Genomic DNA, 144,179 nt, shown 5'->3' on the forward strand with positions numbered 1-144,179 from the left:
AACCCGGGACCCTGGTGTTGTGAATCAACAGTGCTAACCACTGTGCCACCGTGCCAGTTGAATGTATCATTACAAGGTCACAATACCCTGGAGCTAGTAATGGCCTATTTTCTTGTCACTTATTTTTTTTTAAAGTGATTGAATGCTGCTTTTAATTGGTGTAATCTTTGATTTGCGACACCCCATAACTAGCTCCAGTTACGAATGTGACAAATGAATGACCTGGATTTATTATAAGACTGAAAGGACCCAATCATGATGCTTGGCATGAAGATAAAGCCACATTTCACACTCTGAGTCTGATGTGGTGTAATGGGTGCCTCTCCTTTTACATTCTACCAGAACGTTTTTCTTGAAAGACGTGAAAGTGGACTGATCGGGGGTGGAGGGGCACAGTTGAAATGAAAATCCATGGATTCGCCCAGTAAGATACACCAATGCCTCAGTTTATGGTAGCTTTATGAAAAGAGAGGAACATAGAAAAACCTGCCCCGATTACAAGAATATTCACTGTGCTGAAATTTAAAATAATTTTGCTCTGAGCCGTAAGAGATGGGTTTTCCTGTTGTTTCCAATTTAGCAAATTACCAACGTCCGCTGTATTTTCTGGCAGGCTTCCCTGGAAAACGATGTTGACAGTCTTGTAAGAGGACAGCGGATTGACAATGCCATGTCTGCGCATTTCCACACCACTTCCAACAGCAGCTTGCCAAATACAATGACCATAACTCAGCACATTGATCACACAATGCAGAGCGAACCCCTCTCCCAGGTCTGTGCTTTTGGGTATTTTGTCAATAAATCAACACGGTCACTTTTCTGTCTTGTAGTTCTGCTGTGTGGTGTCGTTTTTTTTTGTTAAAGTGCATGCGACTTGGTGGCTTTGATTCCACTTTTCAGCGCATCAATGTGTAAATATACACGTTCTTAGGAATTAATTAAAATGAGATCTGCATGTGTAATAGTGTTGATTAACAGGTGGCTTTTGAGAAATCTGCTCGTTTAATAGAAGCAGCAAATCCCAATCCCATCTTCCTTCACTCTGTTCCGATATGCAGTCATTTTAATGCTATCGTGTCACACATCTGGTGTGCGGCTTTAGAGACGGCATTGAACCATTCAAAACCGGAATCTTGTCAATACAATAATCTCGCTTATTGTCACAAGTAGGCTTCAATGAAGTTATTGGGAAAAGCCCCTAGCCGCCACATTCCGGTGCCTGTTCGGGGAGAAGGTACGGGAATTGAACCCGCGCTGCTGGCCTTGTTCTGCTTTACAAGCCAGCTGTTTAGCTCACTGTGCTAAACCAGCCCCAATACCGTGTACTACTTGCACATTTTAATTAAAACAAGGTTTAGTCGAGAAGTGAAACGTGAGCAGTGTCCATTGTGTTTGCAGCTGCTTTGGATAATTCTGAATGAAATGAAATTCTCTATAGCCCTTTTTTGCCCCATCCCTCACACTCAGCTCGTCTGTCTTGATCCAGCAGCCAAGTTGCTAGAATTATCAATTAGCAAAATGGTTTTAAGCAGGCTCGTGGTGTGAGAGAATTTTTCTTTGACGGTCTAAATCTAAATTTTGTTGTTGCTCCTAGATGAGCCTGGCAACAGATGAAAACCAATCTGAAGAAAGCAGGTAGGAGCACACAAGGCATTCACTAGTCAGTCAGTCAGTGTCTCCTAGGGTTGTCATAAGCAATCCAATTGCAAAATATTCTCAACTGTACGACAGTGTTCTTTTCACTAGACTTTCAGTAATGCATAGCGGACCCTGCAGTAAGGCTGGGTCCATTAAGGTTATGTCCCTTTCATGTGTGTTGTCTGCTGATCAGGATATGAAACAGAAAAAGCACTAGTGAAATGCTGATAGTTTAAAGTTTTGCCCCTGATGGTGGGAGTAATTTAAGACGATTAATTTAAGTGCCACAAAGAAGTATCATGTAATATTGAAGCATAGGAACCGTTACCCTACATTCTGTCAGAACCAATTTGCTAATTGAGGCCTGAGGTTTCTGATTGATTGAAGCGTCCAAATTATCCACGCTATATACTGATGGGTGTACCTGCACCACAGGGACTGTAGCAGTTCAAGAGGGCAGCTCACCATTTGTTCATTGGCGTTCACTTCCCACACGCATATTTCCAGTTGGGCTTTCAGTGTGCATTGGGAATTCTCTGACTTTTTTTCCTTTTCCAGTCTCTTTTGTCCCTTACGGGAGTGCAGAGACTGTTGATCAACTTAGACCAGCTAATGGACATCAAACCCAGGACTACTGTAGCTCACAACTCAGAATAAAATCACTAAACTGGCAGAGCTTGGGGCTAGTTTAAAAAAAAAAATAACAGTTCTATTTTGTCACCTTCTACAGAGGAGTCTCCTCCACAGAGAGCCTTCGACAGTTGTCTACTCAATTAAATGGCCTGGTGACTCAGGTAAGACTGTTTGCTTAAATGTGAGCAGCCATTTTTTTGCTTCAAAATGAAGGGATACTTTTTCTCCTTTTAGTGTTCTTTGCAAATGTTGTTGAGTCCTGTACTTCAAATAGGGTGCATGTACTGCATGCCGATCAGTAGGTGTGGTCACAGTGAATATCTCTTTTGCCACCTTGTCCCCCCCAGAGGTGTGCCTAAAATCAAGAACCATGACAGAATGGAGACAATTAAACCTCCAGTCTGGTTTTGCTTCGAATTCCTGGGCCAAGTGCAAGAAAAGGGCTTGTCTGATGGGTAACCCCTTCCTGTCTCTCGATTCTAACCTTCCTCTCCCAAATGATGTTTGCCTTTCTGTTTTGCACACTTTGACTCCCCTCGCCATCTCCTCGCCTCCACCTAAACTACAATTGGCTGCTGCTTGTGAAATTTCTCTGTCCTTCACGCTGTTCCCCTTCCTGCTTCCTCACAATTTTGAAATCCAGACATGTAGCATTGCTTTCTTCTTCATGACTCCTAAACTTATGGAAATACTCACAGGAGTCATCAATTGGTGGAAAATGGCTGCTTAGGACTGAGCAATACTTCAATTATTTATGTAACCTGGGAACTAACCTGCTCATTGCCCTGTCGATGCTGTCAATGTTGTATATTGTGTGGAAGTTGATTAAGTTCCATATTGAATGATGATACAGTATACATTCCTTGCAGTCAATATTGATTTAGCTCCTGCAGTCCATATGAAATAAAATTGAAAATATTATACCTGCACAGCATGAAATGTTTTCACAATGAGCCTTTGATCTAACAGGATTTTCAGGTTCATTTCAGATTTCCAGCATTTGTAGACATTAGAACTAAACATTTAAAACAAAAGTCGGAAAGGATTATAAGACTAGAATAATTCATTTGGTGGTTCAAGTGACTGAAGTACTTGAGCTTCACTTTGACATAGCACCTCTGAACTCCTTGAATAGATTGTCACCTTGCAGTTCTCATGGGCAGACGCTCTCTCTGCCTCCCGCGTGCATGCAGGTCCTTTCTTTCTCTCTCTGCCCCCACCCCCCCGCATGTGTTCTCTCTCTGTCACTCCGGTGATTCTTAAATCTTTAACCAAGCTTCTGATCGCCTGACCACATGTATCCTTACGTGGCTCAGTGTCAGATTTTGTTTCATAACGCACCTTGAGACGTTTCATAATGTTAATTTAAGCTGTTGTTGTGCATATGAGTTTAACCTGTCGGAGCAAAAATTTGTTTTTTGTTTATTTCCTCACTAGACGACCTTCATGAATGGTGAAAGTGCAGCTTGTACTTTGAGCCACAATGAACTGGAGGTAAGGTGGTAGTGAAAATTCAAATGTTGAGCTGCAATTTGTAACGTCGGAATATATTTTTTTTATATGCATATATATTTAAAATGAACTTTCAAATAATTTTACTGCATTTTATTCCTATTTGGTAGCATATTTAACACAGCAGTGTAGATTCTCAGGGACATTTAATATTTTCTCGGACTCTGTTTGATTCTAGAGCTACTCTAAATACAGATGCATTCTGTGCAAAAGCTGATGGTTAGAAACGTTGATTATTCTGATGGAAAGTAGCTTAGTCTTGCTGCAGATTAGACACTCGTGTAAGTTTCACTCGACTAAGGAAATTTGGCATGTCAGCTACGACCCTCACCAACTTCTACAGATGCACCATAGAAAGCATTCTTTCTGGTTGTATCAGCTTGGTATGGAACCTGCTTTGCCCAACACCGTAGGAAACTACAAAAGGTTGTGAATGTAGCCCTGTCCATCACGCAAACCAGCCTCCCATCCATTGACTCTGTCTATAATTCCTGCTGCCTCAGAAAGGCAGCCAGCATAACTCAGGACCCCACGCACCCTGGACCTCTTCCACCTTCTTCCGTAAGGGAAAAGATACCAAAGTTTGAGGTCACGTACCAACCGACACAAGAACAGTTTCTTCCCTACTTCCATTAGACTTTTGAATGGACCTACCTTGTATTAAGTTGATCTTTTCTCTACACCTTGCTATAACTGTAACATATTCTACAGTCTCTCCTTTCTCCCCTATGCACGGTATGCATTGTTTGTACAGCATGCAAGAAACAATACTTTTCACTGTATATTAATACACGTGACAATAAATCAAATCAAATCAAAGTTCTAGGTTAAAAAAATTCTGAGGAACCGATCGCTAACAGCACCATTTTAAATGAGTTGAAACTTTGACCGGAATAGCCACATTGAGATTGAACCAACATATTTCTCGTCGGTGTGGTTTAGAATTCTGTACGCACTCACTAAGCGATTGGGGTAGCCAGTTTTGGGGAAACAATTGGAGTGTTCAATAACCTCACGGCGGGCAGTATCTGTGGAGAGTGAAACAGTTAACATTTCAAGTGCAACATGACTTCTTCGGAATGATTGAGTACCAAAGAAGAGTCATTTTGGACTCGCTGTGAACTGTTTCTCCCTCTGCAGAAGCTGTTAGACCTGCTGCGTTTTTCCAGCACTTCCTGATTTTATTCCAGGTCTTCAGCACCTGCAGTGTTTTACTTTTACGTGGCTTAAAAAAAAATCAGCGATGCTGCAAGATTTGCGCTCGGTGGACGGGGAATCTGTGACCAAGGACATTTTTTTACCAGGTTTGTATAATTTGAGCCGGGAGGCGATGCCGGGTGCTGGATTAGATTTTTCTCTGGGTTTGAACTGCAGCACTCGCAAGCTGCTGCTATTTTTGTCTCGCAACACAAGTTGCTGCACCAGTAATTGGTCATATTTTGTTGCGGAGAGATGGCGAGTGAGTCCTCGCTTCGTACTGCCTCTGCATCAGTTGTGTAAATTTTAGTTGGCGTGATTGTAAAGATGTGATCTGTACATGATTATGGCTTGTGTCTAATTTAAAAAGTAAATGAAACTGTATCCGGTCGGCCAGGATTAAGAGTATGCACTCCTGGATTCTTCCATCATTGGCACTGTTTTGACGACTGTGCTTGCTTTTTATATTTGTCGCATACGTCATGTGTCACTGAATAGTTTGGTATTGACTAGTTTCTTACTGTAGGTTTGTGGAAAGTTTCTTATTGAATTAATTTCTTCGTGTTCAGATTAACCTAAGTGTTCTTCAAACTTTTTTTTCCGGGGACCCATTGTTACCAACCGGCCAACCTTCGGGACCCAACCCGGCCGACCTTCGCGACCCACGCCGGCCAACCTGTGGGACCCACCATTTTCTCTTACCTTGCTGCTGACAAAAATGGAGAAAATGGTTTTGGGTCCCTTTGGCCCTCGTACACGCTCCTCCAATGGAACCTGTTGGATGAAGGTGAAGCCTTCTGGGGTCGGAAAGTATGGAGTCTCCATCTGTCCAAAATTCTGAATTTTTTTTCCTGTGAGATTTTATCAAATATACCCCCCCCCTCCAAATTTGTAAAAATAAATAAAAAATATAAAAATAAATGAATAAAAACGACTACAGAACTTGTAAAACAAAAAGCTGCAACCTTTTTTTAAAAAAAACAGCCACACTGTGCATGCATGCCCGATTATTGGTGCCGCGCCGATCATTGTGCGCAATGCGGCTGAATTCTTTGCGCATGTGCGCTGATCATTATGCATGCATGCGCAAGGCGCCGATTTATATAAAAAAAAAAGTTTGCAGCTGGCGTTATGAAAAGCCGGCTGTTGCGCGATCGGGAGCGCTGCGGACAACGGGTTCGCGACCCTCCCGACACCTGCCCGTGACCCACCTGTGGGTTGCGCCCCCGACTTTGAAGAACACTGACCAAACAAACCCTACTGTTTGTTTATATTCTGAGTTTATTAAAAGCTATAAAGTTCATGCTGCAGTCCAGAAGTCTCCCCTTGTTTCCTGCTCATCCCTTCTTATTTTGTCGGTTTTTGAGTTGGGAAGAATCTTACTCCCACACCAAGTGGAATAGAAGAGTCCAGTATTTCTCTTAATGCAGGCTTGGGGTAATATCCCTTTGGCTATTCATTGTATTCAAAATGATCTTACAATTATTTCCATCAAATTTATGAAGACGTCTCCATTCCTGATTGCTCTAGATTACATTTTTCTTTCCCAGTTATCTGTAGCATCCTGGAAATTTCAGTGGCTGATGCTGATTTTGGAGTAAAAAGATTTCAGTTCAATGATGCAGTATAAGAACTGCAAGCCTTTGTTTTAAAAAGGCGATCCTCTTGTTATTATCACTAACAAGTTTTTCAGCGTTGAACAATTGTACGAGAGCTGGACGAACCTACTGGATATTCGGACTGAACAAATAGAACTTGTTTCATAAACTAGCCCAGGAGGGATCAAGAAACAAAGAGTAGATGTCCCATTTTTTTTTTCTGTGCTGAGGAATGCCACTGGATGCCAACCAGTGCTCATAAATATCAGCATTAACTCTTTTTACACATCCAGCATTTCAAAAGTGAATATCTATTGATTCAGAGATATTTCACCATCCTGTTCGGGAGGTTATTTTTGGCCATCTGTCTTCTCAAAATGCAGCATGTGTAGGCAGCAGCTGCATTGAGTGCCTGTTCTGGATTAAGCCCAGAAATGTAGAAATTGTGAAAAGAATAGAGCTGACACATCTGTGAAGGTAACTTGATGAAATCAGGAGATGTCCTGACGATAAATACCAGAATATTTTTATTCCAGTGGCTGATTAATGCCACCGCACTGGTCTGTTTTAATGCATTTGCCACCACAAGATAAAAGATAAAAGATGCAAGTGTTGAATTTGGATGAAGAAGAAGACACGCTAACTTATTTTCTGTCTGTTCAGTGACCTTTTATTCTGAAGATTCTGATGGCCGCACTGTGCTAAATCAAAAATGAATGTTAGACTGTTTCCCAACAGCCTAGACACACAAATATCCACGTCTGCTTTTCCAAATTATTCAGCTATGATCTGAAAGCTTTTTGTTGTCACTGATGAGCTAATGTGCTGCAATTGATAGCCACGTTATTCTATAATCATGTCTTGCACCAGTTTAGTGGTTTTTTAAACAAAGTATATTTATTGAAGGTTTTCATTTAGGAGAAAAACCCAACAAAGTTACAAAATAACATCCCTACGAATGGGAAGAAGAAAACTGCTTTAAACACACAAGTGCAGAATGGAACAGGAGAACCGCGTCACAATCAGCTCAATACAATCATTAAACAGGATTAGATACTCCTTAAATCCACCCCCACCAGAAACACAGGGATGATGCACAGGATAAAGCCATGACCAGCATGACCAAACGGTACTTTTCCCTCCCCCCGCACAAGTTCATAATCACCAGGAAAGCGCACCGCCTCCCATGCCATGGTTGGGTGGAATCCAATGTAATTCCCCCCCCCCCCAACTCTGGCAGCGCCAAAGGTACCACAGTCTAGTGTTTAATATAAGCCTTTTTGTGACCTTTCTGACTCCCTAATCTAAATTGAGAAATCTGAGAATTGCAAGCAGCGCTCAGCCTTAATAGCAGGCTCTCAGAAATTTGTGTTTGGCGAGTTTGAATTCTGTTAATGCAAATTAAAATAATTCAAAACCTACCTTTATTGAAATGGCTTAATTTGAATCTTTCACAACAAAAAAAGTGGCTCTGTCCTAAGAGGAGCAGTGGTTGTACATCGAAGAGGAGACTGAATGTGTAACCCTATAAATTTTTTTTAAAAAACAACAAAAAAAAAAGGTAACAGTTCAGCTTTAGTGGTGCTTCCTCCCTGTCTATGTGACTGGCTCGGGGCCAATCATGTGGTAACTCGTGAACCCTGACCAAGGAGGGATCAGGGTGGGTGCCGGGGAACGGGGTTTTTGGCCAGAGTAAACCTGAGAGCTAGAGTGCTAACACCTATATTAGAGACGCTGTACCTGTACGTAAGTTACCCTTGTTAATTTCCAATAAACACCTTGTTCTTCATTACTACCATCTACCTGGTTTTGCCTCGAGCCACCACGTTGACGACAAGTGTAAACTGGATTGATCACAACCCCGTAGTTGATGAACTCGAGGGGTGAGGGGAAAGCCTCCAAGACGAACACAGTGTCAGCGGTACCGGAGACCAGTGAATGAAAATGTCCATGATTGGGAAATTAGATCCATTTGCTCAGGGGGCCAAAGACTGGAGCTTCTGTAGTTTTTCAGTAAATTAAATAATGGGGGAGGAGAAACAAAGTTATCCCAGTAACAATTTTGTAGGCCTACAACCTTTTTAGAAGGAATTTGACATCCCAGGTGGATCCTAACACAATCATTTGACGAATTAGTGAAGCTGTTCAGGGATCCATAGATCTACAATCATACTGCAGCAATACAAGTTCAATTTGGCTGTCAGGGACCTAGAAAAGACTCTTTCAGCCTTCGTCCCCAGATTCTGGCAAATGGCCAAGCATTGCACAATTGTGTAGTATGTGGTATTAACAAGGAGTGTACAAAAGCTTCCGGCTGAAACAAAGATTATCCTGGACAGGGCGATTGAGAACGCCCAGGTGACTGAGTGTGCTGTACCAGAACTTCAAAGCGTGCAGGAGGGTGAGGTGAACCAGTTGTGGGACCATATGGCTGCAAGTTGCACAGCCAGGTCAACGTGCATAGAGAAAGTTCAGCCACAATCCCAGGAACATGACCATAGTCGGTGCCAAAATAAATTGGGTTCTCAGCTCAGGAGTCCAGCTAGCTTTTCCTGATGCGGGGGAGACCACCCCCAGGAATCAAGCTGCTGCAGGGAGTTTATTTGTTTTCAGTGTAGTAGGACGGTGCATATCCAGGTACATGCCGAGCCCGCAAGACCTTGCTACTTCCAAAAAAAAGAAGCAGCAAACAACTGACCTAATAAACAAAGTGGAGAAGAATTCAGCTGAGTCTGAAACATATATGTTGAACGTGGTGAGAGTGAGCAAAACATATTGAGATAGTCCTCACAGAAAATGGCAGACCACCAAAGATGGAGGTCAGCCATTTACGCATCAACCACAGTTGTGGGTGAACAAACACTTAAATACCTTTTTGAGGAGGTGTTCAGTCTTTGGACTTGAGTGAGACAGCAGCCATTTGGTGACTGGAGACCCGAAAATCTTTGAGAACCACAGTGACTCCAGTGTCTTAAATAAAGTTAGCTTACCCAATTCATTTTTTCCAACTAGGGGGCAATTTAGCATGGCCAATCCATCTAACGTGCACATCTTTGGGTTGTTGGGTTGAAACCCATGCAAACACGGGGAGAATGTGCAAACAGCCAGTGACCCAGAGCCGGGATCGAACCAGGGACCTTGCTGCCATGAGGCAGCAGGGCTAACCACTGTGCCACCGTGCTGCCTGACTCCAGTGTCAGATCAGCAACCAGGTGCCCAGCTACCTATGATTGTCGAGGGTCTCCAACTAATCTGATGGGGTGATTGGTTGATCAAATCAAGTTGAACTTGTTGGAAATTTTTTAAATCTCGAAGAGCGTCTTTCAGGAAGTCTTGAACAGATACATGGATGTGTTCCAGAACAAATTGGGTCAAATAAAAGGAGTAAAAGGCCAAGATTTATATTGTGCATAAAAAAGTGGAAGCCAAACTTAAACACCTGGGGTTCATCACACGTGCAGTTTTCAGAATGCGCAGCCCCTTTGGTTCCTGTATTAAAGCTGGGGTTTGCAGCAGGGACTAGAAGCTAACCATCAACCAGGCTGTGCAAGTAGATAAATATCCAATTCCACAAATTGAAGACCTTTATGTGAAGTTGGTGGGGAGGCCTCAACGTACACAACACTACCTCAGTCAACCCATACTTGCAACTGGAATTAGATGGAAGATTCCCGAAAGTTTGCCAACTTTAACACACACTTAAGGCTTGTTTCAATATACAAGACTACCATTTAGCGACTCCTTGGCCTGTGCGATATTCCAATACAAAATGTCAAATCTCTTTCAGGTATCCCAAACTTATGGGCAACATCCTAATAACAGGAGCAGCACCCAGCAGTTTAGAAGAGGTGTTGAGAAGATTCAGAGATGCGGGAGTCCGACTGAAACACGAGAAGTGCAGCTTCCAAACTACTTGGGTTTCAAAGTGAATGCAAAGGACCTACCCACTACCACGGGAGAGCCATTAGAGATGGCAGGAGTTAAAGTCCTGGGGGATGGTAAACTACTCTGTCATATTATTCCAAATCTCGCAACAACATTGGTGCCATTGCTTTATGGTCTTGAGGAAAACCAACCGTGGCATTGGAAGGAGCAACACTAACAAACCTTCCTACATGTTAAGCAAGTCTCTCCATCTTCAAGCTTACTGGTTCATTTTTGACTCTATCATTTTGACCTAGGATGCTTCACCGTATGTGATGGGGGCAGTTCTATCCAATACAATGGAGGATGGCTCAGAGAGGCCAATTGCCCTTTGCCTCAAGATGCTGAGCGTAAATATGTGCAAATTGAGAAGGAAGGGCTTTCCGCGATCTATGGCGTCAAGAACTTCACCAGCATGTTTACGGCTGATGTTTTACAATGATGACGGACCACAAGCCCCTGCTTGGGCTGCTTCATGGAGATAATCTGATACCGCCTATCGTCTTTGCCAGAGTACAACGGTGGGTCCTTGGTTGCTGGTGGCCTATGCCTACATTTTCAGCATAGGCCTGGTACATGGATTTTGAACGCTGATGTGTTGAGTCGTCTCCCACTTCCAAGAACCTAGCACCCAGGCAGTACTGCAAGAAATAATTGAACTTTTTAAAGACCGTGCCAGTTTCTGCCAGGAGCTCACAAAATTGTACACAGTGGGACCCAGTCCTGCCCCCACATGATTTGGCCAGGTGGCACTAGAACAAACCCCCCCCCCCCCCCCCCCCCCCCCCCCCCCCCCCCCCCCCAAGTGCGCCAGTGTGGCCCTTGCCAGACACAGCAGACACTGTCCCCTACATCCAACCTCCACCTGTGGGGAACACATAGACGAGGTACATGCGCACTTCTCTGATCCTTTCTTGGGCAAGATATTCCTTGTTTTGATTGATGCCCGTTCAAGGGTTGGCCGTTAAACAGATGGGCTGACTACCTTGGCAGCCACAGTAGAGGCCTTACGGCCAGTGTTTTTACTATGCATGACCTCCCCAACGTGATCATATTGGACATGGCACCCCCTTCATTGGTGAGGACTTTCAGCACTTCGATGACATTCGTCACACAAGGACAGCTCCCTATCACCATCTATCAAACGGGGTTAGCGGAGAAAGCAGCCTCCCCGAACAGGCGCCGGAATGTGGTGACTGGGGGCTTTTCTCAGTAACTTCATTTGAAGCCTACTTGTGACAAAAAGCGATTTTCATTTCATTTCATTTCATTTCATTACCTCCTGAATTTGAGGAGCAAGTTGGGGGATTGAGACGGTCCACGAGACCCAGGAAATCTGATTGGTTAACGCTCTGATGGACTGTTTGGAGCTCTTTTGTACTCCTCAGTCTTGTAATTATTACTTCGTAGCCTGTTTGTGCATGAGTTTTGGTAGTGTGGCCCCTTTAAATAAGGGGTGTGCCCTCACTGGCTCAGACTTTTGAATGCTGACCAATGAGGGATCTGCGCGGGGAGTGGGGTTTCTGGTCAGGGTGAATCCGGGAGCCAGTGTTAACACCTGTTTGAGGATTCTGTGCCCGTATGTTACCCTTCTTAGTTACCGATAAGCACTTTGTTCTTCATTACTACCATCCACCTGGTATTGACTCGAGCCACCACAGGGAATTAAGAATACGCCAGCAATCATTTTGGTAAAGATTGGAGTGCATTGTAAAACCAAAAAGATTCCATGGAATGACTGATGCAGTTTCATTTAATTTTTAAGCATGCGTTGGTAAAAACCACAATAACTTCACTTTTATTAATTTACCTTTTCTTTCATTTTTGTCCTCCACTTACTCTCTCATTCTGCATGTGCACACAGACACGAAACCAAGAGCTGACTGTAGCCCTTGACTCCAGCAATTTGACAAATAGAGAACAAAGTGAAAAGCTAGAAGAATTGGTAAGGGAATGTGGAGTTTGATGTATAATCTGGATGCCTCTGCTTGCTCCGCTTAACTATGTTAGGCGCCTGATAAAGATGTTTGATCAGTCATCATCAGACCCGATATGTCCAGGCTGGAAAAGCAAAGCATTATAAAGAGTTCTTGCGATTCCTATTTGCTCCATATTCCAAACGGTCTTGAAAAAGAGGATTGAGGGAGGTATTTGTGTCTGATATGCCTACAGGTCCTTGCTAGCAATTGTACTCTTTAAAAGAATAAGTGCAGCACAACTAGGTTACCAGTAGAAGTCCAGCAGTTGCACCTAGTCTACTATGTGTACTGTTAGACATAGACATAGAATTTACAGTGAAGTAGGAGGCCATTCGCCCATCGAGCCTTCACCAGCCCTTGGAAAGGAGAAGCCCATAACTCCGCCCCCATACCCGTAAACCCAGCAACCCCACCCAACCTAAGGGCAATTTAGCATGGCCAATCCACCTAACCTGCACGTCTTTGGACTGTGGGAGGAAACCGGAGCACCTGAAGGAAACCTACGAAGACACAAGGAGATTGTGCAGACTCCGCACATGCAGTGACCCAAGCCGGGAGACTCCGCACAGACAGGGAATCGCCCTGGAGCTGTGAGCGACAATGCTAACCACTGTGCTATTGTGCCGCCCAGTGAAACAACCCCTTGTTTTGTTGCTGCGTTGAGCCCTCTTCTGTTTTTTCTGCTTTTTCCCCTCTCGAGCATTTTCTTTCCTCCTGCGGAGGGAGGAGTACTGCAAACACTGGTCCTTGGGTCCCTGTTCAGTATGTGAAACTATAAAACTCAAGAGACTAACTAATAAAATCGTGCAAAAAGCCCAAGTTTTTTTTTTCTCCAGCAGTAGTTCTCAACAATTTTTTAAACTGTTAAAACCTCATTTGAAACACACTGTAAACCAAATTGAAATATCGTGCTACTTGGCAAGCCTTTGCTGCACCAGTGTTGCAGTGCAATCAGTAACAGCCTGTTGAGTACTAGTTACTGAACAACCAGCTTATTCTCCATGTATTTGGACAAACTGTGCTAGATAGATTTTTATGATATATCGAAAAAAATGCATAATTTCACCAGGACTGTGTTATGTGGGCAACAGCACTTGTGCAGTTGGTAAGCTTAGTTCAAATAGCAGCTAGCATCATAAGACTTTACTTGGGGCCATGAAAGCTTGCCACATAGCACGGTATTTCAGTATCCCTGTCATCTTCCTGGATCCTGTAAATGTGAGGGTATCGTTAAGCTACTGAAAAATAAAACCCCTTGCAGCTGGACTGCTACTTGGGTGTGGGAACGAGTATTGAGGTGTGAGGATGTGTCTCTCAATATAGGAAACATAGCAACCACTTTATACACTGGAAGCTCCCACTGGTGATAGTGCTGCTGTTCATCTTGAAATGCTGCCCATGGGTTTAACATCTCCCTGAGGGGTAGATGGGCCTCAGTTAATATCTCTTTCAAAAGACTGTATCTTAGACAATGCCACAATAAATTGTCAGCTTGAACCTCTAATTTTTTGCCCTGGAGGCAAGAAGAGCTATTGAGCTGCGGTTGACTTTCGTAGTGTGTAGGGAGTGAGATTCTTTGAAATGCAGAATGCCAAATGCAGAGTGTGCCAAATTATTTTAAATCACAGTGAACACAGCCCTACATTTGCAACGTTAAACCACGTTGCCAGCATGGCACTTCCTGCGAGTGACACTTATTTCATATCTTATAATCTAACGTTGGTTTGGAATCAAAGTACCATTTGGAAAATGGAGCCCAGCACTTGGTTTGTTATGCTGACTGATCAACTTCTGTGTCTTTGGATTTTCAGACCACAGAAAGCAGCATGGAAGGTTTTGTCTTTTCTTTGTGCATGTGCATGATTGTCAATATATTGCATGATTGCTCCAACTGTAGACTAATTCCCAACCAGGAACAGAAACCCACCTGCATCTACATGGATGGTCTGTATCCTGATGCCAAAGGAATTCCTAAACTCGTGGAATTTGGCGTTTGGGTTTAGTTTGGAGGGGACGAGAGAGAGGTTGGGGATTTGGTTGGCCACTGCAAAAGAGAGGCTGGGGTTATTTTAGCCCCCCTAGGGTGGGTTTGGCCGAGGAGAACAGACCAGAGTAACACATTGCTGTGCTCGGCTTACGCCTGGTGATGAGAAGATAGACCAGTTTTGCACTAGGTACATGAGACGGGGAAAATGACAGGCGTTAGATGATGCTACAAGGATTATAACACCATCACTTTTTAAGCAAACTGAGAATCTTCCATCTCATTGTGAGCAGTAGCGTGGGAGATCTGCTGGTATGTGAAAGTAGATGGCTGTGCTCTTCCCTGCACCCCAAACTTTGTACGTAATGCTGCTTGTTATAGCTACACAGATTTATGAATAACCGAATCAGAAGCTGAGAATTCACCCAGATTGATAACAGCAATTAGGTTGCTGCCTGTGTCTTGTCTCTAATAGCATTGAATTTGCTTTGCGTTGAAGAATGCCCGTCTATTTTCCTATTTCTGCAGCTCGGTAATTCAAAAATTAATTGAAAGCAATTATGCATTAGTGACTTTGTGCGGGTTTTGTATGCGCGCAACATTAAGAATATGTTTTGATGTTGTAGTATGTGTTTGTAATTGCTGCGTTTTGTCGGTTATTTTATTGGAATACAGGAGTAAAGAAGCAACCAATTTGTGTTTTAATATTTCACAGTAGCTTTCCTCTCTTTCTTCCTAACAGGAAAAACACATTCAGGAGTTTAAAAATCAGCTCGAGAAGGTAAAACAGCACTTTTTTTTTTCTGTCCATGGTGTCCTTGCATTTTGCCCCATTCTGCTCCAATTGGCTCTATTTCCAGTTAGTAGGGTTGAAAGGGAACTTGTTTCCAGGCTTCTTCAAGTGTCTTTTGTTTGCTATTGGGGTTATTTGGGTAAATTTCCTTCTTCACCGTGCCATCTGGTAAAATGACTTGCGTGGCATTTTGCTGATCTCTGCATTATCCCAGCATTAGTTTTAATCATCAACTTTGCGGTTGGTGGTGATGCCCCTGCAGAGGCAATTGTTGTAAACTGAATGTCTTTTCCAAAGCCCGTAGAGCAAGTTCACGGTTCAAGTTCTTTACAATAGCAGCACGCAGTGCTAAAATGAGAAACTTTTCTGTTGTGAGCGTGGTGATTAATTCTAACCTTTGGAGCATATAGTGAATGAATAGGTTTGGGGGATTGTGAAAGTCGAGGCCCTCTGCTGAGACTTGAAATGGTGGGATGGGTGTGATAAGAATTATGGGAAAGGTTTGCTGGGCATACTGGGGCGCTTCACTTTTTTTCTCTGTCGCTGTCGGCTCCTGACTACCATCCAGTGGCCTCTTCTGGAACGTACACCTGTGGGCCTTTAGGCTGAAGTCTGCACTGTTAGCTTTAAGTTTAATTTATAGTTCTGTGTCTGTGTTAAGAAAGGGGGAATCGAGGGCAGCATGGTGGCGCAGTGGTAGCATTGCAGTCTCGTGGCGCCGAGGTCCCAGGTTCGATCCCGGCTCTGGAGTTTGCACATTCTCCCCGTGTTTGTGTGGGTTTCGCCCCCACAACCCAAAGATGTGCAGGGTAGGTGGATTGGCCACACTAAATTGCCCCTTAATTGGAAAAAATGAATTGAGTACTCTAAATTTATATTTAAAAAAAGAAAGGGGGAATCGGGGGGCCACACGGTGGTTAGCATTGCTGCCTCACGGCGCTGAGGACCCTGGTTCGATCCCGGCACCGGGTCACTGTTCGTGTGGGGTTTGCATATTCTCCCCGTGCCTCCCCCGCAACCCAAAGATGTGCAGGGTAGGTGGATTGGCTACGCTAAATTGCCCCTTGATTGGAAAAAGAAAGGAAAGGAGCAATCTGGGTTGGGTTGCCTGCATGTCTGTGGGTTTGTTTATATTCCTGCATTTTTTTAAATGACGTTCAATGATTCTAGATGTGGGTGGATTTATTATCAAGAGGGGAGTGGTTTAGGGAAGTTATTCTTAAAGTAGGAGAACTAGGCAGTTGCCTCGCAACTGAAGACCTACACAGACATGAAGAGAAACACAAAAGCAGTTTTAGTTCAGATGGAAGCAGGTGCCGGGGGAGCTGGACTCTAGAGGCAATTGCAGAAAGCACATTTCCCAAAAGAACAGGAAAATGTCCCAGAAACCAGGCAAAAAAAGGCCCAGGAAGACCAAGTCCAGGAACAAGAACCGGAATCTGAACATGGTCCTGCTCAGTGAAGTTGAAGCACAGAGCAGAGGAAAAGGCTCCCAAATTGAAACAGCTACGGGGAGCAGCAGCAAGATAAAGTGGGCTTCAATAAAAGGGTCTTGTAATCTCAGTGCTTATTTGAGTTTCATTTCTGTGGGTCTTTTTTGCAAGTTAGTTCCACTTGAGTAAATTTCGATTTGAGCTGGGAGGTTGAGGAAAAATGTATTTTGCACCGTGCTCATACTCTTTGTGCTTCCCCGCCTTTCCACAGGAAAAGCAAGCTTCTGAGCAGAAGTCCAACCAAAAGTGTGAATCAATGAAGGAACAGCTAAAAGTGAGCAAAACTTCTTGGGCAGAAGGGTTTTCCTCCATTTCTCTCTCCTTCCCCATCTCCTCTTATTTAGACTTTAATTTCTTAAGTTCTGTGGGACCTCCAGCGACAGTTTTGTCTCGGTCGTAACCGCCTGGATCGAAGTCACAAGGCAGTGAACCTGAATCCTGCTCCGGGAGTTGAAAACAGTAGTTTAGCTGACACTTTCAGATGAGACATTAAACTGAGACCCTGCCTGCCCTTTCAGATGCTCATAACAGATCCCTTGGCACTATTCAAATAATAAGGGAGGGAAGGGACGGGGGGCGGGGGAGTTCTCTGGTGTTCTCCCCAGTACTTATTTCTTGATCAGCATAACGTAAAAAACGATTTCTGGCTATTGTTGTGAGTGGGACCTTGCTCTGCAAATTAGCTGCCACATGTAATTTATTGACTGTAAGGCCATTTGGGATGTTGCAAGTTCATTGATTCTTTTTATTCTTTCATAGAATTTACAATGCAGAAGGAGGCCATTCGGCCCATCGAGTCTGCACCGGCTCTTGGAAAGAGCACTCTACCCTATCCCCATAACCCAGTAACCCCACCCAACACTAAGGGCATTTTGGACGCTAAGGGCAATTTAGCATGGCCAATCCACCTAACCTGCACATCTTTGGACTGTGGAAGGAAACCGGAGCACCCGGAGGAAACGCACGCGCACACGGGGAGAATGTGCAGACTCCGCACAGACAGTGACCCAAGCCGGGAATCGAACCTGAGACCCTGGAGCTGTGAAGCAATTGTGCTATCCACAATGCTACTGTGCTCCCCTTTCCTGCATTAAAATCGGGAACCCCAACCACATTGATTCTACCCCTCCTTACTCTGTGGGCCCCACAGTGAGGTGCCGATTTGTAGTGCCAATTGCCATCCGAGTTATGGTTGATGAATTCAGCCACACAGACTAGCTGTAAAATCCGAGACATTTCTTGATATGCAGGATTCTGCTCATCATTGTTTTAATCATCTGAGAAATTGGGGCGCTTCCAACCAGAATTTAAAAAGATGCTTATCAAGTGGTGCCCCTGCTTGTCAAAGATTCACATTTATTTCCTCCGTAATATGCTTGTGTTGGATATTCTAACCAGTTGGGGGGAAATAAACAGTTAGTTGTATCTTTGCCAACACTTGCAGCTTTCTTGTATGCATTTTAAAGTTTATAAAGCTTGATAACCACAAATTCCATACAGGTTACCTAGTTTAATCTTGTCTCATTTTAGAAAATGATTACCATTCGCTGGATGTTCAGTGCAACCTGCAGATATGTCTGCGTTTGGTGGGAGTAACTTGTACTTTGACCATGACTTTTGGTCCAGAATGTTGTTCTTGGCAAGTTTTTAAACCAATGATTGTTGTGTTCTGTCGATTCTCCAGTTGGATCATGAAGTCTAAATAATTTAATATGATTCACAGCTTCACGTAGACACGATTGAGATTTTGGTATCTGAGAAATCGGAACTTCAGTTAGCGCTGGCCCATGCAAAGCAAATAATGCGGAGTAAAGCAGGTAAAGCCTTTTGAATTAACTACCAAATGGCCCATTTGCTGCTGCTAACCAATCTTGCTCTTGAGAAACAACGGCTCCCTGTGCTTTAAACACTTTTTGTTTCAACCAAAACAGTCAATATTGCAGTGCTTTGCCTCTTTAATGTTTTGCCCCTTCCCCACCCTGTTTACACATATCTGGGTGACACGTTCAACATGTTCCTGTCAAATTGGGAGGCCCAAATTCAAAATGCTGTACTTTTCTGCTTCACTTGCAGGGTTTGTGAGGTATTGTTGAAAGGACAATGATTTTACAAAAGCAAACATCCGTGTAAGGCAGTGCCAGAACACACGGTTCTGGCAGAACTAGTTTTCAAAGTCCTGATATGCATGGCAACCTGAAACGAGGGTGTGTCCTGTTGTAATGCATATATAAAAATCAGCTAGTGGGAACATGTAGCCATCTGTTTACAGAATCATAGAATTTACAGTGCAGAAGGAAGCCATTTGGTCCATCGAGTCTGCTACGACCCTTGGAAAGAGCACCTGACTTAAGCCCACGGCTCCACCCCGTCCCAGTAACCCCACCTAACCTTTTGGACCGTTAATGGGCAATTTAGCATCTCGGGGACTCCCGTAATCTGGCACATCGTATTTGAAGGTTCTTTTGTTTTACTGCCTTGGTCAATAGTTCAGGCAGTGTCCTATTGGGCCCCCCTCCACCAACACCCCAACGTCCTTCCCCTCCACCACCTCTCGCTCGCGCTCTCGCGCTCGCTCTCTCGCGCTCGCTCTCTCGCGCTCTCTCTCTCGCGCTCTCTCTCTCGCGCTCTCTCTCTCGCAGCTTCTCTCTCGCGCTCTCTCTCTCGCGCTCTCTCTCTAGCGCTCTCTCACGCGCGCTCTTCTCCTTGCGCGCTCTCTTCTCGCGCGCTTCTCCTTCCGCGCTCTACTCTCTGCTCGCGCTCTCTCTCTCGCGTTCTCTCCTACGCGCTCTCTCTGCTGGCGCGTCTCTCTCTCGCGGCCTCTCTCTCTCGCTCTCTCTCTCGCGCTCTCTCCTCCGCGCTCTCTCTCTCGCGCTCTCTATCTCGCGCTTCTTCTCTCGCGCTCTCTCTCTCGCTGCTCTCCTCTCCCCCCCCCCCCCCCCCCCCCCCCGCTCTCTCTTCTCGCGCTCTCTCTCCTCCCCCTTCCTTTACCTTCTGTTGGTACAGCGGTGAGGGTATTGGTCTGTCCAGGTGCCTATAGTTTAGTGCTTGTACCATTTGTTTTTTTTTTAAGAAATGTGTTGTGGAAGGTTTTAATAATCAGCGTATCCAGCCGGCCCTACCCCACATACATTGGTCCTAAGGGGAGGATACCCCCGTTCTCCCAACACAAATTAGTGTTTGTAATCGTTTGGCCTTTGTTGTGTAGATTCTTTTTATTGTTTAATAAAAAGATCTAGCCAATGATGTAGAAGATGATTTCCGGTAGTTGTGGCCTTGAACAATCTGCACCTGTAATTGACACAAGCTGTGTTGGTCTGTGGACTTATAAGTTGAGGGCTCCACAGCTGCAATGAATGTCTGAGGGCCAGTAGGTAGTGTCCCTGTCTTTAACCAGATCTCTGGGTTTAAGTCCCACTCCAGGACTGATGGTCATGGCAGGTGTGCTCGTGATATATTTCTATAGGTTGATAATCAGCCCCTGTTACTCCTTCCAACACTTGCCCACTGATTTTCCAAAGGGAAAGGAAGTGTGTGTGGAAGATACCAAAGAAACAACTGCTGAAGATCTGCTGTATGCCCATATGGATAGACCTGTGTATGCAAGAGTGAACATAATATCACTACACTCTCATTATTGTGGGTTGCTCATCTAGATGGCTGGCAGCCAGGAAATATGGCTGCCTTCTTCCTGTGGGCCCAAACATTTTACTTAGATTTGCATTGGATTATTAGCACAGAAATGGGATAACTGGTCTGTGCTGGTATTCATGTCCCTCTATGCTGCCTCCACCCTGCTAACCCTATCAACATAACCTTCTCTCTCTCTCTCTCGCTCTTTTTTTTTGCTCTCGCTCTTTTCTCATGCTCTCTTTTCTCTCTCCCTCCCTTTTCTCACTCTCCCTCCCTTTGCTCGCTCGCTCTCTCCCTCCCTTTGCTCGCTCGCTCTCCCTCCCTTTGCTCGCTCGCTCTCTCCCTCCCTTTGCTCGCTCGCTCTCTCCCTCCCTTTGCTCGCTCGCTCTCTCCCTTGCTCTCTCATTATGTTCTTTGCAATTTTTGTTTAATCCCCTACTATTCAACAGTATCCTTCTCGAAATGAACCCTTGTACTTTTTAATGGTTCTATTAACTTGTGTTGCTATTTTGGTGATTTGTGTATCTTTGCATCTCTTTTCTGTTTGTGCTATTAATATCCAAGCATGACGTGGCCTCCTCCTTATTCCTCCCACCAAAATGCACTGGATCATTCTTTCTGCAAACTCATTAATATGCATTTTGTCACACTGCTAACAGCTTGACACTTCTCTCGTGCTTCTACAATGCCAGTATCCACCTCTATTAAATCTGTTGTTGTTATTGCAAGATCTCGAGATTTCTATGCTGCCTTTTGTTGTCACCTTGTAGCCGACATTAGAGAGAGGAGACAATGCTTGAGGGCAGCACTAAAGTAAAGGCCCTATGGAGAATAATATTTATCCATCAACTAACCTCCCTAAAACAGATGATTTGTCCATTTGTCACTACGCTGTTTGAGGGATCTTGCTGTGCACAAATTGGGTGTCAAGTGAAAAGCAGCTACACTTCAAAAAGTACTTCATTGACTGTAAAGGTTTGGGACATCCTGGGATTGTAAAACGTGCTTGATTTAAATGCAAGTCTTTAATCTGTTAAAATTCATAATTGTATATATTTTCCATACACTTTGGATCTATCGGCACAACATTGTGGGCCGAAGGGCCTGTTCTGTGGTGTATTTTTTCTATGGTCAATGCATTAGCCTGCTTGGGTTGTCTTGTTGCCGAGTCAGACTGGGATACACAGTGTGGCAATCTTTGACCTGAGCAAGGAAAATTTGTAATTTCTTTAAAATGTCTGTGGAAATTGTAATTCTAAGAATGTTGGAAAAAAGGTTTTTTTAAGATATTGGTTCATATGACCTGGCAACCCTTAACCTGAAAGCAGTACCAGCTAGGTAAAGGTAAGGTAAAGTCACCGTTGTCCCAGTGACCAGAGGCTGCTTTCCCCTTTGAGGGGGAGAGCTGACAGGTGGTGATTTAACCCGAGGATCACCACGCCTCGGGTGAGTGGCACGGTTGAGAACGCGGGCCCTTCATGAATAACCAACTGGAATGAAGTTGAGATCAACCACCGTGTGGCCAGATGAAGAACTGCAGCAGAGTGGAGAACAGGGAAAACTCCTTTACAAGAAGTTGTGTGTGTGATACAGTTTAAAAAGGGCAAAAGGTGGGGGTTAGAGCAGAATTTGAATTGGATAATTCTTAATCTACACGTTCAGTTTTGCTGGAGCTGACAAAATGGTTTGCTGAGGTTTATTAAAGGGAGTCCCTGGGACTGTGCCGTAAGACTGTTGTGAACTTGAGTAAGGAGATTCTGCAGGACTGTGCCATTCAGGTGACCGCTGTCTCCAGCGACCTGTGATCAAATTCAGCTGCGGGTGAATATGACTCGAGAGCCGAATCAGTTGAGTAGGAAAGTGAGGGATCCTACTGACCGGAAGCTGAATTAAAGAACTTTAGAACTGCATGTGGTGCTACATGTCTGCTGGGAATGATGTAGGCCCTCATGGCTGTATAAGGTGTATCTTTGTTGTATCCACTGTTGTATAAAGGGAAGTTTACCTTTTTTATTTGAAGTATCGTTTGTCTGTTAATTTGATTAATTTATCTTGGACCCATTTGTGTTGAAGTAAAAGCTGCAAAGTGGTATTTTGAGTACCTTCATTTGCGGAGGTGATTCCATAGTGGCAATGCTGCTGATCTAGTAATGCAGAGACCCAATTTTAAAAATGGAATTAAAGTTTATTGATCATGAATCCATTGTCGTAAAAACCCATCTGGTTCGCAAATGTTGTTGTCCTGATCTGGTCTGGTGTACACGTGACTCCAGATCGACAGCGATGTGGTTGACTCTTCAATGCCTTCTAAAATGGACTAAGCCACTCCATTGTATCAAACTGCTTAAAAAATCTCAAAGCAATGAAACTGGACTGACCACCTGGCAATAACCCTGATGCCAGAAGCGACAATGGCAAACTCAGCCCTGTTGAGCCTGCAAAGTTGTCGTTGCTAACATTGGGGGTGTGTGCCAAAATGGTGAGAGCTGTCTTCGACTAGTCAAGCCAGTCTGACAGTCACATTGGATCATGCCGTACAGACGATGTCCCAGACATCACCACCGTCCTTGGGTGTGCCCTATCCCATCGTCAGGACTGGCCTGGCAGAGGTTGGTGGCACGGTGCTATACAATCGAGAGATTTGCTCTGGGATTCCCCTCAATTGGCTCAGGAGCCCATGAAGTCTCATGGCATCCTAGGCAAGAAAACCAGCTGATCACAAGGTACTGCCCTCCCCTCACTCCACTGTGCTCCTCCATGTTAAACACACTTGGAGAACGTATTTGAGGGTGGCAAGGGCACAGAACATACTCTGGGTGAGGGGCTTCAATGTCCATCACTAAGAGTGGCTTGGTAGCACCACTGCTCACTGAGCTGGTCAAGTCCTAAAGGACATAACTGCTAGCCTGGGTCTGTGACAGATGGTGAGGGACCATCAAGAGACAAAAACACTTGACCTCATCCTCACCAACTTGACTGTCGCAGCTGCATCTGTCCCTGACGGTATCAGCAAGGAGTGACCACCATGTAGTCCTTGTGGAGATAAAACCCAATCTTCACATTGAGGATGTCCTTCATCACTTTGTGTGCCACTACCACTATGCTAAATGGGATAGGTTTTGAAATTATCTCGCAACTCGAAGCAGGGCATGCATGAGGCACTGTGGACCGTTAGCAGCAGCAGAATTGTACTCCACCACAATCTAACCTCATGGTCTGGAATGTCTCCCACTTTACTATTAATGCCATGCCAAGGGCAGCAGACACATGGGAACATCACCACCTGGAGGTTACCCTCCATGCCCCACACCATCCTGAATTGGAAATATGTCATTATACCTTCACTGTCACTGGGTCAAAACCCTGGAACGAACAGCATTGTGGATGTATGGATGTACCTACACCACATGGACTACAGTGGTTCTAGAAGGTGGCTCACCACCACTGTCTCAAGTGTAATTGTTCAATAGGCAATGAATGCTGGTCTAGCATGAATGAATAGTGTGTGTGTGTAAGTGTGTAATACCCTTAACATGAACATATACATGACTACGGTGTCAAAATAAAAACTGCTGGGAAATCTCAGCAGGTCTGGCATCATCAGTAGAGAGAGAAAAGAGCTAACGTTTTGAGTCCACATGACCCTTTGTCAAAGCTCTGTTACAACCATGGTCTCGAGTTTATATTACATAGTGCACTGTCAACTTCTTCATGGCATTTGTCATACTTCAGCAGTCTTGTGGACATCAATGCACTGTATAGGCAAGCTTGCTTTTTCACTTGTGCTTCCTTCCAATCGGCTTCTGAAAATCTCTTCAAGATATGTTTGAGTAAAGATATGGCATTTTCGTCTTACACTTGTTTTTGCCTCTTTTGCTTTTCCCAGATGAAACGGGAGACCTCATTAGCAAGCTGAGCGCCTCAAGTCACAGAGTGGCAGAGCTGGAGCAAACTCTATCCAGCATCTCATCCCAACAGAAACAGTCTGACAAAGTAAACGGCTAATTCCTCTTTATTACAAAGGCCAACATTCTTGGGAAATACAATTTGCTGTGTATTATATTTTCCAAACATCTTCTCTTCGCAGTACTATAAAGAACTTGAGAAAGAAAGAGTGAATCTGAAACAAGGATTGGACAAACTAAAGTGAGTTAGAAAAGTGTGTTAATCATATTTTTAAGTCACATTGTTTAACTTGGAAAAAGTTGAACTGGAGAACAAACTAAATAAATGTTTCTAAATTTGCAGTAAAATGAATGACGAGATTAGGCAACAGAACTCTGAGCTTTCAGAGCAGTTGAGCTCGAAGGTATCAGAAAATGACTTGATGAAGCAGAATGTTCAAGATCTGCAAAAAAGATTGGAAATGGCAGGGCTGACCATTCAGCAGGTAGGACAACTTTTATTTCAATATTGTTTCCCTTGTTCTGGTCAAACCGACACCCATTGCAGCCTTGGTTCAAACATGGACAAAAGAGCTGAGTGCCAGAGGTGAGGGGAGAGTGACTGCCCTTGACATCAAAGCAGCATTTGACCGAGTATGGCATCAAGGAGCCCTGGCTGGGTCAATGGGAATCGGGGGGGGATGGGACACAACACTCCACTGGTTGGCGTCATACCCTGCACAAAGGAAAATGGTTGTGGTGGTTGGAGGTCAATCATCTCGGCTCCAGGCCATCTCTGCAGGAGTTCCTCAGGGTAGTGTCCTGGGCCCAACCATCTTCAGCTGCTTCATCAAGGACCTCCCTTCCATCATGAGGTCAGAAGTGGGGATATCCATACTTGGGCTGACAAATGCCAAGTTACATTTGTGCCAGGCAATGACCATCTCCGACAAGAGATCATCTAACCATGGCCCCTTGACATTCAATGGCATTACCATTGTTGAATATTCCACAGTCAACATCCTGGGCGTTACCATTGATCAGAAACTGAACTGGACTAGCTCTTCATTTGCCTGGACGAGTGCAGCTCCAACAACATTGAAGAAACTCGATACAATCCAGGAAAAAGCAGCCCGCTTGATTGCTCCTCCTTCTACATTCAAACCCTCCACCACTGACAAACAGCTGTGTGCGCTACCTACAAGATGCATTGCAGTAACTCACCAGGTTCCTAGTCAGCACCTTCCAAACGCACGACCACTGCCATCTAGAAGGACAAGAGCAGCAGATACCTGGGATCCCCACCCTGACTTGGAAATATATCGCCATTCGCTGAGGCAACTGCCTGGAATTCTCTCTCTTAACAGCACAGTGGGTGCAACTACACCACATGGACTGCAGCTCACCGCCACCTTCTGAAGGGCAATGAGGAATGGGAAATAAATGCTGGCCTAACCAGCAATGCCCACATCCTGTAAATTAATTGTTTTAAAACTTGGTATACCCGCCCATAGAGCAGCTAAGACCGTAAGACATTGAAGCAGAAGTAGGCCATTCAGCCCATTGAGTCTGCTCCGCCATTCCCTGACATCATGACTGATCTGATGTGAATTTCCTCAACTCCGTTTTCTTGCCTTATCCCCATAACTCCTTCCTGGTTTAAAATGTTTATCTCGGCCTTGAACATACTCAACAAACCAGCCCCCCTACAGCTCTCTGCGGTAAAGAATTCCACAGATTTACCACTCTCCCGAGGGAAGAAAGCCGTCCTCATTTCTGCCTGAAATTGCCAACCCCTAGGGGAGAAGGTGCTTTTGAGAAGAGGAAAGAAGAAATCTTCTCCGTTGAGAGTGGGTTCGGTGGTGGTGGTGGTGGGAAAGAGAGAGACACTTTCCAAGAGAATAAAAGCTAGCGCATCGTGAGATGTTAAAGTGAATGAGATAGGGAGGTTGGACCTGTTTTTGGAATGGAGGAGGCAGGAAGAGGGTTTCTTTCACTCATTTTGAGGAAGATAAAGAAACCCACTAGGGTGAAGGATAAAAGAGATGGGTATGCTCATCGGCTAGAGGGAAAAACATTGTTTCGAAGAGTGGCGGGGGGGGGGGGGGAGAACGGGACGGGACAGAGAGTTTGTATATTTATTCTGAACATTTAATTTCACCAATGCCTTTTTTTCAAAGTTTGATCAGTTTTTCATTTGGTGCAAGGCTTCTTCCCCAGCATTGATTGCACTTGCTTATTGTGGATTGAGGGGTAAGGTGTCCCATCTTTGGAGTTGGTTGCATGTGGCAAAACCAGTTGGTTACTTGAGGCAAAACTAGTGAGTGGGCTGATTATTCACAGCAAAACCTTGAAATGCAACATCCCCATGTGAAAGTTGCCATATTCCCCGAGGACGGGGCCTGAACAACTCGAGTCTAATTGGTGAACATCCAGCCAATCCGGGAGCCGCTTTATCATCCCAGGGTTCTCAAAAGAGCTGGATGTAAAATCCCGGCAAAGTTGGATTTGTGTACAAGAGCAAAGCCACCAGGAAATGTAAGCTGATTAAGGAAGCCTGTACATTGGATCTCTGGTAACTTTACCCAAAGTTCCAACATTGGGTTAGATTCTTCGGCCGTGCACGCCACAAGATTGCCACGGGCTGGGTGCGGACAATGTACGGGTCCATTGACTTTGGGTGGGAATTTTCTGTTGCCGGGGTGGGCGTGGTTGAAGATTGATAGATCATACAGTGCAGAAGGAGGCCATTCAGCCCATCGAGTCTGCACCGACCCACTTAAGCCCTCACTTCCATCCTATCCCTGTAACCCAATAACCCTCCTTACCTTTTTGGTCACAAAGGGCAATTTACCATGGCCAGTCCACCTAACCTGCATGTCTTTGGACTGTGGGAGGAAACCGGAGCACCCAGAGGAAACCCACGCAGACACGGGGAGAACATGCAGACTCTGCACAGACAGTGACCCAGCGGGGAATCGAACCTGGGACCCTGGCGCTGTGAAGCCACAGTGCTATCCACTTGTGCTGCTATTGTTATTAACGGGGTGGGGTTCTTGATCCGCTTTATTTTATGATATTTGTGTCTGCCTCGCCATGTCCCGAATGCTGACCGTGTCCTCTTATTTAGATGTCCAACAAGGTTGTTGCTCCCTGTTTGGTGATCTTCGATAACTGGGTTAAGAGATTTGGGCTCTGGCCGATCTTCCCAATAAGTTTTTTTTTTTTTTGTTTTCAGAAGTATTGCACCAAAACCCGTCATTTCTCTGGACTCTGTCATGCTGCACAATGAACTTCTTTTACGGTGTCACAAAATTTCATCGTTCTATGTACTATGAATTCTTAATTGTCAATTGTATGTGCTGAATATTGCACAATATGTATATTATGTGTGCGTCAGGTTTAATATTTTGTGTGTTTCATTTCATATCCTTTCCTCAAGTTTTCGAATCAATCAGAGCTTCCAGATGCTCAAAAACAACTACACCTGGCACTTGAAGAAAAAGCTAATTTGGAGGCACAGATGAATCAAGTAAGGATTATTTGGTTGAAAATTGAAGAGCTTGGCTCCAATCTGTGTACAAAACGATGGGAGTTCTTTACTTTTGTGCATCTGATTAATATTCCGACAGTTTCCTGTACACTCCAATGGACAGCAGTAGAGTCTCATAGATTCTCTGGCCAATCGTACAATTCCATGTTCTGGGAGTAGTTACGCTATTGGGTCTGGAGTTGTGGGGAAAGGAGACACTCTATATTTCTGCCAGAACAGTATAGTTGAAGCTACTTCCAGGAGAGAAATGCCTCTTATGTGAGGGAATTTGTTGGGAGAAGTTATGGTCTGCAGGGACTCTGGAACAATCATTTTAGTCAGTTGCTACTTTGTGTGAAATTTGGGTGACCAAACTTTTGCATGTCTCTGTAACATTGGTTAAAATTATTGTTGAAAAGGCAATAATCTGAAACTTGTTGCCCTGCTTGAAGGATGACTGAATTTTCGGAATAAATGCCAGAGTTATTTTGCTCACTTCATGTGTGCAATGCATTTAAAATTCACTTTTTCATTGCTATGTGGGAATAGAATGAAGTCCGGATGAAACTAGGAGCTTGAATCGAATTCTGTGCTTTCTGTCCCAATAAGAAGTGAATTTTGAAGACATTTCTTCAAGTGCTGAATCAGTGCCATTCTGTTTTGTAGCTATCCAAATCGCAACAGCAGCTACTTGCTGAGAGAGATCAGTACGCTCAAAAGCTGGTGGAGGAGGGCAACGTTTGGCGGCAAAGAGTTCAGCAGTTGGCGGAACAAGTAAGTGGCAACTTTAATAATTAGGCCAGTCATTGTAAAGGCTGTAGCAATCCTTGCTCGATTCTTCTTCTGTGTCTCGCAGTTTTAAAAAAAATAATAGCATGCTTTTGCAGAGGTCATATGCTCAAGTTTAGTTTTAAATAGGTGTCACATCTGTCTGCACTTTGAGATGTGTGCAAGCTTCATAGACTCCCACAGCATGGAGGAGGCCATTTGGATCATTCTGCCGTGGCTGGCTCTCTGATAGAGCTACCCAGTTTGTACTACCCCTGTTGTTGCTCCTTCCATGAAGCCCTGCAAATATTTCCTTTTGTTAAATATAAATCCGTTGCTTATTTGGGAGTGAATTTATCAAGTGATATTGAATCTTGTTCCGCCTTTCAGATGATCATCATAACTTACTGTGCAAAAGCACAACAGAGGAATCACTTTCTCCTTGTCTTCCACTCCCTGGCTTTTTTTGATGGATGAAAATTGCATTGATGGCTTCATGATTCTGGTTGTGGACCACCTTTTAATGTTTGTGGAACGGCTGTATAGATAGATTAGCATTGTCAAAAGACCAATTTCGGGCCTGCATCTGGAGACTGAACGGTCCCCTTTCGTGACCAGAATCAACAATGACAGACCAGGTGTCAATGCAGTCAGCGCCAAAGCTGTAGTTTACACTATTAGAATTAATCAATGCATGAAAACAATGTAGTCCTGGAGGATCCTCCCACTCTCATTTTAAACAAAAACATAAGTACCAAATTTGTACAGATTACTCTTAAAAATGCCACTCTACAAAGCTCTGTAATGCATAATCTATTTGCGGTTGTTGGTTTGCATGCAGTGTGGGAATTATTGTATTCACTGAAGAATGCACACGAGGTAAATTTATTGGGTAAATAATCATGGGAAACATTTACAAAACGCCCTACATGTACTTTCAGCCGATGTGGTTTCCATCTGGGAACACACAATGGCAACATAGACTCTTCCCTCTCCAACCACGCCGGGATTCTTCAAAACGGTGGCTAAGTGTTGACGCCGGCATAAACACCGGAGTGTTTCACGCCGGCGTCAACGGGCCTCTTGGCCCAGCGATTCCGTGGCCCACAGGGGGCCAGCACAGCGCCAGAGTGCTCTACGCAGCTCCTGCTGCCGATACGCGACCCTGCCCATCCAGCTGCGCGTGCATGCGGTGGCTGCTTCCGCGCCGGCCCTGCACGCCATGACAGACCCTCTCAGTGGGCCGGTGCGGAAGAAGATAGGCCCCCAACCCCAAGATAGCGCATGCCTGCCAATCGATGGCCCCCGATCGGCGGGAACTCGGCTGGTCGACCGCGGAGAGACGCTGCAGGGGCCTCTTTCAAAGGCCCCTGACCAGCGCCGCGTGCGTGACTGGTCGCCGGAGATTCGCTTCCCGGCGTCGGACCTGATCGTGGGTCTGATGCTTAATTTCTGCCCCTGCGCCGAGCGTGATTTTGGCGCAGAGGCTCGGACAATCCCGGCCCATGTCTATACTTCATCACTCAGCTGGTGAGGGAGTTACGCTCCAAAAGCTAGTGATTCCAAATAAACCTGTTGGACTTTAACCTGGTGTTGTCAGACTTCTTGTTGAATACTCTGGGGGTGGAGCCTGATTACAGCCAGAGTTCCGAAAGAGTCGTACTGTGCTCCTTCCTAAAACAGACAATGGCAAGGAACTAAAAAGCATTGAAAATTCGCAGCCAATAACTATCAGCCCGATTCTACTCTTTACAAAAACCATCGCTGAGCAAGGCATGGAGATTAACCCCACCCCCCCGGCAGAAAGGGTTTAGAGTGGCGACCCCAAGGCTGCAAAGAAAACATTGCCATCTTGCATAACGTTATGAGAGAGGCCAAACATAATAGGAAGGAGCTTGTCTTTGTCGATTTGGCTAAAGTGTTTGATTTCGTAGGGCATAAAATGCTCACTAAGACCCTCTAGAGAGTTGGACTGTTTAACCCTAAATGGTTCACCTTGATGATCGAAAACCTATACTCAGGCAACAGTACAGTTACCATCAAAGGTTAGACAAATCCAATACACATCAAAAGAGTGGTCAAGCAAGATGAGCAGCTCTCTCCTACATTGTTCAATAGTGCAATAGACCCACTGATCTGTTTTTTGCAGGAAGCAAGCTCGGACACGGCACCGCCCCTGCATGGAAAGAGAATTGTTGGATGTCATTGCGTTCCTCAGCAACTCCCACATAGGCATTAGTCAGAGTCTATCGTCTGGCTTTTTGCCAATGTAAAGGACTCAAAATTAATATTGGGAAGAGCAAGGGCTTCCATTGTATACATAAAGCTAAAACCTCCCTGTGCAACTTCCAGGAGAGGTAGCAACTGTGAGGTGGCCCTATTTCATAACACTTAGCTGGCGAAACTGACAAGTACTTTGGAGTGAGAATGGACCCTGGGCAGGGCTAGCTGAGAATTTGCCAAAATTGGAAGCTTAGAGAGAGAGTCTGAAGACAGTAGCACTTTGTCCTATCCAAAGGATTGAAATCCTTAAGACTTGCATGGGACCGAAAATGCTTGATGCTTGCAGAGGTATCCCAAAGCACGCTGTTCAAACTCAACCTCATAATCAAGAACGTGGTGAAAGAAATCCTCTACCTCCCTCAACACAGTACGTATGGAATCCTGTACAGCAGCAACAGGGATGGAGGATTGGGCAAGTCCAAATTCCAGCGGCTATCATTGGTAAATTGGGATGACTGGAGATATCGCCGGGTGCTGTAATTTGAGCTTTCTTTGACTACAGTGGAACGAACAGCAAAACGGCAATAGAATCTTGGAAGCCTTGGTGCACTCCAAAATCGAGGATGTCCCAAGAAAGAGGTGCAATGAGATCCAAGACTAGGATCACCCTGGTGACTTCATTGAAATGCGTTGGGCGGACTTCATGTCAACAGAAAACCCCAAACCAATCAATAGATGTGCGACTTGGAAGGAGGTTGAATATTTTAACTTGGGCCAACCTTCAAAACCAAAGAACTGGCATTAAGTACTGGTTTGTTACTGAGATGTAAGAAGAGCCACGGTAGTACTCGGTGCCATGAGATTGTGCATTATAAGTTAGCCATTGATCATATTTGTCTTGGCAGGTAAATGCACTTTCAGAGGACAAGGAATGGAATCTCAATCGTATGCAGGAGCTGGAGGTCTCATTGACTGAACTTCAGAACAGATCAGGTAATTGTACAATTTTCACAGCAGTGGACTAAAATTGCAGTAAGATTCATGTTGGAGTATCCATAATTAAGGAAAAAGTCCTTGCTGCATTGCCTCATTTACCGTATGCCACTGATGTAAACACATTGGAAGTGGTTTAGGGGAAGGCAGTGGTATAGTGGTATAGTGGTATTGTCACTGGACTGATGATCCAGAGACCCAGGTTCGAATTTTGCCATGGCAGGTGGTAGAAATTGAATCCAATAAATATCTGGAATTAAAAATCTAATGATAATCATGAAACCATTGATTGTTCACTAATGTCTGTGAGGGAAGGAAATCTGCAGTCCTCACCTGGTTCAGCCTCCATGTGACTCCACATCCTCAGTCGGGTTCTAACAATAGCAGTTTGAGGAGAAAATCATTTTGGAGGAATACCTAAAAGTGAGAGGCATTCTCTATATTCTCCCTTCCCCATCCACTGTGTTTGCCTCTCCTAAATGGCTGCCTATAATCACACCTTCTGGGTGGGAGAACTGGTTCTCTGGGTGTAAGGAGTTAACTTCCTGGTAAATCTTGGAAAATGCAGAGCTTTTCAGAGTTTTATGTGCAGCAATGAAAATCAGATCAGAGGAGCAAAATCCCCTTTCAGCTGAAGGGGATTATTCAGTGACCGCTCTTGCCCTCTGTTGAGCATCCAGACAAAACAAAATGCTTTGTGTTAATGTACAGCAGGAGGGGGCAACCTGTGGCCCGGTGGCCACACGCTGCCCATCTGGGTTCTGGGTACAGCTCACAAGACATTTTATTTGACTGATGACCACGCACAGAATTGCCACATTCTGCTGGTTTCCAACCGCCTTGTCATCCCAACAGCAGATTTTTTTTCTGACCGGTATGACTTGAAGTGGTTCGCACAGAAGCAAGGATAAGTGAAGTGAGGTGTGTGCTGATTGCTCACAGCATTGACTGTGAGAGCCGTGCGCTCCCTCTGCGTCCATCAGGCGTAAATATTTATTTTGTTTTTGCCACTTCAAGTATTTTTTAAAATTTAGAGCACCCAATTATTTTTTTCCAATTAAGGGGCAATTCAGCGTGTCTAATCCACCTACCCTGTACATCTTTGGGTTGTAGGCTTGAGACCCACGCAGACAACTCCACACGGACAGTGACTGGGGGTCAGGATCGAACCTGGGTCCTCGGTGCCATGAGACAGCAGCGCTAACCACTGCGCCACCGTGCTGCCCATCATTGCCACTTGAACTTGATAACAATTCTATTAATATATAAATGGTTAAGCATTTTCTAAACTCGTTCTAAAATATTTAGCGTGTATTGGTCTTATTGAAGGGTCATGGTTGGTCAATAATCCCGATTTCAGTCCTGCGACCCACTGAAAAGAAGGCGGGACGCTCATTAGCCAGGGTTGTCCAGCACTGATGTAAAGGATTGTAAGATTAAATTCTTGCCATCTGCGAGCACAAAGCATATTTATAGATGAATGTTAATGACCCACATAGCTTAATCCACAGGTTACTATTCTGCATACTTGATTTTTGGCTCCCTCACGTGGTTGAATTGGGTAATTCCTCGAGGCTTTTAAAAAATAAATTTAGATTACCCAATTAATTTTTTCCAATTAAGGGGCAATTTAGCGTGGCCAATCCCCCTACCCTGCCCATCTTTGGGTTCCGGGGGTGAAACTCACACACACACGGGGAGAAGGTGCAAACTCCACACGGACAGTGACCCAGAGCCGGCATCGAACCTGGAACCTCGGTGCCGTGAGGCAGCAGGCCTAACTACTGCCCAGTAATTCCTCAAGCCTGACGTATCCATTGCAGTCAATCCATAAATCATAAGGTAGAAACTACTTTGAGGAAGAGGTTTTGGGATGCCACAGTAGCTGATATTTTGTTTTCCTCCAAGATCTCGGTACGTATCCCAGGCTTCCCTGCCTACTCCCTGGAGTCTCGATCCGGCCCGTAAAGCTCAAAGAAAATGCCCCTAATTTGACACTATTGGTCATAAAGGAGAGAGAGAGAGACTTGCACTGAGATTCTCAAATCGGGTTGTCCCAAAGCGCTCTACAATGAGAATAATATTTTATTCGGAAGTGAAGTCAGTGCTGTAAATGGGCAAAGAGCTCCCATAAACATTAATGTGACAGTGACTAGATAAGTCTGTTTTTTTTTTGATAATGGCTGAAGTATAAATATTTTAAGCAGGACACTGGGGTTAACTCCCTGCTCTTGTGAAGTTCTGTTATCAATTTTCAGTTAAGTTGATACCAAGTTCTATAGATTGTCACAGGCTATCATGGGTCAAGATGTGTGACGAGATGAGAATTTTTGTGCGCACTTAGTGCTCTTAAGAGCTCAATATATTATTGAGCAGGATTAGAACTTCCTGAACTTGCTGGCAGTACAGTTATTCATGCATCCCAATTTCCTTTAGTCAAAACTCTTAGCTAGCAGTATTTTTTTATAAATACTTTTTGAATAAACTATATTTACCGTTAAGTACACAAAATAGAATAAGAGAAGGGAACATGCACAAAAAACAAAACAAACAACAACAAAAAAAAGTTAGAATAAAATAGCTGGTCAGGCATTATGTGCTAGCTCAACAACAGCAGCTCTGTACAATTGGCAGTATTGGTTTTAGCACATAAGTAGGTATCTGTTTTGTTTGGGGGAAGGGGAGAACTGGGGGGGGGGGGGTACATATACAATTGGGCACCGGGAAAATGAATACAGAACAATTACAGAGGGCAATACGCGAATGGATCTGGTGTTGGTGTTGTCGCTTGCTTCTCCCGGGCGGTTTTTGCTGCCGTTGTCTCGCGATCACCTCCGCTTCAGCCGTTTGTCCCGTCATTCGCCCAGATTTTCCGTGTTCTCTGCTCCTGTAGATGCCAAGTTTGTTATTGTTTCCCATGCCCTCCTTCCGGCTGTCATTCCCTTGCCTCCCCCGCCTCACTGGTTCCCCTCTATTGGTCCCTGTCCCGGGTCTATCCCTCCCCTGCCTCGGCTACTTGATTCTTGGCTACCTGGCTATTTTTCTGCTTGTTCGTTGGCCACAAACGGGTCCTGGAACAATTGGGTGAATGGCTCCCACGTTCTGTGGAAGCCGTCGTCTGACCCTCTGATGGCAAATTTGATTTTTTCCATTGGAGAGATTCTGAGAGGTCGGACGGCCAGTCTGCAGCTTTGGGTGGTGCTGCTGACAGCCAGCCAAACAGGGAGGCAAAGGCAATGGCATCCGCCCTCCTCCCAAGGAATAGATCTGGCTGGTCTGATACTCCTAAGACTGCCACATTTGGGCATGGCTCCACCCTCATCCCCACCACTTTGGACATTGCCTCAAAGAAGGTTGTCCAGTACCCCGCAAGTCTGGGGCAAGACCAGAACATGTGAGCGTGGTTGGCCGGGCCTCCTTGGCACCGTTCACATCTATCCTCCGAGAAGAACCACCTCCTACGAGTTCTTGTTAAGTGGGCTCTGTCAGGCTGAGCCTTGCGCACGCTAGCAGTTTAAAAATAAATAATAATCTTTATTGTCACAAGTAGACTTACATTAACACTGCAATGAAGTTACTGTGAAAAGCCCCTAGTCACCACATTTCGACGCCTGTTGGGGTACACTGAGGGAGAATTCAGAATGCCCAAATTATCTAACCGCGCGTCTTTCGGGACTTGTGGGAGGAAACTGGAGACCCGGAGGAAACCCACGCAGACACGAGGGGAACGTGCAGACTCCACAGAGACAATGACCCAAGCCGGGAATGGAACCTGGGACCCTGGTGCTGTGAAGCAACAGTGCTACCCACTGTGCTACCATGCTGCACTTTTGGGGTGGGGGGGAAAGTGGGGGAAATCTGAAGACATTCCCTAAGGTTGGCAACTATTGAGATCATAAATTTAAGATCATCAAGAGACCAGGGAGAGGTTAGAAGGAACCTATTTTCAGGACTGTTAAGGTATGTGATGCCCTTCCTCTGAAACAGTGAAGGAAGGAGAATAAAAAGTAGTTTTTAAAAGGAAAGCGGATAATTGTTGAAAAATAAATGAGTATGGGGCAATGGATAGTGGATAGCTCTTAAAGCTGACATTGATGTGCTGAAGAAATTGATTCTTGTGTGATGTTTTAAGGAGAGTTTGACTTGTGTAGCCAATGTAACTCAACATGGCGAACAGATGGTGATTTTATATTTTAAAGATTTGAGTTTGTAATGCTGACTGCTCTGTGTTGTATAGCACAACAGTGTGAGGTCAGTGAAAGCCAGACCACGCCCCAGCCCGAAGGCCCCACAGACCTAGAGCAATTGCTGGAGGATAACATCCAAACCCTACAGCGGGAGAAGGAGGAGTTGTACACTCAGTACCAGGCACAGGTAAGCGGGGCTTCCTTTTTCATTTAGGGTGTGTACGGGGCATGGTGGGGGAACTTTCTCAGCAGACATGAATCTTAAAAGAATACACTCGAGGCGTTTTGGCTGCAGTGAACAGCACAATGTTGAGAACAATTGGCTGCTTTTCCCCGCTTTCTTGAATCTTGGGGCAAAAATGTTTTTCACAAGTAAAGAAAGAAGAGCAATTGATACAATCAACTCGAGAAATTGGGTCTAATCTCTGTAATCACATGATTTCCCCCCCCCGGAAGGCTTCATGTGTACCTGTGATGGGGAAAGGAACTACTGAGAATTGGATACCAAATTCTGCTCGGAGTTGTGCTGAGCTGGGTTACTACATTTAGCTTCTGTCACAATTTAAGAGTGGGAACATTTAGTCAGGAGCCTACTCCCAATGGAGACTCCATGACTTGCTGTTAAATACACCAGTTTGGACCTTGGGTAGGGGTGAGATTAAACTCCACTTGTGATGTTAAGTAGCCTGTTGACAAACTATCTTTAGGTTTGTGCATGATGAGGGTTCTAGAGGGTGGCTCAAACTCATGGAATTATAATATCATTGAGGAATGAGCGAGCAATTTAAAAAAGAAAAAGAAGGCACCATGAGTGCATGGAGCTACCAAATGACAAGATGTGAGTTTGAGTGGGAGTGCCCAGGCTGTAATATAGCCTGTCTCAGCTGTGCCACAAAGTAAAATTGGAATGCTGTTCAAGGACATGAAGGCTAGTGCCAATTATTTTAGCGGACCAAAACACACTTTCAACGAGCAGGGGGCACAATTAGGACAGAATTCAAGAGGTTCCATAATCAAATAATGATCGCTGTGTGGAGCAGCTTTCTAAATAGGGTAGTGAAGGCCAAAGTGCTTGACATTGTTTCAGAAAAAGTGTGGCAGTGAAGATGTGGACCGTGAACTTGAATAGCCAGATGGCATTCCTCAGAACACCAGTGTTGATAGCTTAGAAGGCGAGAAGCTGGAGTCCCACACCAGCATTCTGGAGTTAAGCAAGGGGTGGATTTACTCTAGTGGACAGGGCAGGAAAACTAAAATGTAGGACAGTTTTTTGGGGGATAAATTTCAAGTACCCAATTCTTTTTTCCAATTAAGGGGAAATTTAGCGTGGCCAATCCACCGAGCCTGCATGCGTGACTAGTCCCCGGAGATTCCTTTGGGTTGTGGGGGTGAGACACGGGGAGAATGTGAAAACTCCACATGGACAGCGGCCCAGGGCTGGGATCGAACCTGGGTCCTTGGCGCCATGAGGCAGCAGTGCTAACCACTGCGCCACAGTGACGCCCCACAATGTAGGACAGTTAATGAGCAAATGTTTAGTGATATTCAATTCCTTCCAACTAAAATATATTCCTCAAAGGAAGTAAAATTGTAGTGGGGGAGGGGGGGATACATCCATGGCTGAGCAAGAAAGTTAACAAGAACATAAGGACAAAAACCAAGATGGACTATTTTGCAAAAGCCAGTGACAGGCTGCAAGATTGGAAAACTTCAAGATCAACAAAGGGTTACGAAAAAAGTAATAAAAAGTGCAATGGTAAAAATGAAAGAAAAGTAGCGCAAAATACCTTTTTTTAAAAGGACAGCAAAAGCTTCTATAAGTGTATAAAAAGGAAGAGTAGCTAAGGTGAACGTTGGTCCCTTGGAGGATGAGACCGGGATGTTAGTAATGGGGAACACAGAAATGGCAGAGATGTTCAATCATTATTATGCCTCCGTTTTGACAGTAGAGTACACTGGAACCATCCCAATAGTAACAAGTATATAGAGGTAATAGAAAGGGAGGAACTTAGAACAATCATCATCAATAAGGAAAAAGTACTGAGAAACTATTGGGATTGAAGGCAGACAAGCCCTAGGGCCTGATAGCCTACATCCTAGGGTCTTAATGGAAGTAACAGTGGAGATGATGGATCCATTGTTTTTTTAAAAAATAAATTTAGTATCCAATTTTTTTTTCAATTAAGGGGCAATTTAGCATGGCCGATCCACCAACCCTGCATATCTTTTGGGTTCTGGTGGTGAGACGCACGCAGACATAGACAAGTGACCTAGGGCTGGGGTCAAACCTAGGACCTTGGCGTTGTGAGGCAGCAGTGCTAACCACTGCACCCCGTGCCGCCCCAGATCCATTGGTTAGAACATTCTAATGTTCCCTGGTTGTGGCAAAGGTTCCAGTGGATTGGGAAAATGCTAATGTAGCATTTGTTCAAAGAGGGAGGGAGGCAGTAAGTAGGAAACTATAGACCAGTTAGTTTAACCTCTGTGGTTGAGAAATTGTCAGAATCCATTATTGAGGCAGTAAGAAAAACATTTGGAAAGTCAAACTCAATCCATCAGTGTGGACAGGGTATTTAGTGTTTGATTAATTTGCTAGAGTCCTTTGAAGATGTAACTATAAAGGAGATTGACAGGAAAGATGTAGAGAGTCTATTTCCTCTTGTGGGGCAATCTAGAGCAAGAGGTCATGGTTTGAGGGATGACAGATTTAAAATAGAGCTGTTCTTTTGTTATGTTTGGGGATAAGTTAACTGTTTTGTATCCTGAGGGTAGATGGCCACTGGAAAAGTGAGAACTCATCTGCATAATCCCCCCCCTTAATTTTGTAAACTGCACTGTATATTTGGGGAAGGTTGCAGGTACACATTGAGTAGAAGACTCCTTCATTCACCCAACTCGTGCCCTTCACGTTTCCAAGCCATCGTAAAGCGTCGGCAGATATGAAGGTCAGTTTGAACCCAGCATGGTCCCACCATCAGCAAATAAGATGGAAGATTAGTTACTCTGCTTGAGCGATTGAGAAATAAATGCTGGGAACATACCCCTTTCTTTCCAAGGTGCAGTGGATCTTTAATGTGTCTGCATGTACCCAGGGCCCCAGTTTACTATCGAGATAATGAGGCGCCTCCAAAAATGCAACACTCTCATTGCACTAAAGTAACATCCTGTGCCACCCTTTACCAGTGAGTTGTCAGGTTGGATAATGTGCATTGCCCTTGAAGTGAGGCTTGGAAGAAGTATGAGTCTAACCATATCCAGTGATGGAATGGACACAATAGGCTACATCGCTGGCTTTGAAAGCAGACCAAGGCAGGCCAGCAGCATGGATCAATTCCCGTACCAGCCTCTCCGAACAGGCACCGGAATGTGGCGACTGGGGGCTTTTCACAGTAACTTCATTTGAAGCCTACTTGTGACAATAAGCGATTTTCATAAAATGGTAATTACTAGAGATACTCCGATTTAGCAGCATCTGTGGAGAGAGAAACTGAGTTACTGTTTGTGATGAATCACAAACTGAAATATCGACTTTTTTTCTCTCCACAGTATTTCCAGAATTTTTTGTTTTTATTTCATTTTTCCAGCATCCACAGTAACTTGCTTTGGGATGGACACATCTACACAGCAGCCATTTTTACCTTAATCTCTCCCACCTGGGTTATTCTTTCTTGCAACTTCTTCCATCGGGCAGGACATGCAAAAGTCTGAAAGCATACACTAACAGGTTCAAAAACAGCTTCTCCGGCATTACCAGACTCCTGAATGACCCTTTTACGGACTGAATTGATCTCTTCACACATCTCTACTGGGTAGTGCTATACTCCGAATACTCCCCCGATGTCTGTGCCTGTGTCATTTACATTGTGTATTTATGCATGTCCTATGTTTTTTCTTGTATAGAATGATCTATCTGGACATTACGCAGAACAATACTTTTCACTGTACCTCGGTACACATGACAATAAATCAAATTAAATTCAGAGTTGACAATGATGTTGGACCTTTACAGTGCCAGCCCACCCAAATGTGATATCTGTACAGCACCATCGGACATCTCTTAAGAATTCGCACATTTAATAATTTTACAATCTCTGGCCTCTTTAGGTTCGTGACAATGAGCAGCTGAGTCATTTAAATCTAGAACTGGAAGAGAGACTGCAGGAACTGGAGCGGACAGTGCAGCGTTACAATGACAATTCTGTAGACCGGAAGCAACTGCTGGAAAACATGCAGAGTGACAAGGCTACAATAAGCCGAGCACTGACGCAGAACCGCGAGCTCAAGGAGCAGCTAGCAGAGCTTCAAAATGCATTTGTCAAACTTGTGCGTACTCTACCATCACCTCTTGTGTAAAACCCTACTCCTCTACTCTTTACGTGTTTAATCTATTTCATTAATGCTGATACAACTGGAATACAAAGGCTTTTTAGTAGATCAAATTGCAGACGTTCCACCTTGCATTTTGTGTATTTTGACTGCACTTTTAATCTGTTAAGTGGTTTCAACTTTTATGAATTCAGCTCTAACGTAATACTTATCTTTAAAAAGGATGACACAGCTAATCTGAATAATTGGACACCAGTTAATTTAACATCTATCCTTGTTGAGTGAGTATATTCAAGTCTTAGATTACTAGATTTTTGGACTGGAAATGGGGATAGGGAGGGAAACTAATTGAGATAGATGATTGACCAGAGCGGCTTTAGGAGCTGCTCGGCCCGAAAATGCTTCTATTTCTTTTCCGTGCCGACTTTCAGAAATTTTAAAGATAAAATTACTAAATACCTAAGTGAGAAAAAACTAAAAGCAGTGTTGCTGATTGCGTAAAGGAAAATCACGTTCTACGAGACCCATAAAATTTTTCCAAAAGTGCCATAATGGCAGCTACGGTGTACAGAGACTTTTGGAATGCCTTTGAGGTTACTGAACAGGGAACCAGAGAAGGTTAAAGTGTACGTAACTGGGGGAAGTGTGTCAATGGGATTTGAAATTGGTTAGGAGGGAAGAAGCAGGCCGAGTTCTGCTCTAGCGCTGTTCACTTTTACTGTGTGTAACAACAAATTGGGCAGTGAACAATAGAGAATGGCATTTGAATTGGTAAATACTTCTGAGGACCAAAGGTAAGTCGCAAGACCATATTAATCAGCTGGTGGAATGGGCAAAAAAAGAGGCAGATAAAATTCTACTTGTCAACCAGTATGAGATGATAAAGAACAAGAACAATCCAGCACTGGATCTGGTCCTTTGGCCTGTAGTCTTTTAAAAAAATAACATTATAATTGTGCATTATGGCTAGAAATATATATTTTTTCGGGATATGCGCTTTGCAGGCTAGGCAAGCATTTGTTGTCCATCCCTAATTGCCCTTGCAAAGGTGGTGGTGCGTTCTCTTCTTGAACTACTGCAATCCATGTGGTGTAGGTACACCCACTGTGCTATTAGGGAGGGAGCTCAAGGATTTTGACTGAGCTCAAATATATCGATATATTTTCAAGTCAGGATGGTGATTGACTTGGAGGGGAACCACCAGGTAGGTGGTGGTGTTCCCATGTATCTATTGCCCCTGTCCTTCTGGGTGAAAGTGGTCGTTGGTTTGGAAGATGATGCCCAAGGAGCTTTAGTGAGTTCCTGCAGTGCATCTAGTACAGTAAAAGCACTGCTGCTATTGTGCTTTTATTTCGAATTATAAAAGTCAAGAGTCTGTTTAAAACCTCTTGAGAATTCTGTTATTGAGGTTCCACTGTGTAGGAAAGATGTTCAAATGATGAGGGCCTCATCTCTTCCACAAAATTTTTATTCCTGTTGTCCTGATGTTGTCTATAGAAACAGTGAAGCATGTTTGTTTCATTGGAGGAGCTGTGGGAATGTTTTAATAGAAGCGCTTGCAGAGTCTGGGACAGTCAGCTATAGAAATAAGATTTGCGATAGTGCACGGCAGAGTTAGGGATGTCAATATTATAATATGGGTTTAATGGATTGAGAGACAGGAACATGAATGGACGTGGGATCATGTCAGACATGCAACTAAAACTACCCCTTGATGGAGGTTAAACAATATCATATTGTTTCTTCACCAATTTTGTAGTAATGCTCGCTTGCTTATTCTGCCCTGAAAAATATTGTCAACCTAGTTTTACACACCTGCCCAGGTTTCAGCTAAGTTTCTGGTAATGTAATTGAATAGGAGTTTTCCTGTGACATAAGTAAACCTAATTCTTCCAGTTTATTTTGTACATTTTATTTGCACTTTGCAGTGTAAATGCACAATTTGTTTGTAAAGTTTTCATGCAAAGTCTTCCACTGGATATTAATCTCCGAGCAGTATTCGCAGAAATCAAGAACAAACTGCTCATTGTTGTGCTTAGAATTGTCATTTGACTGCTGTCAGGATTACCATTATCTCTTTGTAACTGCTGCGCTCTCTCCCCCCCCCCCCCCCCCCCCCCCCCCCCCCACCACCACACACCCACACACACTTTGGAACCCTGCTCTCACCCTGCCTCTCGCAGCACCAGGATCCCATTGATCAAAGCCAGCAAGAACGTCTAATGTGACAGCCACAATGACTTGTTGCCTTTTACACTTTTAAATATTTGATCCTCCCCTAATATCTTTCCCCTGCAGTTTGAACCAATGCTAGTTTGGTCCCCTGGTTCTATATCTGAGGTAACATGGTCACCGCAGCACTTTCAGTAGCTTATCCTCCTCTGTCTGCATGCTGATTAACCTCCGTAATCCATCCTTGGTCACCTCCTTACCATCTCCTTGCAATCCCTTACTGCCAGGTTAAAATTCCACAAATACTAACGATGGTGTGGTGCCTTGTTAGCGTTTCTCCATTGATCCAAAGGCTGTTGCAATGCGCTCCCAATCTTCTGACTGACATCAGAACCTGGATAAGTCTCTAAATTTTCTCCAAAACATCTTCAGCAAAACCAAAGGCAACTTGTTTGGCCCCCGCTGGGACTTGTGTGCTTGTGGCTCTGACTCCTCAGTCTCGCTGCTCTCCCGGCAGAATGCTAGGAACTGTGGGACTAAAACCAGAGCTCTGTTCCACATTTATTCTGTTACCCAGATCACATTGTTCCATCTCCAAAACGGTATAGGCTTCTGCTCCTACCCTTCCTCCCATCAAGTTGATGCCTGATCCTTGAGACTGGATTTTACTAATTCTCTTCAAACTGACTTACAATCTTGGGGCAGTCACAAGTTTTAAGCGATTCAAATGTTTCTGCCTCAGTCCTCACATGCACTAAACCGTACCTTCCCATTACTGTCACCATCCCCTCAAGCTTCATTCATATATTTAAATCAAAATGCTAATTTTTGGAAACCATTATTTGGCCATATTAGCAAATCATGCATAATATATCACATTGCATGGGGATTATGAAGAATTGTTTTGTGGAACAATACAGATTTGCTGTTTTTAATGTACGTATGCTCTCAATTAACTGTTTCCACAGACTAATGAAAACATGGAACTCACCGGTGCATTGCAGTCAGAACAGCATATAAAGAAAGAGCTGGCCAAGAAAGTGGGACATATGCATGAGGATGTAGCGGATTTTAAAGAAAAGGTATTGGTTTCTCCCACGTTGCAAAGGCATCAAGTGATTTAAATACTTTCCTTACATTGTGCACATCCTAACCCGGTTGCATTTTCATGTGAAGTAACCTCATACTGAACTCCTGTTACCTGCAGGGAGCTTATTCTCTGTGCCTCTCCCAGTTTTATTCATGAGTATTAAAAATCTTTTCGAATGTGCTCAGTTTTTTTTCGCACCTTGGATTGTGCAGATTGCCTTGGATTACATGGAACAGGAGCATATTCTAGGCAACCATAATATTGCTGCAATAGCGGGCCAATGTGCATTATGCAGCAGAACAAATAATTTATCTTCAGGTGGAGCACTGAGTTTTCAATTCGGACAGTTTGGAAGGTCTGTGTGGAATGAAGGGAAAGATTAAAAGGAGATTTTCCATTGTAGACACAGCAGGACATCCAATCAGGATGCTCTTGTCTACCTTGAATTGTATCGATATAAAAGATGGCCCTTTTTTTAATGTATTATGAAAAAGTAAATACATTTTCTAGCATTAAATCATGCATGGTGGTGGGGGGAGGGGATGTCATCTTTACCTGGTGGAAACATGGCATATTGAATGTAGAATAAAAAAAGTAGCAAATGTCAGGAAATAGATGAAATGCTTAAAACATAAACTGTATCACAATTGTCCTGAAGAATGGGATTTCTTTCTCTACTACTAAATTCCTGTTAGCCAGTCGGTGAAGGAAGAAATCAGAGAGTCTTTATGTCGTATAAATTTATTCATAATGAATCATTACAGGTACATGTCTCCTAGCTTGACTTGCCCTCTGTCAGCATGCGTCTCTTTAAACATGCTAAAATAATACTCTTTGCTTCTAAAGAGATATGAATATTCCCCGTTACTGACTTGAAGGATACCACAAGATTTTATATTTTTAAGACCGTTACTGTAACAAACGCATTAAAATCAACATAGACTGAACATGGCTTGCAGCACTAAACCACAGAAAAGTGGTAACTTACTGCACAACTGAAAACTCCATGTTGCATTTATACATGATACCTTGCAAAATCTTTAGGTCCAGATTTCCTCGCTGCTCGAACATTATCCCTTACCTCTGCCCCACCGGTATGAATCTTCCAGTGTCCTTGTAAACAGAGTCCTCCTCATTCGGCCCTTGGAGCAGAATCAAGTAAACTTCCCGCAAGGTACCCTGGTGATTTTGTGGTCTTTAATTCTTTGCAATCCTTGTCTCCTCGCCAGCCCTCCTCTGGGGGTTAATCCCAAAGCCTGGCGCCACAGCACCTGCTGCCCCTAAATCCTCTGTCTCCTGACTCAGAACCAGCGCAGCAGTATGGCCACCTGTTTCTTCCTTTGTGTCCAGGTGTTGAAGCTTGCACCTTACTTTGAATAAGTTTTACTTTGGATTTCTGTCTCCATAATAAATTACTCCCAATGGATTTGTCTCCAGGGTGATTCAGTGTGAAGTCACGTGGGTTTGTCTCTGGGCAGATCTTGTTGGAGGTCACTCTTTCCCGACTACTCCATTCTACCTTGAATTAAAGAAGACAGTTTAAAATAAAACCATCTTATGACATCCAGTGTTCATATCACTATGTACTTTAATTGATGGTGTTCGCACCTGCTACTCTCTCTTTCCCCCCCCCCCCCCCCCCCCCCCCCCCCAACCCACCACCACCGCACAACCTTTTGTTTTGCTTCTCCAGCCAGGGTGATCTAAACTGCAGACTATATTGCTGATTTGATTTATTTATTATTGTCACATGTATTAGTATACAGTGAAAAGTATTGCTTCTTGCATGCTGTACAAACAATGCATACCGTACATAGGGAAGGAAGGAGAGACTGCAGAATATAATGTTACAGTTATAGCAAGGTGTAGAGAAAAGATCAACTTTAAATCAAGGTAGGTCCATTCAAAAGTCTGATGGCAGTAGGGAAGAAACTGTTCTTTAATCGGTTGGTACGTAACCTCAAACTTTGGTATCTTTTTCCTGGCGGAAGAAGGTGGAAGAGAGTTTGTCCAGGACGCATGGGGTCCTTAATTATGCTGGCTGCCTTTCCGAGGCAGCGGGAATTGTAGATAGTCAATGGATGGGAGGCTGGATTGCGTGATGGATTGGGCTACATTCACGACCTTTTGTAATTTCCTGCAGTCTTGGGCAGAGCAGGCTCCATACCAAGCTGTGATACAACCAGAAAGAATGCTTTCTATGTTGCATCTGTAGAAGTTGGTGAGGTTTAGGGGGATGTGAGGAAAATCCTTTTACCCAGACGGTAGTAAAGGTCTGGAATGCACTGCCTGGGAGGGTGGTAGAGGCGGGTTGCCTCACATCCTTTAAAACGTACTTTGATGAGCACTTGGCACGACATAACGTTGAAGGCTACAGGCCAAGTGGTGGTAAATGGGATTAGGTAGATAGGTCAGGTATCGGTGCAGACTCGATGCCCCTCGGCTCCAGGGACCTGGGTTCAGTTCCAGCCTCGGGTGACTGTGTGGAGTTTGCACTTTATCCCCATGTTTTTCTGGGTGTTCCGGTTTCCCCCCACAGTCCAAAGATTTGCAGGTTAGGTGGATTGGGCATGATAAATTGTCCTTAGTGTCCAAAAGGTTGGTGGGGTTACTGGGTTACGGGAATAGGGTGGAGGCGTGGGCTTAAGTAGGGTGGTTTTTCCAAGGGCCGGTACAGACTTGATGGGTTGAGTGGCCTCCTTCTGCACTGTAGAGATTCTATGATGGGCCTCATCTGCACTGTGTATTTCGGTGATTCATGCTCCAAATGAGGCACAACAATGATGCTCTTTTCCCACTGCCTGGTCAAACATGAAGGGAATGCTTTTGTTACCCACGACGTACAGGGTGAATCTCCTGCTGCCCCCATGGTACTCATCTAAAAATTAATCAAACTTTCCCGAAAGAGTTGGACCTTCAAGCCAGCAACGCCATTGCTAAAACAAACTGTGTCCTCCGTGCTTTTGATGTTTGTAATTATTGCAGCTGATCATTCCAATGCTGCGTGTGTTTTTTGTAGCTCGAAGTGAAGGCACAGGAAGCTCAGGCCATGCAGGGAGAGCGGAATGAGATGTATGCTCACCTACAGCAGTATATCGCAGCCTACCAGCAACTGGTGGCTGAGCGGGAGGAGTTTCAGAAACACATACAGCAGACTTATCTCGTGGATGGGCTGCAGCATGAAGAGGCACAAGACGGAGTCCAAAATGAGCTGCAGCCAAAGGATCATATGGTGACAAAGGTGAGATAAAAGATTCAATGGGAGATGGAGAACTGATCATCTTGTAGTTTTAAGCAAACATTATTGTAGACGAGTAATTTCCTCCATGTGTGCTGCTAGCAAGGAGCCGCTGGGAATACATACTGGGTGGGGCATTGTGAGCACGGTCCCCATGATTTTCCATCTGTAATGCCAGATTTACTGCATTCGCCACAAGTGGCATTTTATCACAATTGAGAGAGAATGAATCGTGACAAAATGGGTGACCATTTAAGATGCGGAAAATGTAAAAGCAAGAAAGTGGGTCTTGAATTAACAATGTGCCAAAGGGGCAATGAACAGCCACTGCCTGACTTTCAAGGTCCGTTTCAGGATTTGATGCTGCCAATTTAAACAAGACTCTGCTGGATTTAATAAGTGGCACCTAATGTTTGAAGAATGTAAATGATTGCACATCTCAGCCAGTTTAGACATCTAAAGGTGTAAGGGGTAGCATGGGGAGAGGAAGCCTTGACTCGGGAGTGTGTATCCACAGTTACCTTTTTAATAATGAAATGTGTCCATCCACAGGAGCAACTGGAACGGATGAATGATGAAAACACAGGATTGAAGTCGATGATCAGCAAACTATCAGCGGACTTGAGCAAGATCAGTTCACAGCTTGGGGAAGGTGCGTGAGCCTGAGCTTTCATTCTTAGCCACTTCTAAAATGCTGTCTCTTACACTTTGTCTCCAGATGATTTTGAAATTCCAAATCATTCCATCCACCAAAGCCTGGTGACTCCCAATCAAGTCGCCGCACAAGCCCCCTCGGTTTGCTTATCGTGTGAACTTGTTTTGCTTATAGTGTTTGTGTTGAAACCTCAAACTCAAGATCGGGCGACACGGTAGCACAGTGGTTAGCACTGTTGCTTCACAGCACCGTGGTCCCAGGTTCGATTCCTTGCTGGGTCACTGTGTGGAGTCTGCAAGTTCTCTTCATGTCTGCGTGGGTTTCCTCCGGGTGCTCCGGTTTTCTCCCATAAGTCCCAAAAGACATGCTTGTTGGCTGAATTGGACATTCTGAATTCTCCCTCTGTGTACCCGAACAGGTGCCAGAGTGTGGCGACTAGGCAATTTTCACAGTAACTTCATTGCAGTGTTAATGTAAACCTACTTGTGACAATAAAGATTATTAGAATTTTATTATTGTCATTGAGCAAATATTCCAGGTAAAACACACTGAAGAAATTCTGGAGTTACTGCTGTTCCATTATATTTTTTTGAATTCATATTATTTTGAACAAGGCCTGGGAGTTATCATTCTTATTTTTTTTAAACAGTATATTTATTAAAAGGGGTAATTGTCATCTATGGGTTTATTATTCTGGGTTCAGCAGGTTCCTGCTGAAGTTGGTTAATTTTTAACTTTGTGCCAGCAGATGATATGTTGGAAGATCATCTCATTTCCAAGCATGGAAATCAGAAGACCAATCATGTTTTAATACCAGCAGAACTGGAAAGTATAGAGGAAATGGTAAGAATGCTTTTAGGACAATATAAAAACATCATAAAATGTTGAGCTTGAGTATCAGCAGGCGAAACCTCCGAGTAAATATGTAGGTTCGATCTCTCCCATGCTGTTGTGTTGTTAGACCGGCTTTGGAAAGATGAAGCCCTTTATCCCAGGAATCAGGCGCACAAACCTGCTATGCGCTGCTCGTGCAATTATGCATGTCCTTTCTTAAATAAGGAGACCAAAACTTTATACTACTCCTAGATTTGATCTCATTAATGTCCTGTACAACTGTAGCAAAACTTTCCTACTTTTATCTTCCATTCTGCATGCAATAAATGACAACATTCCAATTGCTGTATCTGCATACTAACTCTTGTGATTTGTGTACCAGGATACTCCGATCTCTCTACCACAAGAGATCTGCAGTCTGTCAACTTAAATGACATACTGCCTTTCTATTCTTCCTGCGAGTTCGCATTTTCCCACATAATACTGCATCTGCAAAATATTTGCCCACTCACTTCACTATCTCCCTTTAGAGATCTTGGTGTCATTGGTAAATTTGCAACGATACATTCAGTCTCTTCACCAAGTCATTGATGTAGATTGTGAAGAGTTGAGGCCCCAGCACCGGTCCCTGTGGAACTCCATTCATTACATCTTGCCAACCCGAAAATGGCCCATTTGTGCCTACTATGTTTCCTGTTAGCTTTCTTTTATAAAAAAAAAAAATTCCAATTAGGGGGCAATTTAGCGTGGCCAATCCACCTCCCTACTCGTCTTTGGGTTGTGGGGGTGACACCCACACAGACATGGGGAGGACGTGCAAACTCGGGACAGTGACCTGCGGCCGGGATCTGTGCCACCACACTGCTGCCCTCTTTCCTGTTAGCTAATCAATCTATCTATGCTAACAAGTTACACCCTACACCACAAGCTCTTATTTTGTGTAATAAACTCTGATGTGCACCTTGTCAAAATGTCTTCTGGAAATCTAAGAACAGCACATCCACAAGTTTTTATCCACGTTGCTTGTTCCTTCCTCTAAGACCATTAGGCAACCGTGATTTCCCTTTCACAACACTCTGTTGACTCTGCCAGATGGCTCTCAATCTCAATGCACTGCTATAGTTTCTGTCATAGAATTCAAACATTTTCCCTATGATGGACGTTAGGTGAACTGCCCCATCGTTTCCTGCTTTCTGTCTTCGGAGTTAAGTTACGTTCGCTATTTTCTGATCTGCTTTGACTTTTTTAGAATCTAATGAATTTTTGAAAGTTGAAGCCAATGTATCTGGTGTCTCAACAATCACTTATATTAGGACCCTAGGTTGAAGACCATCATGGAGACCTCAACCTCTAGTTATAATAATTTTCTTTGGTGATTTTAATTGTTTTAAATTAATCTCTTCCTTTTGATGTACAAGCATTTATGTTATTTGAGTCTTCTGCAGTAAAGACAGATGCAAAATATCTGTTCAATTAATCCACCATTTCCTTATTTTCCATTATTAATTCCCCAGACTCCCTCTCAGGAGGATTAAAATTCATGTAACTTTTCTTAAATACCTGTAGAACCTCGTATGTCCGTTTTTATATTTCTAGCTCGCTTTCTCTCACTTTAATTTCTCTTTTTTCTTTGTCAATCATTGCTATTTTTTTACTTTTTTTTATATAAACATTTTATTTAGGTATTTTTGGTATTATAGCAACAACAAAATAAACACTGTACATGAAATTATAAACATAGTGCAAAAGCCATCTCCCTCCCTTACAGGTACCACCTTTATTAACCCCCTTCTCTAAGCTAAACTAAACACACCTCCTCCCCCCTTCTGCTGACGATTAATTGTCCGCGAAGAAGTCGACGAACGGTTGCCACCTCCGGGTGAACCCTAACAGTGACCCTCTCAAGGCGAACTTGATTTTCTCCAAACAGAGAAAGCTCGCCATGTCCGACTTCGGGGGCTTTGAGTCCCTCCAAGCTAATAGTATCCAACTCCGGGCTACCAGGGAAGCAAAGGCCAAAACGTCTGCCTCTTTCTCCACCTGGATTCCCGGGTCTTCGTACACCCCAAAAATCGCCACCTCTGGACTCAGTGCCACCCTTGTTTTTAACACCATGGACATGACATCTGCAAACCGCTGCCAAAATCCCCTAAGCTTCGGACATGCCCAGAACATGTGGACATGGTTCGCTGGTCCTCCCGCACATTTTGCACACCTGTCTTCCACCCCAAAGAATCTGCTCATCCGGGCCACTGTCATGTGAGCCCGATGAACAACCTTGAATTGTATCGGGCTGAGCCTGGCACGTGTTGCGGACGTGTTGACTCTACTCAACGCGTTTGCCCATAGACCAGCCAAATTCCCCTAGAATCTTCAGGATTTCTTCCATCCCCTATCAAGTCGTCTGCATAGAGCGAGACTCTGTGCTCCACCCCCTCCCTCCCCCAGACCACCCCCTCGAGGCTCTATGAGCAATTGCCAACGGCTCTATCGCTGGTGCGAACAACAGTGGGGAGCGGAGGCATCCCTGTCTCGTCCCCAGGTGCAGTCTAAAATAGTCCGATGTTGTCCTATTCGCTGGTACGCTTACCACAGGAGCCTGATGCAGCAACCTGACCCAGTCAATAAAGCCCTGCCCAAATCCGAACCGACCCAGCACCTCCCACAGATAATCCCAGTCGACCCGATTAAAAAGCCTTTTCTGCATCCATTGCGATCACTACCTCCACCTCCCTACCTTCCGGGGACATCATGATCATGTTTAACAACCTTCTTACATTGGCCACCACTGCCTACCTTTAACAAACCCCGTCTGGTCCTCCACAATAATGTCCGGAACACATCCTCAATCCTGGAGGACAAAATTTTGGCCAGCAATTTGGCATCCACTTTCAACAGGGTTATCGGCCTGTAGGACCCACACAGCTCCGGGTTCTTGTCCCACTTCAGAATCAGCAAAATTGTGGCCTGCCGAACTCTGCCTGTCGCCTCCGCCTTTTCCTTACAAGCCCTGCCTCTGGGGTCTCCGCATACCTCCTATCGATCTGTAGTATCTCCTTTACCAGACGGTCCGTCTCTGCCCTGTCCACCTTCTCCCTATGGGCCTGTATCGAGATCAACTCCACTGTGACCACCATCTTCAGTGCTTCCCAGACCACCGCTACTGAAATTTCCCCCGTGTTGTTGACTATTTTTTACTTCTGTCCAATCTTCTAACCTGCCACTATTCTCTGCTTACCGAATTTAACAAACAAATGGAATACATGGAAAATTACAACAGGTGGATCAGCAACTGGAAAGGTTTAGGGTGTAATTCTTGATCACGATGACTTCGTTGGTAGATCTGGAGGAATGGGTAGAACATCCCAAACTGCATGGGTTTTTTTGTACAGTTTGTGAGAGTTCTTAAACACTACGTTGTGAGCACCTCACTAATAAATTACGATATGAAAACTTGCTATCCATCTTTAAATGTTTTTCCAACATGCTTAAATTAGTCTAGGTGAGTGTTATTTTTAGGTTTTACTCAAAATAACAAGGAAGATGGCTATAATTATAAATTGATTCAACGTTCAGTGCGTTTTGAGTAAAAGAAGGGGGTTGAGAGATGGTGAGAATAGGCTAGTAGGTTAGAAAGGGCACACACATGTTGGGTCTAGTAGCCCATTCCTGTTGCATTCCAGCAACCCTAAGAGGAGTTGTGGGGTGGGAATAGTGTACTTGACAATGGGGTGTAGCTGCATTGGCTGCTGTTAAGGAACCTCCTCACATTCTAACCTATGAAAATGGAATGAAACAGTGCCCTGATCGGTGAATATCTCCCTCTTTTCACACACCATCCCCCCACTGTCAAATTTGTGTTGCAGTACTGCCAGGGTTTAAACACCTGGATTAAGGCCATATATACAGTAATGATTGTGCATACAATCTATACCACTTTTATTGTTTTGTCTTTTGTTTAATCTTATATAACTGAAACAGAATTGTCTGACCCTGAGCGATTAACTGGTTGTCCACCAGTGACCTGATATCTTTATGAATTTTCTTTGAAATTCCCTTCCTTCCATCCTTCAGGCTGATTTGCAGAATGTAGCACTAAACCAAGATCAACTAACATTGCAAAGCTTGGACCAGGATCAGCAACAGCAGGCACTACCACCACAAACGTCATCTCAAATGGGTGAGCAAGAACCGATCAGAGTTATTCTTTTTGGTATTTTCCACTTAAATTGCTTTATTTCAGTTCTCAGTGCTCTGACGCTTTGGAGATATGAATTTGCCACAACTAGGTCTTGTTGCCTTTTATACTGCAAATTTCCAGCAAGAGGGTGACCTGATAATTACACAAAAGAGAAATTATGGAGCAGAATGGAATAGATTCTACAGAATGTCTGAAATCAGTGAAATTTGTGTAATGTACTCGTATACTCCATAGGTCAACTCAGATGGTGGCAACACTGTACAGTGTAATAATATAGTGTTTATAATTGGAGGCTATCCACACCTCTACATGACGCTGCTGTTGCTCTGGTGAGACTTCCATAGATTCTGCACTAAAAATACAATGGAAAGGACTGTTGAAAACCAACATCCATTGTAAACTACTCTACTATAACCTGCATATTCATTCAAGTTCCTTTTTGAATGCTGGTTAACATGTCAGAAGGCAGGGTGGGGGGAGTGCATGATTCTTCAGGGGGTCCCGCTGACAATGTAATCTAAAACCATTCAATCCCACCAGTTCTCCTGTCCCTGAGTTGAATCCCGTGACTTCCAAATAATTCCTGCGATATGGTTGTGTGAGGGTTTGTAGTTTGTATTTTATATCTGTTCACCAACAATAATAATCTTTATTGTTGTCACAAGTAGGCTTACATTAGCACTGCAATGACATTACTGTGAAAATCCCCTAGTCGTCACACTCCGGGTACACGGAGGGAGAATTCAGAATGTCCAATTCACCTAACAAGTGCGTCTTTCGGGACTTGTGGGAGGAAACCGGAGTACCCGGTGGAAACCAACGCAGACACGGGGGAACATGCAGACTCCGCACAGGCAGTATATAAATATATATATATAAGTATAGGAAAGGGTTAACAAGAGAGAGTGCATGTATATCAGCACTAGATGGCGTCACATGAGTGATCATACAAAAGGCTGTGTCTCTAGGCGTGCTGGGGGGAAGCTAATGGAGATTTCAATATAGAAGGATAGTGTGAGGCTGAGTCAGTGTAGTTTCTAAATTAGAGGAGATTATTAATTACTGTATCGCAGATTCAGTACTATTATTTTATTGTTCAGTAAAGTGTGTGAACCTAATCAAGTTAAGTAGTGTAAAATAAATTAGTTTTGATTTAAACTTCTTAGTTTTATATTCTTTGTCAACATATCTGGCTATCTTGGCAAGGAATATAACATGACCCAGGCGGGAATTGAACCCTGACGCTGTGAAACAATGATGCTAACCACTGTGCTACCATGCCACCCATTATATATTATTGAAGGATCACGACTGCCACAGCAGTCTGAGTAGAGTATGTGAATCATTTTGACGGTTGCTTTGAGCACACGTCAGTATCTGTAATGCTGCTGGTTACCGGAGTTTGGTGCAGTGATTCAGAATTTGTCCCTCAGGTTGATCAGGCTGAGTATTGTATAGGAATGTAGAGTCTCTCCTCCCTGCACTCATGTTAGTTTTTAAATGGTGACTAATATTAGATGACAAAAATTATCCGTATGAATGTAGCTGGACGATCACCCTCTAGATATCCCGAATACAGTTAGTAGCTTGGCATTCTCTAATCAAATGTGATCTTTTTTTGTCTGGAATAGATTTTACAGAAATGAAATGGTGATTTGATTTGTCGTGTTGGTATTATCTGCTGAATAATCTGACATGAAGGCATGGGATAGTTAACACCATCTATTTTTCAAACCTAATGTATGTTAATACTATATATTCCTATAATAATATTTCATTTTATCGACAATTTATATGTGACTTTAAGAAAGGCATGCATTTATATAGCCCCTCTTGCAATCTCAGGACGTTCTGAAGAGGTTTACAGTCAATTAAGTTATTTTAATTAAAACATGGGAAACACAGCAGCCAATTTGCATGCAGCAGGTTGTCACAGGCAGCAATTTGATCATCTGTTTGTGTCACTTTGATTGAAAGATAAATGTTGGCCAGGACACAGGAGTTAACTCCCCTGCTGCTCTACAAAATAATGGCCGTGGGCTATTCAACACGCATCTGAGAGTGCAAGCGAGGTCTCTGGTTAATGTCGCCTCTGACAGTGCGGGAGTGGAACATCAGTCTTTATTTTTGTACTCCAGCCTTCGAGTGGGATTTTGAACCCTCAATCTTCTGGCTCATACACACCAGCGTTGATCCATGGCTGGATATCGCAGCGAGGCTTTCCCTACCATGTAGATATCTGGGATCGCCACTTGTTTTTTGGGCCTGACTGTAAAAGAGGTGTTTTGTGCAACGTGACTGCGTTTCTGACCTCCACAAAGTAACCTTTTTTAAAATCGCACTAGTGACCTATAACATTGAAGGAAGACGAGTTAACCCTCGCTGCAATGGGGAGAATGGCATGCAAGAACGTATAGTACAATAAATTACATAGTCACCAATAACCATCAGATCCACCAGTGTAGAGACAAAAAACAAAGTGGGAAATTAGAATTTTTTAATAGTTGTTATTTAGAGTGCCTTCTCAAGAAGGTTGGCAGAAACTGATCAATAGTGAGTTTTCAAAGAAAAAAAATTGGATAAGTACTTTTAAAAGTGAAATTTACAGGGAAGGAGTAAAGGAGGGGGCTGTTTGTTGGTTCTTTGAAAGAGCTGGGTATGATGGGTGAAATGACCTCTTGTGCTGAAAGATTCTGTGGAACACTCAATCCCCTGTTCTTCAATATCTTGCCATCAACATTTAAAATACCCAACTGTCCTGCTCTGTATCCTGCCCCTCTTGAACGTCGTTATTGGCCAGTGGATTGTGGTTTCTTTGTAGTTGCCTAACATTGGACCCTCCTCTGTGAGAATTGTATCCTGCCCCAAAACTCTGGAAGCTGTAAATTAAAGCTTTTATTGAACTAAAGTTTATTTTCACATAACTTGTCTCTTGTATTAGCTTGTGCCGTCAGTATGTGAGTAATATTTCTTTTGTAGGGTTTTTCGTAACTTTTTTTTTGTCTCCTCAGGAGCTACGGGAGCAGAAAATGATGCAGACACAGTACCAACAAATCTGTACGACACCTTGAAAACTACTATGGACAAGTTGCAGGTGAGTAAATGGAGATTTTATTTCCCCTTTGGTGCAAACTCTCATGCACCCATTTTACAACAACTTTGAAGGACGTGGTGGTTTGTATTTTTTGCATCTTTTTATTAATTTTTTTATTCTTTCATGGGTATTTGTTTCCTATCCCTAATTGCCCTTTAGCTGAGCAGCTTGCTAGGCCATTTCAGAGGGCAGTTGCCACATTGCAGTGAGCCAGGAGTCACAAGTGGCCCAGACCAGGTTTGGAAGCAGATTTCCTTCCCTGAAGGACATTACACAGTAGCACACGGCCGGCACGGTAGAACAGTGGGTAGCGATGTTGCTTCACAGCGCCAGGATCCCAGGTTCAATTCCCGGCTTGAGTCACTGTCTGTGCGGAGTCTGCACGCTCTCCCCGTGTCTGCATCGGTTTCCTCCGGGTGCTCCGGTTTCCTCCCACTAGTCCCGAAAGACGTGCTGTTAGGTGAATTGAACATTCTGAATTCTCCCTCAGTGTACCCGAACAGGTGCCGGAATGTGGCGACTAGGGGATTTTCACAGTAACTTCATTGCAGTGTTAATGTAAGCCTACTTGTGACAATAAAGATTATTATTATTATTATTATTATTAATGAAGATAACAGATACTGATGGAAGCTTGTCTCCTGCATAAGAGAGTCGCCTTTGTCCATGTTTTACTTTGGGAATTGTCTAAAACATATCTCCGGCCATCCTATTATGATGGTAATGTGAGGATTAATTTCACACGTGCTTGAAAGTGGTCCAAGGTGGAAAATCGGCACTACAGTATTGTGATCACCGTCTCTCATGTGCAGCCTCCACCTGAGTGCAGGACGAGTGAATTTACCCAGCAGTTACTACAGACTTGAAGAATAGACGTGTTCTTGCCGACACCCTGGCCAAAATGTATATCTCAACGTCGCAAGAAATAGACCACATGGTCATGATTGCATTGTTCTGGGATCTGACTGTGCACAAATTAGCTGCTGCATCTCTTTCATACAACAATGAATGCAGATAACCAAATACTTCAGAAGGGCAACAGACACTACGACATCCTGAGGTTGTGAAAGGCACTATATGAATGCAAGTTTTTGTTTTCATGTGGCTGTTAGAAAGGTTGGCACAAAATAGACCTTTTAAGCATATGGTACATAGAACATAGCAGAAGGAGGCCATTCGCCCCATCGAGTCTGCACCAACCCACTTAAGTCCTCACTTCCACCCTATCCCCATAACCCAATAACCCCTCCTAACCTTTTTGGACACTAAGGGCAATTTACCATGGCCAGTTCACCTAACCTGCACATCTTTGGACTGTGGGAGGAAACCGGAGCACCCGGAGGAAACTCACGCATACACGGGGAGAACGTGCAGACTCCGCATAGACAGTGACCCTGCGGGGAATCGAACCTGGGACCCTGGTGCTGTGAAGCCACAGTGCTCGCCACTGTGCAACCTTTGGTTTCAACAGCGAAACATGATCAGCCACAGCTAAGTACAACAGGTGAGCTGTGACGCTGGCATTTGAGTTGTAATTCAAGGGCCTGTAACCATTGGAGTTTAAGAGAGCGAGAAACGATATTGAAGTATATAAGACCCAAAGTGGACTGACAGGGTGGACGTTGAGAAGACGTTATCCTTTATGGGAGAAACTCAAACTAAGGGACGTAGTTTTAAAAATAAGGGATCTCCCATCGACGAGGAGAATTCTGTATTTCTGAGGTGTTAGTCTCCTTAATTCTCTCCCCCAGGCAGCAGTGGAGGCAGGGTCGTTGAATATTTTTAAATCCGAGTTTATTTCTCGATTGACAAGGGAGTGAGAGGTTAATATAAGAGGATAGACGGGAAGTAAAGTTGAGGCCACAGTCAGATCAGCTATGTTCTTATCAAATAACGGGGAAAGCTCGAGGGGCAGACTAGCTCCGAATTTGTATGTTCGTACTGTAGGTGTGTATTTGGGTAATGATGTCCCATTACCTCCGGGGGTACAGTTAGAGAGACAAAGAATCCAGATTGAATTTCAGGTGGTTTTCTGTATTCAGAACAGGCAGCTTTTTGTCCTGTGCGTTTTATTCTTGTTTCCTAATGTGAATGATTCAAAGGTGCTGCACCACCCGAGTGGCCAACTGAGACATTATTTTCTCGGGTACCGAGGGTGCCTTTGGTGGTGTCAAATGCCAGTATCAAATTGATGCACACAACACCTTTTAGCGCCTTTTAACGTAATGAAACATTCCCAGGTGCATCAGGGGAGCACTATCCAACAATGTGACATTGAGCCATGCGGAGGATACGAGATCAGAACCTTGGTCAAAGTGGTAGGTTTTAAGGAGTGTCTTGAAAGGAGGAAAGTAAGGGAGCGAGAGATGGAAAGGTGTCTGGAGGGAATTCGCCAGCTTTGGGGCTAAGACAACTGAAGGCACAGCTTCCAATAGTGAAACAACCATGATTGGCGATACACAAGCAGCCAGAATTGGAGGAATGCAGATATATCTGTGGGCTCTGGGGTTCAAGGAATTTACAGAGATAGAGAGGGCCACGGTTCTCGAGGGATTTGAAAACAAGATTGAGAATTTCAAGATATTGACTGGGAGCCAGTGTGGGTCTTTGAGCACAGAGGTGATGAGGGAATATGACTTGCTGTGAGATAAGACATGGGTAGCAGAGTTTGGATGAGTTTTGTAGAGGTTAGAATATGGGAGACCAGCAAGGATGCAGGCAAAGACGAGTGATAAACAGGTGGGTAAAGGCAGTCTTCGAGATGGCATGGATGAGATTAGAAGCTCATCTCAACACTAAATGTAACATAAAGAGCTTGCAAACAGACGGGCTTAATTTCAGATTGTTGCTGGAGATGGATGAAACGAACAAAGTGCAAAGACTGGTATTTTGAAACAACAACTTGTATTTACATAGTAATGCAGTAAAATGTCCAAGGGTGCTTCAGCGGTGGTATCAGACAGACATGTGCACCGAGAGATAGAAATATTAGAATAGATGACCAAAAACCTGGACAAAGATGTAGCTTTAAAACAGCAATTTACATAGAGTCTGCTGCACAAACAGGCCATTCTGCCCAACTAGTCTATGCTGAAATTCTTGGTCCAGACGAGACCCAAGGCAGGAGAGATGTATAGAGAGGTCCAATAGGTTTTAGATAGGGAACTTCAGAGCTGAAGGCACAACAGCCAGTGGCAGAGTGAAGAAAATCAACTATGGCTGGAATTGAAAGAGAACTGGGATATCTTGAAGTTGAAGGTCTGGGTATACAGAGTTGGGGGTGAGACAAGGCCATGGGGGGATTTGAATACAAGGGTGAGATTTTTAATATTCAGGCATTGCTGGTCTGTCAGCATCTGCAGAAAGAAATAACAGGTTAATGTTTTGATGTAACCCTATGTCAGCGCACTTTGTGTTTGCGCCGGTATCAAATGTTCTTCCGGTCACTCATGTTTTTTTTTTTGTTTGATCACAATGTCATGCTTCTTCGTTTTTGTTAATAGGCACAATTAGCAAACCTATTGGAGGAAAAGGTTGATCTGAAAAATAAGTTGGGGCAGCTGGAGCATTATTGCACACAGTTATCTGGGGAGACAGATACAATAGGTATGTGATCTTATTGGAAACAAACCTCTGCCTTGTTCTACAATACCACGTTACCTGCCTCCCCGAACAGGTGCCGGAATGTGGCGACTAGGGGCTTTTCACAGTAACTTAATTTGAAGCCTACTTGTGACAATAAGCGATTTTCATTTTAATTACATATTCTGTGAGCTACCCCCCGACCGATGAGAGACCTTGCTGTTAAAATTATAGTTGTTTTATCATACACAAATTCACGTTCCAACTTCTCCATCTCACTTGGCCCCCCCACCCCCACCCCAACCCTAGTGCCCCTGATTCTCCATCTGTCTCCCTCCATCTCCTTTCTGAAAAAGCTTAAGTAGTGATTGAAGGCCATTTTTTTTCATGACTGATGTCACCATCAAGCCTGATCCTGTGCTGTCTTCATCAAGAATTGATCTACAGCAACTCGGAATGGAAATTCTAGACTGATTTTCTCTGACCCCATGACCTCTCTCACCTGCACTGCTAAACCTCCCAAGATTGACTAACTCGGCCATTGAGGAAAGTGCTGTGATGAATTTCTAATTTGTATTATAGTTAAGTCTGCAACACCTTAATCCTTTGTATGTAAACACTTCATTTTCTTTTCAATGGAACAAGTCATTTGAGGAGCACCTTTTGCTAAGATGCAATAAAGTAGCTCCTTTCTTGCAAAAGAGCAGCTTGTTGGTTCCAATTGATTTTGTTATTGCTCAGTCGGGGCTGTTTAGCACAGGGCTAAGTCGCTAGCTTTGAAAGCACACCAAGCAGGTCAGCAGCACGGTTCGATTCCCATAACAGCCTCCCCGAACAGGCGCCGGAATGTGGCGACTAGGGGCTTTTCACAGTAACTTCATTGAAGCCTACTCGTGACAATAAGCGATTTTCAATGGCAGCACGGTAGCATGGTGGTTAGCATAAATGCTTCACAGCTCCAGGGCCCTAGGTTCGATTCCCGGCTGGGTCACTGTCTTTGCGGAGTCTGCACGTCCTCCCTGTGTGTGCGTGGGTTTCCTCCAGGTGCTCCGGTTTCCTCCCACAGTCCAAAGATGTGCGGGTTAGGTGGATTGGCCATGCTAAATTGCCCGTAGTGTCCTAAAAAGTAAGGTTAAGGGGGGGGGGGTTGTTGGGTTACGGGTATAGGGTGGATACGTGGGTTTGAGTAGGGTGATCATTGCTCGGCACAACATCGAGGGCCGAAGGGCCTGTTCTGTGCTGTACTGTTCTATGTTCTAGTCCAGCACTGTTGAGTGCTGGTAGCAGCCATGGAGAATGGGAACAGGATTGGGAGTTCTAGATCCAGCAGAATTGCTCTTTGTTATTGATTCCCTGCTGGTCAGTGTCTCTTTGGAACATCTTGAGCGGAAGATCCCTTTTGAAAAATGTTTAGTAATAAGGTAACCAGCTTAATGTGGACAAATCATTTGGCCGGGGCCAATGTAGCAGCTGTGGCATACCTGAAACCTTGTTGAGGTTCAGTGGCATTAAAAAATTTTTATATGGCCCAGACTTAGCTCACAGAAGATTGCTCAAGTGATACAGTGCAGAAAGATATCATTTAGTCCTTGATCGGTGTGCCAGGTCTTTGAAAAAGCTATCCATTCGCTTGCTCTGTCCCCCAAAGTCTTGCAATTGTTTTTCCTTCCAGTTTTTCCTTCCCTTTTGCTGGAAGTGACTGTGGTTGTGGATAGGCTTGAATGTTCCTTTCCAATGAAATAAGATGGTCTGATTTTGTTTATCCTTTGCCTCTAGGTGAATACATTGAACTCTACCAAAAACAGAGAGCAATACTCAAGCAGAGGCACATGGTGAAAGAAGAGTACATCTGCAAACTGGCTCAGGATAAGGAGAAGCTCCGGGTAAATGTGGTCCCTATGCTGCTGAATGTCTGCCCTTTTAAGATGCTTATCTCTGTCACTCTTTCTCTTAAAACAGTCCAAGCTTCTCTCATATCTATTAAGAGGTGGTGTGGGGGACGTGACTGCAAGATATTGCTGAGTCCAGTTTTCTGAAAGTGCTGAATTTAAAAAAAAAATAGAATTGTAGAGTGCCCAATTCATTTTTTCCAATTAAGGGGCAATTTATCGTGGCCAATCCACCTACCCTGCACATCTTTGGGTTGTGGGGGCGAAACCCACGCAAACACGGGGAGAATGTGCAAACTCTGTAGCTGGGATCAATCCTGGGACCACGGCGCTGTGAGGCAGCAATGCTAACCACTGTGCCACCGTGCTGCCCCTTGAAGGTGCTGAATTAATATCAGTTGAGATGTGGTCATTGTGCAAAATTGCCCCAAATTGAATTTGATTTATTGTCAGTGCCTTCTGAGGTACAGTGAGAAGTATTGTTCTGCGTACAGTCCTGGTAGATCACAGGACATGCATAAATACACAATGTAAATACGTAGGTGCATGCATTGGGTGAACAGAGTGCAGTACTACTCAGTAGATTTTGCTGCCCGCTTTCCTAAGGCAGCGGGAAGTGTAGACCGAATCAATGGATGGAAGGCGGGTTTGCACGATGGACTGGGTGTTCATGATTCTCTGCAGTTTCTTATGGTCTTGGGCCGAGCAGTTGCCATACCAGGCTGTGATGCAGCCAGATGAGATGCTTTGTATGGTGCATCTGTAAAAGTTGGTAAGAGTCAATGTGGACATGCTGAATTTCCTTTGTTTCCTGAGAAAGTATAAGCGCTGTTGCGCATTCCTTGTTGTAGCGTCGCCGTCGGTGGACCAGGACAGATTGTTGATGTGCACACCCAGGAATCTGAAGCTGTTAACCATCGCCACCTCAGCACCATTGATGCAGACAGGGGTGTGTACGATACTTTGCTTCCTGAAGACAGTGACCAGCTCCTTAATTTTGCTGAGATTGGGCGAGATTGTTGTCATTACACCACACCACTAGGTCGTCTTGTCCTATAGTAACTGCAATGGTGCCCCTAAAATCCATATTTGACTCATTAGAAAACCAGTAGACAGTAGTGGGCTTTTCAAGATCTTTTGATGGTCAGTGAAGAAAAATCTATCTATGTTGACTGAAGTGCCATCTGTTTTTTTGCTAGTTTGTTCAGTTAACTGCCTGATCAGTGGGTAAGGTGTGTGTAGAATTGTTCTGAGGAAAGAAATTCTAGTCATCCTAATGTTTTAAAATTGAGACCATGGCAGAAGTACACCATTCAGCCCTTCGAGTCTGCTCTGCCATTCAATGGGATTATAACTTATCTGATATGATAAACCTCCGCTCCACTTTCCTGCCTTATCCCTATAACCCTTGATTCCCTTACTGATTAAAGGCCTGTTTATCTCAGCCTTGAACATGGCAACCCAGCCTCTCTCGCCCCCTGCGGTAAAGAATTCCACAGATTCATTACCCTCAGAGGGAATAAATTTCTCCTCAACTCCATCTTAAATGGGTGACCCCCTAACTCTGGTCCAAGACTCTCCCACAAGGGGATACAATCTCGCAGCATCTACCTTGTCAAGCCCCCGAGAATGCTATATGTCTCAATAAGGTGGGCCTCTATTTCTTCTTAACTCTAATATTGGAGTGCAACCTACTCAGCCCCTCCGCATTAGAAAATCCCTCCATGCCCTGAATCAGCTGAGTGAACCTTCTCTGGACTGCTTCCAATGCCGGTGTATCATTCCTTGGATAAGGGACCAAAATTGTTCTCCATTCCAGGTGTGGTCTAATTAGTGCCTTTAGTGGCAGCATGGTGGCACAGTGGTTAGCACTGCTGCTTCACGGCGCCAAGGGCCCGGATTCAATCTCAGCCCCGGATCACTGTCCGTGTGGAGTTCGCACATTCTCCCTATGTCTGTGGGATGTCAGCACCACAACCCAAAGATGTGTTGGGTAGGTGAATTGGTCACGCTAAACTGTGCCTTAATTGGAAAATAAAAAGAATTGGGTAATCTAAATTTATACTTTTCAAAATTAGTGCTGTCTATAGTTTAAGCAAGACTTATTTCTAAATTCTTTCCTATTACCTCCTTTATAATGGGCTCTTAACGATTTCCCAGTGACAGATGTTAAGCTAACAGGCCTATAATTACCCGTTGTTTTTTTTTAAATCTCCCTCCTTTTTTGATAAGTGTTACAGTGGCAATTTTCCAATCCACTGGAACTTTTTCAGAATTCTTGGAATATTACTACCAGTGCATCTGTCGCGACTTTCTTTCAATATCCCAGGATGCAGCCCATCCGGTCCAAGGGACCTATCGGTCTTTAACCCCATTAGTTTCCCGCATACTTTTTATCTCGTGATAGTTATTGTATTTTTTTTCCTCCCAACAGTTTAACCCATGATTATTATTTAGTATAACCATGCGGTGTTAACTATCTTTTCAGAAAAAATTAGGAGAACTGCAGGAGCTTTCGCTGGACTTGGCGGGTGAGAGAAAGAAGTGGTACGATAGATATGTTCGTTTCATCAGAGAGTCGAAGATGCCATTAACACCTGAAATGCGACAGGACGTACTAGAAGAAGACCTGGTGTCAAATATCGAAGGTTTGTCATTTTTAAGTAATTCTAGGAACAGAGTAGGCCATCAGGCCCCTTTAGCCTGCCCCACCATTCAGTGTGATCATGGCTGATCTGTGACCTAATTCCATATACTTGCCTTTGGCTCATGTCCCTTAATACCTTTGCTTAACAAAAATGTATCTCAGATTTAAAATTAACAACTGATCTAGCATCAGTTGCCATTTGTGGAACCGATTCCAAACCTCCACCAACCTTTGTGTGTAGAAGTGCTCCCTAGAACTTCTCCTGAATGGTCTGGCCCTAATGTTTAGACTGTGCCCTCTAGTTCTAGAATCTCCAACCAGTCATAACAGTTTATCTTTATCTACCCTGTCTTTTCCTGTTAATATTTTGAACACTTGGATGACATCACCCTGTGATCTTCTAAATTCTCGAGAAAATAGACCTAATTTGTAGAATCTCTCCTCGTAACTTAACCCCTGAAGGTCAGGTATCATTCTTGTAAACCTTTGTTGCACTCTCTCCATGGCCAAATATCCTTCCTTGGGTGTGGTGCACAGATCTCCTCATAGTGACTCCAGGTGGGGTCTATCCAGGGTTTTGTCAAGCTGCAACATAGCTCCTGTGGCCTTATACTCCACATTGCATGAATAGATATAAAGGCCAGCCTTCTTGATTACTTTCTGAACTTGTTCATGGCATTTTAAAGATCTATATATCTAAACCCCAGGTCGCTTTGGTCATCCAGTGAATATAGCTTCACACCATCTGGAAAGTATCCTAATCTATTTTTTGGTCCAAAATGGATAACCTCACACATGCTTACATTGAAATCCATCTGCCACAGTTTTGCCCATTCACCTAGTCTATCAATATTCCTTTGTAATTTTATGCTGTCATTTACAATGCCACCCAACTTTGTGTCATCAGCAAATTTTAATATATGGCTTTCAATGCCATTATCCAAGTAGAATGAATAATGTGAACAATTGAGGCTCTCTCACAGACCCCTTTGGGACACCACCAGTCACATCCTGCCAATGTCCCATTATCCCTCTACCCATTATCCCTCTACCCATTATCCCTCTTTCTGTCACCTGCCATTCAATCAATTTCCCAGCCATGTCAGTAATTTGCCCTCCATTCTGTGGACTTTGGCCTTAGTTAACAGTCTTTCTTATCTGGAACTTTATCAAATGCTTTCTGGAAGTCCATATAAACAGCATCCATAGATATTCCCTGTCCACTACCATGGTCACCTGTTCAAAAAGTCCAATGAGGTTTGTGAGGCATGACCTACCTACCTGTCATTAACCCACGGTGACTCTCCGATTAACTGAAAATGTTTGAGGTGTTCAGTTACCCAATCCTTGATTATAGGTCCCAACAATTTCCCCACCACTGATGTTAGGCTAACTTGTCTGTAATTCCCTGGTTTTCCTCTTTCATCTTTAAAAACCGGAGTGACATGAACAATTTTCCAATCCAGAGGGATCACTCCTGAATCTAGGCAACTCTAAAAGATTATAGTTGGTGCATCTACAATGTGCTCCCCTACGTATTTAACACCCTCTGATGGAAATAGTCAGTTCCTGGGGATTTTTCACTCTTTAAGATCCATGAATTATCAATGTTTTCCTTGCGTTAATTCTATTTTGTCCCTATCCCTGAACCACTATTAATGTCCTCGGGAGGTCCGGAAAGCTGTCCTCCCCTTCTACTGTGAATACAGAGGCAAAGCAACTATTCAACATATCTACCATTTCCCCATAGTCATTGACAATAACCCACTTTCAGTCTTTAGTGGGCTAATATTGCTCCTGACTACGCTTTCCCTTTATGTAACTATAAAACGGGCAACATGGTGGCGCAGTGGGTTAGCCCTGCTGCCTCACGGCGCCGAGGTCCCAGGTTCTGTCCTGGAACTCTCAATTTAAAAAAAAAAAAAATGTAACTATAAAACTTTTTATTGATTTGAATGCCTCTTGCCAGTTTTCTTAATCCCTTTTCATCAGTCTTATAAGCTACTTTTCTGGCCTTTGTATCTTTCCCATTTGATAGGAGCTGCACTGTTTTGTAATTTTTTGTAAGCCCTTTCTTTTAGTTTTATACTGTTCATTAATTATATAGTTGTCCATGGCTATTTTTTTTCTGTGAAGTGAAGCTTTTCCCTCTCTGGGGCATAAATTGGTTCCGTTTTGCGTTAAATGTCTCTTTAAACATCATCCACTTTTCTTCAGTTGTTTTACCCATTGGCAGATTTTCCCAGTTTACTCTGGACAGTCTCTGTCTCATCTCATTAAGGTCGGCTGTGCCTAAATCTAAAATTCTAGTAGCTGATTTATGCTTTTCCCTTTTAAACATTACATTGAACTCAATTGTGCTGCGATCACTGTTTCAGTGACACTGAAGATGCAGAGACACTGGTACTCTGCAGTCATACCGATTCTGATGCACATGGCTTTGGTTTGTGTTAATAGCTCTAGGGATAAAGGAGTGGTTTTTTTTGTCTGCCGGATATAACCTTTTTGATTTCAGTTGTTGCAAAATGGTGGATTTTGCCAATTTGAGAAGTGAATTTTCTTTTTTTATTATTTTTGCAAACTGCATTTTCTCCTCGTTGTTAACATCTAGGCTGGGCCAGAACACTTCAATAACCAGAGAAATTCTCAGCCAGAGTAATGCCTTTAATTTTTTTTCCACCTCCAGATCTAGAAGATATCAGCTTGGCGGATGATATTGAGTCTGAAAGCACTTCGCCCAGCTCCCGCTCTTCCAGCAGAGGCCCTGCACCAAAAGCGGGTTTACCCTCCAAGGACTACACTACAAAAAAGATCATAGAACTTACCGAAGAAATCCAAAACCCGCAGGTTCAACCCAGCTCAACCCTGACCTTTATCAACTGTGTTCCCCTTTTCTACAAGCTTACTGAAAATGGAGTAATGAAGATTGAAGTCGTCTAGAGATCTGATCCATTCAGGCACAGGGAATACAATATTTTGGGGGGCGAGAGCGTTGTAAAAAGTTATATAGTTAAGGATCTAAATGGCTGAGTACGTCGATAAGCAACTTTGGTATAACATGAGGAATCTTTGAGGCCAGCGAAGTCTAGGTTCTACCGAGTGCCAGTGTTAATCTAGCATGACCTCTATTAATGCCTCAGTAAAAAGGTTACAGTAATTCTAAACAGTCCCTTTAACAGCTGCTTTGAAACCGTTTACAAACATAATCATTTATATTGTGGATCTTTTCAATCCTACTCCAGTAATTTCCACTCCTACCTTCCCTTCCCAAAGATTTGAGTTATTGTAATTCTCAAGTAATAATGATATGATTGTCCCAATCAGTAGCCATTTGTCCTGACTGCTTTTGTAGACTATCACACTATCTATCCTTAAGGCTCTATGGCAACTTAGTACATTTCTGTTACAACCAGACGGTGATGGGGAATTGTGAAAATACTTTTAATTCTAAAATAGGCATTCCCACTATTTTATGTATTAAGTGTTTTAAAAAAAATTATCTTTCTTTAAACTGCTGAAAAAAATTGTACTTAATTTAAAAATGCATTTATAGAGTCATCCCCCCCCCCCCCCCCCCCCCCAAAAATGGTCCAGTAGGTAAAGGCACAGCCATGCATGTGTGTGATGTTCAACCAGAGGAACAGGCGTGACCCCGAGATCAAATTAACTTTTGATCCTCCTTGTCCCGGGCTTTTATGTTCAGAATAAGACACGAGTGAGCTACCAAGGGCTCCCGGCTTCCGTTGAACCTTCACCTCAGCAGAATTTGGGCCCATTAGGGGCAGCACAGTACACTAGCACTGCTGCCTCACAGCGCAGGGGTCTCGTGTTAATTCCGGCCTGGGTGTGGAGTCTGTACGTTCTCCCCATGTCTGCGTGGATTTCCTCCGGGTGCTCCAGTTTCCTCCTGCAGTCAAAAGATGTGCAGGTTAGCTGGATTGGCCGTGATAAATTGCCCCGTAGTATCCAGGGATGTGCAGGTTAGGTTAATGGGTTATTGAGGTAGCAGGGGAAGTGGGCTTTGGTGGAGTGCTCTTTCAGAGGGTCGGTGCAGACTTGATGGGCCGATTGGCTGCCGTCTTCAGTACTGCAGGGATTCCATGATACTGTCCTGTAATTTTCTGTTGCTCTAGTTTTTAATGAGGTTCACACTGGTGAATGCACCGTAAGCAAGGGGAAAGTACAATGAGTCGCGTGCTGAGCCTCGGAAGCTGTGTGACATGTCTACCAATCCAAAGCCGTAGAATTACACAATTGTAGATTTCCTACAGAGCACAAGGAGGCCATTCGACAAAATCAGTTTAGCTAGTCCCAACTTCCAGCTTGTGGTCTGTAGCCCCTTCGGTTGCAGAATCTCAAATATATAATCCACGTGTTTTTAAATGGAGTGAGAGTTTCTGTCTCCACCACCCTTAACAAGCAGGGATGTCCAGATCCCCTCAACCCTCTGGGTGGAAGACCTTCTCCTCCATTACCCACTTATCCTTTCAAACTGTGCCCCTTTTCTTTGTGTTGATCTCTCTGCTGATTGGAAAAAGGTCCTTCTCTATTCTCTCTGGACCCCTCAATTTTTTATGCTCCTGAATTAAATCTCCCTTTGGCACCCTTTGTTAGAAAGCAAACAAATCCAGCCTGTCCAAGCTTCCCTCAAACTAAAATTCTCCATTCTTTGCAACATACTTGTTGAATCCCTTTTGTACCCTCATGATTTTGAATTTTTCTCATGTTTATCCTCATGACTGAATTCTTAAACATTTTCTGCATCTTCTCTCAAAGCTTCCTAAAGGTCAGAGCCCAGAATTGGGCATAATACTCCAGTTGGGGCCAAGTCAGTGTTTTAATGAAGGAACATGGCAACTTCATTCTGGCTCTCCTTAATTCAAACCTCTCCAAGTGCCTGATTATTTATTTCCCCTGATTATTGCTTTCATAACCTTCCCCAACACTGAAACTAGTTATTAGGAATGGCCTTACACCCTCTCGAACAAGGTTGTCACATTTGCCACTCTCCAATCCTCTCGCATGGCTCCTGTATCAGTGAAAGTTTGGAAGATTATGGCAAGCCCTTCTGCTATCTCCACTCTCACTCATCAGTGTGCCATGTTTAACCGTACATGGTCAGATTGTGAAGATGTCATATTTACCTGCAAATAGAATGTGAAGATGCACCCTGGGTACCTTACCTGTACATGGTCAGATCATGGAGGTGTGTCATGGTTACCTGCATACAGACAGATTGTGAAGGTGTCAAGTTTACCTGCGGATGGTCTGAATGTGAAGATGTGCAATGGTTATCGGTTCTTGATCAGATTGTAAAGTTGTGCCATGGTTACCTGTACCTGGACATATTTAAGGTGTTGGGTTTATCAGTACGTCGTCAGAGTGGAGTTGTCAAGTTTACCTGTATACAGACAGATTGCGAAGATGTGTCAAGTTTACCCATATGTGGTCAGAAAGTGAAGATGTCAAATTTACCTGTACACAGACTGTGAAGATGCGTCATGTTTACCTGTACATGGTCAGTGTAGAAGTGTGCCATGTTTACCTGTGCACAGACTGCGAAGATGCATTAGGTTTACCCGTATGTGGTCAGAAAGTGAAGATGTCAAGTTTACCTGTATGCAGACAGATTGTCAAGATGTCACGTTTTACCTGTACATGGTCAGTGTGGAAGTGTGCCATGTTTGCCTGTACACAGGCAGATAATCATGCCACAGCTTCATAACTCTGTCATGTGCAAGAAAACATGATATACCTGTTAATTGTACATGAATTGTGTATCATTGTATATAAGTGGTGCCATTAACCTGGGATTTATGTGCCCCTAGAGATGCAGAATGAAACTGGTGGTTGGGTTAGGTGGTGTATGTGTGTAATATATAACTGTAAATAAATTATTTTAAAAGTAAAAATTATAAAGATCGACTCTATCCTTCAGTTATTTTGTCCTTCAGCTGGCTTTCTGCTCATGAGAATCCTCGAAGTATCATGTTTTCATGTACCTGGTGGAATTGTATCGGTGTGTCATGTTTATCTGTACATAGATTCTGAAGGTCTGCCATGTTTTCTGCGCCTGCAGCCAGAGGCGTGATCAGATATTTCTTCCCTTGGCAATCTGGGATATATTTAATCTGGGCCTGGTGATTTATCCACTTCCAAGGATACTAAATGCCCCGATATTTCCTTCCTCGTGATGTTCATCCCATCCTATAATTCATCAGCCACCCCCTTATCTACAATGTCTGTTTCGTCACTTTGGGGAAACAGAAGCAAATTATTCTTTTAAGAACTATGCCCATGTCTTGCTCCTCTACACGGAAGTTACTTCCTTTGGTCTCTAATTGGCATTACTCATCCTCCCAGTCAATGTATCAGTAATTCCAAGTCCCTCAGTATCACCATTCTGTGGTTCTTGCATCATTCTGCAATTTATCTGCAGATCTATCTTCTACCTCTTGTTATATAGAGGCCTTTGGAATGCCAACAGTAATATGATCGCAGTATTCTGTCCTTTCCCCTCCATGATATCCTCTCTTTCCAACAGTATCAGTATTTCGTTAGACGTGGAGGCAGGGAGTCCTTTGGACTCCACCTGTAAATTACCTGACCCTCCCACTGCCGTTAGTTTTTTAAACCATGACAGATTTCTAACATGACGTTTTGCTAATTCCGCCCCTCCCAGTTTACCAAAGCTGAGACCGGTTTCATGTGATTCCCATGTGTTCAACCCTGGCTTAAATATCCATGGTGTTCGTTGGTGCCAGAGATTTGGATATCTTCGGAATTCAGAACATTTAATGCCACCCCTCAGTTGAGTAGTTTTTCCTCGGTCACGATTCCAGATTTGACACTTTGCATTTTTTTTTTGCCTGATTTATTTGCATTTCTCAGTTTACAGAACTGTTTCCCCCCGCCGCCCCCCCTTGTTTTCTCTGAAAAATTCCCATCGAACACGACAACAATAAGTGGCTTTGTATTGTTTTGATTCGCAAGGGAGGAAGATCCCACCCCCCACCCCGACCTTTCACGTTCCTGCTGCCGTGTGACGCAAATTGCGGAAACAAAAGCCAGGAGGTTAAGGAACTTTCATGTTGATTTCTGGAATGTAGTTATGTTCTGAGTTGCCATACTGTATATATTTAAACAAAAAAGACAAAGATTAATGTACAGCCTCTCAATGCCAGGTGCAAACAATTCTGTATATGGCGTATGTGTGTTAAGAGTTTGTAAATTCATTATGGAAAAGAGATTGGCAGCATTTTCAGCTGTTCTTCATGGTGTACACCATAACTTGAATCTAATTAAAAGGAGGTCGGGGGCTATGATTTTAGTATATTGCGGTATTTATTTGGGAGTGAAGAATCAATTTTCTTAAACAATGAAGAGAAACACATATAGAAGAAAAAAGTCTATTATACTTGAGCGATCCTGTTGGACTTTCTTGTTAAATAAACTGATTTAATAAATTGCACTCATCTCTTGGCCTTTTATTTTGGTTTAAATCTGACAAGTTTTCTGAGGACACAATATTTGGTTAAGTGTTGAGGAAACGTGCTTGTTTAGACACCCCCCCCCCCCCCCCCCCCCCCCCCCCCCCACCCGAGGCAGTTTCCATCATGGACGTGGCCAAGTCCAAGGTTTAATCCTCGATCTGTGTTCAGTTAACTGATCTCGGCCAGGAGTAGCAATTGACGGCCCCGACAATTTACTGTCGCTTTTCAGGGTCAGAGTTGTCTTCCAACTCCGGTGAGCTGGAGCTCTCGCATAAAAATATTAAGCCCTTGGCACAGTTTAATGGAATCTATATCATGGGCCAGTGGGAAGGGGGATAAAATTGGAACTTTTTTTTTGACAAACGTTACCAAGCATTAATTCCAAAGCAATGACTGACTGAACATAATGAGTTAGAAACAGCTGTGGAGGAAAGTAGTTGGGAGTCAGTACTACTTTGGCCTTGAAGACTTCCTTCCCACTGATGGGAAGGGACCTCAGCCAGTGAAGTAGATAGTGTTAGGATACTGTTGTATACCCTCTGTTTCCTTCTTGACCCTTGTCCTGCTGGCTTCCTTTAATCTACAATTCTTGCTGGCTGCTGCCACATGGAGTCTTTTGCTTAAAGTACAGACTTTAGGCCAACCAAAACACCCCTGGTCGAATGGACTAGCCAGGACTTCTCCTTTGGGTTCTGTGGAAGAGCCCATGATACCAGTTTGATAGACTTAGCAAGCAGCCGAAAGATGAATCTGAAATTCTGAACCAGCTGTCTTTGCTTGTGATTGGTGGAGCCGTACTTAATCTTCCAGAAGAAAGGTGGGTCACGTGAACAGTTCAATTTTGACCTGGGCTCTGAGAAGAGATTCAGCCAGGAAGCAGCTGGAAGGCACTCTCTCTGCCAGGCGATTTAAAAGGCTCCTAGTTAGATCAGTGAAGGTACTCTTGTTTAAAAGGCAGACACCAATCAGAATTGTAATAGGAGTAAAAGACTGCAAGCAGTTTCTCACCATGTCTGATTCTCTAATCCTCTGTCTGTAGGGCTGGGAAGAACCCAAACTGAGAACTCTCTAGAATACAGCCAGAGTTTGTGCACAGATCAGGTGAACAGGAAACACTAAAATTCACAGGCTTAAAGCTCCAGTAATGGCTTGGAGATGGAAGCCCATCTGGTGGTCGGAAGTCAGAATTTCACCGACTTGAATCTCTTCTATAAATCCATTCCCCCAGAGGATAGCATTCTGAGAAGACTGGGACCTAAAGACGCCATAATCATAGCAGCAAAGATTCAGCTCAAATTCCCATTTTTTAAAATTCCTCCCTTTACCATGTGTCTGTCATAGAACATAGCACATACAGTGCAGAAGGAGGCCATTCGGCTCATCGAGTTGGCACCGACCCACTTAAGCCCTCACTTCCACCCTATCCCAGTAATCCAACAACCCCTCTTAACCTTTTTTGGACAATCCACCTAACCTGCACATCTTTGGACTGTGGGAGGAAACCAGAGCACCCGGAGGAAACCCACGCAGGGCACGGGGAGAACGTGCAGACTCTGCACAGACAGTGACCCAGTGGGGAATCGAACCTGGAACCCTGGTATCCACTTGTGCTATCGTGCTGTCCAATTGCTGTGTTGTGTGTGGATGGTGGGCTGGGGTTTTGTGAATAGGTAGACTAGTGGACTGTAGTGCCAATTATTTCTTGTATATATTTATCTTTTATTCTTGTTATAAATAAGTACTTTGTTAATGCTTTACTTAAATCTGGTGTCTGTAACATGTTGGAGCAGTCAGGGATTTCAGTAAAACACAAATTATTAGGTAATTCACTTATGTTGGGACTCGGTGGGCTGTGGGGCTGGAACTGACTGTGCACTGGTCCAGGGTGTCATAACAGTAGTACAAAATGATACCAATAGTTGGAAGGAGCAGCAGTAATTGTGTACCAACAGTGTGTTGCATCAGCTGCACATGATGCTCCCTGAGTGAATCTTGCAATTCTGTAAAGAATAAAAGGAACAAAACGAACGGCCGGTATTAAACGATTATCGTTTCCAACTGGTTTCTGAAGAGCACTTCACCCCCGGGCTGAGGGGGGGCTGGCCTTCTGTTAACCAGCAGAACTTTGAAAAGGCGTTGCCAAGTATCAACACCCTCCCAGGTTCCTCTTGCACCACACTTCATGCTTACTTGGACAATTGTCATTGTTTTGTGATACTGGACCAGAACGCTAGAACTCCCTCTGAAACCTTCACTATACAGGTTGCAGATATTCAGGAAGGCACTACTGCATTCCCTGACCTATACGAATGGGAATATATTATATGGCCTTGCCAATGATGCCTATATTGCAATGGATTTTACTTTAAATAAAGGGCTTTACAGCATTTATTTCCATTGGGTATGCAGTTAACCTGAAATGGCAATGGTGTTCTTGCCTCATTTGGCTATTAACCTCTCTTCAGTAGTCACAACAGGGCTGCAGAGATAGAAAGATGCCCAGAATTGGAAAAACTCAAGTGTGGCATGTTCTTTCTGACACATCGGACTGCTTTGGTTGTCAAGTACTGAATGAATTGATGTTTATCAAAAAAGCCTTATTCTCTGTGTTGATGGTACTTGATGTCTATTATCCGTATTTCAGATTTGCATTTCATGTTCTCACTTTCTTCATATAGACTACGTGCTAGAATCTAACTGGGGGAAATTTCATTTTAACAAGGAAATTAACTTGAGATTATTGAAAGTAGTTGGGAGGCAGAGATAGTTTGCAATCAGCTGGAGTCCACTTGATTTCCAGGCCACTTATAAATTCGGCAGAAACCAACTTTCAGAGGAAAAAAAACAAATTTGCAACTTTTAAAAAACAAAGTGTGAACTTTTAATTTACAAATACTTGTACTCTGCCAAACATTGGGAGTGATAACTTGACAGCAATATTCATCAAGAGGACCAGATAAATCTTCAATACCTGCATGTTGCCCCTCGTCAATACATTAATCAGTTTGACTATATGAAGTTTTTATGCTGCCAACCTCCAATCTGATTCATAAAAGCTACTGAGTGAAGCAATCCTTTGAGCTGCTGCCAGTCATCGAAGATCAGACAACAACGTCAGACTGGTATTTAACTATCCTGGAGTAGTAATTAGTACTTAATAATAATCTTCATTAGTGTCACAAGTCGGCTTACATTAACACTACAATGAAGTTACTGTGAAAAGCCCCTTGAAGAGAGATGGTTAAGTGATGAACTCGGGGGTTTCAAAGGCCGTTCAGTTATGCCACAATTATTACTGATTATAGATTTACTGTCTTCAAGTTGATGTTAATTGGTGAGCTTGGTTTAGGATTAGGTTCTTTAGATAGCTGAAAATGTAGCACCATTGAATAGCCAGTTGCTTGAAGAGATTAAAGCCAGTGTGCTTGTACATAACAATGTCTTCAGAAACTGTGAAATCCATTGGACTATTTTCGGCTACACCGTGGGACGAGGCAGGGGTGCCACCTCTCCCCACTGTTGTTCGTGCCAGCTATAGAGCCTCTGGCAATTGTGCTGAGAGCCTCAAGGGGCTCGAAGGGGTTGGTCTGGGGGGTAGTGGAACACAGAGTCTCACTTTATGCAGACAACCTGCTCCTGTATGTGTTGGACCCACTGGGGGGATGGAAGAAATCATGAGGATTCTGGGGGTATTTGGCCGTTTCTCGGGGTACAAACTGAATATGGGGAAAAGCGAGATCCAGGCAAGGGGACAGGAGAGGCGATTGGGGGGACTGTCGTTTAGAGTGGTAGGGGGAAGTTCTAGGCATCCAAGTGGCGCAGGAATGGGAGCGGTTACACAAACTTAATCTGGCCTGACTAGTAGACCAAATGAAGGGTGATTTTCAGAGGTGGAATGTGCTCCCGCTGTCACTAGCTGGGAAGGTCCTTCCGAGATTCCTGTTTATGTTCCAGTGTCTCCCCATCTTTATTCCGCGGTCCTTTTTAAAATGGTTTAACAAAGTTATCACTGGCTTTGTATGGGCGGGCAAGACCCCGTGAGTAAAAAATGACATGCAGATGTCACGTCCACGGTGTTAAAAGCGAGGGTGGCACTGAGTCCAGAGGTGGCGATTTTTGGGGTGTCGGAAGTCCCGGGAATCCAGGTGGAGAAAGAGGCAGACGTTCTGGCCTTTGCTTCCCTGGTAGCCCGGAGTTGGATACTATTAGCTTGGAGGGACTCAACGCCCCCGAAGTCGGAGACCTGGCTATTGGACATGGTTAGCTTTCTTGGTTTGGAGAAAATCAAGTTCGCCTTGAGAGGGTCAATGTTAGGGTTCACCCGGAGGTGGCAACCATTTGTCAATTTCTTCACAGAAAATTAATCGTCAGCAGTATGGGGGGGGGGGGGGGGGGGGGGGGGTTAGTTTAGTTTAGAGTAGGGTGTTAATAAAGGTGGGACCTGCAAGGGAGGTAGTAGGCTTTTTTTTGCACTATGTTTATAGACATATGTATATTGTTTATTTTGTCGTTGTTGTGAAACCAAAAAATACCTCAATAAAATTTTTTAAAAAAGGAAATTGTGAAATTGTGTGGGCTGTCGCCAACCAAATATTCCTTTGTCTTTCCCTGAGGCAATGATGTAGGCGTCCTGAAACATCTGAACAATGTGGAGGTGTCCAACTGTGGAGGTGTCCATTCCTCAATAAAATAGTTTCTAAGAAAAAAATAAGTAATAGAGTACTAAAACCAAAGGAGTCACATCCTGAACCAATGTTCCTTAAAATTTCCAAAGGCCCCGAAAAATGAAGCCCCCTTTTCCATAAACGAATCCCATTCCTCGTGCCAGAATTCATAGACAACGTCAATCCCAAGGAAAACTGAACATGTTTCATACAAATGGTGGTTGCGGGAGAAACAGAGATAAAGAGACTGCGTACTAGAGAGAGAGATGGATAGAAACAGAAGACTAAGATATGAAGATGACATATTTCCAATAGCACATCTGCATATCATCCTAAATAATCTTTGCTTGACAGTGCCGACTTATTATTCAATAAAAGGATCCCTTCAGTAAACTACTGAAGCACGCAGTCCATTCAAAAACAACAAGGGTGACACGGTGGCTCGGCATTAGCACTGCTGACTCACAGCGCCAGGGTCCGAGGTTCAATTCCCGGCTTGGGTCGCTGTCTGTGCGGAGTCTGCACGTTCTCCATGTGCCTGTGTGGGTTTCCTCCGGGTGCTCCGGTTTCCTCCCACAGTCCAAAGATGTGCAGGTTAGGTGGATTGGTCATGCTAAAGTGTCCCTTAGTGCCCAAGGATGTGCGGGGATAGGGTAGGGGAGTGGGACGAGGTAGGGTACTCTTTCAGAGGGTCGGTGCAGACTCGATGGGCCAAATGGCCTCCTTCTGCACTGTCGGGATTCTATGATTCTGAGAACAGCATAAACGTGCCCATGTACTTCTAGTCCCACAAGTAGTTAGGAGTAAGAGATGGGGAAATCACGGGGCGGGTGGGGCCGGGGGGGAGTGAAGAAATAAACAAAGAAATGGTGATGTGAGAAAAGTGGGGTGAGAGTGTGAGTGGGAGAGAGAGAAAGAAAGTGGAATATGCAGAAAAGGAGGAATTAATCCCATTAAAAGGAATAGAAAAATATCAGAACACTACCCTTCCAAAACAATTAGTTATATATAACTAATATATAAATAATTAATTAGTTATTTCAATATTATCTTTTTCATGTCGAAGACCAGTATTCCAAAAATCAGTTTTCATTTCATAAATCTTAAAAGGAGACGATTCATTTGGCTAGTTGTGCAAAAATACATTTTCAAGAACAGTCGAAAAACTAGATGACAAAAGAAAATGGAGTGGCCACGCTAAACCTTAAACCTAAACTGTTCTGCAATGAATCATTCATTGCAAAATGTGCTCCCTGCACTCATGTTTCCACCTAATAACTCCTGTTGAAAGTTCTTATCCAGCAAGGCACAAACAAGTTCAAGGGCCGTTTTGACCTGCACCCGAGAAACTTTTCCCTGTTAGCATCCAGCAGCAATAATGAGACAGGGGGTGATTTCTATTCTTCCTGAAGCTCTTTCCTTCTATTATTATTCTTCGAGAACAGATTTCATCCAGAAAAATTTCTCCTTACTGCCGTGTTCAACAATTTCTGCACCCGTAAACAATCTGATTTCCCATGGCTACACTACCAGGAGAGGCGTCCAAAACAATATTAATAATCTTTATGAATGTCACAAGTAGGCTTGCATTAACACTGCAAAGTAGTTACTGTGAAAATCCCCTAACCGCCACATTCCGGCGCCTGTTGCGATACACGGAGGGAGAATTCAGAATGTACAATTCACCGAACAAGCACGTCTTTCGGGACTTTGTGGGAGGAAACCGGAGCACCCGGAGGAAACTCACGCAGACACGGGGTGGGGGGGTGGGGGGGGGGACATGCAGACTCCGCACAGACAGTGACCTGAGCCGGGAATCGAACCCAGGTCCCTGGTGTTGTGAAGCAACAGTGCTAATCACTGTGCTACCGTGCCGCAGTTTGACAGAAAGGAAAAGGAAAAATAGTTTTGCACAGCGAGGTGATTAGGGTCTGGAATGCTCTATCCTGAGGCACATGCATTTGGAGCAGCCGGAAGGGCCTCCTATCGGAAAAGGAGCCGGTGCAGACATGATGGGCCAAATAGCCTCCTTCTGCGCTGTCCAGACTCTGTGATTCTGCGGCGGCACAGGCAGGCGCACCTATTGAGCCCCTCATTTACCTCTCCAACCCAACCTCTACACAGGTTGCTGCACATCTGATGGTTTCACCCTGTGAAGGTAACGCCACATTTTGAAACAACGTCATGAGTCAACAGAATTTAATTTCTGCTCACATATCAAAACACAAGCTAGCTAGGCAAATCAGACGGATAATAAACACGGAAAGCAGCTCAAATCTTTCCCCCAGGGCCTTCAGTGCTTATTTCCCTCATGTCTAATTAGGTGCTCAATCGAACGGGCACAATGTTAACTCATTCTAGATTTGCCACCACGTTACAACTCAGTGCTGTCATTGAAGCTTTGAGTTGATTCGGTTCTATTGATCATGTTAACTGTCACTTATCAAATACTTGAAAAGTTGCTCACAGAAAACACACCATTGCATCCAAACCTGCAAACATTACTTTGAATTTATTTTACACAATTTCCAACTCACGCTTCCTCCCCATCCTCAATCACAGCATGTCAATGATTCTGAGTTCCCCCACTGTCCTCTTCATGTCATTCCAGATCCTTTCTCGATATTTCATCTCTCTCCATCTGATCTGATGCCTCAACCAGCAGGAGGGGATTTCATAGATCATAGAATTTGCAGAAGGAGGCCATTCGGCCCATCGAGTCTGCACTGTCCTTTACAAAGAGCACCCTACACAAGCCCACGTCTCTTACCCTATCCCCGTAACCCAGTAACCCCCACTTAACCTTTTTTGGACACTAAGGGGCAATTTAGCATGGCCAATCCACCTAACCTGAACATCTTTGGACTGTGGGAGGAAACCGGAGCACCCAGAGGAAAACCATGCAGACACGGGGTTGTGCTGATGCTCCAGGAGCTGGCTGCTAGGAAGTACCATGGACTGGCCGGGCATAAAACCATAAGACGTAGGAGCCTGCACAGGCCATTCGGCCTGTCGAATTTGCTCTGCCACTCAATGACATCATGACTGCTGGATCAATCTCAACTCCACTCTACCACCTTACCTCTATAACCCTGGATTCCCGTACTGATTAAAAATCTGTCCACCCCAGCCTTGAACATATTTAAGGACCCAGCCTCGACAGCCCATCTATTTCCCCTCCTCCCTGAAGGGGTCGCTGTAGCCTCCACTCAGCCTCCATCCAGTTAGAACAGCTCAGACCAGGGACTAAACCTACAAGCTCTGTGATAGTCAACCAGCCCCACAGCAGCGATCCCACAGTTTACTTATTAAATACTTTTGGCGTCTGGAGCGACAGCCTAGTTCAGTGAAGGACATACACTGCAATCCTCAGTCAATCTCTTCTCGTTCTCCACAAAATGAAACTGCTTCTTGTCGGATCTGAATCCATTTCATTACGTTCAAACATTTGGAAGGATACAGCAAGAGCTGTCTGAATTTAATGGAGGTACAGATTCCAGTGCATTGAAAACCATAAAGACCGATTCGCCCAGAGTTTAACATCCATACTGTGACAATTCGGCTGGTCTCCACGGGGATGGCGATGACAGGGTTTCTGTTGTGATCCCCATCGAGTGGGCGATTATTGATAGACTCAAAAAACTGGGGACTTCAGTTGATATTTCCAGGATCTCAGGAATCCCAAAGTACTTTACAGCCAATTAATTACTCTTGAGGAGCAGTCACTTTGATTTACAGGCAATTTTCAGAACCAGTTATTGCACAGCAAGCTCTCCTTAGCATGAGAGGAGTGGACAGTTAATTTGCTCCAGTGGTGAAAGGGGAAAATATTTGCATTTATATATCACCGTTCACAATCTCAAGGTGCCCCAAAATGCTTTGCAACCGGTAGGTATGTTTGAAGTGTAGTCTTGATTAAGAGATCAGCGTTGGTGAGTGTAATGATATGTAGACAGACATGCAACTAAGGGGTTAATCACAACACCCAGCTGTGGCATAACCACTAGAGGGCATTACACGACCCACTATATAACCGGGGCTCCCAGAAGCTCTCGCTCTCGTTTCCAGCAGGAATCACAGGAAGAACATCAGTGAAGCAGAGACATCTCAGTCCAGCCCCCACGTGTAGCTTAGATACAGTTTGTACAGTTAGTAATTCCTACTTTGTTGCTAGAGTCAGATCAGTAGAGAGTCAAACTGATTTATTAGTTTTGTCATTGCTTAGTAAATTCTTTCAGTTTACTTCGAAGACTCGAGTGTTCTTCAACATTGTCTATAGTTAGTAACGACATATATTACTTAAACCAAGTAATATAATAGTTAGGTCACCAGGAGGTTAGGTGGATTGGCCTTGCTAAATTACTCCTGAGTGTCCATGGATGTGTAGGTTAGGTGGGGTTACGGGGTTATGGGGATCGGGCGATGGAGTGGACCTAGGTAGGATGCTCTTTCAGAGGATCGGTGCAGACTTGATGGGCCGAATGGCTGCCTTCTGCACTGCAGCAATTCTATGGCTCCCGCCCCTTTGAACGTCTCAGCATGGACTTCAAGGGGCCCTTCCTTTCCACCAACCGAAACAGGTACTTGCTGAATGTGGTCGATGAATACTCCAGATTCCCCTTCGCCATCCCATGCCCTGATATGACGTCTGCCACGGTTATTAAATCACTCAACAGCATCTTCGCCCTGTTAGGTTTCCCCGCCTTCGTCCACAGCGACCGGGGATCCTCCTTTATGAGTGATGAGCTGCGTCAGTTCCTGCTGAGCAAAGGCATTGCCTCGAGCAGGACGACCAGCTACAACCCCCGGGGAAACGGGCAGGTGGAGCGGGAGAATGGGACGGTCTGGAAGGCTGTCCTGCTGGCCCTGTGGTCTAAATATCTTCCGGTCTCCCTCTGGCAAGAGGTCCTCCCCGACGCGCTCCACTCCATCCGATCGCTACTTTGCACTGCGATTAATGAAACCCCCCATGAACGTCTCCTTCCCTTTCCTAGGAAGTCCACCTCCGGGGTTTCGCTCCTGCATCAGAGGGTCCATATGTTTTTGTTATATCTGAGGTTTGGAGAGATTTGGACAGGATTTGCAGATGTAATGTCGAAGATTTTGGGGGTGATGGTAGCTCCGAGTCTGGAGGTGGCGATATTTGGAGTGTTGGAGAATCCGGGAGTGCAGGTTGGGAGAGAGGCCGATGGGTTGGCCTTTGCCTCCCTGATCGCCCGGAGACGGATTTTGTTGTGCTGGTGGGACTCGGAGCCGCCGAGGGCAGGGGGTGTGGGTGAGCGAGTTGGCAGAGTTCCTGCACTTAGAGAAAATCAAGTTGGCCATTAGGGGAGGGGCAGAGGAGGGGGTCACCTCGAGGTGGAAGCTGTTCATTGACTTCTTTAAGGAGTATTGAGTCGTGAGGGTGGGGGGGAGGGGGGGGGGGTTCAGTTCAGGTTGGGCCAGAAGTTAAAAGGGGAAGTGCAGGCCGTGGGTAGAGTGGAAGGAGAGGGTTGGCGGGGGGTGCAAGGTGGGGGTGTGTGTAAGGACGTTTTGACTGTTTGCTGTTGCCGCGGTCGACCTTTGTGTTTTTTCTTCTTTGTTATGTATATATTTGAAAATGTCTCCAATAAAATGTTTTTGCAACAAAAAAGCGCGATGTAAGCTGAGGCAGCATCAATCCCGGACAGCGTTACTGGTACCTGCGATGTTCCGAGGTGCGGGAGAGACGCCCCTCCCTCCCCACATTGAGATAGGTTAGCATCACTGTCCCAGAGGCAAGGGCGGAAACGATTCCAAGCTCGGCCAGTCGGATTGGGAATGGGAAGCCCAAAGGTGGGGTCCTTGAGATAAGGGGCCAGGAGGCTGTAAGTACCTCTCAGGCCTCGCCCTGAATCCCAATGCTTAACGAATCCCTGGCCTGATGTAAATTGGCCATTAAGAGCAGAAATGCCGCAGTCTCCAACTCGGTGATACATTGGTGTGATCAGGTTTCCTGGGAGCTTCTGTGGGTTGAAGATTTTGTAAATAGAAATTACAGAAATGTGTATAGGATATTGATCTCTAGAGCTGGGTATTTTCTGTTATTCTGATGAAAATGGATGTTGTTGTTATTGATTTCCTTTCTCAGATTGGAGGCGAATGGAATTCCAGGCTTACATAGTTCAAGACAAATAGCCTTTGCTTTGGCGAATAGCAGACGGGTTCCTCTGTATTTCAACTGTGCTTTCGTATCGCTGATTATTTATCTTCTTCACCCAATTTGAAGCATTTTGTTTAAACTATGTTCAGGGGTTGCCAGGGTGGTTGCGTTCCATAATATCAGCTATGAAATAAAATGGGGGAAAGAAAGCTGGCAGCCTGAGGGGAAAATGGAAACTGCTCAACCGACACAAGTCGGTCAGTTGTGAGGAGAAAGCGAGGGTGACTGTGTGCAAAAGCAAAATATCGCAGATGCTGCTAATCTGAAATACGTAGTGTCATAATATACACATCAGTATATAATGGTGCAGGGACACACACTGACTGACACACTGCAAGACCAATCAACACACACAACACACCAGCCAATCACCAGTTAGGGCACGGTCACTAGAAAGCCAGAGGGCACTAGTTTTCCCGCTCATTCGGGATGCAGCCTCTGAGAAGGACAGAGCTCGCAGCTAGTAGCACAAACCTTCACCGTGTGCTAACAGTTTAGACTGGCCAGGATAGGCATAGGTCTTCAGTTAATCTAACATAGTGTCGACCCACAGTGCAACTATGTTTAACAGTTCTTAGCTTAATAAAATAGTGTTGTACTATTACAAGTGTTGGTAGCCTGTCTATGTTACTGCTGAGGTAAACGCAGTCTCCACAGATCCAGAGTACCCAACACATCACATAGAACATTTAGTGCAGAAGGAGGCCATTCGGCCCAGTGAGTCTGCACCGACCCACTCAAGCCCTCACTTCCACCCTATCCCCGAAACCCAATAACCCCTCTTAACCTTTTTTGGACACTAAGGGCCACTTAGCATGGCCAATCCACCCTAACCTGCACGTCTTTGGACTGTGGGAGGAAACCGGAGCACCCGGAGGAAACCCACGCAGACACGGGGAGGATGTGCAGACTCCGCACGGACAGTGACCCAGCCGGGACTCGAACCTGGGACCCTGGAGCTGTGAAGCCACAGTGCTATCTACTTGTGCTACCTTGCTGCCCTTAAATAAAAATAAAAATAAAAATAAAAACAGGAGATGCTGGATGGTAATAATAATCTTTATTCATGTCACAAGTAGGCTTACATTGCAATGGAGTTACTGTGAAAAACCCCTAGTCGCCACACTCCGGCGCATGTTCGGGTACACTGAGGGAGAATTCAGAATGTCCAATTCACCTAACAAGCACGTCTTTCTGGACACGTCCAATGAATAAAAAAAATGAGGTGCCCTCCAAAAACAAGAGTAAAACCTAAGCATGCGAAGAAAATGAAACAGAACAGTGGCAGAGATTACCCCCAATGAAATTGCTGAACTCAATGTTCAGGGTTTTGATGGAGGATTATAGTGTGTGAGGTACGTACCCGTCATTAGTTCCAATGAAGCATATATTCCCAGGATGTTATGTTCTCCCAGCTGCTGACCAAGCCAGTGTATGTTCTGTTATTTCCTCATATTAAAATCTCACAAGTTGTGCGATAGTTTGCAATGTGTGGGAGAGACTGGGCTGGCTGAGATTATGTTCCTTGGAGCAAAGGCGGTTATGGGGAGATTTAATAGAAATGTAAAAATGATGAGTTTTTGACAGAGCAGAAAACAGATTCCGCTGACGGGAAGGTCCGTATCCAGAGGGGGCAAGTGGAAGATAATTGGACAAAAAGGAGAAATTACAATGTGTTTTTTTAGAAAGACGGTTATTGTGATATAACCCCTTGCCTGACAGAATGGTGGAAGTAAGTCCAGGAGTAACTGTCAAATGGGAAAGAATTGGAAAAATACTTGAATAGGAAAAATTACAGGAGGGCAGCACGGTGGCACAGTGGTTAGCACTGCTGCCTCACGACGCCGAGGTCCCAGGTTCGATCCCGGCTCTGGGTCACTGCCCGTGTGGAGTTTGCACATTCTCCCCGTGTGGGTTCCGCCCCCACAACCCAAAGATGTGCAGGGTAGGTGGATTGGCCACGCTAAATCGCCCCTTAATTGGAAAAAAATGAATTGGGTACTCTAAATTTAGTTTTAAAAAAGAAAGGAAAAAATACAGGATTGGAGAAAGAGCATAATTGGACAGCTCTTTCAAAGATCTGATACAGGGACAATGGGCTGAACAGTTTCTTCCTGCGTGGCCTGAGAATTGCATTGAGGGTACTACTCCTGACAGAGACTTTCTCCCAGCACTGCAAAATGTTTTGCCCAGCCCCGGCCAACAAGATAAATGGTATCACTTGGAGCGGCACCGAGCTGCCCTGGTTCAATGCTCTTTCTGCTGAGTTAGCTGATTTTTTACTGGGGTTACCATTGACCTCTGTCTTCAGTTTAGGGGAAGAGGGAATGGGAGTAACAGGTAAACGGCTGCTATCAGCAGACACGTGCGACTGGATGATGAGCGATGGCGGAGGTTTTGGGCCCTGTAGGCCGAGAGGTCATGTGATGATGACGTGGCTAAAAAAGGAGAGGTCACGTGTCGTGAGCACGGGAGTTTTTCTCGGAAGCACGGGCAAAGCACACGCACGAAGTCGCTGCTAAGCTAGCGAACAAATGACTCTTCGTCACAAGTCCTAGTGGTCAGTGTTTCGGGAAACCAACACATCCACAGGCCCCATCATGCACCTGGCCCAGCTGTGCTTAAATGATCGGAACGTCCACCAGAAGTTCCCTCCAACAGGGGCAGCATTTCTTAGCCGAGAAGGAAGGGCAACTGGTTAAAAGAAAAAAATAGTTTTCACAAAAAGTGACCGAAGTACCACCAGATACATCACCAACGAGAAGGGTGGTCCCTGGAGTTGAAGAAAGGTCTGGGGATTTGTGGCCGATTGCTGGTGAGAAAATCCAAGGTTTCTCAGTCCGGCGCACACTCAGACAATCTTGGAAACCAGTAGCTAACAAGGCCGCAGATTCCAGGTGACACCATTGCCTGGGACAATGCTGGTTAGGCAGGAAGGTCTGGTCTTCCACAATAGCATCTGTCGCTCTTGAATTGACAAGAAAGAGACAGTCATAGCAGCTGGTGTAGTCCTGGCTTAAAGCCTCAGAAATCCACATCATTACAACACACATGGCTTGCTGGAAGAGAGATGAGGTCATATTGGACCTTATACCTCCCCCCAGTCGTATCTCAAATATCTTCAAATGCAGGAGCTGAAAGCTAAGTGGGAGGGGGAACTGGGGGAACAAATCGAAGACGGGACATGGGCTGATGCCCTGGAGAGGGTTAACTCTTCCTCCTCATGTGCGCGGCTTAGCCTCATCCAATTCAAGGTGCTGCACCGGGCCCACATGTCCGGGTCTAGGATGAGTAAGTTCTTTGGGGGCGAAGACAGGTGTGTCAGGTGGTCGGGGAGTCCAGTGAACCATGCCCATATGTTCTGGGCATGCCCGACACTGGAGGAGTTCTGGAAGGGGGTGGCGAGGACGGTGCCGAGGGTGGTAGGATCCAGGATCAAGCCAGGCTGCGGACTCGCGATTTTTGGGGTTGGGGTGGAGCCGGGAGTGCAGGAGGCGAAAAAGGCCGGTGTGCTGGCCTTTGCGTCCCTAGTAGCCCGGCGGAGGATCTTGCTACAGTGGAAGGATGCGAGACCCCCAAGCGTGGAGACCTGGATCAATGACATGGCGGGATTTATCAAGCTAGAGAAGGTCAAATTCGCCCTGAGAGGATCGGTACAAGGGTTCTTTAGGCGGTGGCAACCTTTCCTCGACTTTCTGGCTCAACGATAGGGTACTGGGTCAGCAGCAGCAGCAACCGGGGGGGGGGGGGGGGGGGGGGGACGATGACTATGTTTGCTTATTTAATTTTAATTTATTTTTAAGTTCTCTTGTTGTTTACTGGGTTTGGGGGGGGGGGGTGGGGGGGGGAGGTGTGATACATGCGTTGATACTGTCTTGGGGGTGTTACACTTATTATGGTGTTTTATTGTTGCTTTTAATTGTTTGTTGTTATATTTTCTGTAAAAAATTCCAATAAAAATTATTTAATAAAAAATATCTTCAAATGCTTTGCGTACAATGAATCATTTGGAATGGGCAGGTTGTCTTCGGGAGGAAGGCTGGACAGGTTAGCCTTGTATCCGCTGGATTTCGAGGAGTGAGGGGTGACTTGATTGAAACATGTAAGTTTCTGAGGGGTGTCAATCAGGTGGATTTGAGAAGATGGGCAGGATTTACCGTCCAACCCGCTGCGTGTTTTTTGGTGACGGGGGCGAGCTGTTAGCGGGATTTACTGGTCCCGTTACCAACGGGATTTCCTGTTGACTGCCCCCCCCCCCCTCCTTGCTGGGAAAGCTTGCGTCGTTGTGGGACTGGAACATCCCGGCACCGTGAATAGCCATAAGTCCCGCCCGGTGTTTCCTCCAGTGGGAGAACCGAGAAGTAGGGGTCACCGTTTAAAAATAAGGGGTCACTCATTAAGGTAGAGATAAAGGGAAAGTTTTCCTCTCAGAGGGTGGTGAGTCTCTGGGCCTCTCTTCCTCAAAAGGCAGTGGGAGTAGGGTCTTTGAATATTTTTAAGGCAGAGCTCGATAGATTCTTTTTTTTTTAAATACTTTTTATTGAAGAAATTTTTCAGAGTACAAACATTTTAACCCCCCCCACATGTGAGTTTATATCAAAACAAAACAAAGTCAAACCCCCCTACTTAACAAGAATCCCCCCCACCCCCTACCCGCGCGCCCCCCCCCGCCTCCCCCCCCCCGCCGACGAGCCGGCCGCCAGACCATCTTGTCGTTTCTGGCAGTGTCCTCGGGTAGGCCTTGCCCGTGACACCACCGATACCGTGTTTCCTTCGTTTTTATCCCCCCCCCCCCCCCCCCCCCCCCTCCCCCACACCCTCCCCCCCCCCTCCCTCCCGCCCTCCCCTCCCCTCCCGGGTTGCTGCTGTCACGACCCCGGTTTCTATCTCTGATCTAAGAGGTCCAGGAAGGGTTGCCATCGCCTGAAAAACCCCTGCACCGACCCTCTCAGGGCGAATTTGATTCTTTCCAATTGGATGAAGTTTGCCATGTCATTTAACCAGGTGTTAACACTTGGAGGCCTTGCGTCCCTCCACTGAATCAAGATCCTCCTCCGAGCCACCAAGGACGCAAAGGCTAATATTCCAGCCTCCCTCGCCTCCTGTACCCCCGGCTCCACCCCAACCCCGAAGATCGCAAGTCCCCATCCTGGCTTGACCCTGGACCCCACCACTCTCGACACCGTCCCTGCCACCCCCTTCCAGAACTCCTCCAGTGCCGGACATGCCCAAAACATGTGTGCATGATTCGCAGGGCTTCCCGAACATCTGACACACCTGTCTTCACCCCCGAAAAACCGACTCATCCTTGTCCCCGTCATGTGGGCTCTATGCAGTACCTTAAATTGAATCGCACATGACGACGACGAGTTGACCCTCTCTAGGGCGTCTGCCCATGTCCCATCCTCTATCTGTTCCCCCAGCTCTACCTCCCACTTGTCTTTCAACTCCACTACTGGTACCTCCTCCACCTCCTGCATAATCTTATAAATGTCCGAGATCTTCCCCTCCCCGACCCAGACCCCTGATAGCACCCTATCACTCGCCCCCCTGTCGGGAAGCACGGGAAACCCCTCTACCTGCCGTCTGGCAAATGCCTTCACTTGGAGGTACCTGAACGTGTCCCCCGGGGGGAGCCCGAATTTCTCCTCCAGCTCTCCCAAGCTCGCAAACCTCCCCTCTATAAACAAGTCCTTCAGTTGCCTGATGCCCACCCTCTGCCAGCTCAGAAATCCCCCTCCTGTATTTCCCGGTGCAAATCTGTGGTTCCCTCTTAGTGGTGCCCTTATCAAACCCCCCACTTCCCCCCTGTGTCGCCTCCACTGCCCCCAGATCTTGAGGGTGGCCGCCACCACCGGGCTCGTGGTATACCTCGTGGGAGGGAGCGGCCATGGTGCCGTTACCAGTGCCCCTAAGCTTATGTTGCCACAGGACGCCCTCTCCATACGCTTCCAAGCTGCCCCCTCCCCTTCCATCATCCACTTTCGTACCATCGATGCATTTGCCGCCCAGTAATATCCTGAAAGATTGGGTAACGCCAGCCCTCCACTATCCCTACTCCGCTCCAGAAAGACCCTTCTAACTCTAGGGGTGCCATGTGCCCACACGTACCCCATGATACTACTCGTTACCTTCTTGAAAAAGGCCCTAGGGAGGAAGATGGGCAGACACTGGAACAAAAACAAGAACCTCGGGAGGACCGTCATTTTTACTGACTGCACCCTCCCTGCCAGCGACAGCGGCACCATGTCCCACCTCTTAAACTCCTCCTCCATCTGTTCCACCAGCCTAGAAAAGTTCAGCTTGTGGAGGGTCCCCCAGTTCTTAGCCACCTGCACCCCCAAGTACCTGAAACTTTTTACTGCTCTTTTGAAGGGGAGCCTCCCAATTCCCTCCCCCTGGTCTCCCGAGTGTATTACAAAGACCTCACTTTTCCCCAGATTTAATTTATATCCCGAAAAGTCCCCGAACTCCGCTAGTATTTCCATAACCTCCGGCATTCCCCCCTCCGGGTCTGCCACATACAGCAACAGGTCATCCGCATAGAGCGAGACCCGATGCTCCTCCCCTCCCCTTGTCAGTCCCCTCCACCCCCCTGAACCCCTCAGTGCCATCGCTAACGGTTCAATCGCTAATGCAAAGAGTAAGGGGGATAGGGGACATCCCTGCCTAGTACCTCGATGGAGCCCAAAATATTCTGACCTCCTCCCGTTTGTTACCACACTCGCCATCAGGGCCGAATAGAGCAGCTTTACCCACTTGATAAATCCCTCCCCAAACCCAAACCTTTCCAACGTCTCCCACAAGTATTCCCACTCCACCCTATCGAATGCCTTCTCCGCGTCTAGCGCTACCACTATCTCCGCCTCCCCCTCCACTGCCGGCATCATGATCACGTTTAACAATCTCCGGACATTTGTGTTAAGTTGGCGTCCCTTCACGAACCCCGTCTGGTCTTCATGGATTACCCCTGGCACACAATCCTCTATCCTGGTTGCCAGGACCTTTGCTAACAGCTTGGCATCTACATTTAAGAGGGAGATAGGCCTGTAGGACCCGCACTGGACCGGGTCCTTGTCCCGCTTCAAAATCAAGGAGATCAGGGCCTGCGACATTGTTGGGGGCAAACCCCCCCCCCTCGCGCGCCTCATTAAAGGCTCTCACCAGCACTGGGCCCACCAAGTCCACAAACGTCCTGTAAAACTCCACCGGGAACCCATCCGGCCCCGGCGCCTTCCCCGCCTGCATCTGGCCTATCCCTTTAATTAGCTCCTGCAGCTCTATCGGCGCCCCCAACCCTTCTACCAGCTCCTCCTGTACCTTTGGGAACCTCAATTTGTCGAGAAAGCCCTCCATTCCCCCTCTCCTCTTCGGCGGTTCAGACCTATACAATTCCCTGTAGAAGTCCCTGAAGACCCTATTCACCTCTTGCCCCTTCTGCACTACGTCCCCACCCCTCTCTCTCACTCCCCCAATCTCTCTGGCTGCATCTCGCTTACGAAGCTGGTGTGCCAGCATCCTGCTCGCCTTTTCCGTCGTACTCATACGCCGCACCCTGCGCCCTTCTCCACTGCGTCTCCGCCTTCCTAGTGGTCAGTAGGTCGAACCTGGCCTGTAAACTGCGCCGCTCCCTCAATAGCCCCTCCTCTGGTGCCGCCGCATATTTCCTATCTACTTCTAGGAGCTCCCCCACCAGCCTCTCCCTTTCCTGCCTCTCCTTCCTCTCTCTGTGTGCCCTTATGGAGATCAGCTCTCCTCTAATCACTGCTTTCAGGGCCTCCCAGACCGTCCCCACCTGCACCTCACCCGTGTCGTTCGTACCCAGATAGTTCTCAATGCCCGTTCTAACCCTTCTGCACACCTCTTCGTCCGCCAACAGCCCCACATCCAGGCGCCACAACGGGCGCTGATCCCGCGCCTCCCCCAATTCCACGTCCACCCAATGTGGTGCATGGTCCGATATCGCAATGGCCGAGTACTCCGTGTCCTGCACTCTCGGTATCAGCCCCCTATTCAATACGAAAAAGTCTATCCTGGAGTACACTCTGTGGACGTGGGAGAAGAAAGAGTACTCCCTCGCCCTAGGCCTACCAAATCTCCATGGGTCTACCCCTCCCATCTGCTCCATAAACCCCCTTAACACCTCTGCCGCTGCCGGCCTCCTATTCGTCCTGGAACTCGATCTATCCAGCCCAGGGTCCAACACCGTATTAAAGTCCCCTCCCATGATCAGGCCCCCTGCCTCCAGTCCCGGGATGAGGCCCAGCAGGCGCCTCATAAAGCCCGCGTCGTCCCAATTCGGGGCATACACATTCACCAGCACCACATTCTCTCCCTGCAACCTACCCCTCACCATCACATACCTGCCCTCCTTGTCTGCCACCACTTCTGCCGCCACGAACGACACCCTCTTTCCCACCAGAATCGCCACCCCCCGGTTCTTGACATCCAAGCCTGAGTGGAACACCTGTCCCACCCACCCCCTTCTCAGGCGGACCTGATCTGCTACCCTCAAGTGAGTCTCCTGCAACATCGCTACATCAGCCTTCAGTCCCTTCAGGTGCGAGAAGACCCTTGATCTTTTAACCGGCCCATTCAGCCCCCTTACATTCCACGTAATCAATCGGATCGCTGGGCGACCCGTCCCTGCTCCCTGTCGATTAGCCATGTTCTGTCCCTTGCTCGACCCGGGTCATCCCCCCCTTTCTGACCCGTTTCCCATAGCGATGGCCCCCCCCCCCCCCCCCAGCTCTCCCCTTCTCGTCCCTGGTCTTTCCAGCATCAACCCGGTATCTCCCCCTAACCCTCCCTCACCCCCCCCCCCCCCCCCCCCCTGCTAGGACCCCTCCTAGCCGCGATGTGCCCAACATCGTACTCCCGAGAGTCAGCTGATCTCCGCTGACCCGGCTGCTCCTGCCGCACTCCGACTCCTCCCGGTTCGAGGGGGGGGGGGAGGGGCCTCCCCCCCCCCGCCATTCCACTCTGACCCCGCTCCAGCGCGGGAAAGGCCGCCATTACTGGCCACGCCCCACTCTTCTCCCCTCCTCTCTCCTCCATCCCGCACGCGGGAAAAACAGAGGAAAGCCCGTGCTTTCGCCCGGCCACACCCCGCCCCCCCATCTTCCACTCCCCCCCCATCCCCATCCACGCCCGTGAAGGATCCCCTTAGAACCCCAGAGATACACCCGCATGATCAACCCACTCCCCCCCATCCCGTCTTCCCAACTTGACAATATAAATACCCAATGGCAACTAAATACATAAATACTTAACTACATACTTAAATAACAAAATAATTAAATAGCTATCAACTAACAATGTGCTTAACCATCACCCTCCATCAAACAGTATAAATAACCACAGATAACCATAACCAGGGAAGGAAAAAAAAAAAAAAAAAAAACAACAAAAAAAAGGAAGGGGACCAAACACCCGAAGAAAAAGGGGTAAAAAGGGTAAATGACTAAGGGAAGTTGGAAACGGGAAGAAACACACCATAAGAAGAAAACGACCCGCAATAGAAATTTCAACAGTTCAAATATACAGAAACACCAAACAACTCGAAACCTTCAAGATATTCAAAAAGTCAAACGTTCAAGAAAAGCCAAACAATCCAAGAAACTGTTACCCAGCTCCGACCTGGCCTGAAAAGATAAGGGCCACTTGCTCAATCAAGAGTACCCAGGCGGCTACGACCGCCGGTGCTCCCAGGTTTTAGTTCATGTCCAGCTTTTCTTCTTGTACAAAGGTCCAGGCCTCCTCTGGGGACTCAAAATAATGATGTTGGTCCTTGTAGGTGACCCACAAGCGCGCCGGCTGCAGCATTCCAAATTTGATCCTCTTCGCGTGTAGCACCGCCTTCGTCCGGTTGAACCGGGCCCGCCGCTTTGCCACCTCCGCACCCCAGTCCTGGTACACCCTTACCGTCGAGTTCTGCCACTTACTGCTTTTCTCCCTTTTTGCCCACCTCAGGACTTTCTCCCGATCACATAGCCGCTGGAACCGCACCAGCACCGCCCTCGGGGGGTCGTTTGCCCTAGGCCTCCTGGCCATGACCCGGTATGCCTCTTCCAGCTCCAGGGGCGCAGGACCGGCCCCTTCCCCCATCAGGGAGCTCAGCATCTCCGCAACATATCTCGGGAGATCCGACCCCTCCAGGCCTTCTTCTAGGCCCAGGATCCTCAAATTTTTCCTCCTCATCCGAGTGTCCAGCTCCTCGAAACGGCTCTGCCACTTCAGGTGGAGTGCCTCGTGCACCTCCACCTTTGCCCCGAGGACCGTGGCCTCCTCCTCCCTCGCGGTCATCTCCTGCTGCAGCTCTTTGATCGACGCCTCTTGGGTCGCCTGGGCCCCCACCAACCTGGCGGCCGTCGCGTTCATGGACTCTAAGAGCTCCACTTTCAGCTCCGTGAAATAACGGAGGAGAGCGGCCTGCTGCTCCTCCGCCCATTTCCTCCACCCCTCCGGTGCGCCGCCGGCCGCCATTTTGATTTTCTTCCCCCGCTTTTTTTGGGGAGCTGCTGCCACTTTTCTTGCCGCTCCACTCCGAGTACCGACCATAAAATCGGTCTAGTTCTCCTCAGGGGACCTTCCCCCACCGGGATTCGTCTTTTCAGCACCGTTGGGGCCCTCCAATTGGCCCGAAAACACCTTTGTCGCAGGAGCTTCCAAATGTGCGGCTTAGCTAGTCATAGCCGCAACCGGAAGTCAGCTCGATAGATTCTTGATTAACAAGGGGGTGCATGGTTATCGGGGGTGGGCGGGAATGTGGGGTTGAGGTTACAATCAAATCAGACATGATCTTTGAGGCACCCTCAATTACGACGCGAGAGCGAGGTCGGTAATCAAAAGGCTTTAATCTACAGAGAACTGAACAGCATCCGAGAGAAGTGTGCTCACCACATGGAGCCTTATCCTATATACCGTTTCCTGGGGGCGTAGCCAGAAGCGGAGTCCCCCAGGGTTCCAAGCCTCTTAAAGGGGCAAGGTATTAAAGGTCATTGGTCGGTGACGAGGGTGAACCCCCTACCGGCTAGGTAGTGCCTCCAGTGTCGCACGGCCTCCACTATGGCTTGTGCCTCCTTCTCGACTGCAGAGTGCCGGATTTCCGAGGCGTTGAGGGTTCGGGAGAAGAACACTACTGGCCTGCCTGCCTGGTTGAGGGTAGCAGCCAGGGCAACGTCTGATGCGTTGCTTTCTACTTGGAAGGGGATGGCTTCGTCCACCGTGTGCATGGCGGCCTTGATGATGTCGGCCTTGACACGGCTGAAAGCCGACTGGGCCTCAGCCGTCAGGGGAAAAAACCGTGGTCTTAATGAGTGGCCGGGCTTTGTCCGCATATCTGGGGACCCACTGGGCGTAATAGGAGAAAAGCCCCAAGCACCGTTTGAGTGCCTTGAGGCTACGGGGAAGGGGAAGTTCCTTAAAGGGACGCATGCAGTCGGCGTCTGGGCCTAGGACCCCATTGTCCACGACGTAGCCGAGGATGGCTAGCCGGGTTGTGTGAAACACGCAATTCTCTTTGTTGTACGTGAGGTTGAGGGCCCGGGCAGTCTGGAGGAACCTCCTCAGGTTTGCGTCGTGGTCCTGCTGATCATGGCAGCAGATGGTGACGTTGTCCAAGTACGGGAAGGTGGCCCGTAAGCCACACTGGTCCACCATATGATCCATTGCCCTCTGCAAAACGGAGACTCCGTTTGTGACACCAAAAGGGACCCTGAGGAAGTGAAACAGCCGACCGGCTGCTTCGAAAGTCGTGTAGGGCGGTCCTCTGGGCTGATAGGGAGTTGATGATAGGCCGATTTAAGGTCGACCGTGGAGAATACCCGATACTGGGCGATATGGGTCACCATTTCTGCTATGCGGGGAAGTGGATAGGCATCGAGTTGCGTAAAGCGGTTTATGGTCTGGCTATAATCCACGACCATTCGCTGCTTTTCCCCAGAGCGGACTACCAATACTTGAGCCCTCCAAGGGCTATTGCTGGCCTCTATGACCCCCTCTTTTTGTAGCCGCTGAACCTCTGACTTGATGAAAGTCGTGTCTTGGCGACTCTTGGTGGCGACGGGCTTATAGTCGGGAGTGAGGTTCGCGAAGAGGGAGGGTGGCGCAACTTTGAGTGTCGCCAGGCTGCAGACCGTGAGTGGGGACAGGGGTCTGCTGAACTTCAGTGTCAGGCTCCGGGTGGCTGCACTGAAAGTCCAGGCCGAGCAGCAGGGGGGCGCAAAGGCGAGGGAGGATGAAGAGTTTAAATCGGGTGTATTCAGCAACTTGAATCGCGAGGTCCGCGACACAATACCCCGTGATTTGTACCGAGTGGGACCCAAAAGCGAGGGCGATAGTTTGGGAGTCGGGGTGGGTGCGCAGGGAGCAGCGCCTTACCCTGTCTGGATGGATAACGCTCTCCGTGCTCCCGGAGTCGAATAGGCAGGGAGTTTCGTGGCCGTTGACTTGAACCCGCATTATCAAGTTCCGCAGGTGCTTTTGCCGCGATTGATCGAGTGTGATCGCTCCTAGCTGCGGGACGTCAGAGTCGAACTCACAACATGGCCGCCCGGAGTCACAAGATGGTCGCCGCCGCCGGTCGAACGTGTCGGGTTTCGAAGATGGCCACCGCCAAGATGGCCGCTCCCATGACTCGCACGAGGTCGATGACGCGTTGGAAGTGGGTGTGTCCGGCCGCAGTGCGGCCGCGTTGCGGGGCCTGTGAGACCGGGAGCTTGATTTCTGGGCTTGGTGAGGGTTTCGTTTGTGGCCTTTGGGCCCAGCCAGGCAGACTTTAGCGAAGTGCCCTTTCGTTGCAGATCGCGGATCAGGCCGGGCAACGCTGGCGTGGGTGCTGGCCTTGCCCACAGAAATAGCAGGAACCCCCAGAGTGAGCGGATCGCCGCGCGGCACAGGCCTGTAGTGTGGCCGAGTCTGGAGGGGATCGAGAGGGGTTCGCAAGGTCGTCGGAGTACGTATGGAGGTTACGGTGGGCGTTACCGTGCCCTGGAGATCCTTTGCCCCGTCTTCTTGGAGCCGCTGCCGGATGTACGAGGACCTGATACCGGACACAAGGGCATCGCGAATATGCAAGTTCCTGTGGTCTTCTGCTGTCACTGCTTTGTGGTCACAGTTCCTCCCGAGGGCAGTGAGTCTTTCCACGAACTCGTCCAGCGTTTCCCCGGAACGCAGGCTGCAGGTTGAGAGCAAATGTCTGGCGTGTACCTCGTTAGTAGGTTTTATGAAGCGTTTCTTCAGTATTTCGACCACCGCATCATAGGTCGTAGCTTCCTCGATCACGGCGGAGAGTCAGTGGCCCACCCGGCCATGTAGTAAACACAGCTTGCGAGTGCTGTTGACATCAGTCGTTGAGGAGTCCAGATAGTCCTCGAAACACCGGAGCCAATATTTAAATATTTCTGGGGCTTCCGGCGATCTGGCGTCCAGGTTAAGTTTCTCCGGTTTTAGAGCGCTGTCCACCTTGATGTGTCTGTAGATTAAATTGAGGCACCCTCAATTACGACGCAAGAGTGAGGTCAGTAATCAAAAGGCTTTAATCTACAGAGAACTGAACAGCATCCGAGAGAAGTGTGCTCACCACATGGAGCCTTATCCTATATACCGTTTCCTGGGGGCGTAGCCAGAGGCGGAGTCCCCCAGGGTTCCAAGCCTCTTAAAGGGGCAAGGTATTAAAGGTCAGGTACCGTTTACGGCAGTTATTAATACCGTTCATCACAATCTTATTGAATGATGGGACAGGCGCGATGGCCCAAGTGGCCGAGCCCGGCTCCTGATTCGCATGTCTGTTTGTAGTTAGAAGGGAAATAAATGTTGTGGGAAATTATTGCGCGGGCAGAAAAATCCCACGAACTGCGGCGAGGCGAGTTGTCAGTTGACGGGGTCAGCTGAGGGAGGAGTGTTAACCAGGTCACCAGGTGAACTTTGGCACACGAATGAATCATGGGAATAGGCAGATGGGGACCCTGTTTAATGTTACACCAAAAGGACAGTTCATGGGACTAGCTCCTCTACTGCTGCAAGCTCTTCTGTCTCAGACACCAAGTAGTTTTATCGTGGCTCCATAATGTGCTTGGACATGATTCCCAGCATTGTAAAGAGAAGAACGACTTGCATTTATATAGCGTCTTTCGCAACCACTGGATGTCTCAACTGTGTTTTAATCAGATAAATATTTTTGAAGCGTAGTCACTGTTATAATGCAGGAAACAAGACAGCCAATGTGTGCACAGCAAGCTCCCACCAACAGCAATGTGGCTATGACCAGATAGTCTGACTTTGTGATGTTGATTTATAGATATTGGCCAGGACACCAGGGATCATTCCCCTTATCTTCTTTGTAATAATAATCTTTATTCTTGTCACAAGAAGGCTTACATTACCACTGCAATGAAGTTACTGTGGAAATCCCCCAGTCGCCACATTCCAGCGCCTGTTCGGGTACACAGAAGGGAGAATTCAGAATGTCCAATTCACCAAGTACGTCTTTCGGGGCTTGTGGGAGGAAACCGGAGCACCGGAGGAAACCCACGCAGACACGGGGAGAACGTGCGGACTCCGTACAGACAGTGACCCAAGCCAGGAATCGAACCTGGGACCCTGGCTCTGTGAAGGAACAGTGCTAGCCACTGTGCTACCGTGCCGTCTTATAGCTCCACGGGATCTTTTACATCCACCTGAGCAGACTGGTGGGCCTCGCCCTAACGCCTCATCACTGAGATGGCGACTCTCACAGAGTAGCACTCCCGCAATGCTGCACCGGATAGTCAGTAACATGAATACACTGATAAGCGTTTGTTAATGAAGGCTGCCTTTCGTGAAATATTAATCCAGATCCTGACGCAGGCGCTGGCTGTAGGCCCAGTGACTTTCCATGAAAACCAAGCCTGTTTCCTGATACTCTATCGCATCTTGTTGTACTTGACGTAAGATGATACCGCCAGACACACTGTTCATGTCTCTGCAACTGATCTGATCTGAGACACAATCTCCACTTACTCTCCAGCTCCCATCTTCACCTTTCTTTTTCATTTTTCTATTTCTCTCTTTCTCTCCGTGTCTCTGATTTACTGTGAATGAGACTTTTCATATTCGTTATAAAAGGTCGATCAGATTAATTCTATGACTTTATAAGATAAATGATCAACAATTTGTGAAGCTGCCCCTGACCGTACGTCTCATCCCACATTGTACCTCCCAGCCCTGACCGTACCTCCCAGCCCTGACCGTACCTCCCAGCCCTGACCGTACCTCCCAGCCCTGACCATACCTCCCTACCCTGACCGTACCTCCCAGCCCTGACTGTGCCTCCCAGCCCTGACCGTACCTCCCAACCCTGACTGTACCTGCCAGCCCTGACCGTACCTCCCAGCCCTGACCGTACCTCCCAACCCTGACTGTACCTGCCAGCCCTGACCGTACCTCCCAGCCCTGACCGTACCTCCCAACCCTGACTGTACCTCCCAGCCCTGACCGTACCTCCCAGCCCTGACTGTACCTCCCAGCCCTGACCGTACCTCCCAGCCCTGACTGTACCTGCCAGCCCTGACCGTACCTCCCAGCCCTGACCGTACCTCCCAACCCTGACTGTACCTCCCAACCCTGACCGTACCTCCCAACCCTGACTGTACCTGCCAGCCCTGACCGTACCTCCCAACCCTGACTGTACCTCCCAGACCTGACCGTACCTCCCAGCCCTGACCGTACCTCCCAATCCTGACTGTACCTCCCAACCCTGACCGTACCTCCCAGACCTGACCGTACCTCCCAGCCCTGACCGTACCTCCCAACCCTGACTGTACCTGCCAGCCCTGACCGTACCTCCCAGCCCTGACCGTACCTCCCAACCTTGACTGTACCTCCCAGCCCTGACCGTACCTCCCAGCCCTGACCGTACCTCCCAACCCTGACTGTACCTGCCAGCCCTGACCGTACCTCCCAGCCCTGACCGTACCTCCCAGCCCTGACTGTACCTCCCAGCCCTGACTGTACCTCCCAGCCCTGACCGTACCTCCAAGCCCTGACCGTACCTCCCAACCCTGACTGTACCTCCCAGCCCTGACTGTACCTCCCAGCCCTGACCGTACCTCCCAGCCCTGACTGTACCTCCCAGCCCTGACTGTACCTCCGAGCCCTGACCGTACCTCCCAGCCATGACTGTACCTCGTACCTCCCAGCCCTGACTGTACCTCCCAGCCCTGACTGTACCTCCCAGCCATGACTGTACCACCCAGCCCTGACCCTACCTCCCAGCCCTGACTGTACCTCCCAGCCCTGACCGTACCTCCCAGCCCTGACTGTACCACCCAGCCCTGACTGTACCTCCCAGCCATGACTGTACCTCCCAGCCCTGACCGTACCTCCCAGCCCTGACTGTACCTCCCAGCCCTGACTGTACCTCCCAGCCCTGACCGTACCTCCCAGCCCTGACTGTACCACCCAGCCCTGACTGTACCTCCCAGCCCTGACTGTTCCTCCCAGCCCTGATGGTACCTCCCAGCCCTGACCGTACCTCCCAGCCCTGACTGTACCTCCCAGCCCTGACCGTACCTCCCAGCCCTGACTGTACCTCCCAGCCCTGACTGTACCTCCCAGCCCTGACCGTACCTCCCAGCCCTGACCGTACCTCCCAGCCCTGACCGTACCTTGTACCTCCCAGCCCTGACTGTACCTCCCAGCCCTGACTGTACCTGCCAGCCCTGACTGTACCTCCCAGCCCGGACCGTACCTCCCAGCCCTGACTGTATCTCCCAGCCCTGACCGTACCTCCCAGCCCTGACTGTACCTGCCAGCCCTGACTGTACCTCCCAGCCCGGACCGTACCTCCCAGCCCTGACTGTATCTCCCAGCCCTGACTGTACCTCCCAGCCCTGACTGTACCTCCCAGCCCTGACTGTACCTCCCAGCCCTGACTGTACCTCCCAGCCCTGACCGTAACTCTCAGCCCTGACTGTACCTCCCAGCCCTGACTGTACCTGCCAGCCCTGACTGTACCTCCCAGCCCGGACCGTACCTCCCAGCCCTGACTGTATCTCCCAGCCCTGACTGTACCTCCCAGCCCTGACCGTACCTCCCAGCACTGACCGTACCTCCCAGCCCTGACCGTACCTCCCAGCCATGACTGTACCGCCCAGCCCTGACCGTACCTCCCAGCACTGACCGTACCTCCCAGCCCTGACTGTACCTCCCAGCACTGACCGTACCTCCCAGCCCTGACTGTACCTCCCAGCCCTGACCGTACCTCCCAGCCCTGACCGTACCTTCCAGCCCTGACTGTACCTCCCAGCCCTGACCGTACCTCCCAGCCCTGACAGTACCTCCCAGCACTGACCGTACCTCCCAGCCCTGACCGCACCTCCCAGCCCTGACTGTACCTTCCAGCCCTGACCGTACCTCCCAGCCCTGACTGTACCTCCCAGCCCTGACTGTACCTCCCAGCCGACCGTACCTCCCAGCCCTGACCGTACCTCCCAGACCTGACTGCACCTCCCAGCCCTGACAGTACCTCCCAGCCCTGACCGTACCTCCCAGACCTGACCGTACCTCCCAGACCTGACTGTACCTCCCAGCCCTGACTGTACCTCCCAGCCCTGACCATACCTCCGTGCCCTGACTGTACCTCCCAGCCCTGACTGTACCTCCCAGCCCTGACTGTACCTCCCAGCCCTGACTGTATCTCCCAGCCCTGACTGTACCTCCCAGCCCTGACTGTACCTCCCAGCCCTGACTGTATCTCCCAGCACACACTGTACCTCCCAACCCTGACTGTACCACCCAGCCCTGACTGTACCTCCCAGCCCTGACTGTACCTCCCAACCCTGACTGTACCTCCCAGCCCTGACTGTACCTCCCAACCCTGACTGTATCTCCCAGCCCTGACCGTACCTCCCAGCCCTGACCGTACCTCCCAGCCTTGATGGTACCTCCCAGCCCTGACCGTACCTCCCAGCCCTGACTGTACCTCCCAACCCTGTCTGTACCTTCCAGCCCTGACTGTACCTCCCAGCCTTGATGGTACCTGTGGTAGTCGGTATTAGGGGAATTATGGTACCTACGTTGGAGGTACCTAAGACTGCTATATAATTGTTGAAGCCTGCCTGCTGGTTCCACCCAGTAAGGCGGAGTATAAGAGTCTGTGTTTCCCTAGCTGCTGCATTCTGTACCTGCACTGCTGTGGGAAACATCTAGTTCAATAAAGCCTTCAATTGTCCTGCAATCTTGCTTCGGGAGTTATTAATCGTGCATCAATTTATTGGGCTAGATTTGAAGAATGGAGCTCCGCATCAAACCGGAGTGTCTGCAACTTAGCCCCCATGCGGCAAAAACAGCGGCGACATTCAAACACTGGCTGGCGTGTTTCAACGGGTACCTCAGGACGGCCACAACTACACCCACGGAGGATCAGAAACTGCCAGTTCTCCACTCGAGGGAGAGCCCAGATATCTACACGCTCATTGAGGACGCGGATATTTTCGAGGCCGCGATGACCCTGTCAAAAGGACACTATATCCGCCCAGTAAATCAGGTTTAAGCCCGACATCTTCTGGCTACCAGATGACAAATTCCGGGGGAATCGCTAGACGAATTCTATCGCGTACTGCTGGTACTAGGTAGGAACTGTGCCTGTCCGCAAGTTTCAGTCAACGACCACACCAAACCTTTAATCCGGGACACCTTTGTTGCAGGTATGCTGTCCCCTCAGATCCGCCAGCGGCTGCTGGAAAAAGAGACGCTAAGTCTCAAGGAGGCACGGGCCCTCGCAAGCTCCTTAGACGTAGCCTCCTGCAACGCCCGAGCGTATGTCCCCAACCACGTGGCAGCCCCATGGGCAGCGTGGACCCCACCTGCAGCCGATTCCGACGCATCCCCCAACCCCCCACAAGCTTGTGCCACGCGGTTGCCAGGCAATCCCGGGGGGCCCCGATGTTATTTTTGCGGGCAAGCCAAGTTACCCCGGCAACGCTGCCCAGCCCGCTCCACAACTTGCAAGGGCTCTGGAAAAAAGGGGCATTTCGTGGCGGTATGCCAGGCCCGGGCGGTCGCCGCTGTCTCCGGGGGCGAACCGGGGCCGCTGCCATTACTCTCATCGCAGGCCACATGCGGCCCGTGGGCGCTGCCATCTTGTTCCCCAGAGACCACGTGCGATTCATGGGCGCCGCCATCTTGCCCACCCCCGGCCACGTGTGACCCGTGGGCGCTGCCATCTTGGCTGGAGTCTCAAGACCCCGATTCGGATGACCGCACACCGCCCGAGGAATCCCATCCGCTTCTGCCACGACTCGCCTTGGTGACTCTGGACCAGTCTCGGTCCCAAACTCTTTTGACCGCTACAACGACTGTACTCATCAACAGAGACAAGACATCTGGCCTGATCGACTCCGGGAGCACAGAGAGCTTCATACTCCCCAACATGGTAAGGTGCAGCTCCCTCCCTATACACCCAGTTAACCAGAGAATCTGCCTGGGCTCCGGGTGTCACTCTGTAGAGATCAAGGGGTACTGCATAGCTAACCTCACAGTCCAGGGAAGAGAGTTTAAGAATTTCCAACCCTACGTTATCCCTCACCTCTGCGCTGCCACGCTCCTGGGATTGGACTTCCAATGCAATCTCCAGAGCTTAACCTTTAAATTAGGCGGCCCTATGCCCCCCTCACTGTCTGCAGCCTCGCGACCCTCAAGGTTGACTCGCCGTCCCTTTTTGCGAACCTCACCCCGGATTACAAACCCTTCGCCACCAGGAGCAGACGGTACAGTGCCCAGGACCGGATCTTCATTAGGTCGGATGTCCAGCGGTTACTGAAGGAAGGTATTATTGAGGATAGCAACAGCCTCTGGAGAGCTCAAGTAGTGGTTGTAAAGATTTGGTCAATCAGATTGCACGGTGGACCTCAAATCCGCCTACCACCAGATCCCCATTCGCCCTAGCGACTGCAAATACACTGCATTCGAAGCAGATGGGCGGCTCTATCACTTCCTAAGGGTTCCCTTCGGTGTCACAAATGGGGTCTCGGTCTTCCAACGGGCGATGGACTGAATGGTTGACCGGTACTGTTTGCGGGCCACATTCCCGCACCTCAACAACATCACCACCTGCGGCCACGACCAGCAGGACCACGACACCAACCTCCGCAAATTTCTCCATACCGCCAGCCTCCTTAACCTGACCGATAACAAGGAGAAATGTGTATTCAGCACCGACCGTCTAGCCATCCTCGGCTACGTAGTGCACGATGGAGTCATAGGCCCCGACCCCAAACGAATGCGCCCGCTCATGAAGTTCCCCCTCCCACACTGCTCCAAGGCCCTGAAACGTTGTCTGGGTTTTTTTCATATTAAGCACAGTGGGTCCCCAGTTACGCGGACAAGGCCCGCCCACTAATCCAATCCACGGTTTTCCCCCTGTCGGCAGAGGCCCGCCAGGCCTTCAGCCGCATAAAGACAGACATCGCAAAGGCCACGATGTACGCAATCGATGAATCCCTTCCCTTCCAAGTCGAGAGCGACGCATCCGACGTAGCTCTGGCGGCCACACTCAACCAAGCGACCAGGCCCGTGGCCTTCTTCTCACGCAACCTCCATGCCTCCGAAATCCGCCATTCCTCCATTGAAAAGGAGGCCCAAGCCATAGTGGAAGCTGTGCGGCATTGGAGGCATTACCTGGCCAGCAGGAGATTCTCGCTCCTCACTGACCAGCAATCGGTAGCTTTCATGTTCGATAATGCACAGCGGGGCAAGATAAAGAATGATAGGATCTTGCGGTGTAGAATCGAGCTCTCCACCTACAACTTTGAGATCTTGTGTCGTCCCGGGAAGCTAAACGAGCCTCCTGATGCCCTATCCCGCGGCACATGTGCCAACGCACAAGTGGACCGACTCTGGACCCTCCACGATGACCCCTGCCACCCGGGGGTCACTCGTTTCTTCATTTTTATCAAAACCCGCAACCTGCCCCACTCCATCGAGGAGGTCAGGACCGTCACCAGGAACTGCCAAATCTGCGCGGAGTGCAAGCCGCACTTCTACAGGCCAGAGAAAGCGCACCTGGTGAAGGCTTCCCACCCCTTTGAACGCCTCAGTATGGACTTCAAAGGGTTCCTTCCCTCCACCAACCGCAACACGTATTTCCTGAACGTGATTGAAGAGTACTCCCGGTTCCCGTTCGCCATCCCCTGTCCCGACATGACTGCTGCCACTGTCATTAAAGCCCTCCACAGCATCTTTACCCTGTTCGATTTCCCCGCCTATGTCCACAGAGATATGGGGTCCTCCTTCATGAGCGACGAACTGCGTCAATTCCTGCTCAGCAAGGGCCTCAAGCAGGACGACCAGTTATAACCCCCGGGGAAACGGACAGGTGGAGAGGGAGAACGGAATGGTCTGGAAGACTCTCCTACTGGCCCTGCGGTCCAGGAATCTCCCAGTCTCCCGCTGGCAGGATATCCTCCCCGATGCACTCCACTCCATTCAATCACTATTGTGTACCACGACCAACGAAACACCTCATGATTGTCTCCTTGTCTTCCCTAGGAAGTCCTCCTCCGGGACCTCTCTCCCAACCTGGCTGCCAGCTCCTGGACCCATTCTGCTCCGCAAACACGTGCAGGCGCACAAGTCGGACCCGCTGGTCGAGAGGGTACACCTACTTCATGCTAACCCTCAGTACGCCTATGTGGCGTACCCCGATGGCCGGCAGGATACAGTCTCCCTTCGGGACCTGGCGCCCGCTGGATCCCCACCCACACCCCCATCCACCCTCCCACTGGCACACCCCACGGCTGCCCCCTTCCCAAGGGGATCGGTCCTTCCACTGGCCCCGCCCAGGGGTGATGAAGCTGAAGAAGCCACGCTCCCGGAGTCACGGATGCCCGAGCCGGCGCCTGCATCACCGCCAAAACTGTGACGGTCATAGAGGACGACCAGGGCCCCCAATCGACTAATAGCTTAATTATGAAATGTACCTGTAAATAAATACCTATAAATAATTTGTGTGACATGTAAAAGGCAAAACACTACACCACTGACGGGTACCACCATAACCTCCACCCCTGTATAACGCGAGACCACCATGCCTGCCGGACTCTTTTGTTTAACAGGGGGTGAATGTGGTGGTCGGTATTAGGGGTATTACGGTACCTAGGTTGGAGTTACCTGATGCTGTAAGATCATTGGTGAAGCCTGGCTGCTGGTTCCGCCCAATAAGGTGGAGTACAAGAGTCTGTGTTTCCCTAGCTGCTGCGTTCTGTACCTGCGCTGCTGGGGGAAACATCTAGTTCAATAAAGCCTTCAGTTGTCCTACAATCTCGCTTCGGGAGTTATTAATCGTGCATCAGCACCCCACAGTCCTGACGACCTGTGCCACCAAGATGAACAGGAGCAGCAAGAACAAACAAAGAACAAAGAAATGTACAGCACAGGAACAGGCCCTTCAGCCCTCCAAGCCTGCGCCGACTATGCTGCCAGTCTGAACGAAAATCTTCTACACTTCCGGGGTCCGTATCCCTCTATTCCCATCCTATTCATGTATTTGTCAAGATGCCCCTTAAAAGCAATTTGATGGGAACACCTCTACGTTCCCTTTCAAGTCGCACACCCCCCTGGCTTGGACTTGCGTCACTGTTCCTTCATCGTGACTGGGTCAAAGGCTCTCCCTCCCAAACACCGTCACTGCAAGGATGGCAACAATATTAAATATAAGGTCCAATACCAGCCTTCCATGGCAAGTAGCGATGGCCAAGAATGCCAGCATTGCCAGTGTTACCCAGGTCCTGGGAACCAACACAAAATAATCCAAATCAAATCAACCACACAACAGCTGAAAGGCCGCGAAGCGTTATCTCTGTTTCTCTCTCCTTACGGATGTGCCAGGCCTGCTGAATTTTTCTAGCGCCCTCTGTTCACGTTCCAGTTCCAGCACCTGCAGTATTTTGCTTATTTTATGGAAACGGAGAAAATATTTTTCAGGTCAGCATTTTTTAAAAATTGAGCCACAGGTTCATTTGGGGAACTTGTTGAAATCAGCCGGTTTCAGGTACTATGCAGCCAGAGTTATGCAAGTGTTAAATCTGTATCTGAAGGGTATGTTACTCCTGAAAAATTGGCCCATTTTCTTGTTGAATAAAGCAATAACGAGAGCGTTCTCCAGGGGGCGCCACTCAATTTGATGTTCATCATTCGCAGCGAGTGAAAACTCTAGAATCGTTTTCTCAATTTCCACACACCCAAAACTTAGCTTTGCAATTTGCAAAAGCGTGGTGCCTAGATTAACCCTAATCCTAACCCTCATGCCAATGAATTCTCTTTGTGCTCAATGTGATCTCTCTGACGTTAGGGTACTTTACAGGAGGTCAGAATTATTTAATAACAACAATCTTTATTAGTAGGCTTACATTAACGCTGCAATGAAGTTACTGTGAAAAGCCCCTAGTTGCCACATTCCGGCGCCTGCTCGGGTATACAGAGGGAGAATTCAGAATGTCCAATTCACCTAACAGCACGTCCTTCGGGACTTGTGGGAGGAAACTGGAGCACGAGGAAACCCACGCAGACACGGGGAGAACGTGCAGACTCCGCAGACGGTGCTCCAAGCCGGGAATTGAACCTGGGTCCCTGGTGCTGTGAAGCAACAGTGCTAACCACAGTGCGACTGTGCCGCCCTTAATTGCAATATTCATATGAGGCATTTAGACCCGAACCCTTTAAGGGCGCAGAAACAACAGCACAATTGCGAGCTGCTCGTACAAAGAGTCACAAAGCTTTCTGAGAACGGGAGCCACATTTCCACAGTTTCATTACAGGAAACTATCACCGGGTCAGGTCTGATCTCGACAGATTCAGACAGTCCCGCAATGAAGACAGTTTCAGTTGAACTTAGCACAAATCCTTGTGATCATCCAAGAACTGACCACCTCAGATTTATTCCTTTCTAATAAAGCTTTTTAGTTAAATATCTGTGACCTCACTACAGGGTTTATGTTGGCTAGAATAGAGCTGTGGCTCTACAAATAAGTTTTCGACATTTAAAAAAAATGTAAACAACCTTTTTTTTGTCAGGAACAAGCATCGCCAAGTCAAACATAAGCCACCAGCTGTGAGGTGAAGCTCCCTCCTGATGATCTTTTCACCTGTATCAGGGAAAGGTCTGGTGGTAGCTCTCTTGTGTCTTTAAGAGCATAAGAACATAAGAACTAGGAGCAGGAATAGGCCATCTGGCCCCTCGAGCCTGCTCCGCCATTCAATTAGATCATGGCTGATCTTCTGTGGACTCAGCTCCACTTTCCGGCCTGAACACCATAACCCTTAATCCCTTTATTCTTCAAAAAACTATCTATCTTTATCTTAAAAGTATTTAATGAAGGAGCCTCTACTGCTTCACTGGGCAAGGAATTCCATAGATTCACAACCCTTTGGGTGAAGACGTCCCTCCTAAACTCAGTCCTAAATCTACTTTCCCTTATTTTGAGGCTATGCCCCTAGTTCTGCTTTCACCCGCCAGTGGAAACAACCTGCCCACATCTATCCTATCTATTCCCTACATAATTTTATATGTTTCTATAAGATCCCCCCTCATCCTTCTAAATTCCAACGAGTACAGTCCCAGTCTACTCAACCTCTCCTCATAATCCAACCCCTTCAGCTCTGGGATTAACCTAGTGAATCTCCTCTGCACACCCTCCAGTGCCAGTACGTCCTTTCTCAAGTAAGGAGACCAAAGCTGAACACAATACTCCAGGTGTGGCCTCACTAACACCTTATACAATTGCAGCATAACCTCCCTAGTCTTAAACTCCTTCCTTCTAGCAATGAAGGGCAAAATTCCATTTGCCTTCTTAATCACCTGTTGCACCTGTAAAACAACTTTTTGCGACTCATGCACTAGCACACCCAGGTCTCTCTGCACAGCAACATGCTTTAATATTTTATCATTTAAATAATAATCCCTTTTGCTGTTATTCCTACCTCACATTTATCAACATTATATTCCATCTGCCAGACCCTTGGTCAGGAGGTGGGTTCAACTCTCACCTCAGCACAAAACATCTGGGGCAAGGGCGCGCTGACTTTTGAATGCGACATTGAACGTAGGCCGTGCCTGCTCTCTCAGGTGGCTGGAAGAGATCTTCGCGCACTAATTTGAAGATGAGCAGGGGAATTATTCCCCATTGTCCCGGCCCATATTTATCCCTCAGTGAACATGACAAAACATGGCTTATCTAGTCATTATCACATTGCTGGCTGCTGCAGGTCTCATGTTAGTCAACCTTGGAAAACACACAGAGCAGGTTTACCAGGATGTTAAGGGGGACCTCGGTTATGAGGAGAAGTTGGAAAAATTAACACCGCTCTCCTTGAAACTGAGTAGATTAAGCAATGACCTGAGAGAGGCTTTCAAGATAATGGAAAGTTCTAAGAGAGTCGGAAGATTTTAAAAAAGCTATTCACTCAGATGAATGGGTAGAAACAGAGCATGAGGGGAGATAAGGAGTCATTTCTTTGCTCAGAGAGTTGTCAAGATCGAGAACACTCGACCTGTCAGGAACCAGGATATCACTGCAGGAGATCCTGACGGCCCAACCATCTTCAGCTGCTTCATCAATGACCTCTCCCTTCCGTCATGGAGTCAGAGTAGGGATGTTTGCGGATGACTGCACAGTGTTCAGCAGCACTCGCGACTCCACAGATGATGAAGCAGTCCATGTCTAAATACAGCGAGATTTGGACAATATCCAGGCTTGGGCTGACAAGTGGCAAGTTACATTCGTGCCACACGCATGCCAGCCAATTACCATCTCCTGCAAGAGAGGATCTAACCACCACCCCTTGACATTCAATGGCATTATCATCGCTGAAAACCCTACGATCAACATTGTGAGGGTTACCATTGATCAGAAATTGAACTAGACTAGCCATATTAATACAGTGGTTACAAGAGCAAGTCAGAGACTAGGAATCCTGCAGTGATTAACTCACCTCCTGACCTCCCAAAGCCTGTCCACCATCTACAAGGCACAAGGCAGGAGTGTAATGGAATATTCTCCACTTGTCTGGAGGGGGCAACAGGGTAGCATGGTGGTTAGCATAAATGCTTCACAGCTCCAGGGTCCCAGGTTCGATTCCCGGCTGGGTCACTGTCTGTGTGGAGTCTGCACGTCCTCCCCCTGTGTGCGTGGGTTTCCTCCGGGTGCTCCGGTTTCCTCCCACAGTCCAAAGATGTGCGGGTTAGGTGGATTGGCCATGTTAAATTGCCCGTAGTGTCCTAATTAAAGTAAGGTTGGGGGGGGGGGGGGGGTTGTTGGGTTACGGGTATAGGGTGGATACGTGGGTTTGAGTAGGGTGATCATGGCTCGGCACAAAATTGAGGGCCGAAGGGCCTGTTCTGTGCTGTACTGTTCTATGTTGTCTGGATGAGTGCAGCTCTAATAAGATTTAAGAAGCTCACACTATCTAGGGCAAAGCAGCCCCATTGATTGACACCCCTTCCACAAACATTCAATCCCTTCACCACCGATGCACAGAAACAGCCGTGTGTACCATCTACAAAATGCACTGCAGGAACGCTCCAAGTTTCCTTAGACAGCACCTTCCATACCAGCAACCAGTACCATCTAAAAGGACAAGAGCATCAGATACCTGGGAACCCCACCACCTGGAGGTTCCCCTCCAAGTCACTCACCACTCTGCCCACATCCCGTGAATGAATTAAAAAAGGATCTAGACCGCGCGATCTGAAAAAGTGATGGAAGCTGATGCCACAAATAATTTTAAAAGTGAGTTGGAGTTGAGGATGACGAGCTAACAGGCCAAAGGCTGGGGTGTGGGATTCAGCCTTGCTGTTTTTGCTGAGAACCAGTGTAAGGATGACAGGTGAATGAGCTCCTTCTGTGCCGCAAGTTTCTCTAATTTTATGAACTCTGTAAATACATCATTGGCTGTAAAGCACTTTGGGATGTCGCGCGACCTGGAATGGGACTCTAGACACACAATTCTCTTTTTCTGTCTGTGGCCTCTTTGAGCCAGATTGTCAATTAGTGTCAAATTAAACCGAGTTTCGTGCCACAGACCTGCGCCCACTAGCGATGGAATTGAGACCATCCAAACTCATTCCATGTAGCACCCCAATGAATCTTATAGCGAGTAGACGCAGCAGACATATATTGTATTGCTCTGAGCAGGATTTGAAAGCTGGACCTGAATTTAATGTGGCCCATCACAAGCAGGATTGTCAGGCAGGCACTATTAATTGTTGGAGAGGTCCCTCATCATTCTCCCAGTGGTGGGACAACCTCCTTCCTGGACTAAATGAGCCTAACTGACACCAACGAGGTCTCCTGGGGATAAGGTCCCTCATTATCTTGTATTCTGTGCCCAATCGAGGGATCCAGCATCAGAGAGCAGGGACCACCGAAAGTCAACCCCATGCTCTTGCCTCTGACACCCTAGCCCCTCTGTCACATGTGCCTCAGCTCATGATCTTCATCCCGCTCTTACCCCCTCTTGGTTTGGGTACCCATGACTGTTCTGGACCTCTGATAGGTGCAGTGCCACCTGCTGCCACCAGTCCCGTTGGCGCTGATGAGAAGCTGCCGCCTTTGATTGACTGGCATCTCTCGCCAGCCAGGCATCCACTGCAGGTACCTCAGCCACGGGAGAGACCCCAAGGTGGCCAATTAGGTGCCTGATTCTGCTGAGCCTCCCCCACGGAACTGACGGGGGGGGGCTCCGCTGGTTCTCTGGCTGGTTGGCGAGAACCCCAGTTAGTCCCACAAATTCCAGACCCAGTGATGAATAGTTCATTTCTATCCAATGCTTCACACCGCTTCCAATTCCCTCATTCCCACGGGTGCATGAGAGAAAGCTGACCCGCAGCATTTCACTGAAGTGGCGATTACACATGGTCGAACCCAAGAGAAGAGCATTCGCCAGCTATTCAACCAAAAGAGCGTCACAGCCAGGCTTAACCTTGTACCCAGATGCACTCCTATACCCAGCATAATAATAATAATAATCTTTTATTGTCACAAGTATGAAGTTACTGTGAAAATCCCCGGGTCGCCACATTCTGGCGCCTGTTAGAACATAGAACATAGAACAGTACAGCACAGAACAGGCCCTTCGGCCCTCGATGTTGTGCCGAGCAATGATCACCCTACTCAAACCCACGTATCCACCCTATACCCGTAACTCAACAACCCCCCCTTAACCTTACTATTTAGGACACTACAGGCAATTTAGCATGGCCAATCCACCTAACCCGCACATCTTTGGACTGTGGGAGGAAACCGGAGCACCCGGAGGAAACCCACGCACACACGGGGAGGACGTGCAGACTCCGCACAGACAGTGACCCAGCCGGGAATCGAACCTGGGACCCTGGAGCTGTGAAGCATTTATGCTAACCACCATGCTACTGTGCTGCCCCTAGAAATGGCGGTGTTAACTGATTACTCTGCCCCCACCATCCTTGCCCCACTGCTGTCTCATTATACATTGGGGATTGAATATGGCACCTTTCCGAATGTGTAAGGCCCAGGTTGGCACCAGCAAATTGCGTTTCTTATAATAATATGTTCAATTTTGCAGCTTTTGCTGCTGAATCACACAACGAAGCTGGTGAACATCACTGAATAACTGGGACGATAAGGATACGCGCAGTGAGGGGTTGGCTAGACCAAAGAACCTCATTGAAAACATCTCTAGAATTTGGTAATTTCAAAATCCTGGAAGTGAAAAATGAACTGAATACTCCAGCATTCAAATCCAGTTTAATGTCTGCCTATTTCCTTTCTCTTGTCCTTTTTTAAATTGGTATTCGTTCACCAGGTGTGGGCTTCCAATGCTGCCAATGCCAGCATTTGTTGCCCATCCCTAATTGCCCTTGAGAAGGTGGTGGTAAACCTTCTTAAATCACTGCAGTCCCAGAGGTGTAGATACACCCACTGTGCTGCTACAGAGGGAGTTCTAGGCTTTTGTTCCAGCGTCAGTGAAGGAACAGCGATATATTACCAAGACATGATGGCGAGTGACTTGGAGGGGAACCTCCAGGTGGTGGTGTTTCCAGGTATCTGCTACCTGTGTCCTTATGGATGGCAGTGGCCATGGGTCTGGAAGGTGCTGTCGAAGGAGCCTTGGTGAGTTGCTGCTGCGCATCTTGTTGATGGTGCACACGGCTGCCACTGTGTCGGTGGTGGAGGGAGTCAATGTTTACTGTGGTGGACGGGGTGCCGACCAAGTGGGATACTCTGTCCTGGATGGTGTTGAGCTTCTTGAGTGGTGTTGGAGCAGCACGCATCCAAGCAAGTAGAGCGTATTCCAAAACACTCCTGATTTGTACCGTGTAAATGGTGGATGAGCTTTGGTGAGCCAGGGAGTAAGTTACTCACTGCAGGGTTCCCAAACTCTGGCCTGCTCTTGTAGTCACAGTATTTAGACGGCTTTCCAGTTCCGTTTCTGGTCAATGGTAATCCCCACGATGTTGATAGTGGGGGATTCAGCCAATGGAGATGTCTATTCAATGAGTGGGGAGATAGTTAGACTCTCTTTTTTGGAGAAAGCATTGCCTGATGCAAAGGTTACTTGCAACCTATCAGTCCAACCGGAATGAATGGTACAGTTGTCAAGCCATAGACGGGTGATGCGAGCATCAATTCACGCGAAACAGAGAGTAGATGTAAACTGTGGCTTTAATCGACTAGAACAGTGCCTGCCTGCGACTGCTCTGCTACTGAGAGCCGCCTACTGGGCAGCTGCTCTTTATACCTCCCCTCAAGGGGGCGGAGCCAGGGGCGGAGCCCACAAGGGCACCAACATGATACATTCTATATAATATCGTACAATGGTCCATCGGTGGAGTCCACATGGGCAACAGCGTGATACAGTGTAATACAGTGGTGAATGGTTAGTACAATACGTTCACCGCAACAGGCTTGGCACAATTCCTCTCCCCTACTGGGTCAGCAAGACAAGCGATCTCTTTGCAGCCAAAGATCAGTAAGCCATGCCAACGTTAGTGCATGCACTGTCTTTGTTTAATCAAAATTTAAAGTACTTGGTCAGAAAAACAATTTGTAAGATATATGATGGGATGTCAGACTGCAGCAAATCACTTGTCCTGTGCCACCCACAGAACAAGTCAGAACCCGTCAGAACTCTGGAGCTTCCTACCAAGCAGTGCATTCCCCACACAGACGGTAACAGTCTCACCACCATCTTCTCAACTGCAAACACTGTACAGTGCGTCTAAAGCTGATAATCATGTAATATAATTGTCGGCCTTAGTTCTGTTGGTATTTCTAAATTGTAACCACTGCCAAAAAAATCATTGCATGATAGGCAGAGAGTAACAACTGACCGAATAGTGCTGAGAACGCCAGGTACACGCCCGAGTGGAGGTCACAAATATGGGCTGCACCCGAATCAATATTATCCAATCTCATTAAATCCAGGGGAGCAGTCAAAGGATCATAAAATAACCCAGAACAGGAGGAGGCCTCTCGGCCTATCATGCCTGTGTCAGGTCGTTGGGAAAGCTACCCAATTTGCCCCACTCCGCGCCTTTCCCCAAAGTCCTGCAAATGAATTCCCTCCAAATATTGATCCAATTCCCTTTTGAAAGATACAACTGAAACTGCTTCCACCATCCTTCAGGTCACAGGAGGATTCTCCACCTTAAACAGTCACTCCCTCCACCACTGGCATGCAGCAGCAGCAGCGACGCCCTGCAGCCATGGTTCCCTCAACAGTGCCTTTCCAACCCACAACCTAGAAGGCCAAGGGCACCACACCCATGGGAACGTCACCACTGGCAAGTTCCCCTCCAAGTCACACACCACCCTGACTGGGAAATATATCGACATTCCTTCACTGTCGCTGGGTCAAAATCCAGGAATTCCCTCCTCTGTTGCGGGCGTTCCTACACCACTTGGACTCGCAGCAGTTCAAGAGGGCGACTCCTCACCATCTTCTCAAGGGATGGGCAATTCGAGAGGGGCAATAAATGCAAGCAAGTGTTCCGAACCTGGTTAATTAGGATAGTGTATCCCATTTACATCCCAATAATCAGACCAGGCTCTGGTGGATTCCAGACAATATAGAAATCATTTTAAAATGAGTGACGATATCTTTTAATTTGCATTGCAGCGATTGTATCCTGTAGGTGCCCATAGAATTTGCAGTGCAGAAGGAGGCCATTCGGCCCATCGGGTCTGCCCCAGTCCTTGGAAAATGCACCCCACTTGAGCCCACATCTCCACCCTATCCCCATAATCCAGTAACCTCTCCTAACCTTTTTGTACACTAAGGGACAATTTAGCATGGCCAATCCACCTAACCTGCACATCTTTGCACTGTGGGAGGAAACCGGAGCACCCAGAGGAAACCCACGCAGACATGGGGAGAACATGCAGACTCCACACAGTGAGCCAAGCCGGGAAGTGAATCCGGGACCCTGGAGCTGTGATGCAACAGTGCTAACCACTGTGCTATCCATGGCCAGGGATATATCCCTGGCCATTGCAATTTCCAGTTTCAAATACTTAGGGGTACACATCTCCAAAAATCTGTCCTGTTCCACCCACGTCAACGCTATCATCAAGAAAGCACAATAGTGTCGATACTTCCTCAGGAAACTAAGGAAATTCGGCACGTCCACATTAACTCTCACCAATTTTTACAGATGCACCATAGAAAGCATCCTATCTGGCTGCATCACAGCCTGGTATGGCAACTGCTCGGCCCAAGACCGCAAGAAACTTCAGAGTCGTGAACACTGCCCATTTCATCACACGCATCTGCCTCCCATCCATTGACTCCATCTACACCTCCTGCTGCCTGGGGAAAGCGGGCAGCATAATCAAAGACCCCTCCTACCCGGCTTACTCACTCTTCCAACTACACCCATCGGGCAGGAGATACAAAAGTCTGAGACCACGCACGAACAGATTCAAAAACAACTTCTTCCCCGCTGTTACCAGACTCCTAAATGACCCTCTTACGGACTGACCGCATTAACACTACACCCCTGTATGCTTCATCCGATACCAGTGCTTATGTAGTTACATTGTGTACCTTCTGTTGCCCGATTATGTATTTTATTTTATTTCCTTTTCTTTTCATGTACTTAATGAGCTGTTGAGCTGCTCGCAGAAAAATAATTTCACTGTATCTCGGTACATGTGATAATAAACAAAAATCCAAAATCCAAGCTGCTTCCTCTGGGCAAGCTGAACGCCCGGGACAACAGAGGGCGCCCAATCAGCCCAAGGCAGGCCAGCAGCGCGGGTTCAATTCCCGTATCAGCCTCCCCGAACAGGCGCCAGAATGTGGTGACTGGGGGCTTTTCACAGTAACTTCATTTGAAGCCTACTTGTGACAATAAGCGATTTTCATTTCATTTCATTGCAATGGGGAATGAAGCCAGTCTGCAAGCAGGGGCTCAGGCAGCCTGCTGCAGAGGGAGGCGGGCGCCAGGGGGCGCGGGGGAGGGGCTGGCGCGCGGTGCGCTCTGGGAGTTGTAGTCCGCCACCCCGCCTACACGTCGACGTCGCCGCGGCGGGGACTACAACTCCCGGCGGGCGCCGCGCTCAGAAGTGGGAGGCGCCTGCGCACTGAGCGCACCTGGCCGGTCCCTTTAAATCATCCCGCGTTCGGCGCGGCGCAGCGCAGGGGCGGGCGCGGAAAAGAGCGCAGCGCGGAGCGGGGAGGAGAGGCTGCTGCTCCCGGCTGCCTAGAGCGGAGCGGAGACACACCACTGCACCCAGCCCGAGCTAATGCGCACCTTCTGCAGGTTGAGCCGGGCTCCTGTTTGTTAAGAGCAGAGTTTATCCCCGCGGGTTCGGATCCCGCCGCCGCCGCCTCTCTGAGCCCCGCCGCCGGTGTTTGAAGGATGGGGAACCGCGGGATGGAGGAGCTCATCCCTCTGGTCAATCGGATGCAGGACGCTTTCGCTCAGATCGGGCAGAACGCCAACCTGGACCTGCCCCAGATCGGGGTGGTGGGCGGCCAGAGCGCCGGCAAGAGCTCGGTGCTGGAGAATTTCGTCGGCAAGTGAGTCCCGCTCCCGGTCCCCCTCCCGGCTCCCGCTCCCGGTCCCCCTCCCGGCTCCCCTCTCCCCGGTCCCCCTCCCGGTCCCCCTCCCGGCTCCCCTCTCCCCGGTCCCCCTCCCCGCTCCCCCTTCCCCGGTCCCCCTCCCCGGTCCCCGCTCCCATTGTCAGATCGGTGATTACCGGGGGGGGGGGGGGGGGGGGGAGTGGGGATGTGTCTGTTTGATCCGACAGCAGCGCTCAGATACACAGAGACACTGTCACACAGACTGTCACACAGACACTGTCACACAGAGACACACACAGACTGACACACAGAGATACACACACAGACTGTCACACAGAGAGACACACACAGACTGTCACACAGAGCCACACACACAGACTGTCACACAGAGACACACACAGACTGACACACAGAGATACACAAACAGACTGTCACACAGAGATACACACACAGACTGACACACAAACACACACACATACTGACACAGAGACACACACAGACTGACACACAAACACACACACATACTGACACACAGAGATACACACACAGACTGACACACAAACACACACACATACACAGACTGACACAGAGACACACACAGACTGACATAGAGATACACACACTGACACATCGCACCCACAGACTGACATAGAGATACACACACAGACACACCCACAGGCTGACACAGACACACACACACAGACTGACATAGAGACACACACTGACACAGAGACACACACACAGACTGACATAGAGATACACACAGACTGACACAGACCCAGAGGCACACACACAGACACACACACACACACAGACTGACACAGAGACAACACACACAGACTGACAGAGACAACACACACACACAGACCCAGAGACACACACAGACTGATACAGAGAGACCCAGACACACACACACACTGACACAGAGACACACACACACAGACTGACACAGAGACACGCACACACACACTGACACAGAGACACACACACACAGTCTGACACAGATAGACTGACAGACACACACACACACTGACACAGAGACACACACACAGACTGATACAGAGAGACCCAGACACACACACAGACTGACACAGAGACACACACACACACTGACACAGAGAGACACACAGACAGACTGACAGACACACACACACACACAGACCCAGAGAGACACAGACTGACACAGAGACACACACACTGACACAGAGACACACACAGACAGTGACACGCAGACACACACCCACGCAGACACTGAGACGCACACAGACACAATCACCCACACACAGTATGCATTGCATCCCAATTCCTTGCTGCCCTAATCTTCTTGCCTGCAGTTGGATAAATGAGATTTAAAATCCCTGATGTGTTCGGGCAGCGAATTACTGCGATCAGGCCGCCTGACACCGAGTCAGCAGCTTTAATCTGCCGCGTATCACTGGTGTCCTTTGCAAAACAATATATATTCTGGGAGGTGTACATCTGAAATCTTGTAGAAAATCATTCTATTCCCCTCCTATGTGTGTATATATTATAAACCCCCCTATATGTGTATATACACCCCCACCCTCACATACACACATAACCTGGGATGCTGTTTAAAGGGGGACATTTCTAGGTGTCAATATCTGCCCGGTTCCATTCCGGCTGCTTCATTCACTGACCTTGGGGCTGCTGCTTCCTCCATCGCCGAGAAAGAGCAGCTTCCTCGGTCAGCATGGGGGCCATATCTAGGTCGTCCATGCATCAAATATTCCCGCAAATGACACCGCACCCACCACCGTGTGTGTGTGTGTGTGTGTCTCTGTCTGTTTGTCTGTCTGCGTGTGTGTCTGTGTGTGTGTGTGTCTCTCTCTCTATGTCTGTGTGTGTGTGTGTATCTCTGTGTGTCTCTGTCTGTCTGTGTGTGTGTGTGTGTGTCTGTCTGCGTGTGTGTCTGTCTGTGTGTGTATCTCTGTGTGTGTCTCTGTTTGTTTGTGTGTGTGTCTGTGTGTCTCTGTCTGTGTGTGTCTGTCTGTCTGCGTGTGTGTCTGTCTGTGTGTGTGTGTCTGTGTGTTGGGGGGGGGGGGGGGGGGTGGTTGGAGAGGATTGTGTCTGATCTAAACCCAAAAATATAAAAAACAACACCTTCAATCCCCGCTTCAGCACCTACAGCCTCTTGTACCACTGGGGCGCGATGACAGCTCGGAGCAGCTTCAAAATATTTTACCGCAGACGAGTCGCGCATTAAACAGATTTTATTATCCCCCCCCCCCCCCCCCCCCCCGAGGGTTCGCCGCCGGTGGCGTTTCCAAATAAACTGCCAGCGATTAAATAATTATTGACCATCTTCGCCACCGCACCGTTTGCAGGTGACTTATTTTGGGGGTGGTTGTGGAAATATAAATATCCATATGATTGAAAAATAACATCGACAATCAGACATTGTCACCGTGGCAACATGGAGTGCCACACATGATTGCAGTGATTTAGATGTTAGAAAATAGCCCCGCACCCCCTCCCCAACACGATTCCGGATGTTCAGTTGCTACATGTTCGACCTCGTTGTGAAATTGATGATGTTTCCGTGATTGGGATGTGAAACTGCACCGTTTTGTCCCGGGGATTTGCTTGAGGATTGAGGGTCATTTCTGTACTGCCGTGATTTTGCAAAAATATTTGATATTTTTCAACATATTGCTGTTGCTTTCATTGTGGCTGTCAGCGCCCCCCCCCCCCCCCCCCCCCCCCCAAATCCCGGGATTTTTGACAGCCCCTTCATCCATGTGAAGGAATTATTCCCAATTGCCCCTGTTTTTTCATAGATTATCATAGAATTTACAGTGCAGAAGGAGGCCATTCGGCCCATCGAGTCTACACCGGCTCTTGAAAAGAGCACCCTACCCAAGATCAACACCTCCATCCTATCCCCATAACCCCACCCAACACTAAGGGCAATTTTGGACACTAAGGGCAATTTATCATGGCCAATCCACCTAACCTGCACATCTTTGGACTGTGGGAGGAAACCGGAGCAGCCGGAGGAAACCCACGCACACATGGGGAGGATGTGCAGACTCCGCCCAGACAGTGACCCAAGCTGGAATCGAACCTGGGACCCTGGAGCTGTGAAGCAATTATGCTAACCACTATGCTACCGTGCTGCCCCTGTTATGAGCAGCAGATCCAGACTGACACCGGTGCAGTGCTGGGGGAGCGCCGCACTGTCGGTAGGCGACATGAGATAGCAGACCGAGCGCTTGTCTCTTCTCCAAGATGATATATTTTTGGGCAGAGGAGCCCTGGCTGCTGTCCTGCACAATGTTTAACCCTCTAACCACGTCATTTGGGTGGGTGGGGGAACCAGGAACACACATACACACTGATCTGGGCAGCATCTTATTGCTGTCTCTAGGAGCTTGTTTGTGCAAATTGGTTGCTATGTCTCCAACATTATAACAGTGACCAGAGGAGGCCATTTGGCCCGTCTTGTCCATTCCGCCATTCATTGAGATCATGACTGATTTGATTTGATCCACTTTCCCACCTATATTCTCAGAACAGTTGATTCCCTTACTGGAAAAAAAAATCTATCCGCGTACAGATTTGTGATGCAGAGAGCAAGGTCAGCAGCGTGGGTTCAATTCCCGTGCAGGCTGAGGGTCGTCATGAAAGCCTCGCCTTCTCAACCTTGCTCTTCGCCTGAGGTGTGGCGATACTCGGGTTAAATCATCACCAGTCAGCTCTGACCCCTCAAAAGGGAATTCCGCCTATGGTCATCTGGGACTATGGTGGATTCACTTAACGACCCAACCGCTACAGCTCTCTGCGGGAAAGAATTCCACAGATTCACTAAGGATAAATGGGCGACCCCATACTCTGGTACTTCATTACCTGTGAAATGTTTTGGAACATCCAGAGATTGTGAAAGGTGCTATATAAATGCAAATTTCTTCTTTTGCCTTTCTCGCTGTTAGGGAATAGTTCCGGGCCCTGGGAATTGCTTCACTAATTTAGCATCATGGAATCACTACAGTGCAGAAGGAGGCCATTTGGCCCATTGATTCTACACCGACCCTCAGAAATGGTACCCCACCGAGGATCAGGCCCCCAGTAACCCCACCTCAGTGCACTGCTGACAGACAGGGTGGCGCAGTGCTGCCACACTGCTGCCTCACAGCGCTAGGGGCCCGGGTTTGATTCAAGCCTTGGGTGGCTTCTGTGCAGAGTCTGCATTTCCTCCGGGTGCTCCACAGTACAAAGTGGACCTGGAAGGAGTGCTCTTTCGAATAGTCAGTGCAGACTGGCTAGGCTGCTGGCCTCTTACTGCACTGAAGGGATTCTATGACTGTAAGACATAGGAGCAGAACTGGGCCAGTTGCCCCATCGAGTCTAATCTGCCATCTACGAGCTCATGACAGATCTGACATCTGCCACCACTCCCACTGGTGCTGCCTATGTTTGACATCTGGCCTCTGATTGGACAGTAACTCACAGGGGCGGGGCTTCCGAAGAGGCAGAGGGACTTAGTATCTGTGCGCACACAAGACACAGCAAAGCAAATTTGCTGTGGAACACTTATTCCGGGCAAGAGCTTGGAAAACCCCGAAGTGTATCAGGGGGTTCATCATAACTTTTAATAGATTTCGGTTATGTGGAGCACAAGGGCCTACTTTACAGACGTGATGCACCCATTTCTTAAAGGTACTGTCACATGACACCCTGTGTGATGTAACTCTCATTCCCATACTGTCATGGGGAAAGATGCCAAAGTTGGGAATTTGAAACAAAGACAATAACCTTCATTTATATAGTAGCCTTTTAAAGATGTGAAACATCCCAAGGTGCTTCACAGGTATGTCTTTCTTGCCTCTAGATTTGACTATTCCAATGCACTCCTGGCCGACATCCCATTCTACCCCCTGGCCGACATCCCATTCTACCCCCTGGCCGACATCCCATTCTACCCCCTGGCCGACATCCCATTCTACCCTCTGTACCCTTAAGGTGAGCCAAACTCTGGGACCCTTGGCCATATTGAAATACCACTACTCTTCATAATTTTGAGAGGTTATTCACCCATTATCCCCTGTGCCCAATGATCCACACTGGCCTTCAGTGAAGCAACGACTCGATTTAAAAATTCTCAACCTTGGTGTTAGATTTCACTGTGAATATGCCCCTCCCTCCCTCCACTCCCGCAACCCGCTGAGATATCTGTGCCCCCTCCCATTCTGCTCTCTTCCACAGGCTGCATTTTGTCAGCTTCACCATTGGTCGCCGTGTGTTCAGCTGCCTAAACTCTCGCATTCCTTCCCTTGACGTCTGGCTTTCCCTCTTCAAAAGGCTCTTTAAAATCAAACTCTTTGACCAGGCTTTTGGTCAGCTGCCCAGGTGTGGCATGGCCCCTTGTGTTGTTGGATGGTGCTCATGTGAGGCACCTTGGGATTTTATACTATGTTTTTAAAAAAATATTTTTATTGGGGTTTTGAGACTTCATATCATACATTACACATGACTAAATCAAAACATGTATCTACAAGAATTTACCGCGAATGTAGTAAGTGCTGGGCCATCAGTGGCCTATGGTGTGCCCACTTGTTTTTTTGGGGCCGATAGTTGGCTGTACTTCCCTGAGTGAAAGCAGATATATAGTTATGGGTGGGGGGAGGGGGGGGCTGTCCCTGTTTGGGTGCCCTCAGTGGTTGACTGTTACTGTTGTGTTTCTGTGGGTGTCACAGTGGTTAGCACTGCTGCCTCATGGCGCCGAGGACCTGGGTTCAACCCCGGCCCCAGGTCATTGTCCGTGTCGAGTTTGCACATTCTCCCTGTGTGCATGGGTTTTGCCCCCACAACCCAAAGATGTGCAGGGTAGGTGGATTGGCTGCACTAAATTGCCTCTTAATTGGGAAAAAAATAATTGGGTATTTTAAAAAACTAAGCAGAATTTTTGACTATTTTTAAGGCAGAGATGGATAGATTCTTGATTAGCAAGGGGGTGAAAGGTTGGGGGTGAAAGGTTATCGGGGGTGGGCAGGAATGTGGGGTTGAAGTTACAATCAGGTCAGCCAAGATCTTATTGAATGGCGGAGCTGGTTCGAGGGGCCGATTGGCCCATTCCTGCTCCTTGTTAGCATCTCTTTAACGAGTACAGAGGTGCAGGGTGACTAACTCTATCACTTTGCTTTGGCGGTTCCATGTACAGGAAATGTTTTTGTTAGACTGGAAGTGAGGCCCAATATCTAGGTTAAAGATATTACTCTTGTATTCCAACCAGCAGCACTAGTTCCTATGACAGATAAGGCAGTGAGCCAGCTGCGATGCTCTAGGTGGGCACATTGAGTAAGGGGGGAAGGCCAGTACTTTGTTTTTTAATGTATTTTATTACAAACATGTATCAAAGCAGGTTACAAGAAATAAACACCCTGGGAAATAGACCTCTCAGCAATCAACTATACAGTATGTACAGATCTTTCCTCTTTTGCACCCCCTCCCCTCCCCCGCAACGAACAGCCCCTCAAACACGGTCACAAACATCCCCCACCTTTTCTCAAACCGCCCTGCAGAGTCCCTAAACTCATACTTTATCTTCTCTAACCGCAGGAAGCCGTACAGGTCACCCAACCGAGCCGCCGCCGGGTGGCGATGCCAACCGCCACTCCAGTAAAATTCGCCGCCATGCAATCAGAGAGGCGATGGCCAAGACATCGGCCTTCCTCCTCTCCATGAGCTCCAGCTTCTCTGAAACCCCAAATTTCACCACCATAGGGTCCGGGTCCACCTCCTCCTCCACTATCCTGGCTAAGACCGCGAACACTCCCACCCAGAATCTTCCCAATTTTTCCCAACCCCAGAACATGTGTGTGTGATTGGCTGCACCCCCCCCCCCAAACACCTCTCACACTAGAACATAGAACATAGAACATAGAACGATACAGCGCAGTACAGGCCCTTCGGCCCTCGATGTTGCACCGACATGGAAAAAAAAAACTAAAGGCCATCTAACCTACACTATGCCCTTATCATCCATATGCTTATCCAATAAATTTTTAAATGCCCTCAATGTTGGCGAGTTCACTACTGTTGCAGGTAGGGCATTCCACGGCCTCACCACTCTTTGCGTAAAAAACCCACCTCTGACCTCTGTCCTATATCTATTACCCCTCAATTTAAGGCTATGTCCCCTCGTGCTAGCCACCTCCATCCGCGGGAGAAGGCTCTCGCTGTCCACCCTATCTAACCCTCTGATCATTTTGTATGCCTCTATTAAGTCACCTCTTAACCTTCTTCTCTCTAACGAAAACAACCTCAAGTCCATCAGCCTTTCCTCATAAGATTTTCCCTCCATACCAGGCAACATCCTGGTAAATCTCCTCTGCACCCGTTCCAAAGCTTCCACGTCCTTCCTATAATGAGGCGACCAGAACTGTACGCAATACTCCAAATGCGGCCGTACCAGAGTTTGGTACAGCTGCATCATGACCTCATGGCTCCGGAACTCAATCCCTCTACCAATAAAGGCCAACACACCATAGGCCTTCTTCACAACCCTATCAACCTGGGTGGCAACTTTCAGGGATCTATGTACATGGACACCGAGATCCCTCTGCTCATCCACACTACCAAGAATTTTACCATTAGCCAAATATTCCGCATTCCTGTTATTCTTTCCAAAGTGAATCACCTCACACTTCTCCACATTAAACTCCATTTGCCACCTCTCAGCCCAGCTCTGCAGCTTATCTATGTCCCTCTGTAACCTGCAACATCCTTCCGCACTGTCTACAACTCCACCGACTTTAGTGTCGTCTGCAAATTTACTCACCCATCCTTCTGCGCCCTCCTCTAGGTCATTTATAAAAATGACAAACAGCAACGGCCCCAGAACAGATCCTTGTGGTACGCCACTCGTAACTGAACTCCATTCTGAACATTTCCCATCAACTACCACTCTCTGTCTTCTTTCAACTAGCCAATTTCTGATCCACATCTCTAAATCACCCTCAATCCCCAGCCTCCGTATTTTCTGCAATAGCCGACCGTGGGGAACCTTATCAAACGCTTTACTGAAATCCATATACACCACATCAACTGCTCTACCCTCGTCTACCTGTTCAGTCACCTTCTCAAAGAACTCGATAAGGTTTGTGAGGCATGACCTACCCTTCACAAAACCATGCTGACTATCCCTAATCATATTATTCCTATCTAGATGATTATAAATCGTATCTTTTATAATCCTCTCCAAGACTTTACCCACCACAGACGTTAGGCTCACCGGCCTATAGTTACCGGGGTTATCTCTACTCCCCTTCTTGAACAAAGGGACCACATTTGCTATCCTCCAGTCCTCTGGCACTATTCCTGTAGCCAATGATGACCTAAAAATCAAAGCCAAAGGCTCAGCAATCTCTTCCCTGGCTTCCCAGAGAATCCTAGGATAAATCCCATCCGGCCCCGGGGACTTATCTATTTTCACCTTGTCCAGAATTGCCAACACTTCTTCCCTACGCACCTCAATGCCATCTATTCTAATAGCCTGGGTCTCAGCATTCTCCTCCACAATATTATCTTTTTCTTGAGTGAATACTGATGAAAAGTATTCATTTAGTATCTCGCTTATCTCCTCAGCCTCCACACACAACTTCCCACCACTGTCCTTGACTGGCCCTACTCTTACCCTAGTCATTCTTTTATTCCTGACATACCTATAGAAAGCTTTTGGGTTTTCCTTGATCCTACCTGCCAAAGACTTCTCATGTCCCCTCCTTGCTCGTCTCAGCTCTCTCTTTAGATCCTTCCTCGCTTCCTTGTAACTATCAAGCGCCCCAACTGAAACTTCACGCCTCATCTTCACATAGGCCTCCTTCTTCCTCTTAACAAGAGATTCCACTTCTTTGGTAAACCACGGTTCCCTCGCTCGACCCCTTCCTCCCTGCCTGACTGGTACGTACTTATCAAGAACATGCAATAGCTGTTCCTTGAACAAGCTCCACATATCCAGTGTGACCAACCCTTGCAGCCTACTTCTCCAACCAACACATCCTAAGTCATGTCTAATGGCATCATAATTGCCCTTCCCCCAGCTATAACTCTTGCCCTGCGGGGTATACTTATCCCTTTCCATCACTAACGTAAAGGTCACCGAATTGTGGTCACTGTCTCCAAAGTGTTCACCTACCTCCAGATCTAACACCTGGCCTGGTTCATTACCCAAAACCAAATCCAAAGTGGCCTCACCTCTTGTTGGCCTGTCAACATATTGTGTCAGAAAACCCTCCTGCACACATTGTACAAAGAACGACCCATCCAATGTACTCGAACTATATCTTTTCCAGTCAATATTAGGAAAGTTAAAGTCTCCCATAACAACTACCCTGTTACTTTCGCTCTTTTCCAGAATCATCTTCGCCATCCTTTCCTCTACATCTCTAGAACTATTAGGTGGCCTATAGAAAACTCCCAACAGGGTGACCTCTCCTTTCCTGTTTCTAACCTCAGCCCATACTACCTCGGAAGAAGAGTCCCCATCTTGCATCCTTTCTACCACCGTAATACTGTCCTTGACTAGCAGCGCCACACCTCCCCCTCTTTTGCCCCCTTCTCTGACCTTACTAAAGCACCTAAACCCCGGAACCTGCAACAACCATTCCTGTCCCTGCTCTATCCATGTCTCTGAAATGGCCACAACATCGAAGTCCCAGGTACCAACCCATGCTGCCAGTTCCCCTACCTTATTTCGTATACTCCTGGCATTGAAATAGACACACTTCAAACCACAGACCTGAACACTGCCGCCCTCCTGCGAAGTCAAAACTGTGCTCCTGACCTCTCTACTCTCAATCTCTCGCACCCCAAAACTACAATCCAGGTTCCCATGCCCCTGCTGAATTAGTTTAAACCCCCCCAAATCTGCTAACCCCTGAAAGAACCCAGTCAGGGACCCGGTGGCTGGTTGGTTTCTGCCCCAGAAAGGGCCAATGACGTGTTGAGACCTTTTATCAGGGGTTGTATGGGTCTGAACCTCCAGAGGAGGATGCATCAATGAAGCAATTTATGGATGGGTTCCCAGAGGTGGAGCAGGAGAGGAGTCAGAAGTTTGAGATGCCAATAGGGCTGGAGGAGATTGAGCTGTATTCAATCAATGCAGACGGGCAAAGCTACGGGTCTGGACATTGAATTTTACAAACCATTTACGGGTCAATTGATCCCACTTCTGTTTAATTATTCCTTGTCCCGGGGAGTGCTGCCGGCTACATTGGCACAGGTGTCGATCTCCTTGATCCCGAAGAAGGGCAAGGATCCCAGGGAACGTGGGTCGTACCGGCCTATCTTGTTGTTAAATGCCGAAGCTAAGTTGTTGGCTAAAGGTTTGGTAGCGTGTTTGGAGCCGTGCCTACCAGCGGTGATCTCGGAGGAGCAGACTGGATTTGTTAAGGGCTGTCAGTTGTCGGCCACCATTAGGAGATTGTTGAATGTTGTGTTGTCGCCCTCTCTAGGGGCTGAGCCAGAGGTGATTATTTCAATGGACGTGGAGAAGGAGTTTGATAGGGTTGATTGGGGAACCTCTTTGAGATCCTTGGGTAGTTTGGCTTCGGGCCTAAATCTATATTATGGAGAAGGCTTTTGTACTGGGCCCCCACCACGAGTGTGCATATGAACACCCTGAGCTCGGGTTTTTCCCAACTGGACAGGGAAAAGGCAGGGGTGTCCATTGTCGCTGCTTTTGTTTTCCTTCGGAATCGAGCCGCTGGCCAATGCGTTGAGGCCACCAACTGGGTGGAGCAGGATAGAACCTGGGGTGAGGGAGCACAGAGTGTCCTGGTAGAGGAATGATTTGTTACTATATGCCATGGACCCGCTCTCCAATGTGTGGGAGATAATGGAGTTGCTCAGGAAGTTTGCCTCCTTTTCGGGGCACAAGCTGAATCTGGGTAAGAATGAATATTTTCCGGTGAACCCCCGGGGAGGGGGTGCTGATCCGGGGAGGCTGCCACTTTGTTCCGGCCCGGACTAGCTTTCGGTATCTGGGAATCCGGCTGGCCCATGACTGGACCTCGCGCCATAAAGTTGACTTTTCTGACCTGGTGGATGCGATGAAGGCTGATTTGAAAAGGTGAGATGCCCCATGACCTGAGCAGGAAGATGGAGAAGATGAATATTCTTCAGAGGTTTTTGTTTTTGTTCCAGTGTTTTTTGCAGGGTTAATACATACATAGATACATGGAAGATAGGAGCAGGAGGAGGCCTTTTGGCCCTTCGAGCCTGCTCCGCGATTCATCACGATCATGGCTGATCATCCAACTTAATAACCTAATCCTGCTTTCTCCCCATAGCCTTTGATCCCATCTCCCCAAGTGCTATATCCGGCCGCCTCTTGAATATAGATACATAAATTGATATCTACTTTTGTTTGGGCTGGTAAGACTGCTCGGCTTATAAGGTTTTACAAAGGGACAGGCAGCCTGGGAGTTTGGCACTACCCAATCTGCTGTTCTACTTCTGGGCAGCAAATATTTATAAGGTGTGGGTCTGGTTCAAGGATCCAGACTCTATTTGTTGTCGGATGCACGACGTTTTGTGCCTAGGGTCGGGTCTGAAGGCCCTGGTTACTGCGTCGCTCCCATTTCCCCCTGCTAGATTCTCTTTGAGCACGGTGGTGATAGTCACTTTGAGGATTTGGAATCAGTCGGGCAGCATTTTAAACTGGGCTCCATGTCACTGCTGGCTCCGAGTTTCAGGAACCATAGACTGTACCATCTGGCTTAGCTTCATCGTTTAGGACATGGGAGAGGGAGTGGGTGGAGAGATTTAGGGACATGTTTTGGAATGTGCATTCGTCAGCCTGGACGAGTTATTAAAGAAGCTCCCGAGAGGGAATGTATTCAGTTTTACACAACGGAACCTCCTTCATTTCCCTTGGTACCGGGTCAGGGTCCTGTCCTGGGTCAAGTTAGGGGAGAGTAGGATTTTGGAGGTCTATGGGCAGATGTTGGCGATGGAGCAGGTGTCGTTGGAGGGGGGAGCTAGGATTGGTCTTTGGTCGCTGGGGGGGGGGGGGGGGGGGGGGGGAAGGTGGGGAAGGTGGAGTGAGGCTCCTCACAGGGTCAACGTCACCTCCTCATGTGCGAGGTTAAGCCTGATCCAGTTCAAGATGGTACACAGGGCGCACTTGACCAGAGCGCCTATGAGTGGGTTCCTCTTGAGGGTGGAGAATAGGTATGACAGGGGACTGGCGAATCACACTCGCATGTTTTAGCCTTGCCCCAAGCACATTCGTTTCTGGGTCTCCTATTTTAATACAATGCCAGGGATTTGGGGTATTCAGCTGGAGCTATGCCCTTTGGCGGCCAATGTTGGACACGCCAGTGCCACGGATGGGGACAAGGGCAGATATATTAGCCTTAACCTCGCTAATAGCCCAGTGGCGAGTTCTGCTAGGGTGGAGGTGCCCGGTGCTACCTAAAGCCTCAACGTGGCTGGGGGACCAGATGGAAGCTTGGTTCCTGGAGAATGTCACGTACACCATGGGGGGGGGGGGGGGTCAGTGGAAAGGTTCTACTCGAGGTGGCACCCCCTCATCATTTTTAGGATGCTGGTTACCGGCAGCTGGTAGCGGGGTGGAAGGGATTTGTCTCTGTATTTTGATTGGCTTTATTGTTCTCTCGGGGACGGGGGGGGGGGGGGGGGGGGTGGTTTTAGGGGAGGGAGTGGGTGGTTGTTGTTTGTGCACGGATAAAAATCTGAATAAAGATGTCCTTGATCAAGAAACACTCCAAGGATTTTGATCCTTGTCTAAGTGTAGAGGTGACATTTGTACATTCCAATACATCGGATGAATATATTGGATTTTGGGTGTTTATTCATGCTATTTTCAGGTTCTGTCTTCTGATGTTGTGTTTATTTACCACCTTGTGCAGATGAAATTGGCGAGAGTGCAGATTGAACGTTAGCTGTTGGGATAAGGGTTCCTCCAGTACTGTTTATGTTTACCTCTGACTGGTTCTTGGCTGGTTAAGCTCTGGCAGTATATATTCTACATACCCACCTCTCTCCGTTGGTGCTGGAATGCGCTGCGGTTATCTCTGTTCGATCACTGCTGTGCAGAAGAAGCCCCAGTCAATTGGTGACTGGATGATTGATGGACTGGAGTCTCTGCTGTCCTGCCCCTGTGTGTTGCTGCAGATAATAGAGGAATTAATTGGGGGGGGGGGGGGGGGGGGGTGCAGCAGAGAGGTAATGGCACTGAAAAGAGATAGAGGTCTAGATGAATGCTCCTGAAATCTTACCAAGGTGGGAGGGGCGGTGGAGGGAATTTAAATTCAACTGGTCAATCTGCCCAATCTTGTTAATAATGATCGTGCACCCATGTCATTAAAGCCATCCGATTCACCATTATGCTTTTTGGAAATCCTTACCCAGGTTGACCTATATGTGACCCACGTCAGGTTGATCTTTGATTGCCCTCTGAAATGGTCCAGAAAGCCACTCAGTCATAGGTGGTTCAACCGCAATTTCTCCAGGGCAATTAGGGACGGGCAGTAGATGGAGCAACGCTCTCATCCCAAGAATAAATTTTTAAGAAACCAGATGAGCTATCTGAAGGGAAAATGGGAATCTGGAGGGGATGGTGAGTGGAGCACATGATAAACTATGGACCACCAGTGCCCAATCTGCAGTGATTTATTCCTGGGTCCCTTGTTTGTATAAACTAACCAACGCTTACACTAATGGACTACCTTTCCTAAAGCAGCAAAAAGTACCAATGATGAGAAGATTACAATGGATGGGTCGTGCATGACACATAGCTGAAAATCAGCACCTTGATATTGTCCCTGCTGGGAAATGGCAATGTTAGAGATTGGGATTACTGAAGAGTAACAATGGAGAGGGTGAACTTTAAGCAAGAGGGCGTTGTCGTCCACAGCCAATCAGGTCAGAAAGGTTCCCACGTGACCTCAGACAGAGGCTCGAATTCCTACCATCCTGACTTCATTGGATCAATCAATTTTGAGTAAAAACTGGTAGAATGTGGTTAGGAACCACCTTGAAGTAATTCCATTTTGAGGGTCCTTCATCTCCCTCACTTTCTCTGGTGGAGTGACTGACGATCATCAGTGAAGAGTACCAATTTGTTTTTAAGATGGTTAAGTGAGCATCTTGTGGAAAATGGAACCGTCCCCCTCCCGCTTGTGGGGAAATCGAGAACGAGAGGTCACAGATAGAGGTTGAGAGGTGGTAGATTTGGAATTGAGATGAGGAGGAACTACTTCTCGCAGAGGCTGGTGAATTTGTGGAACTCGCTGCCCCAAGGTGCGGTGGAATCTGAGTCATTAAATGGTTTTAAGAAGGAGATAGATATATTTTTGATTTTAAAAAAAAGATCAAAAGGATATGGACAACAGATGGGGAGGTGGATTTGAGACCAGGAAGAGATCAGCCATGATCTGATTGAATGGCGGAGCAGACCTGAAGGGCTGAATTGCCTACATCTGCTCCTAATTCCTGTGTTCCTATGTCTATTCAAAAAAGACATTTAAATCAGGGTCAGAATATTTGTAGATCGGGTAATAGACCTGGCATTTAAGTATCGTGCATTGTGACTGGAACAGAGCAGAAATGAATAGCACGTGATGGGTTTTAGTTGGCATATTGGGGAAATGTGATAATGGGGCAGGAATACAGAGACTGAGTTAAGGCCCAGAGTCAACTTTGTTCATTTGTGATCCTTTTTTTGCGTGCGCATGCGCACGCGTGCGTGTGTGTGTGTGCGTGTGTCCATCTCACAACAATCTACTCCATGTAACCGGTGCCAGAGGAGTTCATTGGGAAACTCTGCCCCCTACTGTTACTCTGCAGGAGTTGTCATCTCTTATCATGCTGTTTATCCCCTATCCCCTTTATCCAAATCCTGTTAAATTTGACTCGGTGCTCCCTCTCATGTTCCCATTGTTGCCCCCTGGGTTTTAAGTTTGGATTTACATAGAATTTCATATCCTTAACAATGACTGGACTTAAAAGTAATTTGATACTTGGAATGGAGACAAATGCCACTCACTGTGGTATGAAGGCTAAATGTTAAATATGTAAATGCGTAGCTACATTATCCGTGACATCAGCTCACATGATAACTGAGGATGGAGAGAGAGAGAGTTCTATGTAGAGCCTCATGTCGAGTCATTACTGTATATAATATTCAATGAAAGATAGAGTTTACCTACAGCATTGCCTCGAGCATTATCTGCAAATCCAGAACCACAGCTACCACATCCAAAACCAAAAACAATAACTGACTCACACGACTTTGCAGTTATACAGTGCCTTTAATATAGAGAAATTGCAAGGCCTTGCAAACAGTGGATAACCAGGTAATTTTCTTTGCTAATCCTGGTCAAGGGAGGAACGTTGGCCAGGACACCCAGAAAATCCCCTGGCTTTCCTTTGAATAGCGGGGGTGGGTTTAGCATCTCAAATGAAAGTCCACGCCGCCGACAATGCAGCATCCACTCAGTGCTGCACTTGTATCAGCCAAGCCCTGAATTGGGAGTTGATCCTGCTGAATCAGTACTGCCAACATCCTGATCTTAGAAGCAGTTTTCTCCCACCCACAATGTCTTTTTACAAATAATTCTCCCTCAGGATGTGGGTGTTTCTGACAAAGCCAGCTTTTGATGAAGTAACAGTGGAGGTTGATAAAGGGAGTGCAGTTGATGTTGTCTATGTAGATCTTTTAGGGCAGCACGGTAGCATTGTGGATAGCACAATCGCTTCACAGCTCCAGGGTCCCAGGTTCGATTCCGGCTTGGGTCACTGTCTGTGCGGAGTCTGCACATCCTCCCCGTGTCTGCGTGGGTTTCTTCTGGGTGCTCCGGTTTCCTCCCACAGTTCAAAGATGTGCGGGTTAGGTGAATTGGCCATGATAAATTGCCCTTAGTGTCCAAAATTGCCCTTAGTGTTGGATGGGGTTACTGGGTTATGGGGATAGGGTGGAGGTGTTGACCTTGGTAGGGGTAGGGCGCTCTTTCCGAGAGCCGGTGCAGACTCGATGGGCCGAATGGCCTCCTTCTACACTGTAAATTCTATGTAATCTTAAGGTATCACATAAAAGGCTGGTTAACAAAACTGAGGCTTGTAGAATAGGAAACCAGTGTGCACTCAGGTTAAACAAAGCAGCGAGTTGTGGTGGATGGTTGTTTTTTTTGAGGGTGGTAGACAGTGGTGTTCACTAAGAGTCACTGCTCGGTCCGCTGATTCTTCTTTTTGTGTGCGCATGTGTGCGTTTGCACGTGTTTGCAGAGTCAGAGTTCTAATTTTGCTGATGATGCCAAACCTGAAGTAGTGTCAGATAGTGAAGGTGATACGAATCGCCTGCAACAGGATATGGGCTGGCAGAATGGATGGCACAGTGGTTAGCACTGCTGCCTCACCTCATCAGGGACCTGGGTTCAATTGTGGCCTCGGGTTACTGTCTGCGCGGATTTCCTCTGCGTGCTCCGGTTTCTTCCCCCCAGTCCAAAGATGTGCAGCTTTGTTGGATCGGACATGCTAAATCGTCCCATACGGCAGGATTTTTCGGCTGCGATGGCCTGGCGACTGGAAATTCCCACCCGACGTCAACGGGCCTTTACATGGTCTCCGTCCCGTCTGTGGCCACCTTGCCACAGGCGTGTGCGGCGGAAAAATCCAGCCCTTGGTGTCCAAAGGTGTGCTGCTTGGGTGGAGTTGCCAGGATGGGCCTGGGTGGGGCGCTCTTTCGGCGGGTCGGTGAAAACGTGATGAACTGGGCTGGGGGCATTCTATATCCAGGCTAGGCAGACGCGTGGCGGATGGGATTTGATACAACGGTGTGAGCTGATGCATTTTGGCAGAAGAGGTGAAGCTAAACAATGTGGACTATAATGGCATGATTCTAATGTCTCCGAGGAACAGGAGGACTTCGGGATGCATGTGCATCAATCCTGAGTGTGCGAGTGGTTAGCAAAGCAGATGGGATCCTAGGCTTCATAAATAGAAGCATGGAGTACAGAAGTAGGGAGGTTATGCTGAACCTATCTAAAGCTCTGTTAGGCCTCAAGTAGAGCGTTGCATACAGTTCTGATCACTACACTATTGAAAAGATGTGAGGGCCCTCAAGAGGATGCAGAGATTTACCAGGCTGTTTCTGGGGGAGATTTCGCTTACACGGTTAGGGTTAGAGAAGCTGGAGTTAATCTCCTTTGCTCCAAGGAGAACGAGGGAAGGTTTGATAGAGATCTACACCACAGTGGTTAGCACTGCTACCTCATAGAACCAGGGACCGGGGCTCAATTCCGGCCTATGGTGACTGGCTGCGTGTCGTTTGCACATTCTCCCCTTGGGTTTCCTCTGAGTGCTCCGGTTCCCTCCCATAGTCCAAAGGTGTTCAGGTCAGGTGGATTGGCCAAGCTAAAATTGCCCCTTGGTGTCCAGCGATGTGCAGGTTAGGTAAGGTTACGGGGATAGGGCAGAGGTATGGGCCTAGGTATGATGCTCTTTCAGAGGGTCGGTGCAGAATTGATGGGCCGAATGGTCTCCTGCACTGTAGGGATTCTGTGGTTCTATGGTACAAGATTAGATGCGCTAGACAAAGAAAAACTCTTCCTATTAGCCATTGATACGAAGGTGAGGGGATACCGATTGAGGCTTTGGGCAAGCTGCAGGAGGGCTGTCAGGAAGAATCTTTAAGATAAAGACCTGGAACTCTCGGCTCAAGAGGGTGGTGAATGAGGAAACCGTGCTTTCAAAAGGAAATGAACTCAAACTCAGTTATGGGAACTGAGTGGCGTATTCTGACTGGATTACTCTGCGAGGTGGTAGCATGGACTCGATGGGCTGATTGGCCTCTTTCTGTGCTGTAAATGACTCGATGACTCTGGGATTTGGCTCACATGCAGGTTAGAGCAGATGAGGATGACAGGGTTCCCTCTCGGGGAAGCAGAGATCTCTCATACAGCAACTACAGCCACATGTGGCAGATTGGCAATTCCTACATGGCTGCTTGCATTTCTGATTCATAAGTATTGATTGAGTAATCGACACTGGGATTGGGTGTGTTATCTCGGTAGCCATGCCTGTGCCTGTGAACATTAACCTTTTAGTGCCTTTGTTGATGAGGCCTCTGAGAAAGAATATGTGAATGTGTTTTTTTCATCATTGTGACCTCTGTACTTCCTTGGCCACTTGTGCACGATGTTAAGCAAATGTATATGCCTAAGGTTATCTTACTAAAATTACTGCACGTTGAAGTGCTGGCTAGTGTAGACTTGAGAGATGAACAGATACTTCCAACACTGATGAAGGTTCAACTCAATTTTATTAACTATTTCTAACTAACTAACACACGAAGACTGTGGGTCTAAATGATGCTAACTTAAACTAGAGACCTAAGCCTTGTCCGAACCAGTTGATTCTCTCAGCACGTGGTGTGAGTCTGTGCTGGGCTGGATGAGTTCTTGTTACACTGAGAGGCAGCACCCAGAATGAGCGGGAACCATGGTGCCCTCTGCCTTTATAGTGTGTGTATTCTAACTGGTGATTGGCTGCGGTGTTTGTACATGTTGATTGGTCCCTGTGTGCAGCGCCGGCTCTAGGGTTGCTGGCGCCCCGGGCAAGCTGAACTTCGGCGCCCTTGGGGGGGGTGGGGCCGGGGGGGGCGGAGCCGGGCCGGGGGGGGGCGGAGCCGGGGGGGCGGAGCCGGGCCGGGGGGGGGGGCGGGGCCGGGGGGGGGCGGAGCTGGGGGGCGGAGCCGGGCCGGGGGGGGGGGCCAGGGGGGGCAGGCCCGGGGGGGGGGGTGCGGGGGGGGGCCGGGGCCGAGGAGGGGCGGACCCGAGGGGGGGCGGACCCGCGGGGGGGGCGGACCCGAGGGGGGGCAGGGGGGCGGACCTGAGGGGGGGGGCGGGGGGGGCGGACACGCGGTGGGCGGGCGGATGCGGGGGGCGGGGGGTGCGGACCGAGCCGGGGGGCCGCCCTGGGGACGGGCGGCCACCGCGCATGCGCTGGTTGGCACCGGCCCAACTGCGCATGCGCGGGACCCGAGTCTCTGGCGCCCCCAAGCACATGGCGCCCCGGGCAACAGCCCGAGTTGCCGGTGCCTTGAGCCGGCCCTGCCTGTGTGTGTCCATCAGTGTGTGTCTGCACCATGATATACTGGTGTACATTATGACACATGTGATCGAAACAGTCTTGTCATAACCACCTCTATGACAAGCCAGCAATTTATTTTGGTCAGTTCAGATCTTCCAGGCAAACCCTGTGGTTGCTTTTCCTAATGATCTTTTAAATAATTTCCAGATCTTGGTTTAAGCTACATTTGGGATCTAATTTTCTGGAGTGTCCATGGTTTATGGGGTGACTAGTCCAGTATTGCACCTTCGATGCCACGGTACCGACGGTATTCCATTCCAGAGAACAAGACCTCGAATCGCATTATCGTTTTAAAACAAAACCCATGTCCTTCCAGCTGGCACATTCTACACCATGAAATGGCTGGAGTAACGAGCTTTCCCAACATTCATACTAATGAAATGATTTGTTAGCAGATTTGGGAAGTGCAAAATGATTATTAACGCTGGTGCATCATCCCCGGTTGCTGAATTCCTGCTACTCGAAAGAAAATTGTCTTTTCTGGAATCATACTTTTGAGAACATGTGTTCCTGCAATTTTTGATAGTTCATTAAGGCTGATCTCATGATTACCAGAGAAAAAAAATAGTGTTTCTCTCATTACCTTTTACAGAAACATAGGAGTTTATTCCCCAAGCTGTTCACTGTGAATCGTGTGCTCTGTCAGACCTACAAAATATGTGCCAACAAGAGCGACTTCTGCAGATCAGATAATAGAATTTGAAGCAAATAGATTTTCAATTGATATGGTGGGTGTGGTGGGAAGTGAAGGAAATGCATAGCTTTTCTTTTACGAAGATGGAAGATTAATTTTGGAAAAGGAAACGCTTAGTGCAAGTGATGAGGGTTGGTAAATTGGTTTTTTTTTGTGCTAAGTGGAATGTCATCGAATGTGCTGCAATGCCAAGTTCTGTCGCAATGACGGGTGGTTGCTGCATTGACTGAAAAGTGCTCAGTCAGTGCTACGAATGAGCCTGCACTGGCCCTCGAGTGCCACACCTTCTGTGTCGCTCGACAGGGTTCGACAGATTTGCAAAGAAGTGTTTTGTTTGCAGTGTCGGGGGTTTGTGCTTTTCTCCAATCTGTGGGACGAAACCTCCATCAATAATATAGTGCTCTCAGTCAGAATAATGGGAGTCCGATACAGTGCTCCTTGTACAAGGGGAGTGCTACATGATGGGGTTTAACTGCCTTTCCTTTGAGTGGTTAGATTTTGGCCCTGTATATCTGGGATTGGATTGGCACCTCATCAGTCACCGTACATTCACTCCCTCCACCACCGACGCACAGCAGCAGCTGTGAGTATTATCTATAAGATGCATCAACTCAACTCCTTCGACAGCGTCTTCCAAACCCGTGACCTCTAGCACCCAGAAGGACAAAGGCAGCAGATACATGGGAAGATCACTACCTGCAAGATCCCCTCTGAATCTCACACCATCCTTTTAAAAAAAAAATATGCGTTTATAGTGCCCAATTTTGTTTTTCCAATTAAGGGATGATTTAGCGTGGCCAATCTACCTACCTTGCGCATCTTTGGGTTTTTAGGGGTGAGACCCACGCAGACACAGGGGGGAATGTGCAAACTCCACACGGACAGTGACCCAGGGCTGGGGTAGCACCCGGGTACTCGGTGCCGTGAGGCAGCAGTGCTAACCACTGCCAACCAGCGTGCCGCCCGTCTCACACCATCCTGACTTGGAACTGTCGCTGGGTCAAAATCCTGGACCTCCTTCCCGAACAGCACTGAGGGTGTACCTGCACCGCATGGACTGCAAGGGGTCAAGAAGGTGGCGCACCATAACCTTCGAGGGCAATTGGGGAATGGGAAATTAACGCTGGCCCAGCCAGCGACGCCCAAATCCCCTGAAAGAATAAATGTTCTTTTAAACCTGGTACTGTTGACTGTTGGCCAGCAGACCAGGACAATTCACAACTCTCCCTCAGTCCCTCCACTATGCAGGTCTGCCCTTGGCCAGTACAACATCTACCTGCATTTATATAGTGCCTTTTAATATGGTGCTTCACAGGAGTGTTGTCAAACATAATTACACACTAAGCCACCTAAGGAGATGTTGCTTAATATTACGATCCCGGACCAGATCCCAGCAGTTGCTTGGATGCGGGACAGAAACACCAATATTTTATTTTCATTTTTTTTTAATAAACATTTTATTGAGGTATTTTTTGGTTTTACAAAATAAACAATATACATGAAACTATAAATATAGTGCAAAAGCCGTGTTCCTCCCTTACAGGTCCCATCTTTATTAACTCCCTACTCTAAGCTAAACTAACCCCCCCCTCTTCCGCTGACGATTAATTTTCTGCAAAGAAGTCAACAAACGGTTGCCACCTCCGGGCGAACCCTAATATTGACCCTCTCAAGGCAAACTTGATTTTCTCCAAACCAAGAAAGCTAACCATGTCCGATAGCCAGGTCTCCGACTTCGGGGGCTTTGAGTCCCCCCCAAGCTAATAGTATCCGTCTCCGGGCTACCAGGGAAGCAAAGGCCAGAATGTCTGCCTCTTTCTCCTCCTGGATTCCTGGGTCTTCCAGCACCCCGCAAATTGCCACCTCTGGACTCGGTGCCACCTTTGTTTTTAACACCGTGGACATGACATCTGCAAACCGCTGCCAAAATCCCCTAAGCTTCGGACATGTCCAGAACATGTGGACATGGTTCGCTGGCCCTCCCACACACTTTGCACACCTATCTTCTACCCCAAAGAACCTTCTCAACCGGACCACTGTCATGTGAGCCCGATGAACGGCCTTGAATTGTATCAGGCTGAGCCTGGCACATGTTGTGGACGCGATGACTCTGCTCAACGCATCCGCCCAGAGACCATCCTCTATCTCTCCTCCCAGCTCCTCCTCCCACTTGCGCTTCAGCTCCTCGGTCTGCGTATCCTCTGACCCCATAAGTTCCTTGTAAATGTCAGAGACCCTCCCTTCTCCCACCCCCACTCTGGAAACTACCCTATCCTGTATCCCCCTTGGTGGTAGGAGCGGGAAGGGTGACACCTGCCTGCGTAGGAAGTCCCGCACCTGCAGGTACCTGAATTTGTTTCTCCTCACCAATCCAAATTTCCCCTCTAGCTCCCTCAAGCTAGGAAAGCTCCCATCTATAAACATATCTGCCGTTATCAATGCCCCCAACTGGTGCCCTTACATGAAGCCGCCTCCATAAGCTCCCATGCCGACCCTCCCCCCACCACCCACTTCCTGATCATGGCTACATTCGCCGTCCAATAATAGTTACTGAAGTTTGGCAGCGCCAGCCCGCCCTCTTCCCGCTCTTTACTCGCGGGGTCTTGCCCGCCCAAATAAAGCCAGTGATCACTTTGTTGATCCGTTTAAAAAAGGACAGCGGAAGGAAGATGGGGAGACACTGGAACACAAAGAGGAATCTCGGGAGGACCGTCAGCTTCACCGTCTGCACCCTCCCGGCCAGTGACAGCAGGAGCGTGCCCCACCTCCAAAAATCGTCCTTCCTTTGGTCCACTAGTCGGGCCAGATTTAACTTGTGCAGCCGGTCCCATTCCCGCGCCAGTTGGATGCCTAGATACCTAAAGCTTCCCTGTACCACTCTAAACGGCAGCTCCCCCAGTCGCCTCTCCTGTCCCCTAGCCTGGACCGCAAACATCTCACTTTTCTCCATATTTAGTTTGTACCCCAAAAACCGGCCAAATTCCCCCAGAATCCTCATGATTTCTTCCATCCCCTCTGCTGGGTCCAATGCATACAGGAGCAGGTCGTCTGCGTAGAGCGAGACTCTGTGTTCCACCTTCCCTCCGCCCCCCCCCCCCCCCTCCCTCCTGGACCAGCCCCTTGAGGCTTCCATCCAATTACCAGCGGCTCTATGGCTAATGCGAAGAACAGTGGGGAGAGGGGGCACCTCTGTCTCGTTCCCCGATGCAGCCTAAAATGGCCCAATGTTGTCCTATTCGTCTGTACGCTTGCCACAGGAGCTTGATGCAGCAACCTGACCCAGTCAATAAAGTCCCGCCCAAATCCAAACCGTCCCAGTACCTCCCACAGATAATCCCATTCTACTCGATCAAAAGCCTTCCCTGCATCCATTGCGATCACTACCTTCACCTCACTACCTTCCGGTAGGCATCATGATCACGTTTAATAGCCTTCTTACATTGGCCACCAACTTCCTACCCTTAACAAAGCCAGTCTGGTCCTCACCAATAACATCCGGAACATAATCCTCAATCCTAGAGGACAAATCCAGTAGTTTGGCGTCCACATTCAACAGGGATATTGGCCTGTATGACCCACACAGCTCCGGGTTCTTGTCCCGCTTCAGGATCAGCGAAATCGTGGCCATCGTCGGGGGCAGCACCCCCCTCTTCCTTGCCTCATTGAATGTCCTCATCAACAACAGACCCAATATCCCAGAGAACTTTTCATAGAACTCCACTGGGTACCTGTCCGGCCCCGGGGCTTTACCCGACTGCATGGCCTTCAGACCCTCCGCTATCTCTTCCATCCTGATCGAGGCCCCCAGCCCTTCTACCAGCTCCCCGTCCACCTTTGGGAAATTAAGGCCCCCTAGGAAGTGCCTCATCCCCTCCAGCCCCGTTGGGGGTTCCGACCCGTACAGCCTACTGTAAATCTCCTTAAACGCCTTATTCACCCCTGCTGTCTCCAACCAGGTTCCCATCTCCACCATTTACTTTCCCTATCTCCCTGACTGCCTCTGAGGTCTCCGCATACCTCCTGTCAACCTGTAGAACCTCCTTTACCAGTCGGTCCGTCTTTGCCCTGTGCACCTTCTCCCTATGGGCCCATATCGAGATCGGCTCCCCTCTAACCACCGCCTTCCCAGACCACCACGACTGAAATTTCCCCTGTGTCGTTGACCTCCAGGTAATTCTGAATACATTTCCTCAACTGCCCACTCACCCCTTTGTCAGCCAAAAGTCCCATATCTAACCTGCCGTGCGGGCGCTGGTTACTGTCTTTACTAACCTGTAGGTTTACCCAGTGTGAGGCGCTGGTTACTGTCTTTACTAACCTGTAGGTCTACCCAGTGTGAGGCGCTGGTTACTGTCTTTACTAACCTGTAGGTCTACCCAGTATGAGGCAGGGTCTGAGATTGTGATCAGTGAGTACCCCGTGTCCACCACCCCCTACTTTAATTTTTAAGACTGTGAGGAAAGGATGCTTCCATCCAGGAGTGATTTTACGCACAAATGGAGATATGGTATATTAAAACAATCTAATTTTTTGACACAGGAGTTTTAACTTTTAAAAAAAATTATAAAATAAATAAATTTAGAGTACCCAAATCATTTTTACCAATAAAGGGACAATTTAGCGTGGCCAATCCACCGACCCTGCACATCTTTGGGTTGTGGGGGCGAAACGCACGCAAACACGGGGAGAATGTGCAAACTCCACATGGACAGTGACCCGGGGCCAGGATCGAACCCGGGTCCTCAGCACCGTAGGCAGCAGGGCTAAGCCACTGCGCCACTGTGCTGCCCTGGATTTTTAACTTTAACACAATAAAGACAATAGCTTTCGATTACTAGTTAAACAATGTTTAACTGCTAACTTTATCTCCACTCAAGCAAAACCCATCTCAGGCCAAAATCCACTTTTAAATACAGTTGACAAACTCTGGTATGCTTGCTGTAAACCAATGTCTTGGATAAAGCACTGTGAGAAAGAGAGATCCTTCAGGAGGCAGCTACAGATTCTTGCCTATCTCAAACGACTGTTTAAGCTTCCAGCCTGAGTCACTGCCCCTGCCCTGTTCACAGGCAAATCTTCAACTCACTGTCTTGAGAACAGCTGCTTGTCTGGTCTGGCCCTAGTCCAATCTTTGCTTTTCACAGAAACTGCTAGTCTGTCAACAGACAGATCCAAACTCACTGTCTTTGAGATCTGGTCGCAAAAACTGAATTTCTGAAACTGCAACCTCAACATCTGACTGCTTCAGTCTACAGCTTTTCCCATTCACTTCAACATCTTACTAAAACTAAACACCATGGCCGGGATTCTCCCCTACCCGGCGGGGCAGTCTCCGCACCTTTAGGGGCCAAGCCCTCACATTGAGGGGCTAGTCCCGCGCCGAAGTGGTTTCCGCTCCTCCGACTGGTGTGAACAGCCTTTGGTGCCACGCCAGCCGGGGCCGAAAGGACTTCACCGGCCGGCGTAAGTCCGCGCGTGCGCCGGAGCGTCAGCAGCTGCTGATGTCATCCCGGCGCATGAGCAGGGGAGGGGGTCGCTTCCGTCTCCACCATAGTGAAGACCATGGCAAAGGTGGAAGAAAAAGAGTGCCCCCACGGCACAGGCCCGCCGGCCGATCGGTGGTCCCCAATCGCGGGCCAGGCCACCGTGGGGGCACCCCCCGGGGTCAGATCGCCCTGCACCCCCCCCCCACCCCCAGGACCCTGGCGCCCCCCTGCACCGCCAATCCCGCCGATAAGGTAGGTGGTTTAATCGACGCCGGCGGGAGAGGCTTGTCAGCGGCGGGACTCCGCCGAATCTCGGGTGGCGGAGAATTCGGGACACGGCGGGGGCGGGATTGACGCCGGCCCCGGGTGATTCTCCGACCCGGCGGGGAGTCGGAGAATCCCGCCCCATGTCTCTAATCATCTACTCCCCAGAGAACCCTCTTAATATAAACAAAACTCCATTGACCCAACTTCAGTAAACAATATCTGCAGCTGGACTGAATTATGATCTTACTTTTATGATGCTTTAATTGCACCTCTTGTCTCCAAAAGGTCTCCAGGATTTTTAAAAACATGACTGCAGCACTCGCACACTATCTCAGGCTTTTAACCCATACCATACCAAATACACACAATACAGTGGGCGGGATTCTCCGACCCACCGCCGGGCCGGAGAATCGCCAGGGGGGAGGGGGGGGGGTTTGGGCGGCGTGAATCCCGACCCACCACCCCGAAGTTGGGCTGCCGAATTCTCCAACGCCGATTTTTCGCCGGGGGCAGGAATCGCGACGCGAGGTCGCTGGCCGTTGGCAGTGGCCCCCCCCCCCCCCGGCAATCCTCTGCTCCCCGATGGGCCGAGTGGCCTCCCGTTTTCGGCCAGTCCCCCCCCGGCGTAAATCAAACAAGGTCCTTACTGAAGGGACCTGGCTCTGCAGGCGGCCTGCGGAGTCCTCGGGTCGGGGGGGGGGGGTGGGGGAGGGGAGGGGGGGGGTGGGGGAGGGGGGTGGGTGGGGGAGGGGGAGGTGGGGGAGGGGAGGGGGGGGTGGGGGAGGGGGAGGTGGGGGAGGGGAGGGGGGGGTGGGGGAGGGGGGTGGGTGGGGGGTGGGGGTGGGGGAGGGGGGTGGGTGGGGGAGGGGGAGGTGGGGAGGGGAGGGGGGGGGTGGGGGAGGGGGGTGGGTGGGGGGGGGTGGGGGAGGGGGTGGGGTGGGTGGGGAGGGGGGGGCGCAGGGGGATCTCGCCCCGGGGTGGGCCCCCACGGTGGCCTGGTCTGTGATTGGGGTGCACCGATCTGCGGGCGGGCCTGTGTCGTGGGGGCACTCTTTCCCTCTGCGCCGGCCACTGTAATGGTTCGCCATGAACCCCCCTGCGCATGCGCTGGGATCACGCCAGAACATGCTGGCGCTCCCGTGCATGCGCCAACTTGCGCCGGCTGGCTGAGGCCCTTGGGCGCGGCTCCAACCCCTCCTGCACCAGCTGGTGCAGCGCCAACCACGCCGGCGCCGGCCTAGTCCCTGAAGGTACGGAGGATTCCGTACCTGCTGGGCGGCCCGCTGGCTTCCAGAGAATCCCGCCCAGCATATCTGAAATCCCTCTACACATCACAACTGTTTTGCTAATTTTCTTTTGTTTGTGGAATGTGGGCAGTGCTCACCGGGTTCTCTCCCTTATTGTCCTCAGAGGGTGCTGGTGATGGGACGTTTGGAATTGACACCATCCTTGTATAGGTGGTGTTGGGGGACAGCATTCCAAAATTTGGCTCCAGCAACGGTGCGAAGGAATGGAGGTGCGTGTGCAAGTCAGGATTGGTGTCAACTTCACTGGCGATGAGGACTGAGGGAACAGTTGAATTAAGGCTGTTGTATGATTTCTCTGTGCTGTGTTGTATGTATGTTAAAACAGTGGCTATACTTCACTTCATTGGCTGTGAACTGCTTTGGGATGTCCTGAAGTCATGGGTTGCTGCATGAATGCAGTTATTTTTATAATATAAGGAGCTATAGAACAAAGAACAATACAGCACAGGAACAGGCCCTTCGGCCCTCCATGCCTGTGCCGATTACATTATTTTTTAACATTTAGAGTACCCAATTCATTTTTTCCAATTAAGGGGCAATTTAGCGTGGCCAATCCACCTAGCTTGCACATTTTTGGGTTGTGGGGGCGAAACCCGCGCAGACACGGGGAGAATGTGCAAACTCCACACGGACAGTGACCCAGAGCCGGGATCGAACCTGGGACCTCAGCGCCGTGAGGCAGCAGTGCTAACCCACTGTGCCACCCTGCTGCCCTCCGATCACATTATCTTGTGTGTTCTATTGTAATGATTTTGAGCGATTGACACCTGTACTATTTTAACCTCCAAAGTTGGCCTTGTTAGTTTGTGCGCGGAGCAGCAAGGATTAATTACTGGGTTGTAATCTCAGCTGGACGGCCAGGGTGCCTTTATTGCCACCTGAATACACATTGGAGGGGTGGTCCCTTCAGTTCTGTTCTGTAGGATGTTGCAGTTGTGATTTCTGTCAGTTTCGTCCTTGTGCTGCGGCATTCACCCAAGACAATTGCTACTTCTGATTCAGTTACCACCGATTTTACAAAAATGTATTGAGCTTTTTGTCAGCAAGTGACCTTTGGGGAAATTCTTGGCTAATGTATTTTCTGCACAGGATAATGGACACTTGAGATTGGAGTCTTGCCCTGATGTTCACCTCAACGTGGGTGTCGCTGGCAAGGCCAGCTTCTGTTGCCCTTGGGAAGGTGAAGGTGAACCTCCTTCCTGAGCCATAAGACATCGGAGTAGAGTTGGCCATTTGGCCACTCCATCAAGTTTGTCCCACCATTCAATCAGATAATGACCGATCTGACATGATCCTCAACTAGATGCCTGAAGGGTGTAATGAATGTAAGAAATTGTCTCTATTTCATAGTTTTTTCCAGTAATGTTATTAAAACTTGGGTTAAGATGCATACACACAGTATGAATGCTAGAACTGTGATTAAGGTGTTGTAAAAGTGAGATAATCATTAATTTGCAGGTGAAGTGTTCTGCGTATAGATATTGAGAACCATTTACTTACTTAATGGAATTTTGTTTATGCTTGAAGGACCTCTGGGGCATAGATGATCTTTGAAGAGTATTGTTTGGTCCTGGCTAAACAAGTCAAAGGACATCTAGTAAGAAGAGACAAAAGAATGCCTTATACTTTGGGTACAGATGATGTAGTAATGGGAGGAGCCAGGTCTGTCTGAAAAGGTAGTTGGTCCTAGAAAACTCGTATGAACAGTGGTGTTTCAGTTGGTCCTTGAAAATTCTCTAAAGATTCTGCACAGGGAAAAGCAAGTAGAAACCTGACTGTTGACTTTATTCATGAGTGGTATTTGAAATATATTAGCTTGCTTAATTGGAATATAGTGGCAGGTTTAGGAAGTAAGTTAAGGTTTTCTCTTTCACTTAAGAACTGTTAACTGTAAAGCTATTTCCTGGTTGCCATTGTGATCAATTCTTTGTTTAAATTGAAGTTTGTTTTAACATTAAAGATGCTATGGGTCAGTGTTATCACTCCTATGGTGCAGTAACATTTTCTCCGTTTTACAAAAATGCAAGTAGTTGGATTCTCATCTGGGATCGTAACAAAGGGCATACCCTCCCCAATGCTGTTAAGGTCTGAGTTCCAGGTCTCTAACCCAGCGATGCATAATGGTCACTAATCGGGTTGACTGTAGAGGTCCATTTGAAATAAAGAACTTGCGTTTATATAGTACACTTCCCTTCCTCGGGAGACCCCAAAT

The 144,179-nt window shown here is 47.4% G+C and overlaps 2 protein-coding genes across 18 annotated transcripts in view; both read left to right on the plus strand.

The window, feature by feature from the left end:
• The first annotated feature begins 582 nt into the window (after positions 1-582).
• Positions 583-71,167, plus strand: golga2 (golgin A2). The gene is made up of 26 exons (XM_038782467.1): positions 583-772; positions 1,595-1,635; positions 2,369-2,432; positions 3,709-3,765; positions 12,367-12,447; positions 15,208-15,246; positions 16,963-17,025; positions 18,475-18,568; positions 24,268-24,374; positions 24,469-24,527; positions 24,630-24,771; positions 27,708-27,797; positions 28,464-28,571; positions 31,694-31,781; positions 36,019-36,155; positions 40,073-40,291; positions 43,435-43,548; positions 46,576-46,797; positions 47,347-47,446; positions 48,198-48,292; positions 52,358-52,463; positions 55,496-55,578; positions 59,082-59,184; positions 60,937-61,043; positions 63,538-63,697; positions 66,383-71,167. The coding sequence occupies exons 1-26, from the start codon at positions 671-673 to the stop codon at positions 66,634-66,636; spliced, it is 2,835 nt and encodes a 944-aa protein (XP_038638395.1). The 5' UTR covers positions 583-670; the 3' UTR covers positions 66,637-71,167.
• A 43,529-nt stretch (positions 71,168-114,696) lies between these two features.
• Positions 114,697-144,179, plus strand: part of LOC119955849 (dynamin-1) — a 263,367-nt gene continuing 233,884 nt past the window's right edge. For 11 of the 17 annotated variants that reach the window (XM_038782469.1, XM_038782474.1, XM_038782486.1 and 8 more), the window contains exon 1: positions 114,697-115,073. In XM_038782469.1, the coding sequence (XP_038638397.1) occupies positions 114,913-115,073 (161 nt within the window). In that variant the 5' untranslated portion in view covers positions 114,697-114,912. The remainder of the gene's footprint in view (positions 115,074-144,179) is intronic. The other 6 variants (XM_038782468.1, XM_038782473.1, XM_038782478.1 and 3 more) reach the window with 2 other exon arrangements.

This window comes from Scyliorhinus canicula, chromosome 21, assembly GCF_902713615.1.
Source record: "Scyliorhinus canicula chromosome 21, sScyCan1.1, whole genome shotgun sequence".
NCBI lineage: Eukaryota > Metazoa > Chordata > Chondrichthyes > Carcharhiniformes > Scyliorhinidae > Scyliorhinus > Scyliorhinus canicula.

What these genes read in the sequence shown, in the direction of transcription:
- golga2 (XM_038782467.1), top strand. Translation starts at nt 671, where the DNA reads ATGTCTGCGCATTTCCACACCACTTCCAACAGCAGCTTGCCAAATACA. An exon ending in CAAGGATTGGACAAACTAAA is followed by an intron (nt 24,528 to 24,629) that starts GTGAGTTAGAAA and finishes CTAAATTTGCAG; the next exon opens with TAAAATGAATGACGAGATTA. An exon ending in CAGTTCACAGCTTGGGGAAG is followed by an intron (nt 47,447 to 48,197) that starts GTGCGTGAGCCT and finishes TTGTGCCAGCAG; the next exon opens with ATGATATGTTGGAAGATCAT.